The sequence below is a fragment of the Onychomys torridus genome, chromosome 3, assembly GCF_903995425.1.
Source record: "Onychomys torridus chromosome 3, mOncTor1.1, whole genome shotgun sequence".
Taxonomy (NCBI): Eukaryota; Metazoa; Chordata; class Mammalia; order Rodentia; family Cricetidae; genus Onychomys; species Onychomys torridus.
Window position 1 is genome coordinate 138502206 of NC_050445.1, and position 106547 is coordinate 138608752.

A 106547-nucleotide genomic window follows, 5' to 3' on the forward strand; every position below is an offset into this window, starting at 1 on the left:
AGTTGCCCCTACTTCCCTTCAATCTACGAATACTTCTCTAGGCAGCAAGCCTTGAGAGGACCAGACAACCTGGGGTAGATGAATCAGGGACTGAGGTTGGAGGAAGACCAATTAAAACAACAACCCCAGAAGCTTGGAAACTCCTTCCCTAAAAGTTAGTTCTACCCAGCCAGCCCTCTCAGAGGCAGGCCCCTGTCTCACCTGCTCCAGCTTCCAGAGAAACTTGACAGGACGTGCACTCTCAAGCAGTGGCCAGTAGAGGAAGGCGATCCTGCAGCCGTGGACCGTCAGTGAGTAGTGAGAAAAGCCATCCTCTGAGGGGAGAGGAAAGGAGTCAAACACAGGCCTGAGGCAAGAAAAGGTTCAAAGTGACAGTTGGGATGAGCCTGTGCTCTCATTCTCTCACTGCCATTGAGAGGGGCCTGTGGAGAGAGTCAATCAGCTCCTAGAGAAATGGGTCAACCATTACATGGGCACTGGTGGGGCCTTTATGGCTGAGAAGATTGGACAGGATGCAGGGAGACTAATTTGGCAACTGCCAGCAAGAAGGACAATGTCTTCTGGGAGTCAGTCCCGCTGCACCCAGAGCAGGAACATTTCAAAATATCATCTCAGCAAGTCACAGAATTACAGGGGTAGCAAATCCAGCCCGTGAACGATGCATGATGGTGTTTGCCATAGTCATAGCTACCAAGCAAAGTAAGGTAGGAGGACCTCTTAAGCTCATGAGTTCAAGGTCAGCCTAGGCAACATGGCAAGACGCCATCTCTTTTTCTTAAGGTGGTGTGGGGAGTACAGTGGGACCTTCCTGAAATCTCAGTGCTCAGAAGGCTGATGCAGGAGGACTGTTCAAGCTAAGGGCCAACCTGGGCTACATAGCAAAACTAAAACAAAACAAAACAAAAAAACCTAGCACCATCAACTTACAAATTAAAAGAGGGAAAGAGACCTGTCAACAGTCTGCACTGGGTAGTGACAGGTGACAGATGCGGGACAAGGAGCCAGTGTCCCCCCTCAGGTTAGGGCCCCACAGAAGACTCACCATTCTGGACTGTGTTACACACAATGGTCTCCTCCTCCTTCTTCCCCTTGCTGGGAGTCACGCCGTGCTTCATCCAGAAGGACAGGGTGAAGTGGTCACTGAGGCCATCCTGCGGCCCAGAGCCCAGCCCTGCTGGGCCACCCAGGGGAACTTGCACAGCTTGGGTGCCATTGAACCAGTAGATGAGGCTGCTGTCCTGGCTGTAGTGCACAGAGAGCCCCGCTGTCCAGTTGGCATTGGGGCCAGGCATGGGCAACAGGTCTACCTCCCCAGTGGCAGCACCTGCAGAGGCCCCGGGAGGCACAAGTGTCAGAGCTGAGAAGCAGCGACTGAGGCAATGGGAAGGAAGTAGGAGAGGGGGCACTGACAACCAACCATTCACCACCTCCTGCAGCCTTTCAAAGACAAGAGAAGGATAGCTGTCTTTCTTCTAGAAACGACTCTCATTAGCTCAACCAACTCTCCATTGCCCTCAAATATTGTTCTGTGGTGCATCTAGTGCCGGGTCCAGCTGTTCACCAACTACCTGCCCTTTGGGCCACCAAAGCTACCCACAGGCCTCAACTTCCATGGAGACAGAAACACCTGTGATGGCCCAAGGACTCCACTTTCAGAAAAGGGACAGAGAAGGTGAGGGAGGGATGGTTGGGAGGGATGGTCCTGGGGGAAGGGACACACGCACCACAGAGCTTCCGCAGTGCCCTTTCCGAGTAGTTGTCTCGGTCACAGCCCTTGGCTACATGGCTGGTCTGCAGCTCTATGGTGGCCTGAATGTTCCACAATGGTTCGTCACAGGTCTCCAAGCGGATGCCCGGGAACAAAGCCAAGCTCCCAGCTCCCGGGGCATACTCAATCCTTTTGTTCCAGCCTGCACAGGTGAGACAAGAGAGAAGGCAGATGGTAAGGCAGTCTCCTCCTGCCGTGTGCACTGACGTCTGCAGCTCCTAGGAAAATCACCTGTCCGGAAATGTGCTTCCAGCACCTAGCCTACCTTCCGTGGTCATCAGACGGGGTAAGAGAAAAATGTGAAAAAAAGCAACATGACAGGATTTACAAGCAGGTCCCCGCTGAGTGCCTCACCTTGCCAGCTGGGCTTGCAAGTGGGCTTCACCTGGATCTCTACCTCCGCATCATCTGCTGCCCGCTTCTTCCCACAGTCGTACGCTGTCACTGTGAACTTGTAGAGGTTCTCACCACCGTACTGCAGCTTCTCCGTGTTCTCGATGTTGCCTGGGGTAGGAATCGGGAAGACAGACAGACGGGTCAGGGGCGCTAGAGGAAGCCCAGGGAGGCACAGGAAGGAAGCAAGCATCAGCGGGTACATTTATCGGCAGAATGCGGGAAGGAGGTATCCAGGAAGAAAAGGACCCTCACACAGGGACAGAGAGGAAATGGGGATCTGTGGGGAGGGGCCAGGGGTAAAGAGCAATGCCCTAGGTCAGTCATCCAGAGAGCAGGGGGTGCTGGGCAGCAAGAGACAGAGGGAAGGCTCACCATCATTGTCGATGAGGAAAGGGGTGTTGGGTGTAAGGATCTCATAGTAGCAGATCTGGCTGTACTGAGGGGAGCAGTCCCCATCAATGGCTTCCACGCGTAAGATGCGATCATACAGCTTCCCCTCTGTCACTGCAGCACGGTACAAGCGCTCCACAAACACGGGGGCAAACTCGTTCACATCATTGACCCGAACATGCACGGTCGCCCTGCACCCACAGGAACAGAATGGACATGGAAGGAAGCATTAGGCAGCTCAAACACCAAGCAAAATGCAATCAGGAATCCAGATGGGGACTGAGAGGAGGAAGGAGCCAGTCTACCCTTGAGACTGCTCATCCCACTCTGCAGGGCACTAGGCTGTGCTCGACTCATAACAGATAGAAAACCATACAAGGGAGACGGCCCAAGGAAAGAACCAATGGCTGGGAAAGAAGGAGCAAGCCCTAGAGAACGCCAGAAGCCATCTTGGTGATTTCTGTCCAGAAGGCTGGAGAGAATGAGGAGGAAGAGAATAAATAGGTTCAGTACACATTGAATACCTTTCAACTGTCCTCTCCTGCCTATCCACACATTCTGTAACACACGCAGCTCTCAGCGTAGTTGGGGGAGCCTTCATTAGGATGCCAAGGTGAGTGGGATGGAAAAAACAATAAAAACAAAAAGTAAATTCGGCAGGTCCCAAATTTGACAAAAGTCAAATCTTACAGAAGAAATGAGAAAGATAAAGACAAAAAAAAAAAAAAAAAAAAAAAAAAAGTTAAAACCAGCCATCAGGGAAGTGGCATTTGACCGGAAATCATAGTTGATACATCTGAGTAGTTCACCTGTCTAAACTGTATCTTAGCCATGGCCCTTCCCGACTCACGCACCTTCCCAGGCAAACAGAGCTGGATCCAGGACCTTCATTCTATGCCCTGACTCCAGCCAAGAGTCAGGCTCCAGGCTCAGAGGCAAAGGCCTTGTCTCTAAATGGGAAAGTGAGTCACAAAGACCTTTGTAACCACTGATGCCTCTCGGTGGCCCAGGATCCCTTATTGCTGATCTGTCTCCCATTGTCTAATGAGAAATTAGCTGGTGACAGATGTAGGTGTCTGAGAGCCAATCCTATTCTGTGCTATGACCATCCTTCCCTTCCTTGGCTCCTCCCAACTATGTGTATGTCACACGCCTGATGTATGCTATGTGCTGCAAATGGACCAGAGGGGCACTTGGAAGAGTCTGGCTGCTTGTGGAATGTTCTCATCTCTTCCTCACTGTTTGTCTTGCCGCTGCCCAATGCCCATGTGCTGTGCAGCAGGTTTGAAGGGACATACTTTTTATACAAGCCATCTCCCATAAGCTTCCTAGCAACACCTCTGTCTTGTAGACAAAGAGAAGCAAGTCCAGAATGTCTGAGTACATTGTTCAAGGTTGTAAGAAGCAAAGTGGAATGAGTACACTTTGTGACCTTAACCAGAGATCTCTAAACTCTATGAATAGCAGGGGTGGGGTGACATTCGGTCAGTATGGTCAGGGACTAAGAGAACCTACTATCATTACGCTAGAACAAACAATCAGTTGACACAGAGAAAGAATAAAGTGGGCATTATTACTCATTTTTGGTAGTAACTTTGTCGGAGTAAATTTGGGGCTGGAGACATAGCCCATTGGTAGAGGGCTTCCCTGGCACAGGTAAGGTTGTGGGTTCCATCCCCAGGTTCCGGTTGGTCTATCCTCTGCCAACAAGAGGCTGAAATGACTGAACTCACTGGACTAAGCTTCAGTCTTAGCTTATGAAGGAGAGCCCCATCTCTGAGAGACAGACCATTGATTGCTAAAGGAAGGAGAAGGGTTCCATAGCAAATAGGCATGGCATAGGTTTCCCTCACTTGTGAGACTTCTTGGTGTTGGTGCCATCGGGCCCCTCGCCACAGTCATAAGCCTGGATGGTAAAGGTGTGTTCCTTCTGGGCCTCGCAGTCCACGGGCTCCTTGGCCCGGATCAGCCCTTCACCTGTTGCCTTGTCCAGGATCACAGCCTCAAAGGGAACCCCGGATCCATGCAGCCGGAAGCCACAGATCTCACCTGGCAAGGCAGGAAGAGAAGAAATGAGTCTCCACATGACCCAGAGCATCTCCTTCCAGCCCTCAGCCTCCTTGCCTGGCCTATGCCCACTGCACATCTCCTCCCAAACTCCAACCCCTTGTCCTAATGACATAAGTATCAATGATCCCCAGCTCCCCTGAGCACCACACTCAGAACCAGCAGGTCTGAGATCTGCAAAATCTCATGTGTTTAACCCCTGGCTGCTCAACTCTGACATCCTTTGGGACATCTTCATTCCCCTTCTTGTACCCCCCTTTCTCTGAAGCTTTCCCCAGGCCTGTACCCCAGTGCCTTCCCCATCACTCCCCCTACCAGGACCTCCCACTCCTCTCTTGTCTTCCCATTCATTTTTCCCAGTTACCTGCATAGCGCAGTGGGGCATCTTTATCCAAGGCAAAGAGTGGTGGATTCAACAGGACCGTGTTGTCATTCTCCATGACAATGCCCTGGTACTCTGCCTCAATCCATGGCTTGTGCTTGTTGGCTGGCCCCACCCCAGGAAGAAGAGAGAAAGTACTTGTGAGCTGAACCTCCACTCCCAGGATGCAGCCCTTGTTAAGCCCACACCCTAGACCAACACCCTTTCCAGGCCTCGCCACCTTGCAGGAGGGAGAAGGGTGTGCTTCAGAAGGACTCAGGGGCTCTGTGGGAGGTCACAGCCTTCCGTAGAACTGGATAGGCAGCTTCTATGGCAACTACCTCCCTGTGAGGAAGGGACCACTCTCTCCCCCTGGGGATCATGGTTAAGGGTAGAGAGTCTCCTATAAAGTCTTTTTTGTCTTGGCAAATGGTGACTAGGAACTCAAGAAAGAAAGAAAAAACAATGGTGGCCCTTAGAAGGTCCTGGGAAAGGACAAGGATGAGTAAAGGGAAAGTTCAGACTAGGGAAGAGTATGGACCAATTTCCTATGATCTCAGTGGTTTACCCTCCCCCAACCTACTGAATTTCAACCTTAATCCCTTCACTCTATGCTTCTCCAAGTCCGGCCCAGACACCAAGCCACTCTCCTAGAAAAGGAGAGAGGAAAGAAGTATATAGGACAGTTGCAGGGGGACAGGGGGGCAGGGAGAGGGCACAGCAGTCGATGCCAAATGACCGGACCCAGCAGAGCGACCTCCTAGGGGATTATAGAGCTGGCCTAGAAACACAGCAAATCCCTGCCTTACTTCCCATCCCCACACCCAGGAGAACGCAGTCACAACCAGTACATTTCTAGGTCCTCTCAAGACCTCCACACCCCACAGTTCCTGAACCCTTATAGACCTATGACTGAATCCTAATTTTCTCTACCCTTTCTCCTACCAGACTCTGTCAAGTAGAGTCTCTTCCCCAGGACCAGCTCCCCTCAAGCTCTTGAGGGGCTATAGGAAAGGCACGCATGTCTCTTGTACCTCATCCCTAGACCCAACCTCCACCACCTGACCTACCTAATCCCATTGGGCCCATCCATGCACCTAAAGTCAGACATGGAGAGGGGAGGATATGTCATCAGAGGGAAACTGAGTCACCAGAGGACTCTCACCCCAGTATTTCATGATGAACAAGAAATTCTGATTTCTATTCATCCCTCTAACCACAGGCCAGCAAATGCCCTGTTAACTGCAGGCCTCACCATTTCATGAGGGTGACCGCCATAACCCTCTTCCCTAATGGCCGAAGAGAAAGCCTCAAGATGGTGAGGCCAAGTAGGAAGTGATGGGAGGCTCAAGAACCAGGAGGACCATCCCGAAGTAGGAGCTCCAGCCAAACATAGAAGACAACAGACAGAAGAACCACCAAGGACAGAGCCAGGCGTCCTGCAACCTTATGTCTCCTGTGGTCTCTGAGCCCTGCGCCCTGTCCCTCTCCTGCAGCCGGCCGGCCGTCAGTCCTGTGTCCATTCTTCTTAGCTCCCTCCTCCCTCCTCTTCTCACCTTTGCTGCTGGTTTCCCTCCCTCCTCCTCTGCCTCTACCTTTCTCCTTCCCCGCCCCTTCTTAGTCCCTTTCCACTCCTGCTCTCCCTTCTCACCTCTTTCCTGGAGCACCCCACACCCCCTTTCTGCCCTTTCCAGCCTTTCTCCCTCCCCTCTGCCTACCTGAACCCTCTGCCCCTGGCCCCACCCTCCCCCTCCCCCTGACGGTCTCACCCAACCGAATTTATCTGCTGTCTGCCAGAGAGGGCAGCTGTGGTCACCCACCACCCAGCGGATGCAGGCGGAAGGGTTGGGATGCAGAGGGACATGAAAAATATACGTGCTCGGAATTGCTGAGCTGTGGTACACAGTTTCTCCCCGGGAAGGCATGGAGACAACCAGATGGATCGGCCACACACCCTTAGTGTGCACACCCAGTGAAAAACGAAGCTGAGGGAATGTCACCCTCGGGGAGCAAGTTCCTTTGAGACGGGAGGTGTCTGCCAGCATGGAGGAGTTGGGGGAGGGGGCAGAGAGACCCTAGGTGGGAATAGAGACCAAACACAGGCAGGGTGCTGGGCGAGCACATGTAGAGATGGACCAGAGAGGAGGAGGTGGCCCTTGGAAGTGAGATAGGTGAAGGCAAGAGGTCTGAGGAAAGGATGGAACGAGGCAGTCAGAAGGGAAAGGACACCTGTCATGCGCCAGAGTCTCGACATCTCCTTCCCTCCATACCCCCACATCGTTCAGCCCGACGCCCCAGTTCGGAGGTCCCCATCCCCGTCTCCCTCACCTTTGTTGCCGGAGCTGAGCTGGAGCAGAGAGGCCACGAAGAGGGACAGCAGCAAGAGGGTCATGGTGCGCTGTAAAGCACGCCAGGCCAGGCGTTCCCGTCCCCTGGGAGCCTCAAGCCTGCTAATGCCACCTTGGGGGAGGGATGCAGAGAGTCTGCAAGGAGGGGAGGGCAGTGGGACAAGATCAGAAAGGAGCCTGCTGGCCACGCTGGTCCATACAGCAGATGCGTGCAGACCCGCTCGGTGGCCGAGACGGGGGACTTGCGGTGGCTTCCCTTGCTCTCCAGCCCAGCGTCCTCACTCTCGCTCTCTCGCTCGCTCTCTCTTGCTCTCTCACTCACTCCCACCCCATCCCCGCTACTGCAGGATGACATCAGCACAGCCAGGCAAGGATTGATGGGGCCGCTGGCCAATTGGAAGACCGGGGGCGCCAGGTGCTGCAGGGAGGGTAGAGAACCAATGCGACCGGGGAGCAGGGGCGGGAGAATGTGTTAGGGCTTTTTCCCCTGGCTGCAGTTTGGAGGAGCAGGGAACTGCGGGGGCTAGAGAGGAAGCTAGAAAGCCGCGGAGGGGCGGGGGGGAGAAGAGGGGGAGCATCGGAAGACCTAGCTGAAATCCCGGAGGTGGGGTGAGGACGGGAGACGTCAACAGACTTGAGGGTGGCCAAGAGAGGCAGTATCCACGTCACCCACCCCCAACTCTGCATTAACCTCTTTTCACAGCCCGTTCCATCAGCTAGTCCCTGCTGTGTGCTTTCTGGGAACCGGGAGGCAAAACCTTCAGCATGAACATGAGAAATTCTAGCATTTCAGTTTCAACCCAGGGCCCCGCGGGAACCGAAGGAGGGACAGCAAAAGCAATGTGAGGGGCCTGCGATGAGGAAGAGGGGGGACTTCCCGCACCCCTCCCCGCACAGTCCACCAGCATCTGGAATGTCAAGTTCTCTTTCTCCTGCTGCTTACAGTCACTGAATTCCCGACCTTAAACCATGATGGAGCCACCCTACAGCTTGTGAAGCCAGAGACAAGAGCGCTGGCCAGTTTGGGAGACTGGGGGGCAGCTGGGGGCAGGGTATGCAATGATTTCAGTATTCCCCCCAAGCCATTATGATGATGTGTCTTGATACGGAGTGATAGGTGATGGTATCCAGGACTCAGGATTGAAAGGAGCACCCTGGATCCCGAACCAAAGAGTATCAAATCCTCAGCCCTCCCTTGCCTGCTCTTGAACTCAACACTCACTGAGCTTCGGTTCCTCCGCCAAAAACACCAATTTAAGGACCACATTCAGCCAACTGTGAGGAGCTGTGGAGGCCTGGGGGTCCCGGCCTCGCTTAAATGTGGCTCCTGGCTAAGAGCTGTTCTAACCTCCTTCCCTCCCACCTCTGAATATCCCGAATATCCCCTCACACCCTGACTCAGTCTACACAGCCAGAATGGATAGCGGCTCCACACTGCCACACCACGGGGAGCCTCCAGAGGGCGCCCTCCCTCGGGTTCCCAAACCTGCCAGAATTGGCAGCAAGGCCAAAACTGGCACTCAGAAAATTCAAGTTTTGAATGACTGACAGCTCCAAGGTCATTTCACAGAAAGAGCTGGGACCAGGCATGACTTTGTCAAGCTCCCGCCTCTCCTCAGTCTGCAGACACCAGACCAGAGCTCATCAGTTGGGGGTAGAGGGGGTGGGGCCTGGACCTTCCCACGCTGCATATGGAGGCTGATCTGGAGGCTGTGGGCCTCCTCTTCCAGACAGCACCCCTGCCTGACTTCTCAGTCTGTTCCTGTCTACACTGAGCAACGCCTCCTGACCCGTTCCAGAAGAACTTGGAGGACTACCTGGAGGTCCTAAGTCATGACCTCACCCTTTCAGACCTTCTGGGTTCCCCTTCCTTCCCCTCTTCCCTTCCTCCTCTAGGTCCTGCTGAGAAGCCATGCTGGAGCTGAACGGACACCCTCCCTGATGGCTTAGGATCCATTTCCCCCCAAGGCTCTGCCCTTCACGGCCTTGACAGAGCTGCTGAAGGCAGCAGGCACCTGGCTAGCCGGTAGGGCCCTTAGTAAGACTCAGTCTCCACGGACATTACATCAGTGTGGCTGAGAGGAAGGGATGAGGCCACACAAGATCAGTCGCCAGCGTACCCACATAGAGGTGAAGTCTCTCAGCTCCTTCTGGGCCGGCATTATGGAACTCTAGGCGTAAACGGAGTTTGAGGAGATCTAAGGATCATGGATGGATGAAAATGCCAGGTACTTTCCCTTGGGCTGACAGGCAATGGGGGAGATGAACAGCCCCCCCCCCAGCAATGTGAGCCAGAACAGTGGCCCCTCCAGGCCAATCCAGGGACAATGACCACCTAAGCATGCCATGGGATCCCCAAATAACGGTCTCGGGGACTAAGAAGCTCCTGCACTCCCCAACCCCTTTCCCCCTCTTCCTTACCCTTTTATGTTTTTAATAGAAGAGTTCATTCGGTTTACTTTATCTTCTAATTTTTAAAATTTCTTCTTTTGATTATTTTTTATGTGGATGGATGTTTTGCCTTCACAGATCTGTGCACTACATGCATGCCTGGTGCCTGAGGAGGTCAGAAGAGGGTATCGGGTCCCCTGGAACTGGAGTTATGAGTTATGACAGTTATGAGTTGCCAGGTGGGTGCCAGGAATTGAACTCATGTCCTCTGGATGAGCAGAGAGTGCTCTTAACTACTGAGCCATCTCTCCAGTCTCTTCCTCGCCCCTTCTCAACATCAGTCACAAGAACAAAAAGTACAGGCCATCGAGCAAACATCTGTTCATCCTGGAGCCTGGGACACCGGGTCTCTGACTTGTTTCTTTGTTTGTTTGTTTGTTCTTGACTTTCTTCCTGTTGCCTGCAGACTCTAGGCTGTCAACTGCACCCATGCTTTCCGCTACCATCTGTTAACTGCCCTTGACATTTCTTCTTCTTCCACGGCCAGCGCCTGACCCCAGAGTGATGTTCTCGATCATCTGTAAAACGTTTCCATTTGTGTGCCCAAAGTCAAATGTGAATTCCTTATCTCCTCGGGTCCCAAGCTCCTCCACTTTTATATTTACTGTGTCTGTGGACGGCTATACCAGACAGATCTTAGCCACACAGATGCCCCCTTGTTTTCCTATTCACACACACACACACACACACACACACACACACACACACACACACTCACACACACTGCTGCCGCCGCATACACTACATCCAGAATTACTTTCTGCACCAGCAAACATGGTAGCTATTTGGCATGTAATTAATCCAAATGGAAATGTGCTAAGGGTAAAATACATACCACATTGTAAAATAGTATCAAAAACATGTCCAACTCGCATGTTGAAATTATAGTATTTTGAATAGTTTATATTAAGCAAAACATATTCCTAAAATTGAATGTCCTTGTTTCTCTTTGTTCTTCTAATAGGTCCTCCTGGGATGTTTTACGAATGTGGCTTGCATTTATGACTTTTATTTCAGGCTGCATAACCTGTACATGGGGTCCATCTAAAAAATTATCCTGCCACTCCCTGCTTACAGCACTCAATGACGACTCACACTCCAGATAAAGGCCACTTACAGAGTGGCACCAGCTCCTTGCTGTGTCCCTGTGGCCCCCCGGGACATCCACCTTCCCTCTAGCTTCTGTGTCTTTTCTTTCCTTGCCTGGAATTCCCCATTATGAGCCACGCCTAGTGACACCGGCTTGTAATATCTGCAGGCTGAGTTAGGAGGGTTGCAAGTTCAAGGCCTGGCTAGGCTACAGAGTTCAAGGCCAGTCTGAACAGCTTAGACTGTTTCACAACAGCAGAAGTGCAGGGGCTAGCAGGATGTCTCAGTTGGTAAAGCACTTACCTCGATAGCACAGGTTCTAAGTTTGAGTCCCAGAACCCATGTAAAAACGCTGACACAGTGGTGTGTCACCGTAGGGGAGGTGAGACAGGAGGATCCTTAAGGATCCTTAGCCAACCAGCCTGCTTGTTATATAATTAGTGAGCTCCAGGCCAGAGACAGACCCTGTCTCTAAGAAGGTGAACAGCAGCCATGCACACGCCTGCACACAGGTGCACATACTCATATTTTAAAGAAGGGAAGGGAACGTGGGTATAGCTCAGTGGTAGAGCACTTGCCTAGCATGCACAAAGTCCTAGGTTCAAAGTCAAAGAAAGGAAGGAAGGGAGGGAGGGAGGGAAGGAGGGAGGGAGGGAGGGAAGGAAAGGAGAGAGGGAGAGAGGGAGGGAAGGAAAGGAGAGAAGGAGGGAGGGAGGGAGGAAAGAAGGAGGGAGGAGGAGGAAGGAAGGAAGGAAGGAAGGAAGGAAGGAAGGAAGGAAGGAAGGAAGGATGTTCCCAGCTTCTCATCTAACTGAACTGCTCCTCTCTTGGCCTGGCTCATCTCTCCCTACTTCCATTCCCGGCACTCTGGCCAGATATCAGATGCCTAAACACTGATCCTCCACCAGTTCAAGACTGAGCAAGCCTGTTCTCTGGGAGGCATCCATTAAGGTCTGCTAGAATTCCAGGCTGGGAGGTGGGGGGGTTGCTCTTTCGTTCCCAAGGGCTCAGCAACTAGCATTGAACCTAAGCAGGGGAGGAAAGACCAGCATCTTTGACTCTCAGGTAACCTCTTTTCTTTCTACAAAAGTCCATCCAAAACATCCAGCAATGTTGGGAGGATGCTGTCCCCATCTTCGTCACCTGTCTCTCCAGGTTCACCCTCAGTTCACCCTGCTCCTCCTCTGCTCTCCCTGTGGTCACTGTAGATAACTCATCCCCCGCCCAACCTCCGGTCTTCATGGTTCAAAAATCTTACGTGTTTACCAGAATGAGATCTAAGGCCACGCTCACAGAGGACACCAGACTCACATCACCCGCGTTGCCCATGTGCTAGAGCAAAGGATGGGGCTGGGCAAGACTTGTACAGTCCTGGAGGAAGTCACAAGCTTCCCTTGACCTCCATGGCTATGTGGGAAGCCATGGGGAAACAAAGGGTCCTGGGAGAGAAAGAAGGAGATGGCAGACACAGGATTGGGGGACAGAGGGATACATTACACCTGGGTGTGGAAGTGACGGTATGGGACAACTGTAGAGACCCTCTGCTTACAAGCCAACAAAGCTGGGGACAGAGGACAAGAGGGAACGCTGCTGCAGAGAAGGAAGCCTGGAGTTCCAGAGCCATGTTATGGAAACAGCCAGAAGGGTGGAGCTGGTTCAGGACCAGCCTCCGCTTCAGCTTCCTCCCTCCCTCTAAAGGCCTTAGTTCTTTCAGGGTTAAGAGTCTGTGGGTCAAGGGTCAGACAGAAGGGGGCTCAGTGTAAGACAAAATGAGGTGGAGGGGCAAGGAGAAGGTGTTGGCAAGTCCCAGGAAAACAGGTATGGCGGCACACACTGCTGGGAGAATTTTCCCCTTGAGGGTAGGGGGGAGGACAGGCAACTTCTACTCCCTCCTTCTGAAGTTTCAACAACAAGCTAAAGCATTTTCCACCCAAGTTCCCCCAAGGGAACTGATGAGTTTGTGTGGCTTGCTTGCTGGGGCATGAATGACCCCAAGCACCCACACTGGAAAGTCTACCCAGCATCCATGATGGCGTCCCTGGAGCAGCATTGGCGGAGCTTCTTTCCACTACTCCCTCCCAGCCTGCGTACCCCAATTGCTCCGGAGACCTAGAAGGTCTCGTGAAATTGGGGCAAATTGCACATGATGGCTGGGAGGAGTGGTTGGCTATTTGGGGGAGGGTCCTGTGACCTTCCCCAGCCCTCCTTCTCTGAGGGAATGTCCACAGTCAACAAGTCCCGCGGACACAACTGATCTTATGAAGATGGCAGTCTTTTGGCTCAGAGGACAGTGCTGCAGGACAACATCTAAAATCTCAGCTTTGGGGAGACCGAGGGAAGAGGGAGACACGGCTGAGGCCCAGTTGGGCTATATAGCGGGATCCAGTCTTTGCTGGATGGGGCGGGGGACCTGTTATCACCAACTGAACACTCCTGCTTTCTCTTCCCACAATAGCTAGGTGCCTCGCCCGTCAAAGACAGTTACTGGGGCTCTGCCCAAGAACGAGACTTGACCCGACATTGATCCCAGAATGAATTTGGAAAAGAACTCAAAGTTGAACTGGACTTATCCTCTTCCCGGACTTCCTAAATGTCCTCAGCACAGTGGGAAGTGGAGTCCTCTTCTCAGTAAAGCTCTGTGGACCACTGGATCCTACCACGGCCCTCCCCACTCACAGCACTACACTTCCCTATGTAGTCATCCACTATCCACGGAGCTAGAATGTTCCGTGGTGGCTGTGAGACCCAAGCCAAAGTGAGCTTAGTCCCTCAGAAATCACCATGACTTCGGGCGGTCCAGACCACCCACTCTGCAAGTCCACACCCTCCCCCCAGTCACAACCCCACCAAGATCCAGAATCCTTTAGATCACCCAAAGAAGTGCAAACACCCAGAGCAGGACTGAGCTCCAGAAGCCACTTCAAGGAGTTAGGAGGCTCAAACCACTCAGACGCTGAAGATAGAGTGCTGTTCCCGTTGTGGGCAGCAGATGGCGCTACTCTGCAACTCTAGTCTGCACACCTTGGATGTACCACAGCCCACACATACACATACTCTCCCTTTCCAAACCTGCATACAACCTCACAAGACAATGTCCCTCCTTCAAATCGACCCCCATTCATCCTTACAAGGAAGAGATGGTTGCCAAGGGGATAAGTATAAGATAATACGTATAAGTAAAGAAAGGACAAGAGAAGGGCCCAGGGTCAGATAGAGTAAGCCCTACCTCTAACACTTCCTGCAGCATGTGAGACTGTGGAGTTGGCTTTGCTAGAGTCTTAGACCCAGGGATATGATCAGGAATTGTGGATGCTTATTTCCATAATCCATGGAGGGGCTACACTGACAAGCTAGGCCTCTGTCCCCAGACCCTGAGGCCAGGTTGTCTGCCCAGGAGCTGAAATAGGCAGCCACTTGCTCTCCCCTCCCTTGGGTCTCAACCACCAGGGCTGGCCAGGACCAGCTCTGTGGGCATCTATCTTACCAAGGACTACCCAGATCCCAGGGGGACAAAGTGGACTAGCTCTCCACACTAACCCTACAGTAAGAACATGGGGGGGGGGGGCCTTCAGCAGATAATTGTGTGTGCCAGTCACCGGAGGATATACCCAGAATAGACTTCTCCTGGAACTCTATGACTTTTCCATTTACCATCATTCAGCAGTGTACCAGGAACAGAATTACACGGGGAAATGTTCGCTATTACTATTTGAATTTGTAATAACTAGAGCTCTCCAAAGTGGAAGCAAAGCATTGTAGTCTACTGATAAGGACAAGGCATCAATTACCAGTTCCGCTGAGGTGTCACCAAGGACACAATCACACCAGTACATAAATGACTGAGAGCAGAGAAGTGGAGTTAGTCACCAGAGCTCCCCTACACGGGCTATTCAGACAGTGAACTTATCTAGGGTGAACTGGAGGAAGGAGAATTGTTTCTCCCCAGCCTGGGCCCCCAAACCATGATCCCCACTATAGTCCACCCCCTCGTGCCAAGAAAGACACTATATGAAGTTGGGGCGTACACAGTTCTGAATGCTTCTGCCACTCATTCCCGCCTTCCTGACAACTAAGGGGCTCTAAGAGTCAGGGAGAGGGGCTGCCCAGCCTGTGCGCCACTTGTGCAGACCCATCTGGCTTCAGACCATACTCCACAATACACCTGGAACATATTCACACCACAACTGGGCCCTGGACTTCTGCCGTCACCAGATGTAGACTCAGCCACAGTCTGCCTGCCCTTCCTGTTCCCTGCCTCTTATGTTGGGGTACAGAGCTATCGGGGACCATGGGGCCCAGCCCCTCCATAGTCCTGCTCCCAGGGTCTGGGAAGAATCTACAACCAGCTGATAATTAATCTTTGAGGATAGGAAATGAATCTACACACACGAAACTCCTTAGTCCGTACACTTTATTCTTCAGAGTCAGTTCTGTCTACACAGCTTCAGTTCTATACTCAAGCCTAGCTCCTTTCTTGCCCGATTTCTCTCTACATTGACCTGCTGTCCCCTCTAGGTTCTATCTAAATTCTCCCATCTCAGTTCTGTCCCATCTGGCTCTTCCTCATCTTCCATCTGGTCCTCTAGTACACTCTTCTAGCCCTTCAGTCTAGTTCTTCCCATCTTCCCATCTAGTTCACCCCTCTCCTCTTCTTACCCATCTAGTTCTTCCATTCTCTTTTCTCCGTCTCATCCTCAAGTCCTCTCCCTCAAACCCTCCTCCAAGTCTCCTTATCCCTCTTTGTTCTCCCCAAGTCTCTCAGGAACCCAGTTATAAACCCAAGCAATAGCAATCCTCTGGCCGAGCAAGGTCACCAGGCTTGAATTCTTTTTTTTTTTTTTTCTTTTTTGGGGGGACAGGGGAGGGGGGTTTGAGACAGGGTTTCTCTGTGTAGTTTTGGTGCCTGTCCTGGATTTCCCTCTGTAGATCAGGCTGGCCTCAAACTCACAGAGATCCATGTGGCTCTGCCTCCCAAGTGCTGGGATTAAAGGCGTGTGCCACCGCCGCCCAGCCAGGCTTGAATTCTTACAGGGTCATAAAGGCAGACAACAGATTTCCTCAGGCAGTGACCACCAGGCTTTCTTTTACAACCCAGAAGGGGAGTGGTAAAGGAGGAGGTCAACTGAGAGCTAATGATTGGTTAGTATATCAGAAAAAGGGAATTTGTGTGCTCAAACTACATTCCTAGAAGTTAGGAGTCTGTAATGTTAGTAAGGCCGTATAAGAAAGGAGGGTCTCAGTTAAAATCGCACAAGAAATAAAGCTATCCGCCTGACCTAGGAAACAGGCGTCGTTTCCGCAAAAGTGTTACCCTAGTTCAGGAGATCATTTGGCCTTGGATGCTTGATAGGTATTTTAGGTTAAATACACAATTAGGAGTTCTTGAAAGCACATATAGCATACAAGAAGATCATTGTAGGAACCAGTTAATATATATACGAAAGCTAAAATACCACCAAGACTTCTTAAGCCATGGCTTGACCTTCGGGAAGGTCTTTGACACTCCAGAGTAGTAGCTCGTCACAGTAGCTGGGTTCCATTACATTTTCCTTCAGCCTGCAGCACAGAGGCAGCACACCACCCTCCTGCCCTGGAGTTCTCACGTTCCCCTCTTCCCCTCTACATCTACAGAACCCCACCCCTGCATCATCTTTCCACACTAGTAGGCTTCCTGCCCTCCCTCCCTCTGGTTAAGCCTGAGGGAGCAGCTTCTTTGGTGCCCTCCTGTGACGCAAGCCGAGGGGCCACACAGGTGGGTGCTGAACACTTCCTCCCACAAAAATTCACATAGGCTGCACCGTTCTGTCACACCTGTCTTCTGTGTGGGGAGTGGAGAAAGCTCCGGGTGTGCGAAAGCCTGAGTGAATGTGTGTGGTGGACAAATCATGACCCAGGCAGGGCCATGTCAAGGACCCAATGCCTTGAGCCCATCGGAAGTGGCAAAGCGTTCCTTCCTGGTCCTAGGGCAAACGTTGACAGTGTGCGCAGGAAACGCCCAGCATAGCTTTACCCCCAGATGATTTGGGCCTGAAAATTGCTCCTGTATAGAAATGCTAAACTTGCCTCCCTGACTAGACTGTACACCCATACCCCGTCCCCTTGGTTCAGCTGTGTGCAATAACCTCCCCTCCCTGTTCAACTGTGTAAAATAAACACACTGAGCTTCCCTGGTGGTGAGGCCTCTCCATCAGAGAGCCCAGTTTTCCATTTGTCTATGTGTCTGTTCATTCCCGCACTGATCAGTCAGATCAAGTGCCTGGATCTGCACTTCTGTTCGGGGCATGTGTGGATATGTCTGTGTGCCTTAGTGTCCCAGAGGTGTGCTGACAGCCAGCCTCTTTTCCTCCCTTTGTGTTCATAACAGTAACTATGGCTTCTTCACTGTCCTAAGCAAGCGGCCCAAGGCAGAGCTAAAAGCATCTTTGGACAAGTCACTGTTTGAGACCCCACTAGGTGGTTACTCCACTTCCCTGTTTTGTCCGTGACTGATCTGCTCCCTTGCCTTCTGTTCCAGCCCTCCCCTCGGGTTCCGCTCTCTCTTCCCAGCTATTTTAGGAAAATGCTTGCTCCATCCCCTTGACACAGCTGCGAGAAAGCTATCATCAACTTTAGTGTAACAAAAAACGTATCCTCTGGGTCTCCGGTGCAGAGAGAAGGCACACGGGAAGGGGCAGCTAGCAGGCAAAGCCCCATCTGCATGGAGTCGTTCCCCACCACCACTGCGCTCCCCACTCATTCCGCGGCCACTGCGCTTCTAAACAGCTCGGACTGTCTGAAGAAGGATTTACCAAAGCCATAAAAGGGGGAGGGGTGAGACAGAGAACTCTGCAGCTGAATGGCTGAGGCACAAACCCCGCTTCACCCAGGAGCCCATCTTTGTGAGGGAGTCTAACAGAACCCTCCATTGACAAGCTACCCACATAGACAATGTGCTATGGAGCTTTTACTGAAGGTCTTTGCTGCAAGAGGAAGGACCACACACGGCCGGTGGGACGTGGGAGGTTTAGGTTTGGTCCACACACAGCCAGTGCGATGTGGGAGGTTTAGACTCTTCAGCCAGGGGGCATGCTCCTCTGGACCATCTTTTCCTGAAGCATCAGGACACCGCAAGGTGTGGTTACCTCCAGTAGGCTTGAAGGACCTTCTGCCTGAGGCTCCTCTAGCCTGCCCTGCCTTGCGCCTCTTCAACAGATCCTTGCATCTTTTTAACACCTTGAGGTCCTCTCTAAACCCCATCTTTGCTTATGTTCCATCTGCTGTAGGCCATTTGGGTCTGTCCAATCCCGCTACGACGCAGGGGGTCGGGGGAGAGCCTCTTCAAATGCTAGAAATGATTCCTGAAGTATTCTTTTTGAAGGCCCCTTCCCACGCCATCTCTTCCCACAATGCACTGGACTTGGCCCTGAGTGAGAAATAAAATATAAAGGAAGTGAAGGTCCCCCACCAGCTCTTGTTTTGAGTACCTGCTCCCCACGGCTCGTGGCCTGTTTGGAAGGCTATAGAGCCTTTGGCAGGTGGTGTGTGGCTGGTGGGAGCCTTTGAAGGTTATGCCCAGCACTGTCCTCAGGCTTACTTTCTCTGCCCCTTGGTTGCAGTGTAAACAGACACAGCCTCATGCTCCCACTACCACAGGCTAAAAAACCACAGCTCTGCACTTTCCCCACAGTAATGGACCGAATCTCTCTGCACCCAAGAGCCAAGGTCAAGTTTTCCTCTGCTAAGTAGTTTCTGTTAAGCATTTTATCACCATGGTGATAAGAGTAACTAACAGGGTTGAAAAAGAACTCTGGCCTCTGACCTTGCCTTTTTCTGTTTGGGGTCATGCATAATGGCTCTCAAGTGTCCTCTGGAGAGGGCTGTGTGGCAAGGAGCAGAGGCCTCATCCGGTCTTGGCAGCAGCCCGCCTGCCCCGTCAGGCTTTCAAGTGCCCAATGCCCTGACCACAGCTGAAGCTTTGAGAGACCCTGAGGCTAGACCACCCCTCTAACTTCTGATTCCGGATGCCAGCAGCTGCGTGAAATGATACATGTGGTTTGTTTTAAACTAAGAGAAGGGACAATTTGTTACACAACAGATAACTAACATTCGAATTCCATCACAAGTGACTCATTGCTAGCCTCAATATTTACCCAATCCTCAAGAGAATGGGGGTGGGGATGACTTGGGAAGATAGAAACGAGTCCAAACACAAAAGGCGGCCGTCCTCCCTCTTCTCCCTGCCCTCTCCTCCTCAGTAGAAACCCAGGCACCATCCTCTTTACAGGTCAAGGAGACTTCATCCTCTCCAGGCTTTTGAGAAAGCTGGTTTCCCCTTTCCTCCCTCTGCAAGCTCCTCCTGCCCCAGTGACGTCAGAGGACCCACCCCACCCCTCCCCCTCCACCAGGTAACTGATAAGAAGAGTGTCCAGAGTTTCAGGTGGATCCCCTTCCCTCTCCCACACGTGTGCCCTCGCTCTGTGTCTCAGTGAGCATCAGCGTCATCAGAGAAAAGCTGATCCAGAGACAGGGGGATTTCCTCAGACAGCACCAGGTCTGGAGCTGGTGGGAAACTCCGCAAGGGTGGAGCAGCTGAATAAGAAAGAGTAGCACAGGAGTTGGGGATTTAGCTCAGTGGTAGAGCCTTGCCTAGCAAGCACAAGGCCCAAGTTCAATCCTCAGCTCCAAACAAACAAAAAAAAAAAAAAAAAAACAAAAAAAAAAAGAAAGAAAGAAAGAAAGAAAGAAAGGAAGGAAGGAAGGAAGGAAGGAAGAAAGAAAGAAAGGGAGAAAGAAAGAAAGAGTAGCGTGAAGCCGGACTCAATGCCTGGAGCACTTAGTGTCATGGGACTTGTCCCAGCACCAGAGCATTGTCCCAGTCTGGCAACAGGGCGCTGTCAACCAAGAGGCGCTTGGCACCCACCATGTTCATATCTGCCACCTACCAGTATCCTGTTACCAAGGGATAGACCCCCAGTGAGGAGCAGATGGGCCAGCTCAGGCTTAGATCCTCATTCACTCATGGCGATGCTCCTTCCAACAAAAGATGAGGTTCCCGTCCATGAAGAGTGCTTGATGATGTCTGGTCACTAGGACAAAATCCCTGACAACTTAGGGAGAATGCAGTCTGGCTGGTGGTCCAGGGGATGTGGGTCCGTTAGGGTGAGGAAGATGTGGAAGATGTGGGAACTAGAAAGGCTTAGTCTGAGGCAGCGGGAGCCTGTGGCGTGGCTTGTTCCCATCTTGGGAGATGAGGAAGTGGAGCACTGAGGTAAGGAACAGAAGCAGATAGACTCTTCAAGCCCCCAGCCCCACTCATCCCACTGCTGCTAGCTAATTCACACATCCCAAAGGATTCCCAGGCTCCCCAAACTGTACCATTGCTGGGGACCACATTTTTAAACACATGAACCCATTTACATCCAAACTATAATGGTACCCAACAATGGCGAAGGAAGGCAGGTATTGGGGTTAGAATGCACATGTCGAATTGCAAATGGAGCGTGGCTACACCCACATCATTGGATTCCACTACCACCCTCAGATCCTGGACCTGCCTGCCTATCACCTACCTGCACTACCTCCCTCAACATCAAGACCAATACTTGGTACTTACTTCCCTGGCCCACACCCACCCAAAGACATAGGTGACACCTGACGTGCCAGGCTCTGCACTCAGTCCTGAGGGTGCTGAAACCCCCAGGACAAACTCCTTCCCTCAAGGAGCTGCTTATTTGAGAAAGACAGACATGTGAGCAGGTGGATGGCATGCATTAAGATATGCTCGAGGATCCAACAAACACAGAGACAGTAATGTCACCCAGAGTCAGGAAGGCTTCCTGGAGGAAGAGACAAGAGGAGAGAACTAATAATAACAGTGGCTGAATGCCGCCTGCCAAGTGTTTACTCCTTAAGAGCCCTGTCACAGGTTAGAGAGGGGGCTCCATGGTTAAGAGCTCTTGCTCTTCCTGCTGCTCTTCCAGAGGACCTGGGTTCGATTCCCAGCACCCACACCCAATGATTTACAACTGTCTGTAACTGCAGCTCTAGGAGATGCTGTGGTGTCCCGTATCCCCAAGCAAACACATAAATAAAAATAAAATAAGTATTTTAAAAAGAGCCCTATCATAGCTCGGTCCAGTGGTCCATACCTGAGGTAGAGGCAGGAGGAGTTCAAGATCTTTCTCTGCTGCATAATGAGTTTGGGGCATTCTAGCTATGTCAGACAGACACCTACATCAGATGGGTGAGGTCTTGGGGAAGGGGATATATAAATTGCCTTTTTTTTTTTTTTTTTGGTCTCCATTTTACAAGACTGAAACTAGGGCTATGTGTGAAATAAAAAGGGAATTTGGAATTTGAACCAAATTTGGAATTTGGCAAGTCGGAGCTGAGCACCTAAACCTGCGTTTCTCAACCTTGACAGTATTGACATTTCAGATCTGTGTCGTTGTTACCAGAGGCACAAATGTAGGGTGCATCACTGGTCTCCACCCACTAGGTGGCAGTAGCATCCCCCACTTTAAAAAAAAAATCTCTAGAGAGTCAAATACTCCCTAGGGAGCAGTTCTGCTCCTGGTCGGGAACCACTGAGCTAACCATTTTTCTCTCCTACCTCCATAAACTCATAACGAAGCTTACTGTTCACCAAGGACAGGCATCCTCCTCACAATTACAGGTACTAACTCATTTCATCTTTACAACGGCTCTCTAGCGCAAGCTTCGCTGCGCGGTGTTCTGCAGAGGAGCACATCAGTGGCACAGAGAAACTGCACAGCCTGGAGACAGCCACAAAGCTTCTAGGTAGCCGTGCCTTGGTTTGAACCTGTTGAATGTGGCTTGGAGCCAGCTTTTTACGGCGGGCTGCGCTGTTTTTTTGTTTGTTTGTTTGTTTGTTTGTTTTTGGTTTTTGTTGTTGTTGTTGTTGTTTGAGCTCTTGTGACTGAAGGGCACAGCAATGGTGTAGGGGGGTGTCGGCAGGTGTGAGAAATAGAGACTCCTCCATAAGATTAACAGTGGGACTGTAACACATGATCACAGCCAAACAGCAGAATGAGACGGACGCAGTTACTGAGGAGGACTCTGACGGGACAGACAGACAGACAGACAGATCTCTCAGAGGACTCGGACTTTGAAAAGGTTTCAGATGGGGTCGGTGTGATTTAGCTGTAGATAGACCATGGAGGTAGGGAGGGAGGGCTGGAGAGCTAAGACTCTGGGTTTTTTGCGTTGATTTGGACCCTGTTGTGAGTGAGTGTCCGTGACTCAACGATTGGCGGGTGGGACAGGGCGCACAACAAACGGAGTGTCAGAGCCACCCTGTCTCCCGATCCACACCCCAATGTCCGCTCAGAACAGAAACCCAGGCTCACAGCCCGACCGACTCAGGCCACCTCAGGCCCGCCGCTGTACTGGATCTCCCTTCAAGCCTGGTACTGGAGCCAGAAGTCCCGCAGTGTCCTGGCCCACGGCAAGGCTTGGAAAGGAAAAGCCAAGCTGGGCTAGTGAGATGGCTTATGTCAGGATCCAGAGAAGCAACTACCTTATGTTGTCTTCTGGCATCCTCAATGTGGAAGTCACACACACACACACACACACACACACACACACACACACACACACAATGTTTCCCCAAAAGCGGGGATGGAGGAAGGGCGGAGCAGCCAATACTGTCCCAGGTCCCTCCACCTAGGGTCTCCTGTGGCTCCTTGCGCTGGGCAGAGCTAATAACTCCTCTCCCAAGGAAAGCTACAGAAAACCCCCGACCGGGAAAATCCAGGCCCTTTCTCCCGGGCCCATCCCCTCCCTGACCAGCAGGTGGCAGCACCAACATGATTTTCAAACTAAAACCAAAGCTAAAAGCCAGAAGTAAAACGTGTTTATGCCCTTCCTGGACTTACGTGTGCTCTCTGCTGTCCCTCCATCCCCCTCTCCCTGCCCATGCCCTTTGCCCGCCTCAGTTAATGAGAAACAGAAGCCAATGGACTTGGAAACAAACTTGGGGGGAGAGAGGGACCATTGCGGTGAGGGACATCAATTCGTTTTTAGACTTACTCCCGATCTCTGCAGCTCCCCAGGGTTACATCTAAGGTGGAAAAGTTCCTCAGGACCAGAGAGATAGCTCAGATGTTAGGAGCACTTGCTGCTTTTGCAGAGGACCCGGGTTTGATTCCCAGCTCCTACATGGTGGTCCATAACTCCAGTTTCACAGTATCTGACACCCTCTTCTGACTTCTAGGTATCAGGCACACCCACAGTGTACATGCACACATAGAGACAAAACATTAGTGCTTATGAAATAAACACTTTTAATATTATTTTAAATTATTTTTAAAAGTCCCTCATTAGCCTGGCGGTGGTGGCGCACGCCGGTAATCCCAGCACTCGGGAGGCAGAGACAGGCGGATCTCTGTGAGTTTGAGGCCAGCCTGGGCTACCAAGTGAGTTCCAGGACAGGCTCCAAAGCTACACAGAGAAACCCTGTCTCAAGAAAGAAAAAAAAAGTCCCTCAATAGTGACGAGTATTAAAGATACCACAGAGCCAGTGTGTCACGTTATTTTCAAGATTCCTTACTTGGGAGCCCTTTGTGATGCCTCCCACCTGAGTGCAGAGGCAGGAGGATTACCATGAGTATGAAGCTAGCCTGGGCTACTAAGTGAGAGAAAAGGAAATTCCTGGCTTATCCCTCCTCATCTACCTTAGAGAGGACCATTGTTCAACTATAGTGATGTATATTTCTCTGTTTTATGGTAGGGGGATTAAAATATGCTCATATATTTGGGGGCTGGGTGCACATATGCCACCGCATGCTTGTGGAGGTCAGAGAAGAAGGTTCTCGCCTCCCACCTTGTCGAAGCAGGCTCTCCCATGTGGCTTTGACTGCTCCAGGCTAGCCGGCCCACCTCCCGTCTCACTGTAAAAATGCTGGGATAGCAGATGTGCGCCAGGTGGATTCTGATTGAACGTGGGGCCGCAGGCTTGGGTGGCTAGTGCTTTTACTTACTGAACCGTCTTCCCACCCTCCTTTGGCCTTGTGAGCTAGAGTCTCCTTGTGTAGCCCAGGCTGGCCTCAAAGTCACAATCCTCCTGCCATAGCCTCTGGTGCACTGGGATTACAGATGTCTGTCATCACACCTTGTTTACAATTATAACTTTAAATACACGTCCTTTACTGAAGTGAGTCAACATCACAGAAATTTCACCTAAGAAGTTTCCTTTGCGCATAAACTCTACCATGGTGCAGTTACTTTGGTTTGTCTCAAGAGTGTTTACTCCATTTGTGAACACAGTGCATTCGCCCCCAGGCCCGGCTTGCTTCCTCTCTGCCAGACCTCTGACCTCAAGCGTGCACAGGTCAGGTATCTTGTGCTCTTTAGTGGCTGACATTGGATGAGGGAAGGGTAGCAGAGGGATGAGTTAGAGTGAGGTGCTCAGCTCTCCCTCCCAGCTCTCCTGAAGCTTGTGTCCCAGGAGACCGGTGGGTCCCATCAAGTCCTGGTGGTCCAGTAGGTCACTGTGATGGTCCATCTTCCTTGTGAGCCTGACGGGATTTAAGATCATGTGGGAGACTGTCTCCATTTGTTTTCCTGCTGCTGTTTCCCAACAAAGGCATCTGAAAGGGGATTTAGTCTGGCTCACAGTTCCAGGGCACAGTTCATCATGGAGGGTGCGGTCCATCATGGTGAGGAAGACAAGGCAGCAGGTGTTAGTTATTATTGGCGCTCTTACCCCAGGAGGAACACGTCCCGAACACGGCAAATCCACAGAAGAGCTGTTTATTAATATAGGATAGAGGGTAGAGGTGACAGGCCTGTGTGAAGCACACATGTGAGTGAGGAGAGGAGAGGAGAGAGGAGAGGAGAGAGACCTGTGCAAAATGGCGCTGGCTTTTTAAAGAGTCGCGAATGCGTACAGGACAGCATGTGGCTACTCCACACATGCATGTAGATTACATGGCCGTGCGTGTGCGCTTTATGCAACCATGCAAAGCCACAGAATCCTAGCCATGCGAGATGTTCTGACCTGGAAATGGCTATTTTGAACCGGAAATAATTAGGCGGTCCACCGGGCAAGCCCAACCGTATGGACATGTTGTAATTTTCTATCATTCCCAACTCATTTGTTCTTAAAAAAAAGAAATAAGTGTGGATAGATGGGTATGGGGCGCCATTTCTCTCAAATACTGCTTCAGACTGAATGGTGGATGTCGATTGGTTCTTGGGGGGAAACGGGAAGCTGCCTCCTGAAATCCTGGGATGAAGTCCTGCAGCTGTGTCCATCCTTCATGGTATGGCTGGTCCTGGATGAAGTTCTGTCATGCCTTGTTCTGCAGCTGTCTGTCCTTCATGGTGTGGCTGGGAACCTTCTGTCTGACAGGACACTGGTGACATAAAAGTTTAGAGAAAAGACTCATTATTATTTTGTTTTTGGAGTTGATATTTATCTGAGGTGGATCTGGCCTGTCTGGATGGAGACATGTTAAAAAAGTGGCTGTGATGTTTTAGTACTCTGCTTAATTTTTACCTGAGACAAGCATTATTCCAGGTGGTTTATTTAAGGTACCTGTTTGTTTTGTTAGTTTAGCATTTACACAGATGATCAGTCGCTGAGTATTGAATAGTGATAGACTGTTATATCCTTACCGCCTGGATATTTTGATGGTCCCTTTTGCCTCTGGCCCTGTGTGGCCCTAGTTGGGAAAGCGGTGATACCTTATTCCTCTGGAATTAGTGACAAGGCAGTGGATCCTGGTGTCCTCTGGAGCTTGAGAGTGGAAGAGAACTGTTTTTGTTTTTTTTTTGAATTAGGGACAAGGCAAAATCATGGCACACACATACGCACATGAGAAACACAGGCAGTAACTTTAAAGTGAGACAATGAGCTCTTATCTTAGTTGGAAATCTTTCTCATTAAGTAACTCTGAAAGTACAATTAAATCTGGTGAGGTAAGTAAGACTGTCCTCTGTTCCCGACAATAGAAAGGAGGAGTGACATCCTAAAACTCCCAGGACTGAGTCAATGGCTCTGGTGTCCAGAAGGAAAGAAACTGATCGCTTCCCCGCTGAGTTCTGGGTTCCCTGCTGTGTCTGTAGCCAAGCCTAGGTTTGCTGGAGGTCTTAGCTTGATGTACCCATGCGTCTTGGCGCCTGGGGGCAGTCAGCTGACCGGTTGTCTTTCTAGGCAGCACAAGGACAAGGCTGTTGATGGGTAGGGCATTCGCTAGCCCATGGCCTTTTTCATTTAAAACAGGGACCCAACAGCTTTCAGGAGTCAGCGAGTGCCAGCATTTGGCAATTTCGTTTTCGGGCTTCTCTTTCCTGGCACACCTTAAACACCACAGATGACTCTTTTGCCCGTGGGGTCAGGAGCCTTGTTCTCCAGATACTTAACTCTTAGCCAGGAACAAGAGACGGATTTTACTCTGTGTCCTGAATTTTTTCCTGATGATTGATGGCTTAAGGACAGCTTTTTGAAGATCTGCCAGTAGGCAGACTGTAAACCAATCCTTTTGGAAGACTTGCCTGAGGCTATAAGCTGATTTTTTTTTTTTTTTTTTTTGGCTTAGGGACCATCCTGATTATTGTAAACTTAATTGTTTAGATCTCAGCTGCTTTTAGACCCATCTGTGGTTCTTAAGGCAGTTTGAGAATGAGTGGGTGGAGTTAAGGTGAGTTAGGGAGAGGAGAGATACCTGTGCAAAATGGCGCTGGCTTTTTAAAGAGTGAGTCACGCATGCATACAGGACCGCATGTGGCTACTCCACACATGCATGTAGATTACATGGCCATGCATGCGCACTTTATGCAACCATGTAAAGCCACGGAGTCCTAGCCACACGAGATGTTCTGACCTGGAAATGGCTATTTTGAACCGGAAATAATTAGGCGGTCCACCAGGCAAGCAAAACCGTGTGGACATTTGTGATTTTCTATCAGCAGGGGCTTGCCGCAGCTCTTCACACCACACCCACCGCCAGGAGGCAGAAGATGAAGTGCTCACACTCTGCTCAAGCATGCCTCCTTTTTATACAGCCCAGACCCCAAGCCCAGGCAACAGTCCTGCCCACAGTCAAGATGGCTGACACATGCCTTTAATCCCAGCACTGAGAAAGCAGAGGCAGGTGGATCTCTGTGAGTTCAAGGCCAGCCTGGTAGACAGAGTTAGTTTGAGGAGAGCTGGGGACACACAGTGAGACCTTGTCTCAAAATAAAATAAATAAATGAATGAATGAAGAAAGAAAGAAAGAAAGAAAGAAAGAAAGAAAGAAAGAAAGAAAAAGAAAGATGGGTCTTCCCACATGAATTAATATAATCAAGAAAATTCCTCATAGATGTTTCTCTCACAGGAAAGAACTCAGACTTTATTTCTTGTGTAATTTACACAAGCTGGGGTGCGGGAGGGGAGAGGGCAGAATCCGTTGGATGTGTTGAACAGCTCAGAGAAAAACTGCCCAGTACACTAACCTAGGAGTTCTCCCAAGTACTCCCGGGATTGAACTGTTGTAACGAAGTGTCATAGACTTAACAGAAACTAACTTCCAGTGGTTCCTCCATGGGCTGGAAGGGCAAGATCACTCTACGAATCTACTCTCATCAGGTTCTAGTGAGGGCCACCTTGTCTTGGGTTGAAGATGGCTGCCCCTCACAGGCGTTAATAGTCAACACCTGGATCTAGATGATCCCTTACAGGTGTGCTGAGGTTTGTCTCTGAGGTGACGATCACAGAGATGTGCCTCTGTGAGTAATGAAGAGGGAGACCCGCCCCGGATGTGGATGGCAGGACTGGGGGCCTGGACAGATCAAGGGGAAAACCAGAGACCTTGCGTTCCCCATCTTTCTGACACCAGGCCTGCCCTGTCTTCCTGCGAGCTGAACCCTCCGATCCCAAGTGAATTGGTACCAGGCATCAGTCACAGTGCCAGAAGAGCCACCAACATGTTCCCTCTGTCAGAAACAAGTCCCTCGGACTAAACAAGGTTGGGGTTCGGCCGTTCTCTTTAACTTTTATACCATCCTTTTAGATGTATGGCTTTCCTTCCCCCCAGACCTCCCGCTGTTGTTAGGCAGTTCGTCTCAAACTTCAAACCTCAAAAGTTATTGAGAACCCCAAAGAGCTTTTGTTTATGCAAGCTCTGTCGAGCTGGACATTCCAATGGAAGATTTTAAAACAAAAAAATATGCAACATGCATCCCGTGGTTATCAGAAGATGAATCACCACACGTCCTGAAGCCTCCGATGTGCTCCACTGCACGCTTATGGGGAAAATGAGAGAAAAGCAAATAATATCTTGAGGTTTCTGTGGAAATCATTTTGACCCAGACAAAGGTTCTGAAGGACCCCTAAGGCTTCCCCGACTGCACATGGAAAGACATCCATCACTCTTTGGAGAACCGGGGAATAGCGATTACAGTATACGTCCTTAACTCCCAATCTTCAAAGGTTACATCCATTTAGTCACAAACCATACAATACAGTGGTATGGTTTTGCCCTAGATGATTATATGCATTTTAAAGATTTTAAGAAGAAAAGCTTGGGGCTGGAGAGAGAGTTCGGAGTGCTTGCTGCTCCTTCAGAGAACCCTCCATATCCCAGGAATCACATCCAGTGGTTCACAACCACCTGGAACTTCAACACCAGATCTGATGCCCTCTTCTGGCCTCTGTGGGTAACTACACACACACACACACACACACACACACACACACACACACACACACACACACATCTTTTTCTTTTAAATGCATTTTACATTTACTTACAAATTTACCGTTTCTCTCTCCTCTTCCACCGGTTCCAGCCTTTCCTGATGACCTCTCTTCAGCTTCTCATGGGCAGGTCTGCTAATGACATTGCCTTAGTTCATCTGAGTCCTAGAAGATTTGTTTTTCTTTTTTAGATGCCTTGGGGTCAGAGCAAGCCACAGCAGAAGCTGGGCGGTGGTGGTGCACACCTTTAATCCCAGCATTTGGGAGGCAGAGCTAGGCAGGATCTCTATGTGTTCAAAGATACAGCAAGCATGGAGACTCACACCTTTAATCCCAGAAAGAGAGCCTTTAATCCCAGGGAGTGCTGGCAGAGAACAGAAAGATATATAAGGTGTGAAAACCAGGCACCAGAGCTAGTTAAGCATTTGGCTGATGCAGCATTTGGCTGGTTAAGCATTCAGGCTTTCAAGCAGCAGTTCAGCTGAGAGCCATTGGGATGAGGACACAGAAGCTTGCAGTCTGAGGAAACAAAACCAGCTGAGGAACTGGCAAGGTAAGCTAGCTGTGGCTTGTTCTGCTTCTCTGATCTTCCAGTATTCACCCCAATAACTGGCCTCAGGTTTGATTTTATTAATAAGACCATTTAATATTCCTGCTACACATCTCTTCAGCTTCTCACGGGCAGGTCTGCTAATGACATTGCCTTGGTTCATCTGAGTCCTGGAAGATTTGTTTTTCTTTTTTAGATGGAGTCTCAGTATTGACCTAGGCTGGCCTCACATTCATGGTTCACCTGCCTCAGCCTCCCAAGGGTGTGGTTTACAGGCACCTTTTACATCACCAGCTCTTTTGGTAGCATCTTAAAGATGGTGTTTCTGCTATATATTGTTTCTGAGAAGAAAATCCTGACATCATCAAAAATGTCCTCCATGTGCAGTGAGTCCTTTTCTTCTGGCTGCTTTCAGGGACTTCATTCATTCATTCATTCATTCATTCATTTTTGGTCTTGAGGTTTGAACCCAGGGCTTGCACATGTTAAGCAAGCTCTCTATCCTACTCCTTGCTGACTGCTTTCTGGATCTTTCTTTATGTTTGCTGTTGACTCTGTTTTTAATTTTCAATTCTGCTTTGGGTTTACCGAGCTTCTTGGATCCAAAAACACGTCTCTCACTGAAGCTAGGAAAAATTCAGCTGCGGTTTATTTTGTATTTTTCTAGTTAGCCCATAAAACAATGGATTTCATTTATATGCTACTTTGCTCCTGTTCATGCCCTCTTATCTTATCTTCTCCCTCATTTCCACCTCTGCAGGTTCCCTTCTGACAAATACACTCCTCTGTTCTCATGCCCCCATCCACTTCCTCTTGAATCTAGACTCCTTCTCTCTGGGTCTGGTTTATTTTGCTTAACATGATGATCTCTAGTTCCATTCATTTCCTAAAAGTGACTTCTCCTCCTCCTCTTCTTCTTCTCTGAATAAAACACCACTGTGTGTGTGTGTCACATTTTCTTTATTGTCCTGCTGATAGGCCTCTAACCTGATTCCATATCTTGGCTGCTGTATATATAACACTTCCGTAAACACCTATGTGCCTGAATCAGTGGAGCATGCCATCATTTCTTCCAACGATTCTTCTGCATGATTCTCTCTCTCCACTTCTGTTTGAAATTGTAGGAACATATGTGTTCAGAAGCCTTACATTTCCAACAGGTCCCTGAGTTTCTGCTCATTTTAAAAAATGTTTCCTCTGTTCTTCTGGTAGGATTGTTATTATTTCTGTTTTCAAGTTCACAGGCTTCTCCTCCCTGCCTCAACATCATTCTATTAAGCTCACAGCTATTCTTTTTCTTTTCTTTCCTTTCTTTCTTCTTGTTTTGTTTTGCTTTGCTTTGTTAAGATGGAGTCTCACTCTGTAGCCCCAGCTGGCCTAGAACTCATTAATATGTAGGTCATGTTATCCTCAGACTCACAGAGATCTGCCTGCTTCTGCCTCTCAAGACTTAGGACTAAAGATGTGCACTGTCATTCAACTGGCTTGCTTTTTATTGTTATTTGTTTGTTTGTTTGTTGTTGTTGTTTTGTTTTGTTTTGTTTGGGGGGTTGTTTTGGTTTTTGAGGCAGGGTCTTATGGCCTCTGTGTAACTGAGGGTGCTCTTGAATTCTTGATCTTCCTGCATCCACCTCCCAAGTGTTGGGATTATAGTTATGTACCACCCTGACCAGTTTTGCTGCTTTTGATTTTTGAGACAGTGTCTCACTATGTGCCTCATGATCCTCCTGCCTCAGCTCCCTAAATGCGGGGCTCACAAGCATGCATCAGTACACTTGTCCGATTCTTATACTTCATACATTTTATTCTTTGGTACTAGCATTTAAATGTGGCTATGGGGTTTTCTTTTGGGGAATGTAAACATATATTTCACAGCACAGCTTTACACAGAACAGTAACAGTACGTTCCTTCATATTTTACAGAAGGGGTTGAAACATACAGACTTTCTATTAATACTCGTACCATATTGCAGTCAACTCCTAAATAGATACACTGCAGTTTGTTTAGAATTTGAATTTCATAGGAAAAAATCAGAGGAGGAAAAGGAGTAAATTTATGTTATATAACTAATGGAAAAATAAATTCAAGAGGCCATTTACTATGGTCTCACATGACCTGAAGGATATGTTTATTTTCTGTATCAAAACAAAAGAAAGTCATCTGTTTGGAAGTCCTGTGATTGCCAGGTCACAGAATCAGCAGTCCTTCCCAACAGGAGCTACCAATCTCCTTGTCTTGATTGGCAGGTCTTGTCCAAAACAACTGTGCCTCCCCATTGTGGTCCATGCCCGTGTAATTGCAGCCCTTGGTGAGGGTCTTCCTCCTGGGCTACTATGCTTTCCTCTCAGTTGTCAACTTGATGAGATCTGAAATTACCTGGGAGATAAGCCTCTGGTCACGCCTTCTGAGGGATCACCTTACTTAGATGCATTAAGGTGGGAAGAGCGTGGTGGTGTGAATAAGAATGACCCCCATAGCCTCACGTGTTAGAATGCTCGGCCTTAGGGAGTGGCACCATTGGGAGGTGTGGCCTTGGTGGAGTGGGTGTAGCTCTGTTGGAGGAAGTGTGCTACTAGGGTGTGGACTTTGAGATCTCAGAAGCTCAAGCCACACCCAATGGCATTCTTTTCCTGCTGCCTGTGGATCCAGATGTAGAAGGTGCCCCTTCTCCAGCACCATGCCTGCCTCCACTGCCCCATGCTTCCCTCCATGACAATAATGGACTAAATCTCTGAACTGTTAGCCAGCCCTGATTAAATGTTTTCCTTTATAGGAGTTGTCGTGGTCAGGGCTAGAGAAGGCTCAGTGGCTGAGAACACTGGCTGCTCTTCCAGAGGACCTGGGTTCAATTCCCAGCATCCACATGGCAGCTCACAGCTGTCTGTAACTCCAGGTATAGAGTATCCAACACCTGCACACAGACACACATCTAGGCAAGATACCAGTGTATATAAAATAAATAAATTAATTAAAAAAAAAGAGTTGTCGTGGTCATGGTGTCTCTTCACAGCAATTGAAACCCTAACTAAGACAGTCTCCACTTGGTGGAACAGTCTGGGAAGGACTAGGAGGTGTGGCCTTGTTGAAGGTGTGTCACTGTTATGGGATATTTGATCACACTGTGACACTACGAGACCCTTAATAAAGTTAACTGTGAATCAAAGAGCGAGTCAACGACCAGTTGACTGGAGTTAACCATAGAGATTTTGGAGGACCCAGGGTACAATAGAGAGTACAGTAAAAAGTAGAGAGAGGCTTAGAAAGATTCAGGCCCTTTCAATCTGGGAAGCTTGGAGAGAGAGTCAGCTGGTCCCTCCCCAACTTCTTTTTTTTTTTTTTTTTTTTTTTTGGTTTCTCTGTGTAGCTTTGGAGCCTGTCCTGGTACTCACTCTGTAGACCAGGCTGGCCTCGAACTCACAGAGATCTGCCTGGCTCTGCCTCCCAAGTGCTGGGATTAAAGGTGTGAGCCACCATCGCCTGGCCTTCCCCCACTTTCTTAATCTATCAGGGTTTTACCCCAATATCTGATTCCCGAGTTTTATTGATACAGAACAGTTTAGATAACCACTTGCTGTCTCTGGGGGCAGGCTTTGATATTTCAAAAGCCCATTCCATTCCCAGTTACCTCTCTGCCTCGAGGTTATGTCTCAAGATGTAAGCTCTCAGCTACTGCTCCAGTGCTGAGGGCCACAGGAATATATCATAAGAACTCAGCTGGTTATGGCAAAGTCACTACCTGGAGGGATTGGGGAATTTCTCCAGAGGAAGCCAAATCCCAAGGAGTTTTTGGTGTTACTTGCCTTGTTATATATCAGCTGTATTCTGTTATGAAAATCATGTGTGCCTTCATAGTTTTCCCAATTGACTTTTCCCTATGAAGGGCTAACAGTGTGGCCTGATCACTTTCTGGACATACATATTCCAGGTATTTGGAGAACAGCCTCAGGAAAGGCTTTCTCTGGAATCAGATATCTCCCTTAGCCACTTTCAAGGACTACAGGAAACACCGCCCAGGTGAGTGCCCAACTTCCCAGAACTAACAGTGATAACAGCCCACATTCAAGTCTCCTGACTTAAATTCCACAAGGAGACACGGACCAGGTGGACGCCCAACTTTCAAGGACTAACAGTGATAGCAGCCCATATACAAGTCTCCTGACTTAAGGTAAATTCCACAAGGGGACAGACACCTCCTAGGTCAGGTGGACATTAAGTAGTAGCTTTACACAATTTAGCTCGGACCCTCCCTTTTTATACAGGGACTTCCAGGGCAGAGAACAGAGAAGAGAGAAGAGAATGGAAGAACTAGATGGGTAAGAACTTGAGAGGAACAAACTGAGATGGGGAAGAACTAGATTGAAGGGCTAGAAGAGAGTACTAGAGGAATGAGATGGAAGATGAGGAAGAGCCAGATGGGGAAGAACAAGATGAGGAAGAGCCAGATGAGAGAGAAGGAGATGGGAGAAGAGCTGATAGGAGAAAGAACTAGATGGATAAGAACCTAGAAGGGGGCCAGCCATGGTGGTGCACACCTGTAATCCCAGTACTTGGGAGGCAGAGGCAGGTAGATCTCTGTGAGTTCGAGGCCAGCCTGGTCTACAGAGCTAGTCCAGGACAGGCTCCAAAGCTACAGAGAAACCCTGTCTCGAAAAACCAAAAAAAAAAAAAAAAAAAAAAGAACCTAGAAGGGACAGAACTAGATGAAGGAATTAAGATAGAACCTAGAGGGGACAGTAGTTAAATATAGAGAGAAATCAGGAAAAAAAAAAAAAAAGGAGCTAGACATGAGAGCAAAATAGAAGCCGTGTAGAGAGAAAACTATCACAGAATAATAAAGTGTATGAACTAAGGAGTTTCGTGTACATAGATTCATTTCTTTTCATCAAAGATTAATTATCAGCTGGTTGTAGATTCTTCCCGGACTCTGGGAGGGGCTGGACCCCGACAGGCCCCGGTACTCCAGCATCACGCCTGCCTGACTGCTGCCATGCTCCCACCATGATGGTTATGGACTCAAACTCTCTGAAACTGCAAGCTCCAGCTTTCTTGTCGTTGCCTTAGTTATAGAAATATCAATATAAAATTGATATTGCAATAGAAAATCAATTAGGACAGACCCACACTACTGATGGAGTTTGGTCCTAGACCGTAAAAAGGGGAAAGTCAACTCAACACGAGCATTTGATGTCCTCTGCTTCCTGACTGTGGATGTGTTGTGCCCTCATCGCAAGACCACCACAAAGCTGATATCCGATGCAAAACACACAGGGGTTTATTGATAACAAGCAAGCTCGGGCTTGGTCCAACACCCCAACACAGCGTGTCGAGGACGGCCCTGAGCTCTCAGAATGAGGTGTTTTTAAAGGGAAAAACCTCAAGCAGGATGGTACAAGCCTTGGCATCACATGATTGGATGAGGGTGTGTAACCTTTGAATTTCCTGGTTGGGGTTATAGTTATCATTTTTGGGCAGGCCTGGACAAGTCCCAGGCTCTGTCCTTGAGCTGCCATGGAGCCTGGCTGGCCTCACACATTCACATTAATCCATGCACATAGCTCTAAGTTGGTGAGGGGTCCCAGACAATAAACAATTGACTGAACCTTGAGCAGCCAGAATATGTGCAGAAAGGACTGTATCTTTTGTTCATGGCCCTCCCAGAGACTGCTTGCTCAAGTTTCAGGAAACTGAACTTGAGGCCTGACCTCTGAGGGAAGACTGACAGCCTATTATGGCATCTGCCTGGTCCTCTCAGATACAGTGTGACCCACTGCTTCAAATCATTGCTGCCTTGACTTCCTTGTCATGAGGGACTGTTTCTTTGATCCATGAGCCAAAACAAACCCTTTCTTTCTAAGTTGCCTTTGTTGGGGAGTATTAAAACAGGAAAATTAGCTAAGGCAGCTGTATACCCAGTTCAAGGTCATCCTGGGTCTCATCTATATGAGACCCTGTCTCAAAAGGAAACCAAATAAACAAATACAAACAATTGCAAAATCAAACTGTGTGCCATTCTTTCTAGTATCTGGGAAACTTGATTTACTAAATGGGTCGATTCTTCTAGGTCAGGAATATCCTGGGTCATCGGTTGGTCATGGTGATATTTATTAGTAGTGATCTAACTTTGGCTATTGTTAAAATCTTTATTGCCTTACATACTGTCCCTCTCTTTCCCCCTTATTGTAAGTGTATTTTCCTTGCATCTTTATATGTTTGCTGTTTCCAACATCTGTGTCATTTTGAAAGATTATCTCCTTTGAGGACTGAGATTCCAGCTCCCAAGCCACTGCCCAGGGTTACTCAGAGAATGCTCCTCAAGAGCGAGGGCTCAGAAAAGTTTCCTATCTACAATAAATTCACACACATTCTGAGGGTCAATTTCTTTTGTTCTTCTTTACAGCTCTAATTCTTCCTAGTTCTACTTCCTCCTAAGTTCTCATTCTTTCTCGTTCTCCTGTTCTGCACAGCTATATACATATTTTTCAGGAGGTTTTTTTCAATAATAAGAAAAGTTACAAGGCTACCTCTGAAAATCATAGCACATTCCTTGAGTAAATGATAAGGAGCAGAGCCATTTACCATGGCAACACAAGGTTTCAAGGTTCCTGGTGTAAGACTGTGACCAGAGGCCGGGGCACAGTGCGCAGTGAGACAAACTGCAGAGATCTGCACAGTTAGGTCTTCATCAGCCAGACCTAGCAAGCGAAGAATTGACACAGTGTCTTAGGTTGCTTTGTGTTACTAACCTTGGTTAGACATCTGCAACTCTGTCCTTGTGTATATCTGTAAAGATTTAACTTACAATCCAGTTACAAAGACACTCAGTCCAGTTTGAACTTGTACTGACTGAGGTAAAAATGAGCTAATTGTGTGTAGTTTGTCTTAGACTGGGGAGAAATTGTTCTTATGTTAGTCTGAGTTTAAGGAACAAAGCAGGCTTTTAAGTGTTTCACAGTCCTTGTGGGACAACAGATCTAGTTATGAAGCATATTCTAGTATATTCTATTCATCAAAATTATACATCTTCAGTAGAAATCATCTTCCAGACCATCCACAGCTGTATACGTGCCCAGTAGATGAAATATATTCATGAGATAAACACACAAGCAGTGGGGAGAACACCCATAGCAGTTTTTAGGGATGAGATGTGGTGGCACATGAGAAAAATTACAGACAGAAGCAACTAGTCATTTACAGTTAGTGGCCCATGGCCTTGCCAAGTGGGGCTTCCAATCAGAGAATCATTCAATTGGTGAGGCAACCTGCTGAACACTAGTTGTCACCTGCTGTATACTCCCATGGCCTCCAACAATCTCTCTGTCTTAGTTCAGGTTTCTTTCTTTCTTTTGTTTCTTCTTCTTCTTCTTCTTCTTCTTCTTCTTCTTCTTCTTCTTCTTCTTCTTCTTCTTCTTCTCCTTCTCCTCCTTCTCCTTCTCCTTCTCCTTCTCCTTCTCCTTCTCCTCCTCTTCCTTCTCCTTCTCCTCCTCCTCCTCTTCCTTCTCCTCCTCCTCCTCCTCCTCCTCCTCCTCCTCTTCCTCCTCCTCCTTCTCTTTCTCCTTTCTTCTCCTTCTTCTTCTTTTTGGGACAAAGTTTCCCTATGTAGCCCTAGCTGTCCAGGAACTCACTTAGTAGACCAGGCTGGCCTCAAACTAACAGAGATCTGCCTGCCTCTGCCTCCCTAATGCTCAGATTAAAGGCATGTGCCACCACTGCCTGGCTAGTTCAGGTTTCTATCGCTGTGAAGAAACAACATGACTATAAGCAACTAGGAGAAGAAAGTGTTTATTTTGCTTAGTCTTCCACATCACAGTCCATCATCGAAGAAAGTCAGGGTAGGAACTGATGCAGAGGCCATAGAGGAGTGCTGTTTCCTGGATAATTGGGCCTGGTTTTTGTTTGTTTGTTTGTTTGTTTTGTAATCAACCCCCTTTTAATAAAAATAAACACTTATAAATAATATTTTGGGAATTTGGGCATAGCTTCTCAAACTACTTCCTGCAGGTTGAGGGCACTGGCAATCTAATAGGGATCCTGGGGAAATTAAGAATTATGGTCAAGTCCTGACTAGAGTAGTCTGTGAGGCTGCATTGTCTAAGCCAGTTGCCTTGAAGCCGTTCTGGATATTGGGTTATCTGGGCCATGGTGTATTGGTGAAATTATTAAGGCCACTCCATGTAGTTAAAAGGGAGGTTTATTTTGTGGGGTAACTTACAAATGAAGGGATAGGTTGTAGGGTCTGGCAAAGGTATGGCGCAGTCCGGCGGTGTTCTCTGGAGAACTCTGCTCGGTCTCCCTCCAGTGTCCAGGGTCCCAGAACCAAGAAAGAGACCTCTCTCCTCTTGATCCTGGGTCTTCAGCTTCCTCCCTCAGCCCTGCCTTGTGGGCGTGACCATTACCAAAGCCTCAATGGGGGTTGGAACTTCCAGGCCAATGCTGGGATGGCTACCCACTACAATGGTGTCATCGGAGACTTTTCAGGGGGTCTTGGCTGATCAAACCATATTAGCCTGGAAGCAATCCACAGGTTCTCATCTTCTGTGGAAACAAAAGCAGAACCTCTTTTCCAAAGCAATGTATCCTTAGATACAAACTTTGAAGTCAAGATATCTTTTTAAAATACACACACACACACACACACACACACACACAGGCTTAACTCAGCAGCCTTTATAATCAAATGTTGTTCTGTGGTTAAAAATCTCAAAGACAATATAATCCAGACTCTGTGTGATTCCCATCTTTATGTGGCTTATTTTTTATATTACTTTTACTGTCCCTTTAAAAGACTTTATTTTTTAAAACTATTTCTTTATACAACTGCATATACTCATTTTCCTCTCTCTTCCAAGCCCACATACATTTTTACATATAATTTAAACCATTTAGATTTTTATTCCATCTGAATCTGACTTATTGTGAATCTATAATCCTTATCTGACCAAGAGAGATTTTTAAACTGCTACACTGCATCATGTTTAGGACTGAAGCTGCTGATTCTACCCATTTCAGCTTTTCAACATGGCGGAGGTACCTCACCTCCAGCTCTGGGAGCCATGTTCTTGGTTGACTGTGGGAGGCAATGGGTCCATGCCTCCATCCACCAGTGTGTAGCCCAGAAACTTTTTTTTCTTTTTGTACTAGCAAAGGCCAAGTCTAGCACGCAGCTTACTACGCAGCTTGGAGCCGCCTCTGTGTACTGCGGTGGGAATCTACCATGCTGCAGGTCAAGCCTACATGCTGCAAACCCGAAGGCTGAGGCTGGCCTGAGAGACACACTAGGAACTGTTTTTAGCTCCATTTTAGAATCCTTTTTTAAGTTCTCTCAAGTTTTAGGTGGAAAGTTGAGCCAACACATTGGGCAGCCAAATGTAGCTGGAAGTTTTCCTGTGTCCTGCCTGGTCCCGCAGGTGCTCAGACCCAAATAAATACACAGAGGCTTATATTAATTACAAACTGTATGGCCATGGCCCATGGCTCAAGCTTCTTGCTAGCTAGCTCTTATAACTAAATTCAGCCCATTTCCATTAATCTGTATGCTGCCATGTATTCCCTGGCTTTACCTGTGTGCCATTACATGCTGCACCCTGGATAGTGGGATGACGTCTCCGGACCTGATTTTTTGTTTGTTTGTTTTGTTTTTGGGGTTTTTTTTGTTTGTTTGTTTCTTTTGTTTTGTTTTTAAAGACAGGGTTTCTCTGTGTAGCTTTGTGCCTTTCCTGGAACTCTTTGTAGGCCAGGCTGGCCTCGAACTCACAGAGATCCACCTGCCTCTGCCTCCCGAGTGCTGGCCACCAACGCCCGGCTGATTTTTTTTTTTTAAGATTTATTTATTTATTATGCATACAGAAGGGTGTAGTTAGAGTTTTCCTGCCCAGTCAGGACAAATCTCTCTTACCCCTCAGTCCCACAGTCGCTCAGACCCAACCAAGAAAGCACACAGAAACTTACATTGTTTACAAACTGTATGGCTGTGGCAGGCTTCTTGTTATCAACTTCTTCTATCTTAAATTAACCCATTTCTGTTAGTCTATACTTTGCCACATGGCTTGTGGCTTACCAGTGTCTTTACATGTTGCTTTTCATGGTGGCGGCTGGCGGTGTCTCCCTCCAACCTTCTACTTCCCAGAATTCTCTTCTCTCTTGTCCCGCCTATACTTCCTGCCTGGCCACTGGCCAATCAGAACTTTATTTACACAGAGCGAGATCCACAGCAGAAGGGGGCGCCAGATCTCATTGCAGATGGTTGTGGGCCACCATGTGGTTGCTGGGAATTGAACTCAGCACCTCTGGAAGAGCAGTCAGTGCTCTTAACCTCTGAGCTATCTCTCCAGCACCACCCCTCCCCGCGCCTGATTTTTCACAGGACCACCAGCCCATTGGTGACACTGTCCCAGTGAGCTGGGCTTTCCCACACCAATCAGCAATCACGAAAATGTACCACAGGCTTGCCCAAAGGCAGAACAGGTGAGGGCATTTTTCCAGTTGAAGTTCTCTCTTGCAAACTGACTCTAGCTGCTGTCAAATTGACACAAGACTAGCCAGCACATTCTGCAAATTAACTTTTCTCTTAAGCACGGTTTGTGGTTTTCTTTCCTTACATTCTGAGTAACTTTGGATTATGTATTAGTTATTTCCTCCTTGTTGTGCTAAAATGGCTAACAAAAGCAGCTTAAGGGGAAGTGTTAGTTTTTATCTCACAATGCAGTAGTTGGCATTACATCATGGTAGCATGGAGAGGGAAAGCCTGGTGAGCAGGAAGATCGGGAATTGGAGGCAGCCTTCTGAGAGACCCTGTCTCATCAGCACCAACCTCTAAGGACTGAGAGTATTTCAGTTCACTGTTAACTTTTCTCTTTTCACACATGCTATTTATGAAATAGTTGTTCACCTGACTAAATATGAATATTCTTACTTCTTAAAAATGTGTATTAGCTCTTCAGAGCACTTTCTTTAAACAGACTAATTTTGGAAGTATGTGTCATATTTTGATAGAGGTTCTGATTTACAAGCTAAACTTGACTTGTGAGATGCTACAAGGAAAACCTTGTGGCTTTTGACTTCCTCCTTCTTTTAGTGCCTGTCCTCTGAGCTCTGGAGTGTGTCCTGTGGGCTGTGGAATGATCTGCTCAGGAAATGCTGGTGGAAACCGTACTGCCTTCATGTCTGAAAGTCATGGTTGGATTAGCAGTTTGGAGAATTTATTATGATTGGCTTTGTACCTATAAGGAGAGACTTCCGTTTGTTTCTCTTGTGAATGTTGGTGATTAGTGTCACTAAAGTGACTGACTCCCTTTTAAAAGCTGAGTTTAGAAATGACGTTGGTGTAGAATGTGACATTGAGCCACTTGCTCTAGTGCGTTCATCGTCACTAGCTGAAAATAGGGGCTAGGAAGACAGGATGACACCAGACAGACTAGTACAGTCTCCATGGAAAGTGAAAGTTTGCATTCGAACATTCCATATCTGAGTGAATGTTTCACCTTTATCTTGAATGATTTTGAAGTACATCATTTCCATATTTTAACATGATTCTACCCCAGATACGTGTTTTGAGTACAAATGCATACAGTTTTAGGATGTGCTTTAGAACCTCAGCTTATCTGTCTTACATAAAAATACATCCATTTGAGTGAGATATCTTTGATCTTGAAGCATGGTAATTCCATTCATTTAGCCATCTAATCATTGTGTAACAAGATAACGTTTTATTGTGGGTACTGCACCTTTAATGAAATGTGGGCTTTGTTTCCATGTTTATCTTTGTGATGGTACTAAAATGTCTCTAATACTTACTGCATGTTGGTTAGATCTGAAAGATAGCTATTGCATATTTGCTACTGTTCATTAGAACACATTTATATTAAGCAAAGGAAGAACTATACAGTTGTACATGCTTTGCCTTTAAAAAAGAAAAAAAAAAAAACCTACCCAGCATGCACAAGGCTCTGAGTTCAGTCCTCAGCACTGCATACACTGAGCATGGTAGTGCACACTTGTTCATTCTAGCCCTTGGAAAGTGGAGGCTTAAGGATCAGAAGTTCAGGATCATCCTCAGCTACACATTGAGTTTGAGGCTACCCTGGGCTACATGAGACCTTGCATACAAAAGAAAGTGAAAAGGCCTGGTGATGAAGGAAAGTCCAATTCAGGAAGTAGATCTGCCTCGCCTCACTCTGCTCCCCTCCCAACAGACAGCTCCAGGGCCCACATGGACTTATTGTCTTTCCCACTCCCAGCCACGGCCAAGTGTTACCATCCACACAGTGTCAGCTCTGAAAAGACTGTGCCTGTGTTGGTGCCATAATTATTCAGGCAGATACCTCTGCTTCTTATAGGAGGCTCCAGAACACAGGAAGTGGTAATGAAGGTAGGACAGGGGTAAGGCTGTTACCCCCAAACCACAGGGGCCTGGAGTCACCAGCAACACACACAGTCATCTGTCCCAAGTCCCTCGGGGCTTCCTACCCTTCACCCAAATACAAACTTTGGCCATAACACCCAGGTGGGAGTAAAGTGGACCCTCATATTCAAAGGTAGATTCCCCACCCCAGGGACCAGCATATGCCAGCCCTGGGCTCCCCGTCTCTTTCCCCTCTCGGTTCCCTGTCTTTCCAACCAGCCTCCACCCAGTACTTCAACTCCTGGCCATGTAGAATGAGCATCTGTTCTGATTTTTCCCAGAATTTCTTTGTTTTAAAAGTGAAATCTCCTTATCCAGGAAACCCCTCATTCCCATTGAAATCAGAACAGTGTGTCCCAAAATACCCCTGAGTCCCATGCAGGACAGAGCCACGGGCCCTGACACCTGCCCAGGAGTGCTGTGGATATCGCTCTGTGTAAATAAAGTTCTGATTGGCCAGTGGCCAGGCAGGAAGTATAGGCGGGACAAGAGAGAAGAGAATTCTGGGAAGTAGAAGGCTGGGGAGAGACACCGCCAGCTGCCGCCATGAGAAGCAACATGTAAAGACACTGGTAAGCCACAAGCCATGTGGCAAAGTATAGATAAGCAGAAATGGGTTAATTTAAGATAGAAAAAGTAGATAACAAGAAGCCTGCCATGGCCATACAGTTTGTAAACAATGTATGTTTCTGTGTGCTTTCTTGGTTGGGTCTGAGCGACTGTGGGACTGGTGGGTAAGAGAGATTTGTCCTGACTATGGGCCAGGCAGGAAAACTCTAACTACAAATGGTGCCCAACGTGGGGCAAGAATTTCCACCTAAAACCTGAGAAAAAAGATTCTAAAATGGAGCTAAAAACAGCTTCCTAGTTGTCTCTTTCAAGTTAGTGGCAGCCTGCCGGTTTGAGCTACTATGGCAGGTTCCTGGCATGTGCATCTGACCTGCAGTGTGGCAGGAATGAGGAGTCTACAAGCGGCACATTACTCTGCTGCATGGTAGATTTAGCCTTTGCTAGTTAAAAAAAAAAAAAAAAAAAAAAAAAAAAAAGTTTCTGGGCTATGCACTGCTTTGATAGAACTGCTTCTGATAGTTGATGGTACACATGGCTCCAGACCCAGAGCTGGCGGTAAACTGTACCACCGCCATGTTGGGAAGCTGAGGTGGGTGGAGCCAGCAGCCACAGAGGCGTTTCAATTTTACAAAGATGGATATTACACAGAGAATCTGGTTTGTGTTGTCTTTGGGATTTTTAACTACAGAAAAAGATTTGATCTTAAAAGCTGTTGAGTTAAATAAATATGTAAATTTTAAAGGTAACTTGACTTCAAAATTTGGATATAAGGATATGTTGCTTTGGAAAAGAGTCTCTGCTTTTGTTTCCACAGAAAGCCAGAGGCTGTGGATTTGTTCCAGATTAAGATACATCAGGTTTGATCAGCCAAGACCACCTGAAAGGTCTCCGATGACACCATGGCCCAGATGATCCAACATCCAGAATGCTTTCAAGGCAACTGGCTCAGAGGTTCACCCTAATGGACTACTCCATAATCCTAAAATTTTCTTTGTGTCCCCATAAGATACAGCGCCCCCCTCCAGCAGGAAGTAGTAAGAAAAACTACGCCCACATTCCCAAAATTATCAAGCTGGCTTTGGAGATGGAATTGGCTCATTCCTTCTCTAAACCCAGACATATTGCTAAAAAAAAAGGTTAAGAGATTCTTGTGTCCCAAATCAGAAGAGCCCTCTGGTGTGGGGCAGAGAAAAACTAATATTTTTATTTAAATCGGGTTGATTATAAATGTGATCTCTTTCTAAAGAAGAAAGGGGGATAGGATATAGATATAATAGGATAAAAGGGTAGATTAAGGAACTTACTTTTAAAGAACAACAACTTGTTTAAAATGTTTCACATTGGTATAGATTTTAGTCTATTGATAAAAACTTAAAGTTAATTTTGTTATACTGTGTGTATATTTCTACTCGTGTTTAAGGTATTATGTTCTTATAGCTCATTTAAAATTGTAATTAATAATTAATCATCTGTGATAATCATACTCGTAGCCATGTTAGTTAAGTCTTCTAGGTATACACAGAGATATTTCAGATAGATGGGTAATCTTCAAATACTTCAAAGACCTTCAGAATATGGCATTTAAAATATTTTTAAAATTTAGACTTTCTGGACAGTGAGACATGTCTGCTCCTGGCAACACCAATTTATTTCAGAGAGGAGGATGGGCATTGAAGACACTTCATATCTTATCTTCACCTTGGCAAAAATAGCCATTTGGGCAAGAAACAGTTCTTACCTGGACTGCTTGATCAACTGGACATGCAGGACCCATAGAAAGGTGACCACTGAACTTTGCTTGACAAAATGGTCCTTCAGGTTCCTTCTTTGCAGAGGAAACTGCCAGACATTCTACAGGACACTGAGAGAAGTGACTGAGAGACTCTAGCCCTGTGGGCTGAAGACAAATGCCCCAAATTTACAAAAGAACATTAGGTGACTGTCCAGGCTGCCAGCTGTCTCTGTCTACTCTTGCAAGACTCCCAAAAGTTGCTTGCATCCTTCTGCTAGTTCTCAGGTAACATTATATCCTTCTGAGGTCTTTGATGTGGTTGAAGAATAGATAGTTATAATTTCCTCAGTTATGATAAAAGATAAGTTAGTTATAAAACCTTAGACTCACAAATATAAGATAGATAGGATATCTTCTTTAATATTGTAACTATAATTCTTGCTAGATAATTGTTTTGTTATATGTAATTGTACTATGTAAAAGTTAAAACCTTCCTTAAAAAAAAAAAAAAGAAAAGGGGAAGTGCTGTGGATATCGCTCTGTGTAAATAAAGTTCTGATTGGCCAGTGGCCAGGCAGGAAGTATAGGCGGGACAAGAGAGAAGAGAATTCTGGGAAGTAGAAGGCTGGGGAGAGAAACCGCCAGCTGCCGCCATGAGAAGCAACATGTAAAGACACTGGTAAGCCACAAGCCATGTGGCAAAGTATAGATAAGCAGAAATGGGTTAATTTAAGATAGAAAAAGTAGATAACAAGAAGCCTGCCACAGCCATACAGTTTGTAAACAATGTAAGTTTCTGTGTGCTTTCTTGGTTGGGTCTGAGCGACTGTGGGACTGGTGGGTAAGAGAGATTTGTCCTGACTGGGCCAGGCAGGAAAACTCTAACTACACAGGAGTCTCCTTTAAAGACTCTCTTCTCCAGAAGATCTCCTGGGACATCCTGTCTGAGGGGCTAGCCTGGGCACTCAGGTTCCTGCCTCTCTTAATGAATGACCAGAAGCTTGGGAACAGAGTGCAGACTGTCAAGGACAAAAGAACAAGGCCAGCTACTGAAGAACTCTTCACCTTAGCCAAGCTCTTTTCTTCCTGACATATTGGTCAAGGGCCAAAATGACTGTTCACCCCGTGAATACAAGCCATCTCTGGCTTCCCAGGAACTCTGTGTGACCCTAATAGAGGAGGAAACAAGTTTGAGTAGTCCTTGGGAGTCCAGCTAGAAGGACCCACTCCTCCAAAGATGATTACAGACCAGATGCATGCCTGTAACCCCAGCACTCATGAGACTAAGAGGTCAAAGCTAGCCTGGGCTACAAATTGAGAGTGTATCTCAAAACAAACAAACTGAAATGGGCTGATGGTGTAGCTTAGTAGTAGGGTACTAGCTTAGCATGTGCAAGGCCCTAGATTCGATCCCAGTCCAGAAAAAATTTTTAAAAAGGGAAACCATCTCCAGATGTGCATGGGTTTGGGGCATGGCACAGGGGGTAGATCATTTCTCAATGTTGTGTCTAGGAAACTGGGTGCCCTGATCCCCACTCCCTGCCTATTCCTTCACCAACATGGACTGTATCTCTCTAATCTTTTTAAGTCTGCAGAAACCAAGGACTCTGAACATACTTGTCTTAGATACTGTTCTATCACTGTGAAGAGATACCATGGCCAAGGCAACCTACAGAAGAAAGCATTTAATAGGGAGCTCATTTACGGTATCAAAGGGTTAGTCGGTTATTGTCATGAAGAGGGGCACGGTGGCAGGCAGGCAGGCATGGTGCTGGAGAAGTACCTGAGATTTCACATCTGATCCACAAGTTGCAGGTGGAGAGAGATCAAGACTGGGCCTGGTGTAGAGGGATCAAGCACTCCAATATGTGAGCCTACAGGGAGCATCCCCAGCCTACGGGGAGCATCCCCATTCAAACCCCACACTACGCCCTCGGTTTGTAACGTGTTGCTTTTGTGAGAAGCTGAATAACCAGATGCAAAATGGAAGAAGCAACTGGCTCTGCAGTGCAGACCTTCCTGCATACCTGCTTCCTCTAAGAACAGGACAGCCCACCTCCACTGTGCTTCCCGACCTTCTCACACTCACCAAGCCATAAGTGAGTTGGCTTCCTTATTGGGTGCAGGGAGAAACCCTCTAACTCAAGCTGTGGCTCCTGATATTAGTCCTAGAGCATGAGTTGAGTCCCTAGGGATCCAGAGATCGCTGGGCTGGACCACAGCCCTGACCCTGCTCGACAAGGAGCCTCCAGATGTTGTGGTTGGGAGTCAAATGACGAAGTGCAGGAACTCACCCATTCTTGACCAAGAAAGAGAGGAAAAGAAAGCTCAAGTTCATGGGTCACAAACTTCAAGTTCTCCAAGAGGCAGACTGGTAATGTAAATAAGGGGAAGGACAGACTAGCCCATTAAAGGCATCAGTCAGGTCATAAGAAACATCATCCTACCCACAAAACACACGGGTGGTAAAATACTACAGAAGAGTTGGGGATGGGCATGCAATTCCAGCATGCCAGAGGCTGAGGCAGCAGGATCGCCGTAAGTTTTGGAGCCAGTCTGGACAGCATAGTGATTGCCACAGCAGCCTGGGCTACAAAGTGAGATCCTGTTTCCAAACTACAAATAAGAGCTGTGTGTGGCAGGGGCCACACACCTGTAATCCTAGTGCTGTAGAGGAGGCAGGCAGAAGGAACAGAGTTCAAGACCAGCCTCCACCACATAGCAAGATTGAGGCCAGCCTGGGTTATATAAGCCTCTATCTCACCACTAACCACCACCACCACCCCAAAAAAGAGCACGAGAGTCAAGGGTCAACCTCTCCTACTCTGCTCTGTCCCCCAGCACGGTTTTGAAGACTTTTGGTTTCAATTCCATTGAGAGCTATTCCCCAGTCTGACAGCAGATGGCACTGAACCCAGAGTAGCTCAACTCATTTCCAGTAACTTCTGCCTTCTCCCCAAAGGCCTCCTGTAGCTCCACCCCCTGTTCCCTAGCCTGGGCCAAGCACTCTCCTCGGTTCCAGATGTCAGGTCCCAGAGGCCGGGTCCCAGAGCTGTGAACCACGTGTGGAGTTCTCCCTCCACAAGCTCCAAGGGCAAGATGTGAGTTTGCCCATCGAGGGCACGGGAGGAGGAAAGGGGCGAGGGGCACACACACACACACACACACACACACACACACACACACAGGAAAGGGGCAAGGGGCAGGGAGAGAGGAACCACATACAGAGTTATACACACACATACACACACGCACACGCGCACACACACACAGAGGAAAGGGGCAAGGGGCAGGGAGAGAGGAACCACATACAGAGTTACACACACACACACACACACACACATGCACGCACACACACACAGGAAAGGGGCAAGGGGCAAGGAGAGAGGAACCACATACAGAGTTACACACACACACACACACACACACACACACACGGGGGGGGGGGGAGGAACCACATACAGAGTTACACACACACACACACACACACACACACACACACACAGGAAAGGGGCAAGGGGCAGGGAGAGAGGAACCACATACAGAGTCACACACACACACACACACACACACACACACACACACACACACACGGGGGGGGGGGGGGTGTCCGGTGACGACACAGAGGGAACTGAATTTGCCTAAAAGTCTAAAAGTGGTCTGTCAATGCTCTGAGCCAGGAATCATGTTTAAATGCCTCCTAATTTGTACTCCAGGATGGGATTAGGCCTGGCAGAGGCAGGAGGCTATCTGGCTTAGAGACTCATGGGACAAGAGCCATCACAGTGTCTTCACAGGTTAGGAACCCTGCAGTCTTGGAGGTCAGGCTGTGTAGGAACCTACACAGACTCGGGTGAGGAAAGTGGCGTCAGGAGGTGCCCACACTCTGAGGCTAAGGACACAGTTACCGGCCCCTAAGCCTCTCAGTCCCTTACCATCACTTGCTACAAACCAATATATTCATAGGCCTCTGGTAGAGCTATATGACCTCATCTTGTCTCCCCTACTCACGCACAGGTGCTGGCTGTTCCTTTGGGGAATCCTCCATACTTGCCCTACACAGGCCTCTGTGCTCTTGGCCCAGCAGTTACCACAGCAACTGACATCCCCCGGATACCCAGAGCCATATCTCAAAGGCCAGGAGAGCCACACTGACATCGAGGCTCCTGAGGGGTTTGCTGTGAGACTGGTCTTCCAGGACTTTGATCTGGAGCCATCCCCAGACTGTGAAGGGGACTCTGTCACAGTGAGCTGGGCAAGGGGCGTGGGGGAGGGAGCCTCCCATGGGTAGTGGGACGTTGCTCTACCCTGAATCACCCATCTAGAAAAGGGATTAAGTGTCCAAGTCAGAGGTCCCAGGACCTAACTAACCTGGGAAGCAATGGCCTGTCCATGCAGTACACAGGCTCCCACTCTCCCATCTCTGACCCTGGCAACCCACTGAGACCCACCAAGCAAGAGAGAAGGCTGCAGGGCAGGCCCTGGGCTTTGAGGACAAAAGAGCCACATAAATATTGCTGATCTATATCTAGTCAAAGGTCTGGGACCTCACACTCTCCAGGTATTGTTGAATGCCTACTCTATTGGATTAGGAAACTGCACAAATTAATGGCAGATGATTAAAATTTCAAGTTTACCTGGGAGGAGATGTCATAAAATTACAACAAGGTCACTATTCAAAATAAGAGTATTTTTAAATCATAGTTTATGTTCTCTTTGGGTTAAATTTGTCAAAATAAGACATGCATATAATTTTCTTCAGTCAAAATCCTAACAGATGTGGTGGTTTGAGCCTGTTATCCCAGAACTTAAAAGGCTGGGGCAGGAAGATCAAAAGTTCAAGGCCAGCCTGGGCTATATAGAGAGACCCTGTCTCAAAAACAAAAAAATAAGTTACCCAGGCTAGCTTTGAACCCACAATCCTCCTGCCTCAGCCTTATGTGTACTTTGGTTATAAATTTGCTTAAAATACTTAAAAAAAAAAAAAAAAAAAAAAAGAGTTAGGAATACAGCGCACTGGTAGAGGGCTTGCCAAGATCCTAGATCCAATCCTCTGTGTAGAAAAAGGAGGCTAGGAAAGGGGGAGAGGAAGTGAAAAACCAGATTCCTTCAAGGATTATAATGAGAAAGGGTAGTCTACCCCAGGAGCAATCATTTTCAGCCTAGTAGTCTCCATGGTGTTCACCTTCATATGTACAAATGACATGATTGTCCTGTTGTAAGTTTTGAATATTTGTTTTATTTTTATTTCTCTCTGAACTTTCACCTACAGAAGGTGAGTACTGGCTCCAGCCATTGGATCTTCACCACCCACAATCCCCCTCACCCTCCTCTCATTTCCCTGTATTATCAATTTAAGAAAACCAATATTATTATTCACACCATTAGGACTTTAAACACACAGATCTGAGCACATAGTATATAGCAATTACATTTCCTTTCTTCTCCAGCTTCCGAGTTTCCCAGGAGTCATTCTCCAAAAACTTCCTTAGAAAGGGTATGTTAAGCTCCAGATGGCCTGGTTCTACCCTGAGGGTACACTATGGGTGGACAGTTTATCTGGGTATATTACTCCAGATTTGAAGTCATCTTACTTCCAGAATTTTGACGACATTGTCTTCTATCTCTAGTATTGTTTAAAAGTCTGAAGGTGTTGTGGTTCTCAGTCTCCCTTTTTCTAAAAAAATTTGTAAACATTTTCTTTATTCCAGTGTTCTGAACTTTCATTTGATATGCCATGATGCAGATGGCTCTTTGCTCACTGTGTGGGGTTAGCCTACTCCTTCAGTTCTGGGAATGTTCTTGCCTTATTAATTTAATAATTTATAGATAACTGCTTCCTTTCTTGTTCTTTTTTTTAAAGATTTATCTATTTATCTATCTATCCATCTATTTATTTACTATGTATACAGTGTTTTGTCTGCACATATGCCTATAGGCCAGAAGAGGGCACCAAATCGCATTACACATGGTTGTGAGCCACCATGTGGGTGCTGGGAATTGAACTCAGGACCTCTGGAAGAACAGCCAGTGCTCTTAACCTCTGAGCCATCTCTCCAGCCCTCTTGTTCTTTTTTAATTTGTGTGTGTGTGCGCGCGTGCATGCGTGTTATGTGTCATGCATGTGTGTATATGTGCATGCACATGTGCTTGTGTGTACGTGTGCTGGCAGGTGCCAGTGGAGGCCAAATGAGGACATCAGATCCCCTGGAGCTGGAGTTACAGGTGGCTGTGAGCCACGAACCTCTCCCGCGCTTCAGCTGCCATATGTTGTGGACTAATGCTCTAGTTCAGTCCTCTGTTCTATTGTTTCCCGACTGTCTGTCTTTGTGCCCCACTTTCTAGGCTATTTCTTTGTCTTTCTTTTCGGGGATGCCAGGCATTGACCTGGGCCTCACAGGTCATCCTGACGAACACTCTGCCCCTATTTCCTCATCTTTATGTTCAAGCATTTTAGTTGGTGGTTTCTTCACGAGGAATTCTTTCTAAATATGTGGTTCTTATCAGACATGCACAATATCTACTTGTTCCCCTCTAGTTTTAAATGTTTCCTGTTTTCTGTATCATCACTATTTTATCCGATGACTTTTTCAGCTTGCTTGTATCCACCTCTGCTTTTTATCCGAGAGACTTTCTTGCATCATCTAATACTATTTGCCTGGCCATTTTTATTTAAGACTAAAACACGACGCTGCTGATTTTAAGTTCTCTGTGGATAGCTAAAACTTGTCAAGTGGTGGGTTTGAAAATGGTATCTCCAATCATTTTCTGCTGCTGTAACAAAATGTAGTAGGCTGGGTAATTTATAAACAATAGGAGTTCAGCTTGCTCAGGGTCTGGAGACTGGGGAAGTCCAAGAGCGTGGTACTGGAGAGGAGAGGGCTTCCTGGCTGCCACAGTATGGTGGGATGGCAAGTAAGCACGCAAGACAAGGGAAAACTGTACCTAATTCATCGTTTTCATTGGGAGCACAGTTCTGCAATCACTAACCCACTCTCACAATGAAGACATTAGTAACCTCTTATGAGAACCACCTTCTAGCACTATTGCTTTGAAACAGCCAGGTCACAGTAGACAGCACTGACAGAGTGGCCTAGAGGTGTCTCGGAAGCTCCCAAAGTTCAGTGTGTAGATGTTGTTTGGGACATACTTTCCCCAGAGAGATCCCCTCCAGTTTCCTGCTCAGGGATCCCATCATTCAGGAAACAAGCTGGGACCAGGGACCAAGGAGTAGGATGCCTCCCAGTGGTTGGTAGGCATTCATTTAATTTGGGGGTACTGTGTACCTAGGGACCTCAATCCAGGATTTCTGGTTTAAGTTCACATCTTCCTCCAAGGTGGGTCATAGAGTGGGGACCAGGACGTAGTATCCTGAGATCTTCCCACCCTGATTTCCTCTCTGTGGGCCTCTCGTCAGCCTTCCCTCATCTTCTTTGCCTGGAAGATTCTTGGTTCTGCTGAACCCTGAGAGTGCACAGTTCAGTGATGAGAACCTACTGCCTTTGTGCTGGTTTCCACCTTTTTCAAATTTGGTTTCCCACTTCCGCCATCTGCATCCTAGCTTCCACCTGCTATCAGCCGTCATCTCCTCTGACTCTTTCCATGCTTGCCTGTGCGTGCCGTTGTGTGTCGTTGTGTGTCGTTGGTGTCGTCTCAGTGGAGTCTGAAGTAGGAAAGAGGGAAATGCATGGTAGCTCTAATGCTAAGCACCAGCTCTAATGCTAAGTCCCTGGGCAGGGCCAGCACTGGAACTCTAATCCAGGGCTCCCCACGTGCTAGGCAAGAGCTCTACCACTGAGCAAAATCCTCAGCCCTTACATACATGTATTTGTGGCTTCTGATTTAACGGGTCACAACTATATTCAATTCAGCCTGTGTCTATTGGGCACCTGCTATGAGCCCAGTTCCTTTTTAATCATGGACAATTTTAATCCTAGACTAACTCTTCCCTTTTCATTGAAGAGATCAAGTTCAAGAATATGATCTCTCCCTCCTTTCTGCTCCCACAGAAAGTCACACACAAAAGAAAAGAAAGTCCCATGTCCCACCATGAGTTGATAAAGAGCAAAATCTGGATTTAATAAGAGTCTCTGGCACTCAGTTATATGTTGACTCTACTAGTTAGCAGCCTGAGAAATTTCATTTATCAGACAGTTCAAAGAAATTGGAGGGTTAGCCAGGCATGATGGTGCATGCCTATAATCCCAGTTCCTGGGAGGTAGAGGCGAGAGGATCCAGAATTCACAGCCAACCTAAGCTATACAGCAAGTTCGAGGCTAGCATGAGCTACATGAAATGTTGACTCAAAACTAACAAAGACAAAGTAAAAATGACTGGGAGGTGCTCGGAGAGTCAAGTGCTCGCTGCATAAACAAAAGAGTTCTGATCCCCATTACCGCACAAAAGGCAGGCATGGCAGCATACGGCTATAACACCAGAGCTAGATGGGGTGTGGCAGAGACAGGTGCATCTCAGGGCTCACTGGACAGCCAACCTAGCTGAAATGGCAAGGTCCTGGTTCAGTGAAAGACCCTGTTTCAGAAAATAAGGTGGATAACAATAAAAGAGGACATCCAGTATTGACCTCTGACCTCTACACATGTCCTAGGCAAGATCGTTCAGTCTCCAGTACACCCACATCATGTGTATTTTATCTTCTTGGGTTCCCACACACTCTAAGGATTTCATGTAGAGTGAACAGAACAAGAGGAAGACTAGAAAGGGCATGTAGCCCAGGCTGTCTCCACAGAGGGTCTTATTGCTTCACAGATGTTGGCTGTAGAAGGTGACTCAGAAAAATGGAAGGTGACAGGTTGGGACTTAATGTGTGTATGCTCTGATTCAAAGTAGTGGCACTAGAGACACTGTGGTGAACCCTGCTGTGGGGAATCTACCAGAGGAGACTACGCAGACATGGCTTTAAGCCTATGGGAAGTTTATTAGCTGACCAGAGACTACACTGGGTATTCAGGATTCTCAAGGTGAGCTTTTAAGCACCAAAAACCATATCCTGGGTTGACATACTTCAGTTCACAAGAACAGCTAGCCAGACGTGGAGCTACAAGAAGCCAAAAAGCAAGGTTCGTCCATTGGAGACTTTCCCAGGACTATGGACTTTGATGGATTAGGCCTTTGTTCTCATTTTGGCAGGTGGTGCTCTCTACAAGCTGAGTTTTACAGCCTGAATGGTACTTTCATCGGCAAGTCAGTTGTGCTAAGATCTGGGGTCCTACTAAGGTCTGGAGCCTGTTACACTCCCCACTGATCTTTGTGAATGAGTCAAATCATGGACTCATCATGCTCTAAAGAGGTGTAGTTGGTCCTAAGGACCATTCATTTTCCTGAATGGATACATAATTGGCCATTTAGTTTAAGATGACAGACCCTGCTGTTAATCCAGTGAGAATGAGAATTAAGGCCCAGCTAGTGCTGATGGCAGAGTCCCTAGCCAGCCTGACCAAGAAAACAGACACGCATTTCATTCCTATCTTTGAGACTTGAGTTTCTTCCCCAACCATGGCAAGATTGTCTTTTGTTTTGTTTTTATTTTTGATTTGTTTTGTTTTATTTTTGTTTTTGTTTTTGTTTTGTTTTGTTTTTTGAGACAGGGTTTCTCTGTGTAGTTTTGTGCCTTTCCTGGAACTCACTTTGTAGACCAGGCTGGCCTCGAACTCACAGAGATTCATCTGCCTCTGCCTCCTGAGTGCTGGGATTACAGGCATGTGCCACCACCACCCGGTTAAGATTGTTTTAATTACTCCTGATTAATTAGCATAGAAACAACAGGTTTCTCCTAAAGCCATGCATAACCCCCCTTATCTCATGAGAAGAAAGTTTAAACCTTTCTGATTCTATAGGACTACTTCTGCAAGGGAATCCAGCTGTTGTTTTAGTTCAGAAATAGGTCCTGGCCTATTAAGGGGTAGTTTAAATCTGTCCCTAGGGTTCCTTCCTGTGGCATAAAGTCTGATTCCCCAGGTTTTCCCTGTTTCCCAAAGGCCATAATCTTTATTAAGGAATTTTCCAGGAAGCCTCTATTTCACAACCCCAGTTTTTGCAATGGAAACTCCCTTGTTCTTGGCAACTAGGGGACCCAGCTGTGGGGCATGCATAGAGTTATAAACTCTGGGTTCCTATCTCAAAAGATAAACCCCCACATCATTTCTCTTTCTCAACACTGTGGGGGACCAGCCCCCACCATTGTTTACCCCAGGGACTCTTGAGGAATGAGGAATAAGAGACTTAGTTAGAATAGAGGAAAGAGAAACAGAGAGAAAACACAGGATAGACTCAAGTGAGCCTGGATCCTTATCCACCGGCCCAGAACTTTATTCCAAAGATCTAGTTATAACAATACCAAGGGGTGGAGCAAAAGACCTCCCCCTGGCTAGTTACAGTCAAGTGTAGACCCTTACAAACACCTGGTACCCAGGCCCGTGGTCCAGTCAACCTCTTATACAGTCCTGCTGGGTACAGCCACTAGGAAACCTTGTGGGCTACAACACAATGCAACCAAACATTTAAAGTGGGCATCAGTGAGCAAAGATCAAGATGAATATGGGTTGCTGGTCTGTGCTCACATTCTAATGCCTTCCCTGTATCTGTCTTCCTCAGTTCCCAGGTCCAGATCAGAGGGCAGTGGGCATTGGACCATGACCCTGTATTCATACCAAAACAAGACTCAGAAGGAAGTGAAGGGGCAGAGAGTGGGAGGGTCCAGGACCTGGTAAAACCTTCATTTTAATTGGCCCGTAGTTCACGAGACCGTCCATTTGGTGGCAGTGGCAGCAGCCATGGTAGTAGCTTTCGTTCTTAACCTGGGCGTGATGGATCCATAGTGTCATGACAGCTACCTGCACTCACAGCAATAGGAGCGGAGAGAATCACCATGTAGCATCCTTTCACAGTAGGTTCCAGTGCCCCTTTGCCTACCTGCTTGACCCAGACAGTATCACCAGATTCAAACAAGGAGAAACTGGCGGTGGACTCAGAGGTTGGCTGGGTCTTTTGGATAGTCCAGTGAATAGCATTTGTGGAGGAAGGGAGGGCCTGTAGTGACTTGAGAAAAGAATGGTTAATGAGTTCTGCCAACTGCTGGTCTCTGAGCCCGGGAAGCAGTGGGGGAAGTCTTCCAAACATACTCTCATAGTGGGGAAATCCCTCCCTATATGGGATGCAGCAGGCCAAAAGCAAAGCAAAGGGAAGGGGTCTATCCACCCTTCGCTGGACTCTAATGAGAGCTTTGTTAGAGTTTTTTTCGTTTTGTTTTGTTTTGTTAACATCCTTTAGTCTTTCTACCTGCCCAGAACTCTGGGGTCTACATATACAATCAAGTTTCCAATCCATACCTAAAGCTTTTACTACTAATTGAGATATTTTGGCTCTGAAAGCTAGGCCATTGTTAGACCCCATTTCTAGGGGAAGGCCAAATCAGGGAACCAATTCCTGGAGGAGCTTTTTTTTTTTTTTTTTTTGGTTTCTCTGTGTAGCTTTGCACCTTTCCTGGAACTCACTTGGTAGCCCAGGCTGGCCTCAAACTCACAGAGATCTGCCTGGCTCTGCCTCCCGAGTGCTGGGATTAAAGGCGTGTGCCACCACCGCCCGGCCCTGGAGGAGCTTTTAAGCTACTATTTGAGTAGTTTCAGTCTGGGTGGTGAATGTTTCTGCCCAACTGGAAAAGGAATCTATAAAAGCTAGCAAGTACTTGTTCCTTCTCCGGTAGGCAATGTAGTAGTATTTGCTCTGCCCATGACCTTAGGCTATATGGCCAGAAGGAGGTGGTGCTTCTTGCCATTGTATGTGACCTCTTAAAAGGAAAGGGAAAGGGGTCACAGGGTCCCTTCTCTCTGTTCCTGCTTCTCCCTGTTCCTGCTTCCTAGCATGAGCAGACTACCAGGTGGATTTGCTCATGGTCAGAACAGAGGACAACTTCAGCTGTTTACTCAGTTCTGTATTCCTGAGTGTGTTTCCTCAATTTATACCCTAATAAATTCCCTAATACTCCTTAAGCAGACTCCCACAGATTTCTTGCTTTCCTTGGCACCCAATGTGGGGCACAAACCCATGACCTTGCGATTAAGAGTCTCATGTTCTACCAACTGAGCTAGACAGGGACTGGTGGGGGCAGCAGTGCAGGATGGCTCTGGGGAACTAAGCACTCTGAGCTCACGAGACTGGATCTCAGTGAACTCAATTTTCCCAGAGCTCACCAGGATGTTAGCCTCTCATTCAGATCCCTTCCTGCATAGGGTGCTCTGTTTTGTTTGGGTTTTTTTGTTTTTTGTTTTATCTGAGCACAAACCTAGCATCTGGCTGAGATCCCATGCCAGACTGTCCTATATATATCTTGGTCTGAGCAACTCAGAAAGTATTGTGGACCCCAGATGAGTAGCCTGGTAAAGGTCAGTTACCAGAATCCTTCCAGTTGTTTCTGGGAGAATGATCTATCCTTCTGGTGTCCTCCAACAACCTGTGGGTTCCAGCTGTCCACTTTTTGCATCCTCTGTTTCCTCTTGGTTGTACCTTGGAGTCATAGCCAGCACTGAATTGGGGTCTGTCATCAGAATATCAACAGACCCCACTGCTCTTGGAGTCACTTGTTGGGCTACCAGGTCAACAGCGCAGTTGTTGGCTGTGGAGGAGACCAACTATAGGGGAAGCCAAACAGCCTCCAGGAGGGCCAAGACTTTCTCTTTGTTTTTAAAGTTATTTTCCCCAGTGGTAGGAAGCCCTCTTTCTCTACAGATCATACTGTGGGCATGCACGGTAGTAAAAGCATAACAATTGTCCAGGCATACAATGTCAGACTTCCCTTTTCCCCATCTGAGATCCTGGGTCAGATCCATCAGTTCTGCTCTCTGGGCTGAGGTACCCAGTTTGGGTCCAAATTATTCCAGTTAAACTACTGCAGCTCCCATGGACCTGGTTTCATCTTTCATCTCGTTACAGTCACGGATGAGCATCTAAAGGTCATCATCGGGCAAGAGGGTAGCAGGATTGATGGTGGTGGGTTTCTCAAACTGGACTAGAGAGTGGTCCAGGAGTAGGGCCTGGTACTGGGTCACACAGGCATTAGACAGCCAGCCTTCTGATGGTCCTTGGAGGATGCTGAGTTATAAGATCCTGACCCAGCGTTAACTTGTTTATTTGTTTTTATTAGACTAGCAGTAGCCATCACACCTTAGACAGGTGGACCATTCTGAAACTACAGGGTCCATTTTTTTTTTTTTTTGGACAGGTATGTCACAGGGTATTTCCATGGCCCCAAAATTTGGATTGAAACCCCTTTTGTAATATCTTTTGTTTCATGGACAAAGAGATGAAAAGGTTTTGGAATATCTGGAAGTGTTAAGGCTGGAGCAGAAGTCAGAGCTGTTTTTAAAGCCTCAAATGCCTTTCATTTAGTCTCAGTCCAAACTAAAGACTCAGTGTTCCACTTTGTGCTGGTGTATGGAGGCCTGGCTATTTCTGAAAACTCCAGTATCCTGAGGTGGCAATACCTAGCTGCACATAGGAACTCTCTAACCTACCTCTTAGTCTTTGGAGTTGGGATCTAAGGATGTCAGCAACCCTATTCTGAGACAGTACCCATTTACCTCTCTTCAGCTGGTAGGTAGCTTCTGATGTACACAGTTGGGCTTTCGTAAGTGACATTCTGTAGCCCGTGGTCTGTAACTCTTGCAGCAAGTCCCTCTTGGCCTGCTTATAATTTACTCTCATTTTAGAGGCTAGGAGAAAATCATTTCATATTCTAAGAATATTGCCTTAAACCTCTAACAGAGGGCAGGAGGCCAATATTTAGTGTCTCATCAAACAGAGTTAAAGAATTTTTATATCCTTGGGGCAACCTGGTCCAGGTAAGCTACCCTCTGTAACCTCCTTCAGGGTCTATCTATTTAAAAGCAATAGTGGTTGACTCACCTCTGCCAATAGGAGGCTGAAGAATGCATCTTTCAGGTCCAAGACAGTGAGCACCTGCTTCTCTGGAAGAATCAGACTCATGAGAACCAGAGGTCCCAGGTTTCTGCCCAGGCAGGAGAGGTATATTCCAGGGTGACTGGCAGGGCACCAGGATGCCTGTCTCTTCAAGCCAGGCAATATGGACTACAATTTCAATTTTTTTTCCAGGGCCATTGAGTATTGTTTAATCTGGACAAGGGTAGCTGAACTGGTTAGTTGAACAACTATAGGAATTTGGTGTTGGGCCAGTCCTGGTGAGTTGGTTTCTGCTCATACCCCCAGGAATCTTTATTGCAAATACGAGAGATGGCCCAACTGTAATATTTGATGAGAGGCAAAACTTTCAACTAGGAGATATTCTTCCAACAGAGGGCAAGACAGCAAAATTTTGTGTGTATCTGTAAGTCTGTGTCTCATCGTAAGAGAAGGTGGGCAGATCTCTGTGAGTTCAAGGCCAGCCTGGGCCAGGCTACAGAATGAGTTCCAGGACAGGCTCCAAAGCTACACAGAGAAACCCTGTCTCAAAAAACGAAGACAGAGAGAGAGAGAGAGAGAGAGAGAGAGAGAGAGAGAAGGTGACAGTGTCTTTCAGTTTATGAAAAAGTTCTCATCTCTCAATCAGTTCTCTGTTGTTAAACACCTTTGAACTACCTCCAGCCGCTGGGACCCATTTATACCCTTAGATTTTTTTTTTAGCTTTTATGATTTTTTTTCTAATGCCTGGGGATGACTGGGTGATAAAGGAAATCTTTTCAGCAGCTGTCTTTCATACTTCTAAAAATGACCTAATGATAATTGTGTAAGTCTCCTTGGTCTATGCTGAACAAAGGGGAAAACTCATTCTATAGAGGCTGCATGTCTAGTGACAATCCCCTGGCCAGGCCCAGGGCCAGTTGGTTTTTAGTTTTCCAATTATACAGCTCATTGGTTGAGAAGAAGGCATAAATCACGAAAGAGGAAGGAGCAGAACCCACTTTTTCCCCTTTGCTAGGGCTGCTTAGAGCAGGCAGGGAAGCAGAGAGAAAGCACGTCTTAGGGGAGCTCTCTCTCCCTCCCTGTGTGCATTCTGCTTAGATGACCGGGAGCCCTGGACAGAGAGGCCTGTCCTGTCCCCTCCTCCACACAGGGACCAGAGCGACCCAGACCATAAGCAGGAGTCAAGTAACAAAGCAGGCACTCCAGGAGTGGGACAGGTGGTGGAGGGCTATTTGCTTCCTCTGGGGCACCTGGCAGGGCCAGAAGGATTCAGGTCCCCAACAAGAGGCATAGTTCTTAAGCCTCCCTGGAGAGGGGCAGGGGAAAGACAGACAGACAGACACACACGCACACACGCACACACGCGCACGCACACACACACACACACACACACACACACGCACATGCACACACACATACACACGAGTAAAGACAGTCGGGGTGGCCAGTACACTACTGAACAGACAGGGGGATCCAGTGACATTTCACATGGATCAGGGGCCACGTCCAACCTTTCCTACCCAGACTACCTCTGGAGGTGGAAGTGTCAGACTCCTCTGAAGCGTCTTAGGCAGCCATTGACCAAAGGGAGTCCTGGGGACCTGGAACATCTCCAATAGTGCATCCTTTGACCACTTTTCCAAGGGGATCCGAGATCCCCTGTGTCTTGAGGTCTGGTCTCTAGGGGTCTCAGTGGAACCTCCAGAAATGTTGTGGAGTATCCACCAGAGAAGACTACTCAGAGATGAGTTTAAGCTAATAGAACGTATGCCTTTAATCCTAGCACTTGGGAGTCAGAGGCAGGCGATCTCTGAGTTTGAGGCCAGCCTGGTCTACAGAGTAAATTCTAGGATAGCTAGGGTTACAAAAGAGAGAGAGAGAGAGAGAGAGAGAGAGAGAAGGAAGGAAAAGTAAAGAAAATAAAAAGAAAGTCTTTATTTGCCAGCCAGTGACTACACTGGGATATTCCAGTGTAGCCCCAAATCTATCTCAGAGTGAGCTTTTTAAACACACTCACCAGGTTGACATACATACTTCAGTTAAGAAGAACAGTTAGCCAGAAGCAGAACTACAGAAGCTAACAACAAGGTTAGTATATTAGAGACTTTCCCAGAACTATGGACTTAGTTGGATTAGGTCTTTGTTCTCATTTTGGCAGGCTGAACCGTCTACATACTGAGTTTTACAGCTGCTACGTGCTGGGTTTTACAGCCTGAATGGCACCTCCATCATGGTGTCAGTTGTGCTAAGGTCCAAAGGGCTGTTACAAGCACCAGGGACTCAATTTTGCACAAAGCAGATATAGTCTTTTCTTAGAATTTACAGTCTAGTGAGAAGTGCAGAATGCCCAGGGTTCCCAAGGAATCTTTCGGAAGAAGGAAAGCAGAGTAAGTTTTACAAGGTAATTACAGCAGATGTAAGGGAAAGTCAAATACTCGGTCACTCTGGGAGAAACTTGGGAGTCGAAAACAAGACAGAAAGCTGATTCAGACAGATCTCAACATGAACAGCTTCTGAGCTCCATGGGGTGCATGGCGTCCAGGCAGGGGTGGAGTAAAGACAGACAGGACTCTGCATTCTGTGGCCAGAGGTGCAGACTTGCCTCACACTTCCTGTCCTCTCTTTCCTCTTTCAGATTTCAACCAGAGGAGCAGACGCAATCCGGCTGTGCGGACAGCAGGGTTCCTCTCTGGGGAGCCCCCCTGGTCTCAGGGAGTTTGTATCCTCAGGGAGGAGTTTGCGGCTGACCTTCCGGGCACACTCTTCTTCCCAGAACAAGGTTGCACACCTCCACAAAGGCTTCCTGGCTCTCTACCAAGCCATAGGTGAGGGTCCCTCCTGGGGTATAGGAAGAGAAACTTTGTGACCCTGTCCCTGGTCCCTGACCCCTTGAAGGGGCAAGAGGGAGCATGAGTGACAGGTGAGGCTCAGGGATTGGGGATACCTGAACTGACTCTCTCCTAGTCCCCATGCTGACCTTGCTAGTGAGCAGCCTAGTTAGGAGGCAGTCACTGTTGGCTCCATCCATTAATTCCCGGAAAGTTTACAGGCCCTATGCACAGATCAAGAAAAATCAGAAAGCCACATTAGTAAGGGAAATTCTAGATTTTCAAATAGTGGCTCATTTTGGGGGAAGATAATGTTTGTATGTCTGTGTACCTTATGTGGGCCTAGTACCTGCAGAGGCCAGAAGAGGGAGAAAGATCACCTAGAGCTAGAGTCCTGAGCTGCCATGTGGGTGCTGGGAACTGAACCTGGGTCCTCGGGAAGAACAGCAAATGGTCTTTATGGCTTAGCCATCTCTCCAGCCCAAATTCAGTGTGTCTTAAAGGCCATCTCTCATGCATATGGTAATCTTTGTTTTTTTGTTTTGGTTTGTTTTGGTTTGGTTTTTTGAGACAGGGTTTCTCTGTGTAGTTTTGGTGCCTGTCATGGATCTTCCTCTGTACACCAGACTGGCCTCGAACTCACAGAGATCCGCCTGGCTCTGCCTCCTTAGTGCTGGGATTAAAGCATGTGCCACCGCTGCCCGGCTGGTGAACATTGTTTTTAATAACACACAATATTCCCTTGATTGCTGTAATGTGTATTTAGTGAGTCTCCTATAGATAGATACTTTCTTGCCACCAACAATGTGGCTGTGTACATCTTTACATGCATATCTTTGAACACAGATGTGAGCATTTCTTTATGGTAAATTCTTAGCAATTCAAATGCTAGGTTACAACACATTTGCATTTTTAAATTTTGAAGTTGTTTAACTTCCTACCAAAGAAGTTTTGCTAATTAATCCATCCACCAGCTATGTTTGGAAAAACCAGTTTCTCTACAACTCACTGTAATTGGAATTTTCTTTGGGCTGCCAACCAGCTCCCAAATAAAGACATGGAGACCTATTATTAATTATGAATGGTCAGCCTTGGCTTAGGCTTGTCCCACTAACTCTTTTCACTTAATTTAACCTGTTTCTGTTCGTCTATGTTTTGCCTCAGGGCTTTGTACTTTTCGTTCTGTATGTCCCTACTTTCCTGCTTCCTCTGTGCCTGGCTGGCCCCTGGTATCTCCCTGGCGTCTCTTTTTCATCCAAGCCTAAATTCCTCCTCCTATTTACTCTCCCTGCCAAGAAGTCCTACTTATACCTCCTTCCTTGCTATTGGCCATTCAGCTTTTTATTAGACCAGTCAGGTACCTTAGGCAGGCAGGGTAAAACAGAAACCCATCTTTACATAGTTAAACAAATGCAACACATCTTTACATAAACAAACATTCCACAATGTAAACAAATGCAACACCTCTTTACATAGTTAAACAATATTCCACAATGTAAACAAATGCAACACATCTTTACATAGTTAAACAATATTCCACAACATAAACAAATGCAACACATCTTTACATAGTTAAACAATATTCCACAATGTAAACAAATGCAACACATCTTTACATAGTTAAACAATATTCCACAATGTAAACAAATGCAACACATCTTTACATAGTTAAACAATATTCCACAATGTAAACAAATGCAATACCTCTTTACATAGTTAAACAAATATTCCACAATGTAAACAAATGCAACACATCTTTACATAGCTAAAGAAATGGAACATCTTTGGACAGTTAAACAAATATTAGGCAACAGCTCACTTCTCACGGCTGCTTTCAAGCTCTTGGAGTATGAAAACCTGACCAGTGACACCAGCATGGATTTTGCTGAGCCATGAGCACTGGCCAGACAGACATGGCCAGAATCATCGTACAAGTTGCCAGTTTGTGGGTCTCTGTGAGCCTAAGAACCATTGTGTCCCTACAGCTGTGAGCCAGACCAATGGGGACTCTAAGGCTGTCACCACACCTGGAGCTGACCCTCCCAGGATTCAGAACCTCGGCCAAGATTCCTATTATGAGGCTGAACAGACTGGTGAGTCCCTGCCTGCTGAGGAAGTAGTTCCCATCTGTCTCCTACAAAAAGGCCCAAGGCCGTCTGATTACCTGTTCTATTCACTGGGCACCCCCAATTCTGCACTCACTCTTTGCTTTACTTCATTCTTCTCACAGGGACATTCAGCTGCCCATCCTCGGGGACTTGGAAGGACAGACAGGATGGGAAAGAGACTCCTCAATGTGTGCCAGGTGAGCAGCTCCCTGCCTGGTGCTGTTGCTGAGAGGTCTGGGACATGGGGTGAAAGGAAAGTGCTGGGATAGAAAATGGAGGTGACAGCAGAAGGTTCATAAGAAAAGGATGTAAAGGGGGCCCAGAAGAGAAGAGACAAGGAGCTCATCCCTCATTCTCCAAAGACCAAAGGTCAAGATACCTCTCAGAGAGATGGCTGTGGTAGACCACCTGCCTAAGATACAAAAGTTCAGTCCCCACAAAACACACACACACATACACACACACACACACACACACACACACACACACACACACACCATGCTCTGTCGATCACTAATCTACTTTCTACTTCTATGGGTTTGCCCATTCTGGACATTTCATACAATGGAATCATATTGTATGAAACTTTTTATGGCTACCTCTCCCCTTAGAGTAACGCTTTCAAGGTCATCCACATTAGGACAGTGCTTCACTCATTTTGTGTGTTGTGTTTTGTGATTGTTGATGGTGGTGGTTTTGTTTTTTGTTTTGTTTGATTTGTTTTGTTTTATTTTGTTTTGTTTTTGAGACAAACTCATAGCCCAGAATGGCCTCAAACTCCCTAGAATAGATATGTAACCAAAGATGTCCTTGAACTCCTGATTTTTCTGCCTGTTTCCCAAATCCTGGGATCACAAGCCTATACCAACATGCCTGGTGAAATCCTTATTTTCCAATGAAAGCACTGTTGCCCTGACCAATGTGATCCCCAGAACACTCTAAGGGCAGTCTGGGTTGGGGGTGGGGGGCGGACATTACGAATGAGGGAATGGCACAGAAACAGGCGAGAAAGCCCTGAAGACAAACTTCGAACCAGCGATAGCCCGTCAGAGTGAAGGAATGGCGCTAAGATGTCGGAGGCCCAGGAGGGAAGGCCCCACTTTCCCGTCCCAGGCAGGATGTGTGTAAGATGGATTCACTGCTTGGAAGGTCCTGGTACTCTGCAGAGTCACACCTGGGAGCCTCCCCGCAGCTGGGAGTCTCCTCTCACCTGGGAGCCTCCTCACTCCTGGGAATCTCCTCACTCCTAGGAATCTACTCACTCCTGGGAATCTCCTCTCACCTGGGAGTCTCCTCACTCCTGGGAGTCTCCTCACACCTGGGAATCTCCTCACTCCTGGGAGTCTCCTCACTCCTGGGAGTCTCCTCTCACCTGGGAGCCTCCTCTCACCTGGGAGTCTCCTCTTACCTGGGAGCCTCCTCACACCTAGGAGTCTCCTCTCACCTGGGAGTCTCCTCTCACCTGGGAGTCTCCTCACTCCTGGGAGCCTCCCCTCACCTGGGAGCCTCCTCTCACCTGGGAGTCTCCTCACACCTGGGAGTCTCCTCACTCCTGGGAGCCTCCTCTCACCTGGGAGTCTCCTCACTCCTGGGAGCCTCCTCACACCTGGGAGTCTCCTCACACCTGGGAGCCTCCTCTCACCTGGGAGCCTCCCCTCACCTGGGAGCCTCCTCTCACCTGGGAGTCTCCTCACACCTGGGAGTCTCCTCACACCTGGGAGCCTCCTCTCACCTGGGAGTCTCCTCTCACCTGGGAGCCTCCTCACACCTCCCACAGCACCTCCCCGGTCTCTAATTGCCTGCAGTCTTTGATTGCTCTCCTTCCTCCCCTCTCCTCTCACAGTCTGTGGAAGACCAGTCATCCCCATTGCCCAGAGCCCAGAGACTTTGGGTTCTTCGCGAGCTAAGCTGGGCAACTTCCCTTGGCAAGCCTTCACCAGCATCTACGGGCGCGGGGGCGGAGCCCTGCTGGGTGACAGATGGATCCTGACTGCTGCCCACACCATCTACCCCAAGGACAGCGTCTATCTCAGAAAGAACCGGAGTGTGGAAGTGTTTCTCGGTCACACAGACGTAGACGAGCTGCTGAAACTGGGGAACCATCCTGTACGTAGGGTCGTGGTGCACCCGGACTACCGTCAACACGAGCCCCACGACTTCAACGGGGACATCGCCCTGCTTGAGCTTCAGCACAGCGTCCCCCTGGGCCCCAACCTCCTCCCGGTCTGTCTGCCCGACCACGAGACCCTCTACCACAGCGGCCTGTGGGGCTATGTCAGTGGGTTTGGTGTGGAGATGGGCTGGTTAACTACCAAGCTGAAATACTCAAAGCTGCCTGTAGCTCCCCGGGAGGCCTGTGAAGCCTGGCTCCTCCAGAGGCAGCGGACCGAGGTGTTTTCTGACAACATGTTCTGTGTGGGGGACGAGATTCAGATGAACAGTGTCTGCCAGGGGGACAGCGGAAGCGTCTACGTGGTGTGGGACAATCGTACTCTTCACTGGGTGGCCACAGGCATTGTGTCCTGGGGTATCGGGTGTGGCAAGGGGTACGGCTTCTACACCAAAGTACTCAACTATGTGGATTGGATCAAGAGGGTGATGGAGGGTAAAGACTGAGCACCCCAGGGGGCCTGAGCACCCCAGGGGGCCTGAGCACCCCAGGGGGCCTGAGCACCCCAGGGGGCCTGAGCAGTGCACCAGCTCTGTGGAGGTCCCAACCAAGAATGAGCAGGAGTGAGGATCCACTTGGGGCCGGGCAACCCTCTTTAAGTCACTGATTCATCAACCCGCTGCCAAAGAGAAAGCCTCCTCCCCTGAACCCACACCATCCCAAATCAGAAGCAGCACCCCCACCCCCTTCTCACCTTCAGCTTTCCCGGGATTTGCACCAGGGAAGCCCTGTACATCTAAGTAACGTTTGCTTAGGACAACTTTTTGTTTGTCCAAGGCAGGATTTCACTCTGTAGCCCAGGCTGGCCTCTAACTCACGGCAAAGATCCTGCTTCCGCTACCCAAACACTGGGATTATAAGCATGCACAGTTAAACCTGGCAGCATCACCGTGTGTGTCTTTTTGAATGTCCTACCTCATCTAGTGACAGTTTCTTCTGCATTTACTTGGGGACAGCCACCATCTCATTCAAATGGAGTGTAGAGAAAAGGGTTTTAACGCAGTGTGTCTCCAAAATATTCCAGAGACCCTTATGTTCACCTTGAAATGTCCAAAGCAGTTGGCTTCACCACCTATCACAACTCTTACTTGCAATTATAGTGAAACCTCCTTTTTCATCCTGCATCTACTGTGTGCCAAGACTACCACCTGTTATCTGACACCATGCTGGCCAAAAGATGTGTTAGCCATTTATCCATGTCTCACAGTGAGGAACCTGGGGGAGAGATACAGAGGAAGTCCCACAGCTAGTTCTTGATTGAGGCTACACTCCTCCCAGCTCGCCCTCAGGGATACCTCTCAGTTGCCCTCAAGTCCTACCTCGTCATCCACATCCCCTTCTGGACCCCACAGCTTTCCAGAACTCCGTCCTCTGAGAAGGCCTGCTTCAGCGTTCCTGCTGGCCTCCATCACCAAGGACACCACTAGCCTGAGAAGATGAGCTCTTTAATTGGTAGAAAAGATTTGGAGTGAATTACAGGGAAAGACAATAATAAGACACAACAGTTCGGTGAGAACAGAGAATGGATACCGTAAAAGAGAAGGAAGGGAGGACATTAGTGCTGAGAGTGAGGATACTCTGAAGTCAAAGGTTAAGTTTATCTCTGAAAAACAGCAGGATCCAAGCTGAGCAAGTGACACACACCTAAAATCCCAGGCACTCAGGAGGCTGAGGAAGAAGAATCATAAGTTCAAGGCCAACCTTGATCTCATCTCAAAATTAAAAAAAAATAATAATAATGGTAGTACAATTTTCAAGACCAGATTGGTCTACAGAGTGAGTTCCAGGACATCCAGGGCTACACAGAAAAACCCTGTCTGGAAACTAATAAATAAATAAATAAATAAATAAATAAATAAACAAACAAACAAACAAATAGTGGCAGGATCTAAATATGGTTGATTCTACTTTTTAAACCCTATGCACAACTCAAAAGACTATTATAGGCCGGGTGGTGGTGGCGCACGCCTGTAATCCCAGCACTTGGGAGGCAGAGGCAGGTGGATCTCTGTGAGTTCGAGACCAGCCTGGTCTACAGAGCTAGTCCAGGACAGGCTCCAAAGCTACAGAGAGAAACCCTGTCTCAAAAAACAAAACAAAAGACTATTATAAATAATCTAGGGGCTGCAGAGATAGCTCAGAGGTCAAGAGCACTGGCTGCTCTTCCAGTGGACCCGGGTTCAGAACTGAGACACAAAAGAAATATGGAACCTCACAAATGTCAGTGACTCCAGTTCTGGGGTATTCTACGCACTCTTCTAGCCTTCACAGACACTGCATGCACATGGGACACATACATACAAGCAGGCAAAATACTTATGCATACAAAATACAAATAAATAAAATCTTTAAAAATAAATAAATAGGTTTAAAATAAAAGTACTCTGAAAAATACTAAACAGAAGTTGCTTTAGGTGGAGTGATTTTGACTAATTTTCTCTTGTTTTCTACTGGCTAAGTTTTATGTAATAAGCATGCTTCATTCTTATTATTGAAATTTTTGTTTTTATAAAAAATTATATATTTTTGTATTGACAAAGCAATATACTTACATATATTTGTCTGGATCTATGTAATTATTTTTATCTCTAGATGTAGATATAGATTTTGATTTTTTTTTTAAGATTTATTTATTATGTATACAGTGTTCTGCCTGTGTGTCAGATCTCGTTACAGATGGTTGTGAGCCACCATGTGGTTGCTGGGAATTGAACTCAGGACCTCTGGAAGAGTAGCCGGTGCTCTTAACCACTGAGCCATCTCTCCAGCCCTAGATTTTGATTTTGATTTGACTGTTTGAACAATGGGTTGGACCTGAGATGGTAAGGTCCAGATTTGGCAATTTTTGGTCAAGTCACATGACATCATGACAGAATTCAGAATCCCTATGATTAATAAGATTGCTTCAGCTGACTTGCTCTAATGGACCTCCTCTCTATCTATTGCCTCTGCCTCCATTATGAACATGTAACACACACACACACACACACACACACAGCTCTTAGGATAACAACATGCAATTCACTAGACAAGATTCCCCTCTTCCTTCTGTCTTCTGCTCTCAGTCGGTTCCTTCCGCCTCGTCATTTTCTTTCCTGACTTGGCAAGGCCACGGCTCTTATGCAAAAATCACGAACCAGCTCTGCACTACATCCATGGCATGGCTCTGCTCCAACATGCATATCTTCTGGGAAAACCTTCCAAACCTTGGTAGTTCCGGCGTCTTGTGTGTGCCTGCTCTCCAGCTACGTTCCAAGATGACTGACTAGTCACTGTCACACGGGAGACTGGCTCCATCTTCGTGAGTCCTTGAACTCCACAGTCTGACCCCTAATAGAAATAACCCCATAAGCAAACTAGTAAGGGGTGGGGTGGGAGGTTTCATCTAATAAGAAACACATCAGGTCCCCCCTCCAGTGTTACAGGAACTGGGAGGCCTCCTCCGCAGCCACAGAACAAAGTAACATAAGGTATTCCGTGCTGTGGACACAGGAACAAATTTTTGTTTTTGTTTTTGTTTATTTGTTTCGAGACAGAGTTTCTCATTGTAGACCAGGCTGGCCTCGAACTCACAGAGATCCACCTGCCTCTGCCTCCAGAGTGCTGGGATTACAAGCATGTGCCACCACCTCCTGGCGGAACAAAATTTTTAAACAGGACATGATGACCCCTCCATCTGCAGCCATACCCTTGGCTTGAAGCACTGAGCAATTGTATCCCTGAGGACCCAAACTGACCAGATTACCCTGTCTTCAATAAAATCTAAGTTCATTGACAAGCCCGAGTTCCATGATGGCGGTTGTGTGAGGGTGCTCAAAGCTTAGCATTGTTCTAGAGTCCTGAGACATAGCAACCCCTCATCCAGGGCTAAATGTCATTCGTGAGCAGTGCAGGCCAAGGCTCCATGCAGGTAAACCCATCCTCCTCCTGCTCCAGCTAGCCATCCCAGCTGCTAGGTGAGGAAGAATAACAAGAATAGGATCAACAGGAACGCATAGCCTTCGCGGCCCGTGATGCCTTTGGAGAGGAACCTCGAATAAACCCCAGATAGCAGCCCCCAGGAAAGTCTCCGAGAAAATGCTAATCAGATTCAGAAACTCTGGAGTCTGGACCTCCAACCAAAAGTTTCCAGTCCTGAAAAATTCAGATCCAGGGGTTTGGGGATTTAGCTCAGTGGTAGAGCACTTGCCTAGCAAGCACAGGCCCTGGGTTATATCCTCAGCTCAAAAAAAAAAATCAAATCCAATCTCCTCTGTCCTTCCTCATGTAGGCCACCAGGTGGCGCCAGCAACGGGGATTTCAAAAACAAAACTAAACTGGGAAGTCAGAATTTTTTGTTTATGCAAATGTTCATTCCCTACAACATTCCTCAGGGAATGGTCACCCCTCCGCTGCCACAGTCCTTCCCTCCCGCTCTCCTCCTGTGCATGCACACTCCCTCTTTCAACTTACAGTGCCTGAAGACTGACTGTTCAGGAGAGCTGAGGACCCAAAACAAACTGGCCTTGAGACATGTGAGTAAGGCTGATGGGCACCAAGGGGGGGGGGGTGGGGAGGGATTGGGCACAGGAGGCAAGCATGCTCCCACATTATTAAAAAAATAATAATTAAATTAAAAAAAAAAAAAACAAGGACACAACACTATTTCCTGTCTCCAGTGCACACACATATACAAGGACATGTTCCTCAGCCCTCCTCCCAAGGACCAGACTCTTAGGCATGAGCTGGGGCTGCCCCTCTTTTCTTGACTCTGGGCTCATAGCAGGGTAACAGTGAGGGAGGGAACCCTGTGAATGAGGAGAGAATCCCCTATGTGTGTTTCTTAGACTCCGTGAAGGGTTTCTCCCAGACGCCTTTGCTGAAGCCTTGGGAGCCTTTGAAAGCCTCAGTTAGCTGATCTCTAGCCAGTCTTATTCCAGGAAGCAAAGGAGATGAAGGAGGAGGGCAGAGAGTTGGTTTGTGGAGGAAAGCATGATGGGAGCCTGGTGACCTCTGGACTGGACACTGGTCTGCAAAGGCTGGCGCTACCCCCATTCACAGTACCTCTACTTAGTCTAGAATGGACAGAGGGGAAGGATGGGCAGTTCAATCATCCCATCTTTGCCCCACAACAGCCCAAATGGCAAGGGTGCTGCACCCTTCCGGCCCCACAAAGGCCCCCTTCTCTCTTTAACAGGCAACTCTTCGCCCTCCTTCTGGTAAGCCTGTTCTGCAGGGTGGAAGGCTCCATCTACATGTCTCAGAAGCTCTATGGAGAGGTGTCCTCCCCTCTGTATCCCAAGCCTTACCCTAACGACATTGAGACAACCACTGTGATCACAGTCCCCCCAGGGTACAGGGTGAAGCTCGTCTTCCGGCAGTTTGACGTGGAGCCTTCTGAGGGCTGTTTCTACGACTACGTCAAGGTAGGAGTCAGGGTGGGAGGGAAGGAGGAAACGCTGAGCTGGCAAAGAAGCTGGACGTCTGCGCTCTAAACACCCTGGACAATATGCCTACACCCTATCCTTGTGCAGCTCTGTAGAAACATTGGCCTTGAGTTCCTGGTGCCATAGATGGCGTACTCGTGGGTTTTGAGGCCCCCAGTGAGAATCATGGTTGGAGGAGAAAGAGTTTTGTTTTGTTTCATTGTTTCCAGGAGATCTCACTATGTATAGGAGTCAGGAGATGGCTAGCTGCAAGACCTTTAGGAAATTGCTGTGCCTCAGTTTCCCTGTATGGCTACCTACCTCATCAGGAACAGGAGGAAATGAAACATGTGATAGGTTACACTCGGCCTTCAGGGAGGACAAAAGTCTTGGTCCCCTCTACTCCGTACCTCAAAGGATTTCTTTCTTGGCCTCATCTTTCTATGTCCAGGAAAGATGAAGGGCAGGATCCAAGCAGCGCCTGTGCACTGCCACACACTCTCATTCTCGGGTAGCAGCTTGGAGGCTGATTGAACAACCTGAAAACTGCTCTTCTTCCCAACAAAGAGGACCCAACAAGTCAGAAGTGTCGTGGGGACAGGGGGCAGCACCTGGTGAAGTTAGTGAGGAAGGTGTCCTCTGCTCTTGAGAGATTGAGGAGACTAAGGAAAAGCCGTCAAGATGCCAGGCAATGCTGGCCAGTGCCAAGGCTGCTGGCTACCCAGCATACTACCATGTTCAGTTGGGTCTATCAGGAGGCAGGGCTGAGCGTGGTTTTTGAACAATAAAGCAGAAAACAAAACACAAAGCAAACAAAAACCTGGGCGTGGTGGCACACTCCTGTGATCCCAGTACTAGGGAGACTTAGACTGTTTCAGACCGGTCTGCGCTAGACAGCAAGTTCAAGGCAAGCCACTTTCTCAACACCACCGAGGAGGAAAAGGAAAGGTGGGGCGGAGAGGAAGAGGGGACAATGAGAGACCCAAGATGACCAGTCTAGGAACGAAGGAATGATAAAGGCCTAGAGACGAGGATTCCTGGGGAAGGGGGGCAGGAAGTGGTGGGAATGAGTGAGATTGGAGCCGAGGGGTGGGCAGAACACGGCAGGGAGATGACCAGGCACAGAGTGGCAGGTGAAGAGTCAACAGTCGGGATGGGAAGACAGAAGAATTACAAGTTCAACCACAGTCTAGGGCTGGAGAGATGGCTGGGTGGGTAAAGGCACTTGCCTCCAAGTGTGACAACCCTGAGTTCAATGCCAAGGATGCCCACACTGGAGGAAAAGGCCTGACTCCTGCAAGTCATCTGTGCTCCATGTGTATGCCCCGCAACCTGTCCCCCAACACACACACACACAAAGAAATTAATAAATGTCATCAAGGCCAGCCTAATTCCTACCTAAAAATAAATAAAAATGAGTGAAGGACTGGGATGGCCAGAGAAGCCTCATCTGGAGGTGTCCATAGCAGCCAGATCTGTAGGTAGTAACATTAGGTCATGATTCAATCCAAGGCAAGAGAGAGAGACCCTTCACTGGCCTGCCACATGGGACCAAGCTCCTTAGCAGGGCTTCCCTCGCTGTCCTTCCTCCAACAGATTTCTGCTGATAAGAAGACTCTAGGGAGGTTCTGTGGGCAGCTGGGGTCTCCCCTGGGCAACCCCCCAGGACAGAAGGAGTTCATGTCCCAGGGGAACAAGATGCTGCTGACCTTTCACACAGACTTCTCCAATGAAGAGAATGGGACCCTCATGTTCTACAGGGGTTTCCTGGCCTACTACCAGGCTGTGGGTGAGTGGTCCCTGGGGCCAGCCCTTCTTGCTGGCCTCAATCACAGGAGTGGGTAGGGGACAAGCTTGAACCCAAGGAACCCAGAAGCCTGCCCTTCCTTATTTCCCTCAGCAAGATGGGGTCTGACAATCTGGGTTCTCCTGCTACCTAGCAGTTCCCAGAGAGCATTAGGGAGGTGTGGAGGCCAGAAGTGGACTTTGTCTCCTGGCTTCTGGTACATGACTCTTTGAGAAAGAACCACACGGAAGTATCTGGACAGAAGACCCCATGCCATGGCACAACAATAGTACGTCTGATCCCAGAAGTCTCGGGATAGGAACCTAACCCTTCCTTCTGGAATCCCTTCCAGATCGTGATGAATGTGCATCCCAGGTCAACTCAGTGGAAGGGGGCTACCTGCCCCAATGCCAACACCTGTGCCACAACTATCTTGGAGGCTACTTCTGTTCCTGCCGTCCAGGCTATGAGCTTCAGAAAGACGGACGATCCTGTCAGGGTGAGGCAGAGAGGGGGTGAGAGGGTGGGCAAGGACTGAGCAGAGGCTTGCTGGACCAACCTCAGAGCCCTCATGACCTGTCTGGTTCTGCTCTCATAGCTGAGTGTAGCAGTGGGCTGTACACAGAGCCCTCGGGCTATGTCTCCAGCCTTGAATACCCTCAGCCCTACCCACCGGATCTGCGCTGCAACTACAGTATCCGGGTAGAGCGGGGTCTCACGGTGCACCTCAAGTTCCTGGATCCTTTCGAAATTGATGACCACCAGCAAGTACACTGTCCCTATGACCAGCTCCAGGTACAGCTATACTTTACACTCTCCTTCGTATATCCACATGGCTCCATGGGCCCCTGCTTCTTCCTGGGTCCTCTGACTGAGTAGCATTGCTGACCAGCATCACAGAGGTCTAGAACAGCTCCCACACAACAGTCAGTGGGTCCTGGGGCTGGGGGGAGGGGGTCATTGTTCACCTGCAGTTAGGAACATACACCAGGTAGGCTGATACCCAAGAGGCCATGTGTAAAAATGAACCCTCTGGAGAAATAACATCAACCTCCCCGCCTCTTCCCATCAGATCTACGCTAACGGGAAGAACTTGGGCGAATTCTGTGGAAGTCGGAGGCCTCCAGACCTCGACACCAGCAGCAATGCAGTGGATCTGCTGTTCTTCACCGATGAGTCAGGGGACAGTCGAGGCTGGAAGCTTCACTACACCACTGAAAGTAAGAGGGTTATGCCGAGCGTGGCTTACTGGTAAAACTCCTGTCTGACATGCATGAGTCCCTGGGTTCAGTTCCAGCCCCTACAACTAAAGTATCTAAGCACCTCACTTCCTGCCAATAATGAGGGACAGTGGGGGGAAGGAAGGACAAACGGCTCTGATGTGAACATGCCCTCTGGCACCACCCACAGTCATCAAGTGCCCCCAACCCAAGGCCCTAGATGAGTTCACCATCATCCAGGAACCGCAGCCGCAGTACCAGTTCCGGGATTACTTCATTGTTACCTGTAAACAAGGCTACCAGCTCGTGGAGGTGAGAGGCTGGGGCTGACAGGAGAGACCCTCCCGGTGCCCCCTGGGTGCCCAAGGGGTCGGGGGGCGACAACTAAGATCGTCTGATCTTTGGTACTGTAGACTCAGAAGGGGCCTTCGAGGGTGGAGCTGGAAGTACCAGTCCACCTGCTGTCCGATCTGACTACACAGAAAAGGGGCTGAGGTTCAAGGTCCATCTAGGCTACAGAGCAAGTTCAGGGCCAACCTGGGTGACTCAATGAAACCTTGTCTCAAAGTTAAAAGCAAAAGAGAAGGCTGGGATATGGCGCAGCAGCAGAGTGTTTGCCTAGCAGGCAGATGGCCCTAGGTTCAATGCCCAGTACCGTAAAGAAGAAAAATGGAATCAACTTTGCCTGCAGACTGATGAAGAAGTTAAGTAGGTAGGAGAGGCGTAATGATGACAGTCGGTCTCACTGTGTAGACCAGGCTGGATTCAAACTCTGTCCTCCTGCCTCCACTTGCTGGGTCCTGGGATGACAAGATGCCCTGAGGCCCATCTTATTCTTGCTCTTAAGTTATTCCGGCCAGGTGTGGTGGCGGCGGCAGAGCTGAGGTGGTGGTATATACCTGTATCATGCACTCAGGGTGCTAAAGCAGAACACCATGAACTTGAGACCAGCCTGGGCTGCAGAGCTAGTTCCAGGCCAGCCTAGGCTGTACAACAAGGCCCCATCTCAAAAACAAGTTCATATTTTCCAATACTATCAAGAGAATGCCACCTTGGGGTCTGTGCCCTCTCCATTCACCTGCTACATCATCATATTAAACACCTATGAAAGTGGCCAGTCAGCACTAGGATTTGAGGGAAAGCCCTTGATTTTAAGAAAACTGCCATGTAGGAGAGAATGTGGTGCAGACCCTGGCTGGGAGGGCATTTCAGGGCAAAAGAGTGAGAAGCCGAGGTCTGCTCCAGGAAATGGTCTTTGTTTTGATACAAAAATACAGTCCTGACTTGTTTGCTTTTTTATTACAATGGAGAGGGGGGGGACAGGTTTTTTATTACAATTTGTGGAAGCAGGCAAGAATCTAAAAAGGTTATTGAATCTACCAGTGAGCCTTGCTGTGACTTTCTGCTTTGGAACTTAGTAGCCTATCTATAGCCCTGGCTTGAGAGCACTAGTTAGGGAGGAGGGAGGAGCCACATCTCTCAGGCCCTGTGGTCTAAGAGATGGACACCACACCGGTCACCACATTCTTTACATGCCGTGTGCATTGTGGGGAGGGGAGCTGTGTGCTGATGGTTGGTCTAATTTCCCCTCTGACAGGGAAACCAGGCGCTGCTCTCCTTCACAGCTGTTTGCCAGGATGATGGCACATGGCATCGTGCCATGCCCAGGTGCAAGAGTAAGTCACGAATTGGATGTCTCTGCCCCTAGGGACCTGCCATCTCTTAGACTTTAGACCTGAGCTGGGAGGGAGAAAGAATTCAAAGTCTCATCTGCAGGGTCCTAGCTCTTGGCTTGTCCTTTAAAGTTCAAGGCCCATCTCAGAAAGTTAAGTCCTCATCTCTGGCCTGATGGGCTCTGCCAGAACTGAATTTCACTCCTTCCATTGCAAGTGTCCACCCCACTGACCACACTCTCTGAGACAGCTCACACTCTGGACAAGGTTTCTATGCAAGTGGCCTCCTCTCCTTTACAACTCTGTGTTCTCTCTAAGTCAAGGACTGTGGGCAGCCCCGAAGCCTGCCTAATGGGGACTTCCGCTACATCACCACAAGAGGCGTGAACACCTATGAAGCCAGTATCCAATATTCCTGCCATGAACCATATTATAAGATGAAGACCAGAGCTGGCAGCAGTGAGTCTGTTCGAGGTAGGAACTGATGCTCATCACAGTCCTCAGTCCTCTTTATGGCTGTGAAGGACGGTGAAATTTCTTCAATAGAGTCCTAGGAACTGGCTGAAGGATCCTAAATTGCAATGCCAAAAAAGTCTAATAGGTTTGAGAAAAGGGCACCCAAGCTGATGGAAAACAAAGACTTGAATCTCATAATCCATCAGCTCCCTCTCACTACTATAACCATTACCAATACTACCACTGCCAGCAACAGTGCCATCACCCACCAACAATGACATACCACCAATACCATCATCATCATCATCATCGTCACTTCCAACACCAACAGTCACCACCATCATACCAACACCAGCACCACCAACACCAACATCACCACCACACTGATACTACCACCACCATTACCAACATCAACAATCTCCACTACCACATTACCATTGCCAAAACCACCATCACTGTTCCCAAAACAAATTATCACCATCATGGCCATCACTATTATCACCACATCCACACTGTCTCCACCATATCCATTCATTAGCAATACCAATAAAGTCATTGCCACCAACTCTACCATTAATAATAAATAGCAACACTACACCACCATGACCGCCGTCACCATCACCACCATCACATTTACAGTGAAATGCCCTCTCTCAGGCTCTTGTGCTGTGATCTTTTGCATTTGGGTTTACTTAATGCTTCTCAAACTCGTCTATGGGTTGGTTGGTTTACTGTGGTCATGGAGATTAAACCTAGGGTCTCTCTGAGGCACTCTTACCACTGAGCTATGGTCCCAGCCTGCCCATTTGTTAATATCCGATCTCTCTCCTCTCTCTCTCTCTCTCTCTCTCTCTCTCTCTCTCTCTCTCCTCAAATTCACTGTGTAGCCAAGGATGATTTTAAACACTGAATCTTCCTGCTTTTATATCCCAAGAGCTAGGATTATAGGTATATGCCATCACATCTAACCAAAATTTAAATTTCTCTTTAAATTAAAAAGAAAAAATCCAAGACTGAGGATATTGCTCAGGGGTAATGCACTTGCCTACCATGTGAGAGTCCCTGAGCTACATCTTCAACATAGAAGGAAGGGAGAGAGGGAGGGAGAGAAGGAAGGAGAGAGAGAGAGGGAGGGAGGGAGGGAGAGAGGGAGGGGAATTGGGCTTAATCTTAATTTCCTAGTTTTAAAATGAAGACAACACACACTTGAAAGTGCCCCAGTGTTAAGATGGGATAATACAGATAAAATACTCAGCAACAAACAGGGCAGAGTGTCAGCAGCGAAGATGTAGCTCCTGCTGGGTGTGCTGCTGCACTCCCGGAATGCCAGCACCTTGGTGACTGTGGCAGAAGGATGGAGAGTTCAAGGCCAGCTTGAGCATCTTAGCAAATTCAAGGCCAACCTGTGCTAAACAATGAAACCTGGAGAGAGAGATAGTGAAGGAGGACCTGGCATTATTATCTATAATCCTGCTACCAAGATGCCTCACTGATAAGCTTTGGCTAGCTTCCTTCCAGTGTGTGAATCTGCTTTCACAAATAGGTGTGACCCCAAATATATATAGTCAAGCATTCTTTTTTCACCCAACAATAAGACAAGATATGTGTGCAAAGTCTCTTAATACTTTTCTATGTCTGTCTAGATTGAACCAGTCAACTTTGACCCATGATGTGGTGGCTCTTTTCTCTGTCTTCCTACGTACCCTCAGCGTCCAATGGCCTCTGCTGCCTGCTTTTTCTGACCCATCACCTCCAGCCTTGATTCTAACTCCTTTTGTGTGCAGGCATGTATACCTGCACAGCGCAGGGAATTTGGAAGAATGCAGAAGAAGGGGAGAAAATGCCGCGGTGTCTGCCAGGTAAATACTGCGCGGTCCCAGCTGTGGTTTGCAGTATTGCAGGCGGGGCCTTAGGAGAACCGTGGAGCAGAGAAGGGAAGCCAAGTGAGGCGATCCCTTAGCTCAAAGCGAAAGCCGGTGAGGTGGAAGGAAAGGGAAGGAGAATGAAGGTCCCAGGAGAGAGGCACAGAGAATCAACTAGTCCTGAAGGTGTGGTGCTCACATAGACAAGGGATCGGAGAGTAAACTCAGGGAAAGTCTGGGAAGGAATAAATAAGGATGAGGAGAGTTCGCCAGGAATAGGCTATAGAATGCACTATAGGAACAGGAAGATAGAGGGTGGGAAACCGAGCCAAGGAGGGAAGAAGGGCGGGACCTGGGGCTGACTGGTCCTCATTCCCCATCTCTCTGCAGTGTGTGGGAAGCCTGTCAACCCCGTGACAGAGAAGCAACGCATCATCGGAGGGCAGAAAGCCAAACCCGGCAACTTCCCCTGGCAGGCGTTCACCAACATCCACGGGCGAGGGGGCGGGGCCCTGCTCGGAGACCGCTGGGTCGTGACTGCAGCCCACACCATCTACCCCAAGGAACACAACAACAGACAGAACAACGCCAGTAAAGATGTTTTCCTGGGCCACATAAACGTGGAAGAGATCAAAAAACTGGGACACCACCCGGTCCGTAGGGTCATTGTCCATCCCGACTACCGCCAAGATGAGCCCAACAATTTTGAAGGAGACATCGCCCTGCTGGAGCTGGAAAACCCTGTCACACTGGGTCCCAACCTCCTCCCCATCTGTCTCCCTGACGATGAGACCTTCTATGATGAAGGCCTCATGGGTTATGTCAGTGGCTTTGGGATAACCGAAGATAAAATTGCTTTTAACCTCCGGTTTGTCCGCCTGCCTGTAGCTGTAAGAGAGGCATGCCAGCGATGGCTCCAGACCAAGAAGAGTAATGATGTGTTTTCTCAGAATATGTTCTGTTCTGGGGACCCAGCTCTAAAGCATGATGCCTGCCAGGGGGACAGTGGAGGTGTTTTTGCAGTTAGGGACCGAGATCGTGATATCTGGATCGCCACAGGCATCGTGTCCTGGGGCATTGGGTGTGGTGATGGATATGGCTTTTACACCAAGATACTCAATTATGTTGACTGGATCAAGAAAGAGATGGGAGAGGAAGACTGAACCCAGAGTTCACTAGGTCAGAATCCAGTGTGTAGTGTATTAAAAAATTATCTGACCGATTATTGGTAACCACCATGATCCCATATTAAAATCACAGACAGTGTGTAGAATAAACTGTCTTTTCTATAGCCCCAACATTCTGGTGTGTTGATTTCAACATAGACTATGTAGCCCAGGCTGTCCTAAAATTTACAGTCCTCCTGCCTAAGGCTCAGGGTTAACAATGTCGGGTGGAGAGATGGCTCCTGGTAAGGAATGGACTGTTCTTGCAGACAATATAGTTTGATTTCCAGCACCCCTGTCATATGGCTCACAACTGCCTCTAACACCAGCTCCACAGGAGGCCCAAGGCCTTCGACTCTTCAGACACCTGCACATACCCACATACACATATATAATTAAAGTACTAGTCTATATTTTTGTCTTGATTGTATGATATGAAGAAAGTCCTGGTTTTTCTTGAGCATATTTGAAAATTAAAAGCTTTTTAAACACATCAGCGTCTTGTTACTACATTCTCCTTGAGGAAGAATGATGTGAATTTGTGTCTCCAAGTTGAATCAGTTATCATTTGAGACAAGTTCTTACTATACTGTATATTGAGACTAGGCTGGTCTCAAATTCATAGGCCAAGAAGTCCTCCGCCCTCAGCATCCCAAGAGCTGAGGCTACAGATGTGTGCCACCATACCCAGTTGACTAAAAATATTTTGAGGGGTTGGGGATTTAGCTCAGTGGTAGAGCACATGCCTAGCAAGCACAAGGCACTGGGTTCGATCCTCAGCTCTGGGCAAATATATATATATATGTGTGTGTGTGTGTGTGTGTATATATATACATATATATATATACATATATATATATATATTTGAAATAAAAATAAAGTGTTCTTCCTCTTAAATTGTTATTTAACATATATGGGTATTTTGCCTGTGCACCACATTCATGCAGTCCCCCAGAAACCAGAAGAAGGCACTGGATCCCTTGAGACTAGAGTTACACATACTTATGAGCTGCCATGTGGTCTGGGAACCAACCCTGCATCCTCGGCAAGAGTAGCCAGTGCTCTTAACCACTGAGCCATCTCTCTAGGTCAGTCTTTCTTGTAAGGTGATTGTTTTCGTGTATTTTGTTACAATAATGAAAAGCTGATTAATGCACTTATTCACTGGTCTATTTTCCTCTGACTAAAGAAAACTGATGATTCTCCAAGCATAGTACACGCCTGTAATGCCAGCATTTAAGAAGCAGAGGCAGGGGGAACACAAATCCAAGGTCATTCTTGGCTGCATAGCCAGTTTGAAACCAGCACAAGCCATATAAAACCTGCTTCAAGGAGGAGAGAAAAAGGAAGGAAAGGAGAAAGTTCTAAAGGGAGGCTCTTAAAAACTCAGGAAGTAAACAACTCAAAAGCCTCAGGAAGTCTCTGACATTGGCCAGATGAAGCAGGCTTCTTCCTCCCCAGGTTATACAAGCAATGAGGACAGCTGAGGCTGCTCAGACCAGCCAAGCTGCTTGGAGGAAGCTCAGCTGAGCAGAGATGCCTCCAAGTCCTGCAGTGAGTTCCTGGGTTGCAGCTTTCATGAGCTGTCACTCATGCTGGGGTAAACTGTCAGCAATGCAGCTGCTTTGAGTTGTTCTTATTCCTGTAAGCAACCCCAGACCTATTCTCCCGTATAAACTCATTAGTTCAGCAATTAGACTTGCAGGATATCCTGACTTTGGTCTGTCATTAATTCCCTATCTAGGGAGAGTAAATGTTGGTACACTCCCAACAACAGTACCATACAAGTCCTTCCTTGCCAAACTCTCCCCACTTAGAAGGACCTTGGCCTCATACTTAAGAACAAACAATGCAAAGCAGGCTGGAGAGATGCTCAGTGGTTGAGAGCACTTGTTGCTCTTGCAGAGGACCTGGGTTCAGTTCTCAGCACCCATGTGGTAGCTCACTATCAGTGAAATTATTAAGGCCACTCCACATAGTTAAAAGGGAGGTTTATTTTGTGGCATAACTTACAAATGAAGGGATAGGTAGGTTGTAGGGTCTGGAAAAGGTATGGCGCAGTCCTGCGGTATTCTCTGGAGAACTCTACTCGGTCTACCTCCAGCGTCTAGGGTCCAGGCACCAAAAAATCCCTCTCAATTGGATCCTGGGTCTTCAGCGTCCTCTCTCGGCCCCATCTTGTAGGCGTGACCATTACCGAAGCCTCAGTGGGGGTTGGAACTTCCAGGCCAAGGCTAAAATGGCTACCCACTACAGCTCACAACCATCTATAACTCCAGTTCCAGAGAATCTGATGCCCTCTTCTTGCCTCCACAGGCACCAAGCATGCATGTGGTGCACAGTCATATATTTAAACATTCATACATATAAAACAAAAATATAAACATCTTTTTCAAAAAATAATTTTAAAAAAGATAGTATATAGGTGGCTTTGAACAAACTTGTTTTTTCTTTTTACATTTATTTATTCTCTCTCTTCTCTCTCTCTCTCTCTCTATCTATCTCTCTTTCTGTGTGTGTGTGTGTGTGTGTGTGTGTGTGTGTGTGTGTGTGTTCATTTACCATGGCACATGTGTAGTGACAGAAACAAGCAGATGCTATAACAGGCTGCTCAGTCGTCTCTCAGGGATCAGGCCTCACTTTCAGTTTCCTGAGACTGAGTAGGCAGTTTCTAAAGAGCAACAAACAAAGGACAACGTCCAACATCCCCAACAGCAAGGAGGAGGCCCTAGTACCTCAGTACCAGATCAGGACTGAGCCACAGTCAGCAGATAACCAAATAAGGACAAAGCCTGGCACTTGTCCAGGCCTGCCCCAAAATGGAAAAGCTGTAGCCTTAACCAGCCCTTGCTAGTCCTGGCCAATTAGAACGTACTAATATGATTGTCACTTGCTTAAGCCAATCGTATCTAAAGTGACCTAGCTGCTCTAGGACTTCCCCTTGGCTGTGCTTGAAAGGAACCTGTTAGCTCCTCTCTGGGTGCCATTCCGCCTTTGTGTTGATGACCAGCCCCAGTATACTGGAAACTTTCCCAAGATAATAAACACTTTTGCTGATTGCTGATTTGTGGGAATTCTCCAGGACTCTAACATGTAGAAGTCAAAGGATAACTTGCAGGAGTCAGTTCTCTTCGTCCATTGTGTGCCTTCCAGGATTTGAACTCTGGTCTTCAGGCTTGGCAGCAGGTCCTTTTTACCTACAAAGCTATCCTGCTGGACCCAAATTTGTTTCATTTTATCTTCTTGTTTTATATACAGAGTAAGTTACTTAATTCATTTCATAATAAGGGAGAAATTTTAAGCCATTTAAAAAACTTTTTTAGGAGCCAGGTAGTGGTGGTGCACACCGCTAAATGGTCTTATTATTGGAAAAAGCCCAGAGCCAGATATTGGAGCGAAAGCTGAAAGATCAAAGAAGCAGAGCAAGCCAGCCACAAGTCCTTACCTCTACAAAATCCTCAGTCTACCCTACCATCTTATTTCCTTGGATTAAAGGCATGTGTGCTTTCTAAGCAAAGGCATGAGGTCTCAAGTACTGGGATTAAAGGTGTGTGCCACCATGCCTGGCTCTGTTCCCAGTGTGACCTTGAACTCACAGAGATACAGACAGATCTCTGTCACCCGAGTGATTGGATTAAGAATGTGTGCCATCACTGTCTGGCTTCTATGTCTAATCTAGTGGCTGGCTCTGTCCTCTGGTCCCCAGATAAGCTTTATTGGGGTGTATACTATATCACCACACACACACTAAGATAAGATAAATAATAGAATATTTTCTTAAATTTGCAAAATACAAATGTGCTGTGGATATCGCTCTGTGTAAATAAAGTTCTGATTGGCCAGTGGCCAGGCAGGAAAACTCTAACTACAAATGGCGTCCAACGTGTCGGCAAGAATTTCCACCTAAAACCTGAGAAAAAAGATTCTAAGACGGAGCTAAAAACAGCTTCCTAGTTGTCTTTCTCAAGGTAGCGGCAGCCTGCCGGTTTCAGCTACTATGGCGGGTCCCTGGCGTGTGCGTCTGACCTGCAGTGTGGCGGGAATGAGGAGTCTACAAGCGACACTTTACTCTGCTGCATGGTAGATTTAGCCTTTGCTAGTTTAAAAAAAGAAAAAAAGTTTCTGGGCTATGCACTGCTTTGATAGAACTGCTTCTGATAGTTGGTAGTACACATGGCTCCAGACCCAGAGCTGGCGGTAAACTGTCCCACTGCCATGTTGGGAAGCTGAGGTGGGTGGAGCCAGCAGCCACAGTGGTGTTTCAGTCTTACAAAGATGGATATTACACAGAAAATCTGGTTTGTCTTGTCTTTGGGATTTTTAACTACAGAAAAAGATTTGATCTTAAAAGCTGTTGAGTTAAACAAATATGTAAATTTTAAAGGTACCTTGACTTCAAAATTTGGATATAAGGATATGTTGCTTTGGAAAAGAGTCTCTGCTTTTGTTTCCACAGAAAGCCAGAGGCTGTGAATTTGTTCCAGATTAAGATACATCAGGTTTGATCAGCCAAGACCACCTGAAAGGTCTCCAATGACACCATGGCCCAGATGATCCAACATCCAAAATGGTTTCAAGGCAACTGGCTCAGAGGTTCACCCTCACAGACTACTACATAATCCTAAAATTTTCTTTGTGTCCCCATAAGATACAGCGCCCCCCTCCAGCAGGAAGTAGTAAGAAAAACTACGCCCACATTCCCAAAATTATCAAGTTGGCTTTGGAGATGGAATTGGCTCACTCCTTCTCTAAACCCAGACATATTGCTAAAAGAAAAGGTTAAGAGATTCTCGTGTCCCAAATCAGAAGAGCCCTCTGGTGTGGGGCAGAGAAAAAACAATATTTTTCTTTAAAGCAGGTTGATTATAAATGTGATCTCTTTCTAAAGAAGAAAAGGGGATATGATATAGATATAATAGGATGAAAGGGTAGATTATGGAAGGAACTTACTTCTAAAGAACAACAACTTGTTTAAAATGTTTTACATTGGTATAGATTTTAGTCTATTGATACAAACTTAAAGTTAATTTTGTTATATTATGTGTATATTTCTACTCATATTTAAGGTATTATGTTTATATAGCTCATTTTAAATTGTAATGGATAATTAAAAATAGATTGATAATTAGTCATCTATGATAATCATACTCATAGCCACATTAGTTAAGTCTTCTAGGTATACATAGAGATATTTCAGATAGATAGGTAATCTTCAAATACTTCAAAGACCTTCAGAATATGGCATTTAAAATACTTTTAAAATTTAGACTTTCTGGACAGTGAGACATGTCTGCTTCTGGCAACACCGGATTTACTTCAAAGACGAGGATGGACATTGAAGATACTTCATATCTTATCTTCACCTTGGCAAAAATAGCCATTTGGACAAGAAACTGTTCTTGCCTGGACTGCTTGATTGACTGACTGGACGTGCAGAACCCATAGAAAGGTGACCACTGAACTTTGCTTGACAAAATGGTCCTTCAGGTTCCTGCTTCGCAGAGGAAACAGCCAGACATTCTACAGGACACTGAGAGAAGTGACCAAGAGACTCTAGCCCTGTGGGCTGAAGACAAATGCCCCAACTTTACAAAGGAACATTAGGTGACTGTCCAGGCTGCCAGCTGTCTCTGTCTACTCTTGCAAGACTCCTGAAAAATGTTTGCATCCTTCTCCCGGTTCTCAGGTAATATTACGTCCTTCTGAGGTCTTTGATGTGGTTGAAGACTAGATAGTTATAATTTCCTCAGTTATGATACAAGATAAGTTAGATATAAAACTTTAGACTCACAAATATAAGATAGATAGGATATCTTCTTTAATATTGTAACTGTAATTCTTGCTTGATAATTGTTTTGTTATATGTAATTGTACTATGTAAAAGTTAAAACCTTCCTTAAAAAAAAAAAAAAAAAGAAAAGGGGAAGTGCTGTGGATATTGCTCTGTGTAAATAAAGTTCTGATTGGCCAGTGGCCAGGCAGGAAGTATAGGCAGGACAAGAGAGGAGAGAATTCTGGGAAGTAGAAGGCTGGGGAGAGAAACCGCCAGCTGCCGCCATGAAAAGCAACGTGTAAAGACACCGGTAAGCCACAAGCCATGTGGCAAAGTATAGACTAACAGAAATGGGTTAATTTAAGATAGAAAAAGTAGATAACAAGAAGCCTGCCACAGCCATACAGTTTGTAAACAATGTAAGTCTCTGTGTGCTTTCTTGGTTGGGTCTGAGAGACTGTGGGACTGGCGGATAAGAGAGATTTGTCCTGACTGGGCCAGGCAGGAAAACTCTAACTACACAAATGGACTGGATAGCAGGTGATGGTGGCGTACACCTTTAATCTCAGCACTTGGGAGGCAGAGACAGATGAATCTCTGTAAGTTCAAAGCCAGCCTGGTCCTCAGTGAGCTCCAAGATGGCCAAGGCTACAAAGAGGAAAAAAACTTTTTAATTATTTTATGTGTATGATGTTTTTGCCTTCATGTATGTCTGTGTACCATGTATGTGCCTGGTACAAGGAGGTTAGAAAAGAGCATTGGATCCCTGGGACTGGACTTACAAGTGGTTGTGAGCTGCCATGTGGGTGCTAGGAATCAAACCCAGGTCTTCTATAAGAGCAGCCAGTGCTCTAACCACTAAACCATTTCTTCGGCCCCTAAAATACCTTTTTAAAATTTGCATTTTTATGTTCTTGGTTGGTTGGTTTGGTTTTTTGAGACACTCTTGCTCTATATCCTTGGTTGGCCTGGAACTCATGATTTAGATCAGGAACTCACTATGGAGATCCCCCTGCCTCTGCTTCCCAAGTGCTGAGATTGAAGGGGCCTGGAGTTGTTTTTAATTTAATGAGCTGCTGAGGGAAAATGCTCGGCACTGGCAGGGTCTAGAGCTGCCACAATCTCCTTACCAGGTCTCCTAGGAGCCCCTTTCTGTTGACTATGGAGTCACTGAGGGGAGAAGGGTACTTTTTTCCTTTGTTATTAAAGGTGTGTGTGTGTGTGTGTGTGTGTGTGTGTGTGTGTGTGTGTGTGTGTGTGGATGGGGGTGGGGGAGGAGTGTGTGTACCATGGCACAGGTGTGACAGACTTAGGGTTTCTACTGCTGTGAAGAGACACCATGACCACAGCAACTCTTACAAGGAAAATGTTTAATTGTAAGTGGTTCACTTATAGTTCCAGAGGTTCAGTCTATTATCATCATGACAGGGGGCATGGTGGCATGCAGGCAGACATGGTACTGGCTACGTCTTGGTCAGAAAGCAACAGGAAGTGCAGTCAAACACTGGGTGGTATACTGAGCATAGGAAACAGTAGGTGGAGTTTTTATGTCCCATCAGCCAGCTCCCCAAATAACCAGACAGAGACTTAATATTAATTATAAATGCTCACCAGATAGTTTAGGCTTGTTTCCAGCCAGCTCTTACAAAACCCATTTTTATTCATCTATGTGATATCTTGAGGCTCATTTACCTCATCTATGAACTTCCCGTGTTGTTTCTTCAGAGTCTAGCTCTTAACTCCTCAGACTCTGGCCTTCTTCTTCCTTACACTCTCTCTGTCCCGAAAATCCTGCCTAGCTATCAGCTTTTCATTAACAATTAGAGCAACACATGTTCACAGTGTGCAGAAGGATTATTCTACTGCATTTCCCCATTTTGGTCTAAATTAAAAGGAAGGATTATACAACAAAAACAATTATCAAGTAAGAATTATAATTACAATATCCAGTCCATTTGTTTTGTTGTTGTTGTTGTTGGGGTTTGTTTGGGTGGAGGGGGTTGAGACAGGGTTTCTCTGTGTAGTTTTGCTGCCTATCCTGAATCTCGATCTATAGACCAGGCTGGCCTTGAACTCACAGAGATCCACCTGCCTCTGCTTCCTGAGTGCTGAGATTAAAGGTGTGTGCCACCATCACCCTGCTATCCAGTCCATTTGTATTTTGCAAATTTAAGAAAATATTCTATTATTTATCTTATCTTAGTGAGTCTAAAGTTTTATACCTAATTTACCTTTTTGCCATAAATAAGGAAAACTTTAAGTTTAATTATCTAGCTTTTACTTCCATCAAAGACCTCAGAAGGGTGTAATGTTACCTAACGGCAGGGACATCTGGCTGCCTGGACAGTCACCCTTGGTTCTTCTGTAACTTTGGGACACCCAGCTGTGGCCTATAGGCCTGGTATATCTGACAGATATTTCTGAAAAGTAATATTTTGAAGTATTGTTCTACTTTGTCTTGACAAAGTATGGCAGTCACTGTTTTTGCATCCTGAGTCCAGTTTGGATAGTAACTGTCAGCAAATGAGGCAAGGGCAGTTTCTTTAGCCAAATGGCTAGCTTTTTCCATAAAGAAAACAAACTCCATATGAAGTTTCTTTGATGCCCATCATCTTCTTTTGAGCAAACTGGTTCTATCAGGAGCAAGCATGTCTCATTGTCAAGAAAAACCTTATGTTATTAAAACATTTTAAATGCCATATTCTGTAGGTCTTCGAAGTATTTTAAGACCATCTATCTGTTGTGGTATTGTGTTCCCCAAAATATTGTGCATCCTAATAAATTTATCTGGGGTCAGAGAACAGATAGCCACTAGATACAGAAGCTAGAAAATGGTGGCACTCATGCCTTTAATCCTAGCATTCCAGAGACAGAAATCCCTCTGGATCTCTGTGAGTTCAAGGCCACATTGGAAACAGCCAGGCTTGGTGACTCACGTCTTTAATCCCAGAAAGCCAGCCTCTAATCCCAGGGAGTGATGGCAAAATCAGAAAGATATATGAGGCATGAAGACCAGAAACTAGAAGCATTTGGCTGGTTAAGCTTTCAGGCTTTAGAGCAGCACAGTTTAGCTGAGATTCATTTTGGATGAGGACACAGAGGCTTCCAGTCAGAGGAAACAGGATCAACTGAAGAACTGCCGAGGTGAGGTAGCTGTGGCTTGTTCTGTTTCTCTGATCTTCCCGCATTCACCCCAATAACTGGCCCCAGGTTTGTTTTATTAATAAGACCTTTTTTTCCCCCCAGAGCTGAGGACCAAACCCAGGGGGCCTTGTGCTTGTTAGGCAAGCGCTCTACCACTGAGCTAAATCCCCAACCCCAATAAGAGTTTTTTTTTTGTTGTTGTTGTTGTTTTTCGAGACAGAGTTTCTCTGTGTAGTTTTGGAGTCTGTCCTGAATCTCGCTCTGTAGACCAGGCTGGCCTCAAACTCACTGAGATCCATCTATCTGGCTCTGCCTCCCGAGTGCTGGGATTAAAGGCATGTACCACCACCACCTAGCATGGAAAATATATAAACTTTTAAAGGTAGCATACATATCTGTATTAATACAAGTATAGACTGTGTGTTGTACACAAGTTAGGCAAAAATAATATTTTGTTTTATGTTTGAGCAAGTAAAATATATGTTACATGTTTTGTAGGGTTGTTTTTTTTTTAAGGTTTATTTCTTTATGTTTGTAGCCTGGGTTTTCCTAGGATCTTCCCAGATCAAACCTGATTACCTTCAACCTTGAATGAATCCACAGCCTTTCATTTTCTATGGGAACAAAAACATAACCTCTTCCTTAAAGCAACATATCTTTTGACTTCCATTTTGAAGTGAAGAGATTATTCAATATATAGGTTGTTTTAATCCAGCAGTTTCCATAATCCAAGGTGTCTAGCAGCTGTTGTTCCTTCATCAGCAATCAGAAAATTCAAAGGCAACACAATAACATACAGGATTCAGGCTCTCTGTGTATTTCTCATCTTTATGTGGCTTATTGTAATTTTTTATTACTTTATTCCTATCTTAAGGACTTTATTACTTTTAAACTTTTTTCTATGACTGTTCATGCCATTTTTTTTTCTCTCCCAGTTCTATGTACATTTTAAAATATATTATAACCCATTTAGAGGTTTTTTTTTTTTTTTTGGGTCTGGATCTATCTTTACTGTGTATCTGTAATATTTACTGTCTGCATGAGCAAAACTTAAATCCACCATGCAGCTTGGTGACATGGTGGGGCTCCTCAAGCCCACAGGCAGTGTCTGGGCATGAGAGATGTGAGACTAGGGAGCCACATTTGGCTCCATTTCTGAGTGTTTGGAACCTTTTCTTAAGCTCTTTTAGGTTTTTCTATGGATATACGTGGCATGGGTACCACCTTGGAATGCCATTAGTAGGTGGAATTTTTCTGTCCTGCCAGCCAGCTCCCCAGATAACCACACAAAGACTTAATATTAGTTATAAATGCTCAGCCAATAGCTTAGGTTTGTCTCCAGTCAGCTCTTACAACTCAAATCAACCCATTTCTATTAATCTATGTGGTGCCCCAGGCCCATTTACGTCATCTATGAACTTCCCCCTGTTGCTTCTTCTGAGTCTGGCTCCTTACACTCTGCCTTTCTTCCCAGCATTCCTTCTGCCCCCCAAAATCTTGCCTACCTATCGGCCAATCAGATTTTTATTAACAATGAGAGCAACACATTTTCACAGTGTACAAAAGGATTATTCCACAGCAAGAAACCTCAAAATCCACCCCTACAATGACACACTTCCTCCAACATATCACACCTCCTATTAATGCCACTCCCTGTGAGATTATGGGGGCCAATTACATTCAAACTACTAGAGGGACCAGCTCCAGTTGCTTTTTTCCAGGGGCCAGTTTGCTAAGGCCTCTGCCCTATATTAACCCTATGTTGACTCTTGTCTGGTTTCAACCAGACCCTCAGGAAGTACGTCCAGTCTGGCAACCAATCAGGAACTGTTCTTGCTATTTTCAGTCAGACAGACCCCTAGCATGGCAGACAGACCCCTGACATCACAACCACAGTTGCTAACCAGATGTCATGAGTCAATCATAAAATTATTCCTGTATCAGTAAGTGTCTATACCCAATCACTTCAAAGTACATTTAACCACAGCTGGAATTCCCCTAAGCAGGCTTTACCCTGGAGTCAAAACAATTTTGGGCACATGCTGATTTTTCTCCAGAATAAAGCTGGTTTCTGCAATTGCATATGGGGTGTCTTCTGATCATTTGGGGTAATCTAAGAACCCTACACTACCCTGAAGACAGAGAATGATTGACAGGAGTAGATGATCTTCTACATCCTGTGGAGGAACTCAGGTATTCAGATCATGTGGCCGTGTGTCTGCGCTCTCCCTGCTATTTTGATATGGCTGGTCTCACTAAGTTGTCTGGGTTGGATTTGAACTTATGCTGTAGCCCAGACTGGCCTTGAACTTGGGATCCTTCTACCCCAGCCTTTTAGGAGGAGGAGGCTGGGGTGATAAGCCTACACCACCACCCTTGCCAGCAAGGAGGGAATTCTCTCACAGGCACCTCAGCTCAGGAGCAAGGGTTAAAAGCCCAAGCTGGAGCTTGTCACTGGGAGCACGTCAACTTTTTCCATTGCCAGTCTTTGCTTTTGTTTCTGAGACAGGGTCTCTCTGTGTAGCTTTGGAGCCTGTCCTGGAAATCAGTCTGTAGCCCAGGCTGGCCTCGAACTCACAGAGATCCACCTGCCTCTGCCTCCCCAGTGCTGGGATTACAGGCGTGCGCCACCACTGCCCGGCCTGTTGTCAATCTTAAAGCCAGATGTGGTGATACACACACCTAGGAGACTGAGATAAAATGACCAGAAGCTCAGTGTCCTTGGCTATATAGAAAGTCAGAGGCCATCACGGACTACGAGAGACCCTGTCTCCAAAAAAAAAAAAAAAAAAAAAACCTCAGGCTGGAGAGATGACTCAGTGGTTAAGAGCACTGACTACTCTTCCAGAAGACCCAGGTTCAATCCCCAGCACCCACATGGGAACTCACAACCATCTGCAACTCAAGTTCCAGGGATCCAACACCCTCACACAGACGCACGTGCAGGCAAAACACCAGCCTCAGAGTTATAGTTCATGTTTTTGCTGTTATCTCAAACATCAAAAGAAAGGAAAGGCTCTATCACAGGTCACTCTTCTCAGTTGTTTTTATGGAGTCAAATTCAACATTTTTTATTTCATTTTTATTTATTTTATATGAATGCATGTTTTGTCTGCATGTATGTCTGAGCAACATGTGTGTGCCTAGTGCTGAAGGAAGACAGAAGAGGTCATCCAATCCCCTGGAACAGGAATTATAGACAGTTGTGAGCTGCCATGTAGGTGCTGGGAATTGAACCCAGGTCCTCTGGAAGAACAACCTCTTAACCTCTGAGCCATCTCTCCAGCCCTGTCTCTCAGGAATTTGTTGTTTGTTTGCTGTGTTCTGTTTTGCTTTATGAGACAAGGTCTAGAGTCTAACTGTAACACAAGCTGGCTTTGAACTCACTCTGGAAGCCTTCCTGGACCGGTGCTCAAAATTCTCCTGCTTCAGCTCCCTAAGTAGCTGGGGTTGCGGGCCGCCAGGCTCAGCAGCAGGCTGTTTCGCAGTTCTGGTTAACTGGCCTTGTGTTTACCCTTCAGGCTAAGTGAACTTTTGAACTTAACTGTTTTTCTCTCTGCAAGGTCAGAGTCCTTTCTTGATAAGCTCCAGACACACTCCCAGCTCACTCTGGCACACGTTCTGAAAGCCACCTCTCACAGCAGACAGGCCAGAGCCCTGCCCCCACGCACAGATTCTTATTCTTTTTGGTTTTTTTGTTTTGTTTTGTTTTCTGTTTATGTGGGGCTGGGGATTGAACTCAGAGCCTTGTGCATGCTAGCCAAGCAAGCACTCTACGGCTGAGGTAAACCTCCATCCATATCATCATTTTAAATTACACATGAGTGCATGTAAGAGTGTGTGTGTGTGTGTGTGTGTGTGTGTCTTTTATGCATGTGCACACCAGGGCTCACAAGTGAAAGTCAGAGGACAACCTGTGGGAGTTGGCCCTCTCCTTCCACCGCGTGGGTCTAGCTGGCTGGAATTTGCTATGTGGACCAGGCTGGCCTCAAACTCCCAGAGATACCCTTGCCTCTGCCTCCCCAAGTGCTGAGACATAAGGCACACACCACCATATCCAGTTCCTTCCCACCCCCGTTTATTATTATTTGTGTGTGTGGATATATAAAAATATATATTATGAATATATATGAATATCTGTGCCTATCTGTATATATGTATTATGTATGTCAAACTAGTCACACATATGCACACTGTGTGGAGGTCAGAGTTCTTACCCTCCACAGATCCAGGATAGATCTCAGAGTTTGTCAAGTTTACCTTTCCCAGCCCTGAACTTTTTTTTTTTTTTTTTTGGTTTTTTGAGACAGGGTTTCCAGGGTTTCTCTGTGTAGCTTTGCGCCTTTCCTGGAACTCACTCTGTAGTCCAGGCTGGCCTTGAACTCACAGAGATCCGCCTGGCTGCTGGAATTAAAGGCGTGCACCACCACAGCCTGGCAAAGATTTTATTTATTATGTATACAACATGTATGACTGCAGGCCAGAAGAGGGCACCAGATCTTGTTACAGATGGTTGTGAGCCACCATTTGGTTGCTGGGAATTGAACTCAGGACCTCTGGAAAAGCAGTCAGTGCTCTTAACCTCTGAGCTCTCTCTCCAGCCCCTGCCCTGAACTCTTATTCTCAACCCTTAACCCTCATGAAAACAGGACAGACCCCTGTTTTCAGATTTTAAACTGCTGTATTTCTACTGGGGATGTAGCTCAATTGGCAGAGTGTTTGCCTATCATTCATGAAGCCTTGAGTTCAATCCTCAACACAGCATAAACCAGGCACAGTAGTGTACATTGGTAATCCCAGCACTCATGAAAGCAGAAGGGTCAGAAGTTCAAGGTCATCCTTTGCTATATAGTTCATCTGAGGCCAGCTATGTATATGTATGTATAAGACCATATCACCACAGTGGTTCTCAACCTGTGGGTCAAAACTATCGAAAAACACTTATTTCTGATGGTTTTAGCAACTGAGACACACTCAGCAGCAAAATTACAGTTATGAGTGTAATGAAATAAAAGTAAACTATGGTTGGGAGTTCCTAAGACCACCAGAAATATGTTTTCCCATGGTCACGACCCACAGGTTGAGAGCTACTGCCCTATCATTTAAGAGAAAAAATGCTGTGTTTCAGGACAGGAGTGTATCTCATATCCCAGGGGTGGAGCACTTGCTTAGCCTGTGAGACCTTTGGATCCGATGCTCAGCACAGCACGTCAACGCATGCAGACTAGATGTGTTGGCACAGACCTGTAATCCTAGCACTTGGGGAGACTGAGGAAGGGAACAATAAATCCCAGCCCCGTAGTGAGTTCTAAGCTGGTGTTCTAAGAACATAGTGAGATCTCGTCACACACAAAGTCCTTCCTCCATGGCTGTTTGTGACCGGCCGTCCTGGGGGAGAGGTTCCACTGTTTCCAGCCTTCTTCCCTAGAGAGTCGGGAAGCTCTCTCTAAGCTTTTGCCTGTCACTTTTGTCCCAGAGTTCAGTCCAATTTGTCACCTAACTGACAAATTGACCAAAACTACAAAAAAAAAAAAAAAGCAGACCAAGAATGTTCGATTCTTGCTGTCATTACATTGTGTGATACAGAGGAACATTATAAGAAAATTAATTTCTAGGAGACATAGTGAGACAACTCACGAAGGAAAACTACTCTAACTTCACAACACTCAGTGAGTCTCAGTTGGAAAGAAGAATCCCAGGCTGAATTCCCTGTTTGCATGATGGTTAAAGATGAACTGTTGGTGTCTGAGTTCCAGGACAGGACACCCTGTCATTTCCCTCTCCTGCAGCCCTGAAGTCAGCAGAGCCAGATTAGAAACGTGCTTTATTGCAAGAAAATAAAGGACTCCAAGGATTATAGATGGAATCTCAAGCAGATAAAGAGGGGTGGGGGATTACGATATCCCCATAGAATCGAGCAAGACAGAAGGGCCTCTGCATGTGGTTACCAAAACAGACAGGAATTCACAACTGAATAATCAACGCACGTCTGTGATCAAACCCTCCCTCCATCCAGGTATCTTGACAATCAAGTTCAATGTTAATGGTACGCCTGCATCTTCTCTCCATCATTGTGAGACAATGGGGTTATGAGAAGGATCTGAGAACAATGCGTTTGCTGTGTCTTGGTGGTGTGTATGGATTAGTCCTCGCTGGAGACACTGTACTCCCGCATGGTTTGCAGTATCCAGTCCACGTAGTTCTTTACCTTCGTGTAGATTCCATAGGTCCCACACCTCTTCCCCCAGGACACCAGGCCTGCTGCATAGAATTTGGGGACCTTTACATTGGGGACCTGCAAAGCAAAAGCCCCACCACTGTCCCCCTGGCAGCTGTCAACACCCTTCTCTCCGGCACAGATCATGTTACTAGTGAAAACATAGGCTTCTGCCCTCACTTTGGGATTCTCTTCTTTCACCTGCTGGCACTTCTCCAAAGAGGTCACGGGTAACTTTGCCCCTCTGAGATGGATAACATTGTACCTCCTCTCTGTTCGGCCCCACCCTGAGATCAGCCCCAGGTCCCCCTCTGAGGGCTCGTACTCCGAGGAGGCGCCTGGCAGGCAGATGGGGGAGACAGTGGGCCCCATTTTCACAGGGTCTTTCAGCCGCACCAGTGCGATGTCGTTGTCAAAATTTGTCCGTGTGTCCAAATCATCCCCTGCTTCCCAGCCTGGATGAATAATCACACGTTCGGAGGTGAGCTTCTGGCCATTTCCCAGATGTTCCATTTTCACAGTTGTGGACCCAACATACATAGATGGGTCGGAGATTCCCTCCACAACGTGAGCAGCCGTCAGCACCCAGTACTCATCAATAAGAGCCCCACCAGCCCATGGGTACTGAAAGAAGACCTGCCAGGGAAAACTTTGAATCTTTGCAGGGTGTCCTCCGAATATCCTCTGCTGTACTGTAAAGGGCTCCGTGGGTACTCCACAGACTAGAGAGGAATAAGAACAAGATAGGGAGATGCAGGAAACGATGCTGGCCTCTGGAAAACTCAGCCACTCAACTGCTGGACCCAATGGGTGGCAGAGTTCTCCAGCACGTCTTCAATCAATGTCATTTGGTCAACTACCTCCACATCTGACTTATCCTAGTGTGGTGGTTTGAATGTAATTGGCCCCCATAAGCCCATGGGGAGTGGCACTATTAGGAGGTGTGGCTTTGTTGGAGTGGGTGTGGCCTTGTTAGAGGAAGTGTGTCACTGTGGGGGCGGGCTTTGAGGTCTCCTACGCTCAGGTTATTCCTGTTGGTGTGGATCAAGATGTAAAACTCTCAGCTACCTCTCCAGCACCATGTCTGCCTGCGTGCCACCATATCCCACCATGATGATAACTGGCTGAACCTCTGAAACTGTAAGCCATCTAATTAAATGTTTTCCTTTATAAGAGTTGCTGTGGCCATAGTGTCTCTTCACAGCAATAGAAACCCTAACTAAAATACCTAGCCTCACCTAACCATCTCCTTTGCCAGTGCCAAGCTGGCTTATGGTCGAGATTGGCTAAACAGGAGGCTTACGTGAATGACTGAATCCAGATGAGCTAGTATCTCACACTGTCCACAGTTTGACTCACAGCCCCTCTGAGGCACACTTCATGCACATGAGGCCAGAGACCTGACTAGAAGCTAATGCTTGAAAACTCTTAACTTCACACAGACTGTGGAAGCAGGCTTTCTACCTCCAAATGATGTTCAGATGAAGCCCTTGTCTAGAGGGTGTCAGAGGATCTCACTATGTAGTCCAGATTGGTCTCACACTCCCATCAGCATCCTGAGTGCTGGTATTACAGGTGCATGCCACAGGCCCAGCTCTGCTAGTGTGGTTTGATCTGCTTTTCCCTAATGACTAATGTGACACCAGCTGTTGATGTTGACAGATGTTCCTATTTCCCTTCAAGTCAGCCTGAGTTGATGCTGTTGAAGGAGTTCCACAGCCCAGTGTTAACACCACTTCACTGTGCTGAACTCTGGGAGGCCGGGATTAAGTCCCTGCCTGGAAGGGTCACAGCTATTGTCACGTGATACCTGCTCCCTGCATGTACAGCTATGGTCTTTACCCACACCACAGCCCAGGTTACCTGGAACACATTTTGGCAGCTCTATACCCAGTTCGTCATTCACCCAGCTCCCATTGGCAGTGCAGCGATACTGCCCTAGAATAACAAAAGGAACACAGGTCACTCAGTGCATCTCTCCTCCATTCTCTGTTTATGCAAAGCTCTGGACAATGATCAAGGAACCACATCACATCAGCTAGAAAAGAACCTTCACCCAGGAATGATGGCACTGGCCTCTAATCCCGCACTTAGGAGGTGGATGCAGGAAGATCCAGCCTCTGCTACATAGAAAAGGCAAAGCCACCCTGGGCTATGTGAAACTCCATTTCAAAAAGTAAAAATGAATGAGAGCTGGGGCAGAGAGGCGGATAGCCCAGGCTCACCTTGACCAACTCCTACCTTTCAAGCGCTAGGATTACAAACCTCTGTCCCCATGCCTGCCTGCCCTCCTAGGGATTTTATATGAAACAACCTGCTGTGGAATAATTCTCCTGTAAACTGTAAACATTTGTCACTTGTATTGGTTTAACAAAAGGCTGATTGGCCAGTAGCCAGGCAGGAAGTATAGGAGGGGTGACCAAACAAAGAATGCTGGGAAGAGGCAATCCCAGAACGCAGGAGGCAGAGGCAGGCGGATCTCTGTGAGTTCAAGGCCAGCCTGGGCTACAGAGTGAGATCCAGGACAGGCACCAAAACTACACAGAGAAACCCTGTCTCAAAAAAAAAAAAAATGCAGGAAGAGGAAGGGTGAATTCAAGAGTCACCAGCCAGATACAGAGGAAGCAAGATGAGAACGTCTAACTGAGAAAAGGTACCAAGCCACAGGCTAAACATAGACAAGAATTATGGGTTAATTTAAGAGTAACAGCTAGTTAGTAATAAGCCTGAGCTACTGGCTGTTCATTTATAAGTAATATTAAGCCTCTAGGTCAATTATTCGGGAAGTAGCTGCCAGATATTTGGGAATTGCTGGCTGAACACAGATACTTCCATCTACAATAACTGGTCCCGAGTCAGATAGCCACATGAAGTGGATGTTGTAAAGGAATTCCTGCTGCAGCTGTGACAGTAAGCTAGTGGCCTCTATGATCCCCTATGAATGATCCCTGAAAAACGTACCCTACCCTGCAAACCAACAGTGTCCTTAGACTAAGCCAAAAGGATGACAGTGTCTATTCTTTCTCACTTCTCTACAAACTCTCTCCAACCAGAGAGTCGGTGGCAATCCCCCTCCAACTCCTCCATGCTCCTCCCCTCTCTTCTAGTAGAAGAAACCTACCGCCGTGTTCTTCATGCTCCATGTAGTAATATGGCTCTTCACACGAGTAGTGAACGACAGAACCAAATAGGGTATTATCTGGATCGTCAACTCTACCATTCTGAATGGGTTCTGGAATACCACAGTCCACAGCTACAAGAGGAAGTGGGGAAATGGATAGTCAGGACAGGCACTTCCTCCCAGGAAGAGTTAGGGACCCATTCCATCCTCAGTCTTCCTCAGCCACATCCATAATCATGCCTATGATAAATCTTCCAGTACCAGCTCTTCTGTGGCATCTTCTCTAGCCATCTCTCCAGCCCACTGAGACCTGCCGGTCCTGATGGCCCTGGAAAAGGCCAGGAGGAACCTAGTTCTCTGGTTGGCAGAGGCTCTTATGCAATCCCAGAATACACTTCCTTAGAGCAGTCGACTTCATATTCCATTGCCCCCTTCTTTAAAAGAAACGTGTTAGTCTAATTGGCCTAGGACTAGACAAAGGCTAGACGATCCTCCATAACAGACTTTCCTTCAAAAAAACACAAGCCGTTCTTTCACAAGCCTAGAAGGAAACCATGCATTTGAATTTTGATGTGTCGATTATTCGATTTCCTTTGGGAGGGGAAAGAGAAGTTCCACTTTGGAGAGATACGTACGCTGACATTCTAGTCTGGAATGGCTCCACTGACCGTTGCTTTGACAAGTAGAATAGAAGAATGTTGAGCCAACATTTCCCTGGAGAAAAACAGACATCAACATTAATTTATAAAAGCATATGGAAAATTAAATCCAATAATGAAATTGATCTCTGGCCTTGGATCAATGAGAAGTCCTCATCAAAAGAGGCTTGGAGAGCATCTTTAGAAGAAGAACCCTGAGCACCCAGGAGCTGGGGCTGGAAGACAGCTCTGCTCCAGCATGTCAGCTCCCTTCCCCTGGAGCTCCAGACCTCACAGGAAGAACGGACAACCTCAAGCCACTCCCTCTATGGTTGAGGTTATTAATATCTTGATCAGGCAGCAATAACCTCACACGCTCAGATGTCTGATCTGGAGCCAGAGACTAGGGAGAAGCCTAAACGTCCTTTACCTCCACAACTTCAAATCCGTCCACACAGGATATCTTCACCACATCTTTAAACACATATTTTGCCTTTTCAGGCTCCCAAACAGAATTGGCACTGAATTCTTTGGGACAAGGGATTGCTTGGAGAGAACAAAAATAAGGTTTTACTAAACAGCTGGAAACTGTGTGCTATTTTACATAATTCCCACCTTTTTTTTTTTTTTTTTTTGAGACAAGGTCTCTCTCTGCGTACCCTAGGCTAGACTGGAACTTGCAGAGTAGCCCAGGCTGGTCTCAGACTTGTAGTAATTCTCTCCTTCTCCAGTGCTGGACTTCTAGCTATGTGATACCATCCCCAGACATTCTCATGCTTTCTGTGAATGGGTCAAGTGGCTAGCATACCAATGTAGAGGCCGGAAGAGCACCCTGGGTGCCCGCTCAATCAGTCACTCTCTGCCTTACCCTCTTTTTTTTGGGGGGGGGGGGTTTCGAGACAGGGTTTCTCTGTAGCTTTGGAGGCTGTCCTGGACTAGCTCTGTAGACCAGGCTGGCCTCGAACTCACAGAGATCCACCTGCCTCTGCCTCCCGAGTGCTGGGATTACAGGCGTGCACCGCTTCCGCCCGGCTCTGCCTTACCCTCTTAAGATGAGGCATCTCACTGCACCTGAAGCTTGCCTTTTCTACCCAGGCTAGCTGATCACCAAGACCCACTGATTCCCCTTCCTCTGCCCACCCACTCCCAAACACGTGGTTATGCCTAGATTTATTTGTGTGTGTGTGTGTGTGTGTGTGTGTGTGTGTGTGTGTGTTACAAGGATCCAAACTTAGAGCCTCATGCCTGCCCAGCAAATCCTCTTACACACTGACCCATTTCCCCATCATATTCTCATACCTTCTAAACCCTTCCATTGTCCTCAATTCCAATATGGCAGATGTGTAAAAGAATATGATGCCACTAACTAGCTGCCCTCTACACCTGTTGTCTGCATTTTCAAGACTAGTTAGTTAAAAGATTACTAACCAAACAATAGTCTATTTGTTTTGATTCTACATGTCCAAAGAACTCAGTATCACCAATCAAAAAGGCACTTTTAGTTACTCACGGTCTCCATGGTAACGAAGCTTCCAGCCCTTTTCTTGTCCTGTTAGATCAGTTTGGAAGACAATATCAAGGGTGTTACTGTGGGTTTCGATAGTTAGTGGCCCAGGGAATCCTTTGCCACAGTAAGGACCAAACTGTTGATTTTTTGCAGCAAACTGAAAGGAAACAATATAATAAAATCAGAAGAGAGGAAAATCTGAAGAATTAAGTGGGGGGTTGAGGGGATGAAAAATGAGAGAAATGATTGGTGCAATATCAAATAAGAAACAAGCAAACCAACAAAAGGATAGGCTGGAGGAAAGATAATTTTAATCTCCAAAGCTGGACCTGATGATGCAGGCCTGTAATCACAGCTTCTTAGAAGACTGAGGCAGGAGGATTACAAGTTAAGGTCAGATTGGGCGACTTAATGAAAACCTGTGCCAAAATAAGAAATCGGAAGGAAACATAGAAAAGGGCTACAAATGTAACTCAGTCGTAGAGTACTTGTCTAGCATGCATGACAGGTTCAGTCCCCAGTTGAGGAAGGAGTAAGAGGGGGACAAAGAGAAGAATGAAAAGAAGGGAAGAGAGATCTCACTGGGCGTGGGGTAACATCTGTAACCCCAGCATTCAAGAGGCTGGCATGGGAGGGGTTTTGAGAGTTTTGAGGGCTACATAAAACCCTGCCTTAAACTGGGAGGTGGTGGTACACACCTTTGATCCAGGAGACAGACAAATCTCTGAGTTCGAGGCCAGCCTGGATTACAACTGAGTTCCAGGAGAGCCAGGGCTACACAGAGAAACCAAACCAAAAACAAAACAAACTTTCCTTAAGGAAGGAGCAGTACTAGTATTAACCGAGAGGCAGAGGCGAACCAGGAGGATGTCAGTCTGTGGCGGGGTGTTTGCCTAACATGTGAAGGGCCTAGATTCGTGCCCAGAACCACAGAGAAGGAGGCTGCAGGACAGAAGTCTCAGCGATATAAGTAAGCTGGGGTGGGAGCCCAATTCATCATCTGCTACGCACAGTTAAACTGTCCTGGCAGTTCCCATCCGAGTCAGCTGGTTCCACATCAAAGTCTTCCCTCCGTATGGTCACCACCACTTGGAACCCCTCCTCCAACAGAATCTGGTATTCACACCTTGAGTTCTCCGGGTATGGATTGGGATAATTGGGACTTGAAATCTCCCCAATCAGAGCCGTGAATACATCGCCACTACAATTGACTATAGGAGAAAAAAGGAGAAAGGACCAATCAAATGTAGGGACAGACCAGAAGAAGTCCCTGGCCTCTTCTGTTCCTTGTCGTAAGCTTGGAGTCCTCTATTCGGTTAACCTGAGATCTGTTCCCTGAAAGAAGCCTTCATGGAGCAGTTACCCACGGTGCTCATGAGGAGAGCTAGCCAATGCCTATGCGGTGTCGCTGTGCTTGTGAGGGAACTTTCCACAGTTGTGAACAGCCTCGGACAGTCTCTTCACAGGCGCCTCTCTATCTCTGTCTCTCTGTCTCTCCCTCTCCCTCTCTCTCTCTCTTCCATTTAACTAACTTTACCCTGAAGCTGTGGTTTGGATCTTACCTATCTCCCAGAGTTACAAGTGCTAAGGACTTGGTCACTGACTGATGGCACTGTTGGGAAATAGTGGACTCTTCAGAAGGTAGGGCCTAAGAGGAGGAAGCTAGGTCCTTGGGGTATGTGACCTTGAAAAGAATACTGGTACCCCCTCCCCTTCTCTTCACTTCCCAGCTGCCCTGAGGTGAGCCACTTTGCTCTACCACCTGGCTCCCTACTATGACGCTCTGCCACACCACAGACCCCAAAACAATGGATCCAACTGACCAGGGACCAAAACTGCTATCGCCATGAACCAAAATAAGCATTCCGTCTCTTTGGTTTCACCTTTCACAGCAATGTAAAGCTAGTACACCTATCTTATCCCCCTCACCCCCACCCGTGGGACCCCCAGTTAGTTTACGGATCGCTAAAAACAGCAGCCACTTGAAGGGAAAGCCTAATCAAAACGGGAAGGATGGAGTAAGCTCTCGGTCCATTCTAAATCCTAGGGAGCATGAGGACTTCTTGATGCCAGGCTCACCTCCGCAATTCCTCATGTCTTCGTGGAGGAAGTACTCTGGGGGACAGGAGCAGAAGTAACCACCAATGAAGTTGTTGCAGAAGTGGCTGCAAGGGACATCTGTAAAATCTGTGCATTCGTTTACATCTGCAAGAAGGACAGAAAATCCACAGTCAAGGGCAAAGCCCTAGAAGGAAGAACGATGTTGAGCCCAAATCTGTAGGGATGAGGGAAAACAGAAAAGGCTTGCTGCTAAATATTCTCAAAGCCAGGCATGGTGGGTCACTCACGTAATGCCAGTATTCAGGGTGCTGAAGCAGGGGACTAACATGAACTAGAGGCCAGCCTGGGCTACAGTATAAAACCGTTTCTCAGAGAGAGAGAGAGAGACAGACAGAGATAGAGAGAGAATCATGGAAGAGGGGGCAGAAGAGAATGTAAGAGCTGGAGGAAGGGAGGAAGTGTCGTGGGATGCAGTCTTCCAGGCATGACAGGGCCATTGCTCTCTTAGACCCATACAGCTGTAATTACCTGGACAAGACTGTGCTTGTCGATATCCTGTCATGGAGTGGAGAGTGACTCATGAGGCCCCACCTGTCCCTGAGGAGCTATAGACGACTAAATCATTACGGGAGGAAAGAGGCATTTTCTTCAATGGTGTAGCCTCTGGTAAAGTGCCCGTGCTCCCATAAATAAACCCTCACCAAGCTCTTAGGCGACCCTAATGAAACTCATCAACACATAAAAAGGACACCAAAGCAGAAGATGGGAGAAGAAAGAAATCAGTAGACAAGAGAGGGTACTGGGCAAGCTTGGACAAATATGTATGAATATGAAAATATCATTATGAAACCCATTATGATGTATAGCTAAAGCATGTTAATAAAAAGAAACTGGGAGGGGGCAGAGATGTGGCTCAGTGGTTAAGAGCACTTGCTGCTCTTCTAGAGGACCTGGGTTTGATTCCCAGCACCTACAAGGCAGCTCACAACCATCTGTAACTCCAATCCAGGGAATCCAACACCTTCTGGACTCTTCAGTCACTGCGTGCATATACATACAAACAAGCAAAACAGCTATACACATGAAATAAATAAATTAAATATTTCAAAAATAATCACATTTTAAAACATTTCAACTTTTAAATATTTATTTATTTGTTTGTTTGTTTGTTGCATGTGGTATTTTACACTACATGCATGTCTGGTGCCCTTTGAGATCAGAAGAGAGTGTTAGATGCTCTGGAATTGAAGTTACCAACAGTTTTGGGCTCCCATGTGGGTGCTGGGACGTGAACCCTAGTCCCCTACAAGAGCAGCAAGTGCCCTCAACTGCTGAGCCATCTCTCCAGCCCCATATTTTAGAATCTGCAATACTATAAAGATGGCCTCATTCTAGATCACTTTTCTGAAGTATGGTTCAGAGCTGTGTCCTGCCACTGGACAGCTGTAGAGGAGCTGGCACTGTGAGAAGCCCTCCTACTTCTCTTGCGTACAAAATACACAATACCCTGCCCAGCTAGCACATGCTGTAACTCCAGTACCCAGGAGACTGAAGCAAGAGAGTCAGGAGTTCAAGGCCAGCCTGGGTAACACCGAAAAACTCTGTCTGGTTGTAAAAAAATCCATGCCAGAGACAACACTGACAGTGACGTCCCCTGGAGAAGGATGTTACACCTTCGCCACATCACAGGATGTCGGTCTTACTGTAAATTCTGGATGACATTTGGACTCTTTGAGCAGTCTGGACTTCATTCTAACCTGGAGACAGATGCAGAGGGACCGTGGACCTGAAGACTTGAATGCACTGGGGTACAACATAGTCATTCCTACACAATTCTTGGCAGAGTATCCACATTCTCAGTCTCCACTTCCCTCCAGTCCTGAGGTTTCTGGGAGCCTTCCAGAGGCTGGGGAAGCACTCTGTCACTGAGCTAGAGCCCCAAACCTTCTTTTTTCTGATTTTTTTTTTTTTAAATACAGAAGCTTTTGTATCTCAAGCTGCCCTTGAATTCCTGATCCTCCTGCCTCTACCTCCTTAGTATCAGAATTACAGGTGTGTACTGCCATGCCAGAATTCCCAGCCCTCTTGTTTACTTTTTCTTTAAAATAATTGGGGGGAAGAGGGTCTCTCTCTACATAGCTCTGGCTATCCTGAAATTCACTCTGTAGACCAGGCTGGCCTCAAACTCACAAAGATCTGCCTGCCTCTGCCTCTGCCTCTGCCTCTGCCTCTGCCTCTGCCTCTGCCTCTGCCTCTGCCTCGAGTGCTGGGCTTAAAGGCATTCTCCACCACACCAGGCTTAAAATTGTATTTATGATTTATTATTATTGTACATGTATGTGTGTATGCATGATGAGGCATGCAACAACACACATATGAAGGTCAGAGGACAAGCTTATGGAATCGTTTGCTCCTACCTTTACATGGACCCTGGGGCTCAAACATGGGGTTGCATGGCAACTGTCTCACAAACTGAACTATCTCACCAACTCTCTCTTACTCTTAATTTAGAGACAGGCTCTTACTAGGTTGCCCATACTGATCTTGCATTCACAATCTGCCTCCCAAATGTGTGGGATTACAGGCCTGCACCACTGAGACCGGATCCTTAGCTTTCGATGAAGATAATGGTACCTACCTTGTGGAGTTGAGCTGAAGATTTTGTTAGTGTAAGTAAGCCTTCTGATACAGTACGAATTCCACAGTGGTTCTCAACAGTTTACTGCCTATTATCTATTATCTATTACCATTACCACCAACGTGATAAAATGTTTGCATTTCACCAAGGCAATTCACGGACAGACCCAGGGCAAGTCCATACTTGTTAAAGACATAAACATCCCTAGGAGAGGTGGCGCATACCTGCAGACTGAACGGGGAGACTTGAGAGGTGGAAGCATGGCCTGCCTGGGCTGCATAGTGAAACCATGACTCAGAACAAGAGAGAACGGAATCTTCATCTAATACATTGTGCATTGGATGTGTAATACATTTCTCCTGCTTCTCATCTTTTAGTGGGGTCAGTATGTCACATACTGAAAGTGATGTCTTACCTATGGCAGCGTAATACGCAGCAAAGCCAGTAAACCGTTCTTCGTTGGAGAAGTCTGACTTAAAGATCACCTGGAGTTTATTGTATGGGATTTGAAAGTCTTCCACAATGGGGGAGTCGGGGTTCTTGCTGACCCTCTGTCCACAGAGTCTCCCTTCCTCAACACCTCCTGAGATTATCTAAGAGATAAAATTAGAATCAAATTTAGAAGTAAAAATGGACAGAGAGAATAGAACCTTTATTCCTGATCTCTATGTCAACCCCCACCCTGCCCCCAGCGCTGTAGGTCAAACTCAGGAACTTATACATCCAAAGCACACTCCTCCACTGAGCCAGGCCCCCAACCCATAGAACAGCATCCTTCTCATTCCTCCACCCCCCCTACCCTTCCATCTCTCTTCTTCATACGCTCGTGATATACCTGCACTGAGTCATATTCACAGTTCTCTGACAGCTCAATGTCCAGATGGGTGAAGTAGAGGCGAATCCCAAACCCTTCTGGAACTTCTATGTCCCACGTTTTCTCGATGTCATTGGGGTACGCCTGAGGATAGTTAGGGGACAGGATCTCCCCATGCATGGTAGGCTCAGCAGAAATTGATGCCAAAACAGAAAACAGGATAAACCACCTGGATGGGGGAACCACAGAGAAGTGGGGAACACAGGTAACAACGGCTCCATGCAGAAATCTGGCATCTGTCAGCAGGAGACCAAAGGGAAGGAAAAGGCAGCCGATGTGCCATGGTGTAGACTAAGCTTGGAATAAATATACGGAAAGTTAAAACGCAGGCTTCAGATCTGAGCTCTATCATGAGAAAACGGGAAGCCACATGTAGCAGGCCTGTGTGTAAGCTCCACACTCTGGAGACAGAGGAAGGCTAGTGAGTTCCGTGCCAACCTGGGCTACAAAGTGAGACCCTGTCTCAAAAATATGCAAGAGTCAAAGAAGGTGGGGATGGAGTTCATGCACATTTCTGTAGATACCTGGCCACTTACCACGTCTCTGGCGATTTGCCCATGGCTCTCTGGCTCTCGGGACCTCTGACCTTGGAGCTAAAGAGCGGCTGGCCTGTCTGTCTTTATCCAACAAATACAGGCAACTGCTTTGGTGTTGAGGGGCCACCCAGGGCTCAGTGTCACCTTTGAAGGAATACCATATAGATAAGTTCCTATCAGTAACTATCACCACCGCGCCTCTCACATCCTCCTGGTGCCATTTCGGCTAATGTCCTAGACCAGCACTGAGTCTTACCCCTCCTTTGCTGCCTTGAGCCAACTACCAATTCTTCTGCACATGAATGAGTCTCTCCCTGTCTTTGGTGTTGTCGTCCACCAGCTCGTGGCCCCTCACATCAGCTGTTCTGTGTTTCCACCCAGGTCTGTCCATCCTGAACGCCCACCTGGGACTGTTCCATCCTCTTTCAGAACAACCCCCTACCGTTCAAGCCAGCCTCAGTGACATGCTTATTGCAGGTGCTTCTGCAGATGTCCCCATGGCCACTGATGGAGGAATGAGCTTCTTTCCATAGGGGCGGGAAGGGACCTTGGGAAAGCCTGATCAGGAGGGAAGTGCTGCCCCTGCTGGGGCGGGGTGGCACCAGGAAGGGAGAAAGGGACAGCTGACCGAGAAACATCAGAATAAGAGGGTATGTCTTATTTTAATTTCCTGAAGTTGATTCCCTTCGTCCTTTAAAAATAAAATAAAAAACAATACAACAACAACAACAAAAAAAAAAAGATGTCTTCCCATAGTTCCCAGAAAAGTCTGTCACAAACTGCTTTTACACCTGAACACAGTGCTATGTGGAAAGATGAAGCTGGTGTTGGGATGGGGGTTCAGCATATGAGAAGCCGTGTCTATATTCTGCCCTTGTTCTGAGATCCTTCCAACCCTCCATCTTTGCTCCAAGCCTTGCTCTACAAGGTCCCCTGTCTTGCCCTGCTCCTCCATCAAAGCTTTGCTCTTTAAGGTTCTTGTTTTAAAGTTGTTACCTTCAGGAGCTGATGGGAACAAGTGGGTCAGTCTCCTCTCCTGGCACTGGTCATGCTGGGAAGACCCTGGCAGCTCCAGAGGAGTCAGCCTCTGCAGGAACCTCAGCAGGATCGCCCTGCTCTGTCTGCTCCTAGGATTCCCTACCGAGTATGTGCCTGAAATTCCGTGTTTCCAAACAGAGGGGGCTGGGAGACCACAACATGACAGGACAGGGAACTCAGTCTTATCTTAGAGCTCCCTCTGGTTTTAAACTAAGAACTGCATCAGCTTCTCTGGGCTGAGAGATCCCGCTATCCAGAGTTCTGAGAAAAGAGGAATGGGGAATTCTGAGATTGCCTAATTCGCTCTTTCAGCCAAAGGGTGTGTTCCAGAGCTTTCGGCGAAGTCAGGTGATTTATTTTAAAAGCGGGGAGGGGTTGGTAGAAGTGGGAAAGCTAAACTCAGAAAGTCCAACCCTCTATCTGTGTGAGTCACAAATAAGGAGAGTCATCAGAAGGAAGGGGAAGCCGCTGTCTGAAGGCAGTGAGAGGCAAGATGCTCAGCCCAGACAGGTGCCTGCCTCCAAGCCCAGGGACTTGAATTCTACCCTCTCTGGGACCCAAATCATAGGATAAAACCAACTCCTGCAA

At 47.3% G+C, this 106547-nt stretch overlaps 4 protein-coding genes across 4 annotated transcripts in view; 2 read left to right on the forward strand and 2 right to left on the reverse strand.

Moving 5' to 3' along the window:
• Positions 1-7674, reverse strand: part of Clstn3 (calsyntenin 3) — a 20200-nt gene extending 12526 nt beyond the window's left edge. Inside the window, exons 1-8 of the mRNA XM_036181952.1 lie at positions 7311-7674; positions 4986-5108; positions 4408-4603; positions 2537-2745; positions 2123-2272; positions 1725-1910; positions 1043-1324; positions 202-314 (exon numbers count right to left, since the gene is read on the reverse strand). Coding sequence (XP_036037845.1) covers positions 202-314; positions 1043-1324; positions 1725-1910; positions 2123-2272; positions 2537-2745; positions 4408-4603; positions 4986-5108; positions 7311-7374 — 1323 coding nt within the window. The 5' untranslated portion in view covers positions 7375-7674. The remainder of the gene's footprint in view (positions 1-201; positions 315-1042; positions 1325-1724; positions 1911-2122; positions 2273-2536; positions 2746-4407; positions 4604-4985; positions 5109-7310) is intronic.
• Positions 7675-46825: 39151 nt separating this feature from the next.
• C1rl (complement C1r subcomponent like) lies at positions 46826-66537 on the forward strand. The gene is given in 7 exon segments (XM_036180887.1): positions 46826-46856; positions 46859-46904; positions 47821-48049; positions 60374-60563; positions 62552-62659; positions 62797-62871; positions 64518-66537. Coding segments are annotated over 7 exon segments (1452 nt in total). The 3' UTR covers positions 65291-66537.
• Positions 66538-69192: 2655 nt separating this feature from the next.
• On the forward strand, positions 69193-78905 carry C1r (complement C1r). The gene is made up of 11 exons (XM_036180882.1): positions 69193-69358; positions 70021-70249; positions 71846-72038; positions 72388-72534; positions 72634-72830; positions 73108-73255; positions 73446-73567; positions 74853-74931; positions 75247-75402; positions 77169-77243; positions 77637-78905. Coding segments are annotated over exons 1-11 (2121 nt in total). The 5' UTR covers positions 69193-69356; the 3' UTR covers positions 78410-78905.
• Positions 78906-93153: 14248 nt separating this feature from the next.
• C1s (complement C1s) lies at positions 93154-106054 on the reverse strand. Its single transcript, XM_036181767.1, has 12 exons — positions 105918-106054; positions 104922-105065; positions 104347-104554; positions 103927-104104; positions 100892-101017; positions 99824-100023; positions 98816-98969; positions 97736-97851; positions 97303-97381; positions 96668-96799; positions 95410-95484; positions 93154-94268 (listed from the first exon to the last, which is right to left on the reverse strand). The coding sequence occupies exons 2-12, from the start codon at positions 104942-104944 to the stop codon at positions 93472-93474; spliced, it is 2088 nt and encodes a 695-aa protein (XP_036037660.1). The 5' UTR covers positions 104945-105065; positions 105918-106054; the 3' UTR covers positions 93154-93471.
• Between the last annotated feature and the right edge of the window lie 493 nt (positions 106055-106547).

Coding starts and splice junctions, on each gene's coding strand:
- C1r (XM_036180882.1), top strand. Junction 70,250..71,845: donor GTTTCTACGACTACGTCAAG/GTAGGAGTCAGG, acceptor TTCCTCCAACAG/ATTTCTGCTGATAAGAAGAC. Junction 77,244..77,636: donor AATGCCGCGGTGTCTGCCAG/GTAAATACTGCG, acceptor ATCTCTCTGCAG/TGTGTGGGAAGCCTGTCAAC.
- C1s (XM_036181767.1), bottom strand. CDS start 104,944: ATGGGCAAATCGCCAGAGACGTG. Junction 100,024..100,891: donor AGACATGAGGAATTGCGGAG/GTGAGCCTGGCA, acceptor TTTCTCCTATAG/TCAATTGTAGTGGCGATGTA. Junction 97,852..98,815: donor GCTTCGTTACCATGGAGACC/GTGAGTAACTAA, acceptor GTTCTCTCCAAG/CAATCCCTTGTCCCAAAGAA.